General features: G+C 49.1%; 5 protein-coding genes across 12 annotated transcripts in view; 1 reads left to right on the forward strand and 4 right to left on the reverse strand.

Annotated features, from left to right (window-relative positions):
- The window catches only part of ZBTB17 (zinc finger and BTB domain containing 17), an 11,066-nt gene extending 4,495 nt beyond the window's left edge, over window positions 1-6,571 (reverse strand). Inside the window, exons 1-10 of one of the 2 annotated variants that reach the window (XM_069947341.1) lie at window positions 6,474-6,571; window positions 4,957-5,163; window positions 2,708-2,899; window positions 2,500-2,613; window positions 2,332-2,421; window positions 1,478-1,860; window positions 1,123-1,265; window positions 558-858; window positions 375-462; window positions 166-282 (exon numbers count right to left, since the gene is read on the reverse strand). In XM_069947341.1, the coding sequence (XP_069803442.1) occupies window positions 166-282; window positions 375-462; window positions 558-858; window positions 1,123-1,265; window positions 1,478-1,860; window positions 2,332-2,421; window positions 2,500-2,613; window positions 2,708-2,899; window positions 4,957-5,163; window positions 6,474-6,480 (1,642 nt within the window). In that variant the 5' untranslated portion in view covers window positions 6,481-6,571. Of the gene's footprint in view, window positions 1-165; window positions 283-374; window positions 463-557; window positions 859-1,122; window positions 1,266-1,477; window positions 1,861-2,331; window positions 2,422-2,499; window positions 2,614-2,707; window positions 2,900-4,956; window positions 5,164-6,206; window positions 6,433-6,473 lie in introns of those variants that run through there. The other variant, XM_069947342.1, reaches the window with a different exon arrangement.
- Window positions 6,572-21,086: 14,515 nt separating this feature from the next.
- HSPB7 (heat shock protein family B (small) member 7) lies at window positions 21,087-30,709 on the reverse strand. Its single transcript, XM_069948367.1, has 3 exons — window positions 30,119-30,709; window positions 28,289-28,416; window positions 21,087-23,201 (listed from the first exon to the last, which is right to left on the reverse strand). The coding sequence occupies exons 1-3, from the start codon at window positions 30,384-30,386 to the stop codon at window positions 23,022-23,024; spliced, it is 576 nt and encodes a 191-aa protein (XP_069804468.1). The 5' UTR covers window positions 30,387-30,709; the 3' UTR covers window positions 21,087-23,021.
- An 8,051-nt stretch (window positions 30,710-38,760) lies between these two features.
- LOC138768843 (chloride channel protein ClC-Kb-like) lies at window positions 38,761-66,883 on the forward strand. Of its 6 annotated transcripts, none has more exons than XM_069946804.1 (21): window positions 42,034-42,424; window positions 42,472-42,661; window positions 49,664-49,822; window positions 49,909-50,037; window positions 52,453-52,581; window positions 54,899-55,038; window positions 55,133-55,210; window positions 55,369-55,447; window positions 55,519-55,644; window positions 59,100-59,184; window positions 59,294-59,395; window positions 59,879-59,963; window positions 62,159-62,332; window positions 62,484-62,553; window positions 62,632-62,742; window positions 62,901-63,114; window positions 63,199-63,332; window positions 63,760-63,854; window positions 64,470-64,553; window positions 66,335-66,421; window positions 66,553-66,883. In XM_069946804.1, exons 3-21 carry the CDS (start codon window positions 49,723-49,725, stop codon window positions 66,589-66,591), a joined length of 2,061 nt encoding a protein of 686 aa, XP_069802905.1. In that variant the 5' UTR covers window positions 42,034-42,424; window positions 42,472-42,661; window positions 49,664-49,722; the 3' UTR covers window positions 66,592-66,883. The 6 variants fall into 6 exon arrangements, with proteins under 6 accessions (XP_069802908.1, XP_069802909.1, XP_069802905.1 ...); XM_069946805.1 differs by having other exon boundaries at window positions 42,034-42,250; window positions 42,345-42,661; XM_069946807.1 differs by lacking the exons at window positions 42,034-42,424; window positions 42,472-42,661 and adding an exon at window positions 38,761-38,781.
- Window positions 66,884-68,609: 1,726 nt separating this feature from the next.
- On the reverse strand, window positions 68,610-89,511 carry FAM131C (family with sequence similarity 131 member C). Of its 2 annotated transcripts, none has more exons than XM_069948384.1 (6): window positions 89,245-89,511; window positions 76,975-77,144; window positions 76,797-76,890; window positions 71,398-71,580; window positions 71,121-71,231; window positions 68,610-69,392 (listed from the first exon to the last, which is right to left on the reverse strand). In XM_069948384.1, the coding sequence occupies exons 1-6, from the start codon at window positions 89,264-89,266 to the stop codon at window positions 69,037-69,039; spliced, it is 936 nt and encodes a 311-aa protein (XP_069804485.1). In that variant the 5' UTR covers window positions 89,267-89,511; the 3' UTR covers window positions 68,610-69,036. The 2 variants fall into 2 exon arrangements, with proteins under 2 accessions (XP_069804485.1, XP_069804484.1); XM_069948383.1 differs by lacking the exon at window positions 89,245-89,511 and adding an exon at window positions 85,440-85,576.
- A 15,510-nt stretch (window positions 89,512-105,021) lies between these two features.
- Window positions 105,022-116,740, reverse strand: LOC138768841 (fibroin heavy chain-like). Its single transcript, XM_069946801.1, has 3 exons — window positions 116,681-116,740; window positions 111,535-112,306; window positions 105,022-106,277 (listed from the first exon to the last, which is right to left on the reverse strand). The coding sequence occupies exons 1-3, from the start codon at window positions 116,738-116,740 to the stop codon at window positions 105,022-105,024; spliced, it is 2,088 nt and encodes a 695-aa protein (XP_069802902.1).
- Window positions 116,741-121,896: the final 5,156 nt, after the last annotated feature.

The raw sequence follows: 121,896 nt of genomic DNA on the forward strand, positions 1-121,896 counted from the left end.
TGAGGTTCTAAAGGCCAAGGGAGGCCCAAGGTGCTGTGTGTGAGGAGGCTCTAATAAAGCGGCCGCTCAGTGTGCGCTGGATATAGAGGAGAGCTCAGAGCACTGCCATCACTAATACCAGGACGTACAGCACAGAGTATCAGGGCAGCCATGGCACAGTATTACCAGTGTGGGTCCGGACATGTCGCTGCAATGCTCCGGGGTCAGCAAACTTCCTCTTGCAGTGGATGCAGACATAGGGCTTCTCCCCGCTGTGGATGCGCAGGTGTCTCTTCAGGTTTCCTGCAGAACATAAGCACAAGGAGGCAGTCAGGTCGCCATACTAATGGTGGACAGGTGGCGGTAACATGCCCCTCCCCCACCCGCCTACTCACCTGAGGTGGTAAACTGCTTCCCGCACTCTCGGCATTTCAGGGGTCCGTCAGCAATGTGAATCTTCAGATGAGCCTTCAGATTCCCCAGCTGTAGGAAAAGGCACAAAGTCACCCGAACGATGGGACAGCTGCCCCCTCCCCCACACATCACCATCATCTCCGCCATGATGGCGCTGCACCCACCTGGTTAAATTTCTTGTCACAGTGCGGACACTTGTGCTCCTTGTTGGTGTCGTGAGTCTCCAGGTGCCGCATCTTGGAGGTGGGATCGGAGAAGGGCCGGTTGCAGTACTCACACTGATAGGGCTTCTCCCCGCTGTGGACCAGTTGGTGCCTCTTGAGGTTGCCAGATGTGGTGAAGAGCTTGCCGCACACCTTGCAGTAGTAGTTGGGCTCCCCTGTGTGACGCTTCTTGTGCAGGTTCAGCAAACTGACTAAGCGGTAACTCTTTCCACAATCGTCACAGCCATGGGGCTTCAACGGGCTGAAGAGAAGAGAAGGGGTTAGTAACCGCCACCCTCACCGGAGCCTCCACACACCCCTATCCCCCACACCTCACAGGAGGACCCCCCCTCATCTCCACATCTTACCGGAGCACCCCCCCATCTCACCAGAGCACCCCCCCCCCCCCGCCCTCATCACCACACCTCACCGGAGCACCCCCCGCCCTCATCCCCACACCTCACTGGATCCTCTAACTCCACCCCCCCATACCCATACCTCACCGGAGCCTCCACCGCTCTCTCACCTGTGAGTCTTTTCATGTGCTTTGCAGGCGGCGGGGTCAGAGAAGGCTTTGTCGCACTCGTGGCAGCGATATGGCTTCTCCCCGGTGTGGATGCGGATGTGTCGTGTGTAATTCCCTGTGTGGGTGAATTCCTTGCTGCAATACTGGAATATGAGAAGCGGCAAAATAATAAATCAGCAGAATGTGATGTCACAGCACGCAGGTTATACATGGTGATGTCACAGCACGCAGGTTATACACGGTGATGTCACAGCACGCAGGTTATACACGGTGATGTCACAGCACGCAGGTTATACACTGATGTCACAGCACGCAGGTTATACACAACCGGGAGTGATCCCCCCCCCCCACTGACCTCACACACGTGGGTTGTAGAGCTGTAGGGTCGTGACTCTGTGCGGTCGGTGTAGTTGGTTATTCCCGGACGCAGCAGTCTCGAAGCATCCGGTGTAGATTTTGCTCTATTCTCATCGGTGATGTCGTCGCTCTCCTCTCTGCCGTCATCCATATGCTCCAGCCGGGGGTTCGGGGGGCACATGCTCTCACTGACGGCTTCTACCATTGGAGTGGTCACATGGTCCTGTGATACATCACTACCCTCAGTGTGGGTGCGGGGCGCCTCCTCATTCGCGGCCTGAGAGTCCACCACAGAGACGTCTCCAGTCTTCTCCGAAGCAGCCGAGGACCAAGAGCTCGAAGACAACAAATCTCTCAGCTTCACCACTCTGCTGTGGACGACTGCGGCCAGAAGAAAGAGGAGATGATACGACTGTGGCAGGGGAGGGCACATCACCCGGCTCTATGGCAGGGGAGGGCACATCACCCGGCTCTACGGCAGGGGAGGGCGCAAAACTCAGCACTATGACAGAAGAGGGCATTTCAACCGGCAGCGAACTACGGCAGACAAGGGTGCGCAACACACAGGTCACTACGGCAGAGAAGGGCTCGTCACCTGGCTTTACGGCAGGGGAGGGCGCAACACCCGGTTATAGGGGAGGAGAGGGCGCAACACCCGGTTCTAGGAGAGAAGAGGGCGCAACACCCGGTTCTAGGAGAGGGGAGGGCGCAACAACCGGTTCTAGGGTAGGGGAGGGCGCAACACCCGGTTCTAGGGTAGGGGAGGGCATGACACGACACCCAACCACAACAGGCCATAACAAGGGCACAATGAAGGGGGTATATCTTGGGGTGCAGTTTGGTGCCCCTCACCTCCGTCAGAGCTGATCAGCGGCGTCTCCTCCTCCGGCTGCGGCTCTGCTCCACTTTCCTCCTGGAATCTCAATCTGCTGACGTCGCCCCCTGCAGGGAAGAATGAAGATGAATAATCTGCATCTGTTAGGGGAGGGGGTTCCCTAAACGGCATACTGCGGCCCTCACCCCCCTGACATGTCCCGTCAGCGGCTTCATCCACCGGGTAGACAGCAGTCGCGGTGTCGGCTGTCTCCAGTTCATTTTCTCCCGCTACAGCCGGAGGGCAGTAGTCAGTGACATCTGCAGGAGAGAAGGACATAGAGAGATAAGCGGCGGCCAGATGCTGACAGCCCACACGCTCCAGGGGCAGGGATCCCCATCTGCTGACCGCTACCTTGTCCAGACGTGAGGGTCCCGAGGCTGTGAGGCCCCTGTGTGGAGGAGATGCTCAGCGACTTCAGGGCTGTGCACGCATTCACAATCTCCTGCATCTGCAGGAACCCGGCCACTGCCAGGACGTCCTCCACATTCTCCCGCGTCAAGTTCAGTCGCGCCGTGTACATGAACTCCAACACCTGACCCAGACCTGAGAGCAGAGAGGAGAAAGCGGCGGCTCACACAGCTGTGGTGTAATACCTGTAGTGTAGGTGTGACCTGTGTGTCACCTGTAGTGTAGCTGTGACCTGTGTGTCACCTGTAGTGCAGCTGTGACCTGTGTGTTACCTGTAGTGTAGCTGTGACCTGTGCGTCACCTGAAGTGCAGCTGTGACCTGTGCGTTACCTGTAGTGTAGCTGTGACCTGTGCGTTACCTGTAGTGTAGCTGTGACCTGTGTGTTACTTGTAGTGTAGCTGTGACCTGTGTGTCACCTGTAGTGTAGCTGTGACCTGTGTGTTACCTGTAGTGTAGCTGTGACACGTTACCTGTAGTGTAGCTGTGACCTGTGTGTCACCTGTAGTGTAGCTGTGACCTGTGTGTCACCTGTAGTGTAGCTGTGACCTGTGTGTCACCTGTAGTGTAGCTGTGACCTGTGTGTCACCTGTAGTGTAGCTGTGACCTGTGTGTCACCTGTAGTGTAGCTGTGACCTGTGTGTCACCTGTAGTGTAGCTGTGACCTGTGTGTTACCTGTAGTGTAGGTGTGACACGTTACCTGTAGTGTAGCTGTGACCTGTGTGTTACCTGAAGTGTAGCTGTGACCTGTGTGTTACCTGTAGTGTAGGTGTGACACGTTACCTGTAGTGTAGCTGTGACCTGTGTGTTACCTGTAGTGTAGCTGTGACCTGTGTGTCACCTGTAGTGTAGCTGTGACCTGTGTGTCACCTGTAGTGTAGGTGTGACACGTTACCTGTAGTGTAGCTGTGACCTGTGTGTTACCTGTAGTGTAGCTGTGACCTGTGTGTCACCTGTAGTGTAGCTGTGACCTGTGTGTTACCTGTAGTGTAGGTGTGACACGTTACCTGTAGTGTAGCTGTGACCTGTGCGTTACCTGTAGTGTAGCTGTGACCTGTGTGTTACCTGTAGTGTAGCTGTGACCTGTGTGTTACCTGTAGTGTAGCTGTGACCTGTGTGTTACCTGTAGTGTAGCTGTGACACATTACCTGTAGTGCAGCTGTGACATGTTACCTGTAGTGTAGCTGTGACCTGTGTGTCACCTGTAGTGTAGCTGTGACCTGTGTGTTACCTGTAGTGTAGGTGTGACACGTTACCTGTAGTGTAGCTGTGACCTGTGCGTTACCTGTAGTGTAGCTGTGACCTGTGTGTTACCTGTAGTGTAGCTGTGACCTGTGTGTTACCTGTAGTGTAGCTGTGACCTGTGTGTTACCTGTAGTGTAGCTGTGACACATTACCTGTAGTGCAGCTGTGACATGTTACCTGTAGTGCAGCTGTGACCTGTGCGTTACCTGTAGTGTAGCTGTGACCTGTGCGTTACCTGTAGTGTAGCTGTGACCTGTGCGTTACCTGTAGTGTAGCTGTGACCTGTGCGTTACCTGTAGTGTAGCTGTGACCTGTGCGTTACCTGTAGTGTAGCTGTGACCTGTGCGTTACCTGTAGTGTAGCTGTGACCTGTGTGTTACTTGTAGTGTAGCTGTGACCTGTGTGTTACCTGTAGTGTAGCTGTGACACGTTACCTGTAGTGTAGCTGTGACCTGTGCGTTACCTGTAGTGTAGCTGTGACCTGTGTGTTACCTGTAGTGTAGCTGTGACCTGTGTGTTACCTGTAGTGTAGCTGTGACCTGTGCGTTACCTGTAGTGTAGCTGTGACACGTTACCTGTAGTGTAGCTGTGACCTGTGTGTTACCTGTAGTGTAGCTGTGACCTGTGTGTTACCTGTAGTGTAGCTGTGACCTGTGCGTTACCTGTAGTGTAGCTGTGACCTGTGCGTTACCTGTAGTGTAGCTGTGACCTGTGCGTTACCTGTAGTGTAGCTGTGACCTGTGCGTTACCTGTAGTGTAGCTGTGACCTGTGCGTTACCTGTAGTGTAGCTGTGACCTGTGTGTTACCTGTAGTGTAGCTGTGACACGTTACCTGTAGTGTAGCTGTGACCTGTGTGTTACCTGTAGTGCAGCTGTGACCTGTGTGTTACCTGTAGTGTAGCTGTGACCTGTGTGTTACCTGTAGTGTAGCTGTGACCTGTGTGTTACCTGCCGCATTGCTGATGTCCAGGTGAACCACGTCTTTCTGCTCCACGAACAGCATGCGGAAGTACTGGCTGCACGCTGCGAGCACCGCCTTGTGCGCTTTGAAATCGATCCCATCCACCACGAAGGTGCAGTCACACAGGAGGCCGAGCTGACGCTGCTGGTTCAGCTGCTCCAGGACCAGCTGACTGTGCTGCGGGAAGTCCATGGCTGGGCGGAGACAAGAAGCCATCATCAGGGGGCGGGGCATCACAGAGCGCTAACCCACATGTACAAAGTGTATATGATGTCCCCTCCCCCCTGTGTCATGTGATGTCAAGTGTATATGATGTCCCCTCCCCCCTGTCATGTGATCTGATGGCAGGTGTATATAATATATACACTCCTGACATCACATGACACAGGGGGAGGGGGCATCATATACACCTGACATCACATGACACAGGGGGGAGGGGACATCATATACACTTGACATCACATGACACAGGGGGAGGAGACATTATATACACCTGAGGTCACATAATACAGGGGGGGAGGAGACATCATATACACCTGAGGTCACATGATACAGGGGGGGAGGAGACATCATATACACCTGAGGTCACATGATACAGGGGAAGGAGACATCATATACACCTGACGTCACATGACACGGGGGAGGAGACATCATATACACCTGACGTCACATGACACGGGGGAGGAGACATCATATACACCTGAGGTCACATGACACAGGGGGAGGAGACATCATATACACCTGACATCACATGACACGGGGGAGGAGACATCATATACACCTGACATCACATGACACGGGGGAGGAGACATCATATACACCTGACATCACATGACACGGGGGAGGAGACATCATATACACCTGACATCACATGACACGGGGGAGGAGACATCATATACACCTGAGGTCACATGACACAGGGGGAGGAGACATCATATACAGCTGAGGTCACATGACACAGGAGGGAGGAGACATCATATACACCTGACATCACATGACACAGAAGGGAGGAGACATCATATACACCTGACATCACATGACACAGAAGGGAGGAGACATCATATACAGCTGAGGTCACATGACACAGGAGGGGAGGAGACATCATATACAGCTGAGGTCACATGACACAGGAGGGGAGGAGACATCATATACACCTGAGGTCACATGACACAGGGGGAGGAGACATCATATACACCTGAGGTCACATGCCATGGTGGGAGGGGTCATTTGTACACACCTGACGTCACATCACCCAGGAGGAGGGTAACAATCTGTAAACCTGACGTCAGAGAATTAGGGAGGGGTCATTCGGTGCGTCTGACGTCACATTATATCTGGGGATGAGGCGCAGAAGGCACATATGACATCCCAGGCTGGGGCTCTGCTCTCATACATGTCCCCGCACACACAGCTCCTCATACACACACGGCGGTTACAGTCAGACACCGCAGGACACGAGGCGGCACTGAGAGCCGCCGCAGCCTCACATACCGCCCCCCGGTACCTGCCATCCCGGAGCCGCGGGGAAATCACATCCCACAGCCAAGACACAGCCGGACAAAGGGCGCCGCCATGTTGGAGAAGGTCGGAAGTCAGAAGCTGAAAGAGCGGCGCACATCCGTATACGTCATCACCGTGACGACGCTGCCGGCAGCCGCCATATTTGTTACTGGCAGCCATTAATTGCTGGGCTGTGTAATTTATCTTGTGATGCTTTGTGCTCAGCTGAGCTGCCGTATCTAAGCCCCCCATGTGTGATACTGTCTGCTGAGCCTCTGTATCTAATCCTATCCTGTCTGCTGTATCTAAGCTTATAAAGTGTGATACTGTCTGCTGAGCCTCTGTATCTAATCCTATCCTGTCTGATACTGTCTGTTGAGCTGCTGTATCTAAGCTCATAATGTGTGATACTGTCTGCTGAGCCTCTGTATCTAATCCTATCCTGTCTGATACTGTCTGCTGAGCTGCTGTATCTAAGCTCATAAAGTGTGATACTGTCTGCTGAGCCTCTGTATCTAATCCTATCCTGTCTGATACTGTCTGCTGAGCTGCTGTATCTAAGCTCATAAAGTGTGATACTGTCTGCTGAGCCTCTGTATCTAAGCCCACCATGTGTGGTACTACCTGCTGAGCTGCTGTATCTCAGACTATTATGTGTGATACTATTGTCACCATTGTTTGTTGTGACCTCCTGCCCCCCCAGTCAGGGTCATGATGTCATCACCTCTGGCCCCGCCCCTTCTTTTATGTTTACAATACAAATAGCCAGGAGGTGACCTACCCTGCAGTAGGGGGGATTAACCCCTGTGATGCTGCGGCAGTGTCTTTGCACTCTATGGGGGACATTAGGTCCTGCTTGTTTATGCAGCGCTGACAGTACGCAGATGTATGTAGGGGCGCAAATCCCGTGTGCGCCAGGAAACCTACGCCAGCTCAGAGCTCAGAACGCACGTAGGTTCCTGATCATTTTTGGCGATAAAAATGATAAATTAAGCGGACCGTAATCCGCACCTCCTCCCCGCCACCTCTGCCCTTTCTATGCCCCCCCCCCCCACACCGGAAAATGGCGACGTGAATATTTATTCGCAAAACGGCCATTTGAGGATTAAAGGGGTAGTGCGGCGGTAAGTGATTATTCACTAAATAACACACATTACATAGTAATACAACATTGTAATGTATGTTATGTGTGTGAATGGCCCCCTTCCCCGTGTTTCACCCCGCCACCCCGGAAGTGTGGTGCGCTATACTCACCTGATTCGTGTCGACCCCCGTCCACCATCTTGTAACAATGATGTCATATTCGGTTGGCCGGCTGAACGGCTCCGACCGTCCCTCGTGCCGGCTGCCCTCTGCCGCGTCATCAGCTGCTCCGCCGCGATTGGCTGAACATAACTGTGCTCAGCCAATCACTGAGCAGCTGATGACGCACTTCCGGGGGTGGTGTGTGGGGGGGAGGGGGTAATTCACATACATAATATACATTACAATGTTGTATAACTATGTAATGTGTGTTACTTAGTGAATGATTTCTTACCGCCGCACTACCCCTTTAATTTATTGGCATCTGGCCACATTTTAATAAATGTCCCCCTGTGTATATATAGGGGTACAGGGGTGCTATATCCCTGTAGCTGTGATGTCACTGCTCAGCTCAGCATTTATAGCTGGATTCTTCTATTTCTTCTTCCTTGATCAAAAATTTGCATATTGTTATTATTATCTGCTCATCCTGGGCCTCCTGGTTCATGAACAAATCCCCACATACATACATATATATATACATACACACACACACATCTACATATACATACATACATAGACACGTTGTATATATACTCACACACATATACATACATACAGACTTACATATATATATATATATATATATATATATATATATGTATGTAGGTTTATGTGTATATATGTATGTATATGTGTGTGTGTATGTGAGTATATATACAACGTGTCTATGTATGTATGTATATGTAGGTGTGTGTGTATAGATGTATGTGTGTGTGTGAGTATATATATATATATATATATATATATATATATATACATATATACATACATCCACCTACATACATGTATACACGCGCAGCAGTGAGATAGAGCTGTGTTCCCATGGTGCGGATCCCCGTAGAGCTGTGAGGATGGAGCCGGGAGGGAGGGGGAGGGGAGGTCGCTCTATTGTCGCAGCTGTTGTCACCACAAACACAATCTGTTACATTTCTGGCTCCATAGAGGAACCGACTGCCCGCGACTGGTCTGTACCATCCGGGACCCCCCCGCCGCGGCCTGTACCATCCGGGACCCCCCCGCCGCGGCCTGTACCATCCGGGACCCCCCCGCCGCGGCCTGTACCATCCGGGACCCCCCCGCCGCGGCCTGTACCATCCGGGACCCCCCCGCCGCGGCCTGTACCATCCGGGACCCCCCCGCCGCGGCCTGATGATTGGAGCGGTCCCGGGAGCCGGAGGATAAAAGCCGAGGACGAGCGCACCGCCCCGACAATGTGCCTGAAATACAACCTGCAGGAGAGCGCCGGTAAGGGGGGTACACCTGTCTATTATACTGCTGGGGGGAGATACACCTGTCTATTATACTGCTGGGGGGGGTACACCTGTCTATTATACTGCTGGGGGGGGATACACCTGTCTATTATACTGCTGGGGGGGGTACACCTGTCTATTATACTGCTGGGGGGGGGGGGTACACCTGTCTATTATACTGCTGGGGGAGGATACACCTGTCTATTATACTGCTGGGGGAGGATACACCTGTCTATTATACTGCTGGGGGAGGATACACCTGTCTATTATACTGCTGGGGGAGGATACACCTGTCTATTATACTGCTGGGGGATACACCTGTCTATTATACTGCTGGGGGGATACACCTGTCTATTATACTGCTGGGGGATACACCTGTCTATTATACTGCTGGGGGAGGATACACCTGTCTATTATACTGCTGGGGGATACACCTGTCTATTATACTGCTGGGGGGGATACACCTGTCTATTATACTGCTGGGGGAAGATACACCTGTCTATTATACTGCTGGGGGAAGATACACCTGTCTATTATACTGCTGGGGGAAGATACACCTGTCTCTATGTAGTGGTGAGTCCCTGGCCCCCAGGTATATGTAGTAGTGAGTCCAGGGGTAGGTGTAGCGGTGGGTCGGGTGGTGAGTCCAGGGGTAGGTGTAGCGGTGGGTCGGGTGGTGAGTCCAGGGGTAGGTGTTGCGGTGATTCTGGGCCAGGGCCGGATTAACACTGGTGGGCCCCCAAATAAACTATACAGCAATCTACACAGAGGGCTGCTTACTGTGGGGGGACTTACCACCTACTCCTCCTCCTGGCTGTATGGCTCAGCATCCTCCTCTGTTCTGTGTGTGTGATGGTCACTAGAAGCTGCAGTGCAGAGGAAGATGCCAGGCCATAGAAGCAGGAGCCGGGAGGGGTGAGTATCAGGGTCTGCTCCCACATTGTGTTTATATAATAATACAAAGTGAGAATACAGCTAGTATGTGAATTACAGGCAGAATCTGGACTTGCAGGTGTAGGTCCCATCTGCAGTTCCCAATCATGTAAACTACTAGTGTACATGTCACGTGCCGCACGCGCGCTGTGCATATGTCACGTGCCGCACGCGCGCTGTGCATATGTCACGTGCCGCACGCGCGCTGTGCATATGTCACGTGCCGCACGCGCGCTGTGCATATGTCACGTGCCGCACGCGCGCTGTGCATATGTCACGTGCCGCACGCGCGCTGTGCATATGTCACGTGCCGCACGCGCGCTGTGCATATGTCACGTGCCGCACGCGCGCTGTGCATATGTCACGTGCCGCACGCGCGCTGTGCATATGTCACGTGCCGCACGCGCGCTGTGCATATGTCACGTGCCGCACGCGCGCTGTGCATATGTCACGTGCCGCACGCGCGCTGTGCATATGTCACGTGCCGCACGCGCGCTGTGCATATGTCACGTGCCGCACGCGCGCTGTGCATATGTCACGTGCCGCACGCGCGCTGTGCATATGTCACGTGCCGCACGCGCGCTGTGCATATGTCACGTGCCGCACGCGCGCTGTGCATATGTCACGTGCCGCACGCGCGCTGTGCATATGTCACGTGCCGCACGCGCGCTGTGCATATGTCACGTGCCGCACGCGCGCTGTGCATATGTCACGTGCCGCACGCGCGCTGTGCATATGTCACGTGCCGCACGCGCGCTGTGCATATGTCACGTGCCGCACGCGCGCTGTGCATATGTCACGTGCCGCACGCGCGCTGTGCATATGTCACGTGCCGCACGCGCGCTGTGCATATGTCACGTGCCGCACGCGCGCTGTGCATATGTCACGTGCCGCACGCGCGCTGTGCATATGTCACGTGCCGCACGCGCGCTGTGCATATGTCACGTGCCGCACGCGCGCTGTGCATATGTCACGTGCCGCACGCGCGCTGTGCATATGTCACGTGCCGCACGCTGTGTATATGTCACATGCCGCACACACGGCTGTGTTTAAAGCGACTCTGTACCCACAATCTGCCCCCCCAAACCACTTGTACCATCAGCTGCTTTTAATCCAAGATCCGTCCTGTCCTGGGGTCTGTTCGGCAGGTGATGCAGTTATTGTCCTAAAAGACAACTTTTAAACTTATAACCCCGTGCCAAACAGGAGTATCTGCGCCCTAACTTTGCACCACCCCTCCGTCCCTCCTCCCCACCCTCTTCATCATTAGAAATGCCACTGGAACATTTTCTGCATGCTGAACATTGCACAGGTGCCTTAACAATCCAACCTCTGTGCCGGGCTGACACAGCTGACGAATAGGAGGCAATCTGCCTGGAGCATTCCTAATGATGAGAGGGTGGGGAGGAGGGATGGAGGGGTGGTGCAAAGTAGGGGCACAGATACTCCTGTTTGGCACGGGCTGCATCTGTTTCCCAACTTTGCACCACCCCTCCGTCCCTCCTCCCCACCCTCTCATCATTAGGAATGCTCCAGGCAGATTGCCTCATATTCGTCAGCTGTGTCAGCCCGGCACAGGGGTTGGATTGTTAAGGCACCTGTGCAATGTTCAGCATGCAGAAAATGTTCCAGTGGCATTTCTAATGATGAAGAGGGTGGGGAGGAGGGACGGAGGGGTGGTGCAAAGTTAGGGCGCAGATATAACCCCGTGCCAAACAGGAGTAAGTTTAAAAGTTGTCTTTTAGGACAATAACTGCATCACCTGCCGAACAGACCCCAGGACAGATCTTGGATTAAAAGCAGCTATCTGATGGTACAAGTGGTTTGGGGGGGCAGATTGTGGGTACAGAGTCGCTTAAAGCCTAAGGCTATGTTCATGTAAAATCAGTGGAATTCCGAGGCTGAGCTTTCCACGGTCTCCATATCACCTGGCTCCAGCATGAGACCCAGCGCCATAGAATTACATGGCGCTGGGTCTCACAGTGGAAGCTTGTTCAGCTTCTCCCCAGTCTCTTCTATTGCCCTGAACCTGCTTCCGGGTTTAGGCTTGTGGAGGCCCCTAGGCACGTGCCCCAGGTGCCCTCCCTTTAATCCGGCCCTGGTCCGGGCCCCCGGGTATATGTAGTAGTGAGTCCTGGGGTGGGTGTGGCGGTGAGTCCCAGGCCGCCTAATACATGTAGCAGTGAGTCCCGGGCCCCCGGGTATATGTAGTAGTAAGTCCCGGGGTGGGTGTAGCGGTTAGTCCGGGCCCCCGGGGTGGGTTTGGCGGTGAGTCCCTGGCCGCCTTGTATATGTAGCAGTGAGTCCCGGGCCCCCGGGTATATGTAGTAGTGAGTCCCGGGGTGGGTGTAGCGGTTAGTCCGGGCCCCCGGGGTGGGTTTGGCGGTGAGTCCCTGGCCGCCTGGTACATGTAGCAGTGAGTCCCGGGCCCCCGGGGTAGGTGTGTATGTTTCTATATTCTTTCATTGCTGTTTCTTTTCTTGTAGACTGTGTGAGTAGACAGCGGGAAGCGGCCATGTCTCCCCCCCACCACACCTTCCTCATAGACTGTGACTCCGGGGTCTGCGTCTGTCTCACTGGGGCCCCCAGACCTCTCATTGTGGCCCCTTCAGCCGCCCCCTCCCCGCAGACCCTCATGGCTCCCACCAGCAGACGCCTCCTCAGGACCTACCTCACCAGCTGTATGAAGGAACAGAGAGCGGAGACCCCCGGTGAGGAGCGCCGCCCAGACCCCGGCCGTATAACAGACAAGTCCTGGACAGAGAGAGAGACCTCAATGGCCGCCCTGACCAAGGCTGCCCACAGGGAAGGGGCGGGGGGCAGGCTCCTGCAGGACTCCCTGAAGCGCTGGCTGTGGCAGCTGGCATCGTGTCTGCGCCCGGAGTGACTGTCAGTGAGGGGCGGCTGTGCTGTCACCTGGAGCAGCCAATCACATCACTGCTGTCATTCTCTGACCTGCACTGCAGGATGTGGCTCTGCCGTAGCAGACATCTCTGTCCGTATCCGGCGCCGCATGGCGAGTTATAGAGACGTTATAGACGAGGCGAGCGGATCTCATTGTGGAGCTCTAGAGAATAAAATCTCACTCTCATATTGTGTTCATTGTTTGGCTGATACTGGGTGGGGGGCATCAACCTGAACCCCAAAAACTGCCCCTCCACCCCAGTCCCTGGGGCGTCCTCTGTGTTACTGACGTCAGGTGTTATCCTCTTATGAATAACTCCGCTCCGTCTCTCTGAGCTCTCAGGGTCCGGGGCCCTATTGTCTCCCTGATGGATCATGCTCCGCTCTGTCTCTCTGAGCTCTCAGGGTCCGGGTCCTCATGTCTCCCTGATGGATCATGCTCCGCTCCGGCTCTCTGAGCTCTCGGGGTCTGGGTCCTCATGTCTCCCTGATGGATCATGCTCCGCTCCGGCTCTCGGGGTCCGGGTCCTCACGTCTCCCTGATGGATCATGCTCTGCTCTGTCTCTCTGAGCTCTCAGGGTCCGGGCCCTATTGTCTCCCTGATGGATCATGCTCTGCTCTGTCTCTCTGAGCTCTCAGGGTCCGGGCCCTCATGTCTCCCTGATGGATCATGCTCTGCTCTGTCTCTCTGAGCTCTCAGGGTCTGGGTCCTCATGTCTCCCTGATGGATCATGCTCTGCTCTGTCTCTCTGAGCTCTCGGGGTCCGGGTCCTCATGTCTCCCTGATGGATCATGCTCCGCTCCGGCTCTCTGAGCTCTCGGGGTCCGGGTCCTCACGTCTCCCTGATGGATCATGCTCCGCTCCGGCTCTCGGGGTCCGGGCCCTCATGTCTCCCTGATGGATCATGCTCTGCTCTGTCTCTCTGAGCTCTCAGGGTCTGGGCCCTCATGTCTCCCTGATGGATCATGCTCCGCTCTGTCTCTCTGAGCTCTCAGGGTCCGGGCCCTCATGTCTCCCTGATGGATCATGCTCTGCTCTGTCTCTCTGAGCTCTCGGGGTCCGGGCCCTCATGTCTCCCTGATGGATCATGCTCTGCTCTGTCTCTCTGAGCTCTCGGGGTCCGGGCCCTCATGTCTCCCTGATGGATCATGCTCTGCTCTGTCTCTCTGAGCTCTCAGGGTCCGGGCCTCACATCTCCTTGTTGGTGGATCATGCTCCGCTCTGTCTCTCTGAGCTCTCAGGGTCCGGGCCCTCATGTCTCCCTGATGGATCATGCTCCGCTCCGGCTCTCAGGGTCCGGGTCCTCATGTCTCCCTGATGGATCATGCTCGGCTCCGTCTCTCTGAGCTCTCGGGGTCCGGGGCCTCACGTCTCCCTGACGCTGGATCATGCTCTGCTGTGCTGCAGCGGTTCATCTCCCAGATTACAATGCAGCACAATAAGGCCGCCCCAGCACCCGGCAGTACTTGCCCTGGCTGCCATGCAATGTGCATCCTGAGCTGTCCGGCATCCTGGATGCCTCCATAGAGTTCTATAGGGACGTCTGTGCCAGAATCCTGTCCTATATGTTCTGGCATGGACGCTCTTCAGGAAAAATCTTGAAGGGTGTCCATGTCCAATAGAATCCTATAGGTCCGGAAATGTATCCGGATTTTCTGAAAAGAAATCTGGATAAATTTACTGGACGTGTGAAGGCGGCCTTAGAGTGGAGGGCCACAACTCTCACACTAAGCCCCTCCCACTTTGTAGGAAAGACAGGCAGGTGGTGAAGAATTAGCAATGATGCAGAGCTTGGATACATTTGTATCACTGCAGGAACATGGAGGCCGCCTTCAGGTGCTTCCAAGACCATTAAAGGGGTTATTCAGCGCTACAAAAACATGGCCACTTACCCCCTACTGATGTCTCCAGTTCAGATGCAGTTTGCAATTAAGCTCCATTTACTTCAATAAAACTGAGTTTACAAACCCCACCCCAACTGGAGACAACAGTAGGGGGAAAGTGGCCATGTTTTTGTAGCGCTGGATAATCCCTTTAAGGCAAAGAGGCAAATGACAAATCCGCCACATATCATCATATTGTGGGTGACTATAAGATACAACCATCACACCCTGGGAGCTGTGGACAATGTTGCCCCTAGTGGCTGCACAGCACAATGCAAGTGATTTCCTCTTAGAAACCATATTAGGCTGGGGGGAGGGGGACTGTAGCACTGGTGACTCTTGTGTCCATTGTTCCCTGTTATCAGCCATTACAGGAGGGGGGAGATGATGACTGTGATGACCTAGATAGGTAACTGATATCAGCCGCTCCTCTTATAACACTACAGTACTGATATAACCTCCTATTACATCCTATGTGACTGATATCAGCCGCTCCTCTTATAACGCTCCAGTACTGATATAACCTCCTATTACATCATATGTGACTGATATCCGCCACTCCTCTTATAACACTCCAGCACTGATATAACCTCCTATTACATCATATGTGACTGATATCCGCCACTCCTCTTATAACGCTCCAGTACTGATATAACCTCCTATTACATCATATGTGACGGATATCAGCTGCTCCTCTTATATATAACGCTCCAGCACTGATATAACCTCCTATTACATCCTATGTGACTGATATCAGCCTCTCCTCTTATAACGCTCCAGTACTGATATAACCTCCTATTACATCATATGTGACTGATATCAGCCGCTCCTCTTATAACGCTCCAGTACTGATATAACCTTCTATTACATCATATGTGACTGATATCAGCCTCTCCTCATATAACGCTCCAGCACTGATATAACCTCCTATTACATCCTATGTGACTGATATCAGCCTCTCCTCTTATAACGCTCCAGCACTGATATAACCTCCTATTACATCCTATGTGACTGATATCAGCCTCTCCTCTTATAACGCTCCAGCACTGATATAACCTCCTATTGCATCATATGTGACTGATATCAGCCGCTCCTCTTATAACGCTCCAGCACTGATATAACCTCCTATTACATCCTATGTGACTGATATCAGCCTCTCCTCTTATAACGCTCCAGCACTGATATAACCTCCTATTGCATCATATGTGACTGATATCAGCTGCTCCTCTTATAACGCTCCAGTACTGATATAACCTCCAGACATTATATATGTGACTGATATCAGCCGCTCCTCTTATAACGCTCCAGTACTGATATAACCTCCAGACATTATATATGTGACTGATATCAGCCGCTCCTCTTATAACGCTCCAGCACTGATATAACCTCCTATTACATCCTATGTGACTGATATCAGCCGCTCCTCTTATAACGCTCCAGCACTGATATAACCTGTAGATATTACATGATGATTGATGATGTTTTTGTGTTGTACATTGAATGTGTGGGGCGGTGGCTCCCCCCTGTGGTCGTCCTCAGAGTAGTATATAGCTGGATCCTGTATACACCTGGTCTGGAGGAGCGGAGAGGTTGGTCCCATCTGATATATAATCCCCTCCTCCGCACTGGGGACACTGTCTGATCCCTCGGTGTTTGGAGATGCTGCTGTTCAGCTATATCCTCGGGTGCGGAGTATTTTTTATTTTCCCCCTCCTCTCTTCCCTGCACAGGTCGCAGAGCATGCCCACAACACTCTCCTATGGAAACGGGGGATTTCTCTACACAGTTGCACATTTTTACACAAGACCCATTTCTGAAACCATACGTTGCATGCTTCAAGTGGGCGGAGTCTGGTGAACAGGGGCGTGGTCTCTTGCTCCTACACCCAATAATGGAGGGGGTGATACTGCCATCCAGGTGGGCCAGACCACCCGCCATGACAAGGAGCAGGGTCCACCATCTATAGCATCACATGTCACCGCAGCCACATCAACTGTAATCAAGAGAAGCGATGGCTCCATCTCCTCCCTGTCACACGATGTCCCCGACCCCCAGAATAACCCCGGCGGGGGGGGGGGGTCGTCCTAATCCGGCCTGTGATTCATCCTCTGTTCTCTATGGCCCCTTGTGAAATGAGATCTGGACGTGCGGAGACAGCTGGGCCCACACAACGCTCTATATTAGGGCTGCAGCTCGGATACAGGACAGATGGTGGTGAACGGGTTAATGGATATCCCCAACAACCCCCCCCCCCCCCCCCCCCCCCCCCACCCCCCCCCCCCCCCCCCCCGAAAGGACCAGTATCACACATGATAGGCTTAGATACAATGACTCATGAGACAGTATCGGACATGATTAGATAGTGACTTGGCAGACAGTATCACACATGATAGGCTTAGATACAATGACTCATGAGACAGTATCGGACATGATTAGATAGTGACTCGGCAGACAGTATCACACATGATAGGCTTAGATACATTGACTCATGAGACAGTATCAGACATGATTAGATAGTAACTCGGCAGACAGTATCACACATGATAGGCTTAGATACATTGACTCATGAGACAGTATCGGACATGATATGATTACACAGTGACTCGGCAGACAGTATCACACATGATAGGCTTAGATACATTGACTCATGAGACAGTATCGGACATGATATGATTAGATAGTGACTCGGCAGATGGTATCACACATGATAGGCTTAGATACATTGATTCATGAGACAGTATCGGACATGATATGATTAGATAGTGACTCGGCAGATGGTATCACACATGATAGGCTTAGATACATTGACTCATGAGACAGTATCGGACATGATATGATTACACAGTGACTCGGCAGCCGGTATCACACATGATAGGCTTAGATACATTGACTCATGAGACAGTATCAGACATGATATGATTAGATAGTGACTCGGCAGATGGTATCACACATGATAGGCTTAGATACAATGACTCATGAGACAGTATCGGACATGATATGATTACACAGTGACTCGGCAGATGGTATCACACATGATAGGCTTAGATACAATGACTCATGAGACAGTATCGGACATGATATGATTACACAGTGACTCGGCAGATGGTATCACACATGATAGGCTGAGATACATTGACTCATGACACAGTATCGGACATGATATGATTACACAGTGACTCGGCAGATGGTATCACACATGATAGGCTTAAAGTGACTGTACCACCAGGCCCAGGCTGAAGCACTGGAGGCGGCCGACCCACCCTTATGGGAAACCCCGCCCCTCTATGATAGGGTTCCATTGATTCTAATGGAGTCACGTCTTGGAGGGGTCGGGGGTTTCTTCTCACTCAGGGTGGGTCGGCCGCCTCCAGTGCTTCAGCCTGGGCCTGGTGGTACGGTCACTTTAAATTTACCAACTGAACAGGCAGTATACACGCGATAGGATTAGATACAGCGCCTGGGCAGACACCATCACATGAGTTGGATACAGCAGACAGTATCACAAATGAAAGGCTTAGATACAGCAGACAGTAATAAACATTATAAATTTAGGCACAGGGCAGACAGTTTCACAAACTGCAGGATTAGATACAATATCTCAGCAGACGTGACACTTAGATACAACAAAAAGTGTGGATCATGAGTAGTATCACGCACGGTAGGATTAGATGCATTAGCTGAGCAGTCAGTATCACATACAGGATTGGTTTAGATACAAGGCCAAGAAGATGGTATCCCACATGATAGGTTTAGATACAGGGCCAGGAAAATGGTATCCCACATGATAGGTTTAGATACCAGGCCAAGTAGATGGTATCCCACATGATAGGTTTAGATACCAGGCCAAGAAGATGGTATCCCACATGATAGGATTAGATACAGCGTCTCAGACGATACAGTTGTGGTTGGATGGCGGCTGCGGACGGTTTCTCGCCGTCCCTTGAAGGTGACCTTGGCCATTGGCTGCCGGTTCAGGTTTCATCTGGGGATTGAGGCTCCCATGTTGCTGCCTATTGTCTCTATATATAGCAGTTACCACTGTGGGAGGGGGAGGTGATAATAACCAGGGAGGGGGATGGGGAGGAGGCTGCTGCCACCTACTGGTGGATATTATAATAACAGCAGCCACAAGGCGATGGTCACACGCTCAGGATTCGGAATCTGCTGACAGATCTGAGCCAAGTCAGCCGAGTCCTTCAGGCCTGTTCACACACAGCAGAATCAGCACAGAATGTGCAGCGCCCTCCACAGGTCACAAAGGAAAACAGCAGATCAGTATAGCAAATCATAACAATCAGGGAATCAGAAAGTTATACAGATTTGTAAACTACTTCAATATAATAATCTCCAGTCTTCCAGTACTTATCAGCTGCTGTATGTCCTGCAGGAAGTAGTGTATTCTCTCCAGTCTGACACAGTGCTCTCTGCTGCCACCTCTGTCCATGTCAGGAACTGTCCAGAGCAGCAGCAAATCCCCATAGAAAACAGTTCCTGACACAGACAGAGGTGGCAGCAGAGAGCACTGTGTCAGACTGGAGAGAATACTCCACTTCCTGCAGGACATACAGCAGCTGATAATAGAGGAGTCAGGAGGAGGATAGAGAGGTCAGGAGGAGAACAGAGGGGTCAGAAGGAGGACAGAGGGGTCAGGAGGAGGATAGAGAGGTCAGGAGGAGAACAGAGGGGTCAGGAGGAGGATAGAGGAGTCAGGAGGAAGACAGAGGGGTCAGGAGGAAGACAGAGGGGTCAGGAGGTCAGAGAGGTCAGGAGGAAGACAGAGGGGTCAGGAGGAAGACAGAGGGGTCAGGAGGTCAGAGAGGTCAGGAGGAGGACAGAGGGGTCAGGAGGAAGACAGAGGGGTCAGGAGGTCAGAGAGGTCAGGAGGAGGACAGAGGAGTCAGGAGGAAGACAGAGGGGTCAGGAGGTCAGAGAGGTCAGGAGGAGGACAGAGGAGACAGGAGGAAGACAGAGGGGTCAGGAGGAGGACAGAGGGGTCAGGAGGAGGACAGAGGAGTCAGGAGGGGGACAGAGGGGTCAGGAGGTCAGAGAGGTCAGGAGGAGGACAGAGGAGTCAGGAGGAAGACAGAGGGGTCAGGAGGAGGACAGAGGGGTCAGGAGGAGGACAGAGGGGTCAGGAGGAGGACAGAGGGGTCAGGAGGAGGACAGAGGAGTCTGGAGGAGGACAGAGGGGTCAGGAGGAGGACAGAGGAGTCAGGAGGAGGACAGAGGGGTCAGGAGGAGGACAGAGGAGTCAGGAGGAGGACAGAGGAGTCAGGAGGAGGACAGAGGGGTCAGGAGGAGGACAGAGGAGTCAGGAGGAGGACAGAGAGGTCAGGAGGAGGACAGAGGAGTCAGGAGGAGGACAGAGGAGTCAGGAGGAGGACAGAGGGGTCAGGAGGAAGACAGAGGGGTCAGGAGGTCAGGAGGAGGACAGATGAGTCAGGAGGAGGACAGAGGGGTCAGGAGGTCAGGAGGAGGACAGAGGAGTCAGGAGGAAGACAGAGGGGTCAGGAGGAGGACAGAGGGGTCAGGAGGAGGACAGAGGAGTCAGGAGGAGGACAGAGGGGTCAGGAGGAGGACAGAGGGGTCAGGAGGAGGACAGAGGGGTCAGGAGGAGGACAGAGGAGTCAGGAGGAGGACAGAGAGGTCAGGAGGAGGACAGAGGAGTCAGGAGGAGGACAGAGGAGTCAGGAGGAGGACAGAGGGGTCAGGAGGAAGACAGAGGGGTCAGGAGGTCAGGAGGAGGACAGATGAGTCAGGAGGAGGACAGAGGGGTCAGGAGGTCAGGAGGAGGACAGAGGAGTCAGGAGGAAGACAGAGGGGTCAGGAGGAGGACAGAGGGGTCAGGAGGAGGACAGAGGAGTCAGGAGGAGGACAGAGGGGTCAGGAGGAGGACAGAGGGGTCAGGAGGAGGACAGAGGGGTCAGGAGGAGGACAGAGGAGTCTGGAGGAGGACAGAGGGGTCAGAACATCCCTATACACAAAACCTGCTTGGCTGGAGCCACCAGTAATAACAGGTTTGATTACCACTCTGCTATAGTCATAAAGTGTAATATCAGCAGCAGCCTCCGGGGGAGCTACAGTCACCTGGAGGCAAAGAAGAGGCAGACTCATCAGTGACACAAAGTATTTAACACGTAAGAACAACAAATACAATCTATATACAAGAGAGTGCGGTGACGGGGGGGGGTTGCGGACGGGAGTACACGAGATGGTGGGACCCCCCTTATTACAGAGGGGAGGGGGTGCCAGACTGGAGTGTGCCTCAAACTGCCGGAGATAATGGGACCCCCCCTTATTACAGAGGGGAGGGGGTGCCGGACGGGAGTACATGTCAGACTGCCGGAGATGATGGGACCCCCCTTATTACAGAGGGGAGGGGGGCCAGACGGGAGTGTGCCTCAGACTGCGGGGTCCCCCCTTATTACAGAGGAGAGGGGCCACCGGACGGGAGTGTGCCTCAGACTGCGGGGCCCCCCTTATTACAGAGGGGAGGGGGGCCAGACGGGAGTGTGCCTCAGACTGTGGGGTCCCCCCTTATTACAGAGGAGAGGGGCCACCGGACGGGAGTGTGCCTCAGACTGCGGGGCCCCCCTTATTACAGAGGGGAGGGGGCACCGGATGGGAGTGTGCCTCAGACTGCGGGGCCCCCCTTATTACAGAGGAGAGGGGCCACCGGACGGGAGTGTGCCTCAGACTGCGGGGCCCCCCTTATTACAGAGGGGAGGGGGCACCGGATGGGAGTGTGCCTCAGACTGCGGGGCCCCCCTTATTACAGAGGGAAGGGGCCACCGGACGGGAGTGTGCCTCAGACTGCGGGGCCCCCCTTATTACAGAGGAGAGGGGCCACCGGACGGGAGTGTGCCTCAGACTGCGGGGCCCCCTTATTACAGAGGGAAGGGGCCACCGGACGGGAGTGTGCCTCAGACTGCGGGGCCCCCCTTATTACAGAGGGGAGGGGGCACCGGATGGGAGTGTGCCTCAGACTGAGGGGCCCCCCTTATTACAGAGGGGAGGGGGCACCGGACGGGAGTGTGCCTCAGACTGAGGGGCCCCCCTTATTACAGAGGGGAGGGGGCACCGGACGGGAGTGTGCCTCAGACTGCGGGGTCCCCCCTTATTACAGAGGGGAGGGGGCACCGGACGGGAGTGTGCCTCAGACTGCGGGGCCCCCCTTATTACAGAGGGGAGGGGGCACCGGACGGGAGTGTGCCTCAGACTGCGGGGCTCCCCTTATTACAGAGGAGAGCGGGCACCGGATGGGAGTGTGCCTCAGACTGCGGGGCCCCCCTTATTACAGAGGGGAGGGGGCACCGGATGGGAGTGTGCCTCAGACTGCGGGGCCCCCCTTATTACAGAGGGGAGGGGGCACCGGATGGGAGTGTGCCTCAGACTGCGGGGCCCCCCTTATTACAGAGGGGAGGGGGCACCGGATGGGAGTGTGCCTCAGACTGCGGGGCCCCCCCTTATTACAGAGGGGAGGGGGCACCGGATTGGAGTGTGCCTCAGACTGCGGGGCCCCCCTTATTACAGAGGGGAGGGGGCACCGGATTGGAGTGTGCCTCAGACTGCGGGGCCCCCCTTATTACAGAGGGGAGGGGGCACCGGACGGGAGTGTGCCTCAGACTGCGGGGCCCCCCTTATTACAGAGGGGAGGGGGCACCGGATTGGAGTGTGCCTCAGACTGAGGGGCTCCCCTTATTACAGAGGGGAGGGGGCACCGGACGGGAGTGTGCCTCAGACTGCGGGGTCCCCCCTTATTATAGTGACAGACCCCGATATCCTCCAATCACCTGCTGTAATGGATAAAGCTCCAGCAGTATTGTGCGGAGCTCCGCCCACTGACGTGACATCACACATGGCGCTATTCTGTATCTGTAGCGTCTCTTTGATTAACCCATTCACTTTCCATAGACATTCTGTTACTGATAACGGAGCGGACCCCTAATTCAGGGGGAGGGGGGCTTCTTTATACCCCCCTTCCCCCCATCCAGGGCGGCTCTCACTCAGGGATCCGAACACACCATCTTACATTACTTGGCACCAGCTGACTGTGGGGGTCTCAGCAGCAAGACCCCCATAATCAGCTCAGTTTTGGGGGACCCCCATCATCTCCACACAGTGCTCCCTATATGTCCACACTACAATCTCCTGGAATGTCCGCAGCAGAAGCCTCTCTAGCGCCCCCAGTGGGTGTGCAGCCTTATCCAGGGAGGTGGTCGGGGTCGCGGTGATGAGGCCGAGCCTCTGGCGCCCCCTCCTCCTCCTCATGTCTTTATATTTTGATTTCAGTCCGGAAGGTTTGGTGGTCCGTGTGCTTGCTGGGGCTCCTCTCGGCCTTGACGGTCAGCATACCGTTCTCCCCCAGGGCGGAGGTCACCGTGGTGGGGTCCACGTCCTCAGGCAGCTGGCATTTGTGGGTGAAGGTGTTCATGATGGTCCCGTCTGTGGCCAACTGAGGAGCAAGATGGAGACAGGAGTGTCAGCAGGTAAGTACAGGATTCTCTGCAGTTACAGCAGTAACAAAGCTCTCAGGGGGCAGGAGCTGAAATCCCACTGCTGCACCTGCTCTCTGCACATGGTCTCCTGTACTGAACATTATGGGGGCTCAGCTAAGTCCATAAGGATACAACCAGCCAGCCAGAGGCAGAGAGATGTACAGGAGCAGGGCCCAGCAGAATAGTGAGTGCAGCTCTAGAGGTGATGAATATAAGACACGATGTAACAGCAGAATACTGAGTGCAGCTCTGGAGGATAAGATATGATGTAACAGCAGAATAGTAATTGCAGCTCTGGAGGATAAGACATGATGTTACAGCAGAACAGTGAGTGCAGCTCTGGAGGATAAGACATGCTGTAACAGCAGAATAGTGAGTGCAGCTCTGGAGGATGAGACATGATGTTACAGCAGAATAGTAAATGCAGCTCTGGAGGATGAGACATGAGGTAACAACAGAATAGAGAGTGCAGCTCTGGAGGATGAGACATGAGGTAACAACAGAATAGAGAGTGCAGCTCTGGAGGATTAGACATGATGTCACAGCAGAATAGTGAGTGCAGCTCTGGAGGTGACAGAGGCGGCCCTATCACTTGTGCAGCCTGTTCAGCCTGGGCCAATAGAGGGGCCCACCAGGCTCAGACTGTAAAGTGTAAGCTCAGGTGTAGTGGGCCCCCCAGGTGGCATCAGCACCCCTGAAGTGCGGGCCCCATGCTCCTGTGGGGCCCCTTAGTGACTGGATGCTGTGTCCGGTCGGGGCTGGTTCTCCTCTCCTCCTGCACGCTGCTGCTGACACTCCTTCCTGTACTCCACTGTCCGGCATACCTTGTGTGAGGAGGAGAGGAGAGGAGGAATGTGATAACAGACCCCCCCCCCCCCCTCCTGTACTCCACTGTCCGGCATACCTTGTGTGAGGAGGAGAGGAGAGGAGGAATGTGATAACAGACCCCCCCCCCCCCCCCTCCTGTACTCCACTGTCCGGCATACCTTGTGTGAGGAGGAGAGGAGAGGAGGAATGTGATAACAGACCCCCCCCCCCCCTCCTGTACCCCACTGTCCGGCATACCTTGTGTGAGGAGGAGGAGAGGAGAGAGAGAATGTGGTGACAGGGGCTGGAGGGATCCTGCAGGGTTCTGGCTGCCGGGGACAGGACTGTGAAGAGGAGCAGCAGCAGCTCTGACAGTGAGTGATTATTGTCAGTGTGTCTGTCAGGCTGCTGGAAGGTGTAAGATAGAGTGTGAAAAGCACTGAGCCTCCAAACCCCTCTCTGGTGCTGTAAGTTTTATTGTAAGTTTATGTCTTTTTGACAATATCTGTGCTCCCCTCCCCCCTACCCCTACAGCATGGTTGTTTTTCTCTTTAATCTCCCCCCTAAGCAGCCACATACAGTACATGTATCCCACCTGTGCAGCCACATACAGTACATGTATCCCACCTGTGCAGCCACATACAGTACATGTATCCCACCTGTGCAGCCACATACAGTACATGTATCCCACCTGTGCAGCCACATACAGTACATGTATCCCACCTGTGCAGCCACATACAGTACATGTCTCCCACCTGTGCAGCCACATACAGTACATGTATCCCACCTGTGCAGCCGCATACAGTACATGTATCCCACCTTTGCAGCCACATACAGTACATGTATCCCACCTGTGCGGCCACATACAGTACATGTATCCCACCTGTGCAGCCACATACAGTACATGTCTCCCACCTGTTCAGCCACATACAGTACATGTCTCCCACCTGTGCAGCCACATACAGTACATGTATCCCACCTGTGCAGCCACATACAGTACATGTCTCCCACCTGTGCAGCCACGTACAGTACATGTATCCCACCTGTGCAGCCACGTACAGTACATGTATCCCACCTGTGCAGCCACATACAGTACATGTATCCCACCTATGCAGCCACATACAGTACATGTATCCCACCTGTGCAGCCACATACAGTACATGTATCCCACCTATGCTGCCACATACAGTACATGTATCCCACCTATGCAGCCACATACAGTACATGTATCCCACCTGTGCAGCCACATACAGTACATGTATCCCACCTATGCTGCCACATACAGTACATGTATCCCACCTATGCAGCCACATACAGTACATGTATCCCACCAGTGCACCACATACAGTACATGTATCCCACCTGTGCAGCCACATACAGTACATGTCTCCCACCTGTGCAGCCACATACAGTACATGTCTCCCACCTGTGCAGCCACATACGATACATGTATCCCACCTGTGCAGCCACATACAGTACATGTCTCCCACCTGTGCAGCCACATACAGTACATGTCTCCCACCTGTGCAGCCACATACGGTACATGTATCCCACCTGTGCAGCCACATACAGTACATGTATCCCACCTGTGCAGCCACATACAGTACATGTATCCCACCTGTGCAGCCACATACAGTACATGTCTTCAACCTGTGCAGCCACATACAGTACATGTATCCCACCTGTGCAGCCACATACAGTACATGTATCCCACCTGTGCAGCCACATACAGTACATGTATCCCACCTGTGCAGCCACGTACAGTACATGTATCCCACCTGTGCAGCCACATACAGTACATGCATTGCCGATTCCAGGGTTTCTGCCACCTGAGGCAAACCTCAGGCGGCCGCCCCGAGTAATGGCCAGCATGCGACCCCCGCCCCCTTCCCCCCCGCAGCCAGCTGCTCACCTGTCCCATGCTGCAGTCGGCCCGCGCTCTCCGCTGTCTCCACATCCCGTCAGGTCCAGCGACGTCACCCTGCAGCTGTCACGGACCTCCAGGCTGTGGTGAGTGAGTGGGGTGATCGGGTCACGAGGGGCGGCCCTGCGCGACCCGATCACCCCAGCGCGTCCACCAACCCCGGGCACTCACCACAGCCTGGAGGTCCATGACAGCTGTAGGGTGACATTGCGGGACCTGACGGGATGTGGAGAGCGCGGGCGACAGGACAGGTGAGCGGCCGCTGTCATTTTTGTTAAGTGATACTTAACAAAAATGACAGCAGGGGGGACATAATGCCGCCCCCTGCCGGACCTCAAAATCCGCCGCCTGAGGCGGAAGGCTCATTCCGCCTCATGGCAGAAGCGGGCCTGAGTACATGTCTCCCACCTGTGCAGCCACGTACAGTACATGTATCCCACCTGTGCAGCCACATACAGTACAAGTATCCCACCTGTGCAGCCACATACAATACATGTATCCCACCTGTGCAGCCGCATACAGTACATGTATCTCACCTGTGCAGCCACATACAGTACATGTATCCCACCTGTGCAGCCACATACAGTACATTCTTCCCACCTGTGCAGCCACATACAGTACATGTATCCCACCTGTGCAGCCACATACAGTACATTCTTCCCACCTGTGCAGCCACGTACAGTACATGTCTTCCACCTGTGCAGCCACATACAGTACATGTATCCCACCTGTGCAGCCCCATACAGTACATGTATCCCACCAGTGCAGCACATACAGTACATGTATCCCACCTGTGCAGCCACATACAGTACATGTATCCCACCTGTGCAGCCACATACAGTACATGACTCCCACCTGTGCAGCCACATACAGTACATGTATCCCACCTGTGCAGCCACATACAGTACATGTCTCCCACCTGTGCAGCCACATACGGTACATGTATCCCACCTGTGCAGCCACATACAGTACATGTATCCCACCTGTGCAGCCACATACAGTACATGTATCCCACCTGTGCAGCCACATACAGTTCATGTCTCCCACCTGTTCCCCTAGCAGTAATTAAGGGTCACTTCCACACTCTGAGCTATATACTCTCATCCCCCACACAGGATCTAGTGTACAATGCACCGAGGAACCTCCAAGTACAACAGCTGCACACACTACAACTCCCAGCATTTACTGCAGTCTGCAGCCCTCAGGATGTGCTGAGATTTGAATTACAAATGAAAATACAAATCAAGTGGTTGTCCTCTCGGAAACTACAACTCCCAGCATTCTCTGAGAGCTTCATAAGTGTAAGGCATTCTGAGAGTTGTAGTTACTGTTATTCCGGGAGCTGTGGTCACAGATACATCAGTGCAGGATGGGACCAGGTCTGTATGTCGCTTCTGACAGGTTCTTTATTTGGGTGCCCCCCATGATCAGTTCTATTGGTGGCCACAGGTACCCCGGTTCCACACTGGGGCCTGCACAGACTACAGTACAGTCCTATAGTGGGCCCTGGCATCTGTGTGCGCCCTCCTGAGACACCAGGACACATGTACAGATACCCGGGTGTATATATGTGTGCGCCCTCCTGAGACACCAGGACACATGTACAGATACCCGGGTGTATATATGTGTGCGCCCTCCTGAGACACCAGGACACATGTACAGATACCCGGGTGTATATATGTGTGCGCCCTCCTGAGACACCAGGACACATGTACAGATACCCGGGTGTATATATGTGTGCGTCCTCCTGAGACACCAGGACACATGTACAGATACCCGGGTGTATATATGTGTGCGCCCTCCTGAGACACCAGGACACATGTACAGATACCCGGGTGTATATATGTGTGCGCCCTCCTGAGACACCAGGACACATGTACAGATACCCGGGTGTATATATGTGTGCGCCCTCCTGAGACACCAGGACACATGTACAGATACCCGGGTGTATATATGTGTGCGCCCTCCTGAGACACCAGGACACATGTACAGATACCCGGGTGTATATATGTGTGCGCCCTCCTGAGACACCAGGACACATGTACAGATACCCGGGTGTATATATGTGTGCGCCCTCCTGAGACACCAGGACACATGTACAGATACCCGGGTGTATATATGTGTGCGACTTCAAGGCAGAAAGGTGGAGAAACAGTGGGGTATGGGGGCCCAAGGACATTTTATACACAGGGGCCCTCTGCAGTCTGTGTCCGCCCCTGGGAGGTGATGAGTATAACATGCTGTAACTCAGCGCAGATAATGCACACAGTTCATGGATGTAGATTACAGGAGGAGTTCCTGGGGTTCACTTACTTTCTCAGCGTGCACCTCGATCTGGTTGTTGGATGTGGTGACGATAATGTCCTCTGGGGAGAAATCTCTCACATCCACTTCAAACTGATAAGTGTTTCCCAGGGTCTTCACATTCTGAGCGGCGCCCCCTGCAGGAAGAAATGCACAGTGAAGAAAAGAAGAATAATATGTATATTGTAATATATATGTAATATTCCATCATCAGGGTCTGGACGTTTAGCCCCCGACTGTTCCCTAGAATAAGCAGGGAGAAGCCTGTGGTCGATGCTTCTCTCCCAACCCTGTGTGTGTGTGGCAGAAGACGTCTCACAGACGTGCACAGAGCCGGGAGAGAACACACTCACGCACACTCTTCTGCCCTCTAGCCATCGGGGTCGGAACAGCCAGACTCTGACAAATCAAAAGTGTTTATATCTCTAGGATGCAACAAAAGTGACAGTGCCCATATAAACAGTATGTCCTCCACATTAATGGACCAGTGAACCCCCATCCTATGTATTATACTTCACAGCTGCACTCACAATTCTGCACTGTTAGTGATGAAATCTCCCAGGATTCCCTCCATGTTCAATGTCTGCATAGAACAGTGTTCTAGGAGAGCTGACCAATTTTTTCCTTTTTTTTCTCTGTTTTTCTGCATAGAGCTTGTTCTGGTGATCTTAAAGGGGTTATCCAGTGCTACAGAAACATGGCCGCTTCCGTCCAGAGACAGCACCACTCTTCTCTCCAGTTATGATGCAGATGTTGTAACTCATTGAAGTGAATGAAGCTTAATGCAAACCCACCTGACCTGGAGACAAGAGCCGTGCTGTCTCTGCAAGGAAGCGGCCATGTTTTTGTAGGGTTGGATAATCCCTTTAAGTTTTGTGTTTACCCCAGGAGAGACAATACAGTAAGTGTCCCCTATATTATATTAGTCAACTGACAGCACAATAGTGAGTGCAGCTCTGGAGTATAATACAGGATGTAACTCAGGATCAGTAATGTATGTACACAGTGACCCCACCAGCAGAATAGTGAGTGCAGCTCTGGAGTATAATACAGGAGGTAACTCAGGATCAGTAATGTAATGTATGTACACAGTGACCCCACCAGCAGAATAGTGAGTGCAGCTCTGGAGCATAATACAGGATGCAACTCAGGATCAGTAATGTTATGTATGTACACAGTGACCCCACTAGCAGAATAGTGAGTGCAGCTCTGGGGTATAATACAGGATGTAACTCAGGATCAGTAATGTAATGTATGTACACAGTGACCCCACCAGCAGAATAGCGAGCGCAGCGTTACAATGTATCAGTGCAGAGCTGAACATAGAACAAGTCCTGTCTGGGCTCCAGGCTCTTATTACACTGCAGTGCCCATTGTAGGGAGAAGCTCCGATTGTCCTGCAGCTTTATATACCCCGACACATTGTAACAAACCTTCAGCAGGATACAGTCTCAGCTTGTGGATGTAAAAGAGAACGTTCTCATTCACCGACAGAAAGAAGAGATGGTGAAAATTATCTGGAAACTTGACTCAATGATAAAGCTTATTTACATGGGTCTTCATTTACATGGGACTGCAGCAAGAGGTAAGTAAAGTGATGTTCAAAGACTGTGCTGGGGGCAGGGGAGCCTGGAATACAGAATCCGCTGAGCTGACCATGGAGATGGGTGCTGCACCTGCACCGCATAGGTTTGTGGTACTACAACCCCCAGCAAGTCCTGTAAACACTTCTTTACCCACGACAGTGCTGGGAGTTATCCCTGGTAAGACGCCATGGGATTCCCATAGGGATGAGGCTCATATCCCAGTCGCCGGCCTCCTGACTATAATCCAACTTGCCTGTGAAGCCGAGGGGCTCGTGGGGTCTCCTGAACTTGCCGAAATCCTCCGAGAAGATGCCCAAAGTCTTGTCCATGAATGGTTCTCGGGGCGGCACGCCGGAGGAGGAGCTGGAGGAGGACGAGGTCTGTTTGAAGCTGTGCTCCGAGCGGAAGGCTGACGACGATTGCAGGTTCATTGAAAGGAGACGGGCCGGGTGAATAGAGAGAGTGGAGGGTGTGAGGCTGCGGTGGTGCCTGCTCTGTGAGCGTGGCACATCGCCCTCCATCAGGGTTTATATAGAGAGGTCCCGGCACATCGCAGCCCCCCCGGCCCCGGATATATTTAGCCTCCTGCAGCATCTCTCCGGCAGCTGTGGAAAGTTTCAGCACTGAGAGGTGATGGCGTCCTGTGATCATGTGACCTCATACCTCAGATAGTCCATAATATTCCCTCCCCGGGGGATTTCCAGCATCACTGGATTATTATAAACCCAGAAGCATGGCGTCGAGTGTCTGAGCCCGCAGGGCACCACATGGATCTATATACAGCCGAATATCGATGTAGGGCACGGGCATCACCCTGCAGCCGCCTCCTGGGTCGCTCCTTATCAGCATCTTCTACTATTTCAGGGTGAACAATGGGCGTCTCCACCTCTGGAATGTCCCAGATACTGAGTGCCTGGAAATATCCTCCCCCCCCCGGCCGCTGCCACTCGCCAACGCCTTGTATTGGAAACATTTGTCCTGCAATCCGGGGGTCCGCGCCACTGTTATATAAATAGACCAGATTGTATCAGAATCATGAGATAATCCCCGGGCAATGGCAGAAAAATGCCGCACAATGCCAACAGGATTCAGTGTACTCACCCACAGCCTGGTGCCAACAGGATTCAGTATACTCACCCACAGCCTGGTGCCAACAGGATTCAGTGTACTCACTCACAGCCTGGTGCCATAAGGATTCAGTATACTTACCCACAGCCTAGTGCCATAAGGATTCAGTATACTCACCCAAAGCCCAGTGCCAACAGGATTCAGTGTGCTCCCCCTCAGCCTGGTGCCAACAGGATTCAGTGTACTCACCCACAGCCTGGTGCCAACAGGATTCAGTGTACTCACCCACAGCCTGGTGCCAACAGGATTCAGTATACTTACCCACAGCCTGGTGCCAACAGGATTCAGTATACTCACCCACAGCCTGGTGCCAACAGGATTCAGTATACTCACCCACAGCCTGGTGCCAACAGGATTCAGTATACTCACCCACAGCCTGGTGCCAACAGGATTCAGTATACTCACCCACAGCCTGGTGCCAACAGGATTCAGTGTGCTCCCCCTCACGAGGCTGAAGTTGGTTTCTTATTCGGCAGTTTCTTATTCAGAGGATTTTTCTTTTTCCTGTTTTAGCTATTATTCTTACAGAAAATGTATAATATTCATACCCTACCGTAAGTGAGGGGCCCTGAGAGGAGCGGTGATAAAAATGGCCAAAAGGACCCAAGGTTGGCATAAAAAAGGGCATCAAATTAAAAACACAAAATTATGATTTAAAAATAAAACTGACTTTGGGCCACTGATCTCCCACTGATAATATACAGAGAGGGATGCCCCGCATCACATCCAAGAGAGTCCAGCCTGGCCCAAAGTGGTTCTGGGTATAAAAACTGGCATCAAAGTGGGCACATCGGCATTTTTTCCAAATTTTCCTAATAAGTAACAGGTGTTTTCAAAGGGTTAAATGACTTTGGGCCACTGATCTCACACTGATAATACACAGAGAGGGGTACCCCGCATCACACTGATAATACACAGAGAGGGGCTCCAGTTCTTATAATGGTCTGTATGTACAATGGAGCAAATGCCAAACTGCACCACAACGGCATCGAGGATGAAGATAAGAGACATCCCGTCATCCATGGCGTCTCCACTGCAATAGGGACATATCAGCGGCTTAGATTACTCCCACCTCCAGGTAGTTCCCCTTTAAGGCCAGTTTACACGGTGTAAAATCGGTGGAATTTGGCAACGGAACTCTCCGCCTGCCTCTGTGACATACAGTCTGTCTATGGGAGGGATCGCGCACCTCCGTTTTCCGTGTCTCTCCATTCGAGACGAGGAGAACGGAGGCGCGCGATCCCTCCCATAGACAGACTGTATGTCACAGAGGCAGGCGGAGAGTTCCGTTGCAGAATTCCACCGATTTTACTCTGTGTGAGCTGGCCTTAAAGGGGAACTACCTGGAGGTGGGAGTAATCTAAGCCGCTGATATGTCCCTATTGCAGCGGAGACGCCATGGATGACGGGATGTCTCTTATCTTCATCCTCAACGCCGTTGTGGTGCAGTTTGGCATTTGCTCCATTGTACATACAGACCATTATAAGAACTGGAGCCCCTCTCTGTGTATTATCAGTGTGATGCGGGGTACCCCTCTCTGTGTATTATCAGTGTGATGCGGGGCATCCCTCTCTGTGTATTATCAGTGTGAGATCAGTGGCCCAAACTCATTTAACCCTTTGAAAACACCTGTTACTTATTAAAAATAGGAAAAAATGACGTTCTGCCCACTTTGATGCCAGTTTTTATACCCAGAACCACTTTGGGCCAGGCTGGACTCTCTTGGATGTGATGCGGGGGATCCCTCTCTGCGTAATATCAGTGTGAGATCCGTGGCCCAAACTCATTTAACCCTTTGAAAACAGCTGTTACATATTCAAATTAGGAAAAAATGCCCGTCTGCCCACTTTGATGCCAGTTTTTATACCCAGAACCACTTTGGGCCAGGCTGGACTCTCTTGGATGTGATGCGCGGCATCCCTCTCTGTGTATTATCAGTGTGAGTTTAGTGGCCCAAACTCATTTAACCCTTTGAAAACACCTGTTACTTATTCAAATCATGAAAAATGCCAATTTGCCCACTTGGATGCCAATTTTTATACCCAGAACCACTTTGGGCCAGGCTGGACTCTCTTGGATGTGATGCGGGGCATCCCTCTCTGTATATTATCAGTGTGAGATCAGTGACCCAAAGTCAATTTTATTTTTAAATCATAATTTTGTGTTTTTACTTTGATGCCCTTTTTTATGCCAACCTTGGGCTCCTTTTGGCCATTTTTATCACCGGTCCCCTCAGGGCCCCTCACTTACGGTAGGGTATGAATATTATACATTTTCTGTAGTAATAATAATAGCTAAAACAGGAAAAAGAAAAATCCTCTGAATAAGAAACTGCCGAATAAGAAACCAACTTCAGCCCCGAATAAGAAACTGGCCGAATAAGAAACCAACTTCAGCCTCGTCTCCCCCTCAGCCTGGTGCCAACAGAATTCAGTGTACTAACCCACAGCCTGGTGCCATAAGGATTCAGTATACTCACCCACAGCCTGGTGTCAACAGGATTCAGTATACTCACCCACAGCCTGGTGCCAACAGGATTCAGTATACTCACCCACAGCCTGGTGCCAACAGAATTCAGTGTACTAACCCACAGCCTGGTGCCATAAGGATTCAGTATACTCACCCACAGCCTGGTGTCAACAGGATTCAGTATACTCACCCACAGCCTGGTGCCAACAGGATTCAGTATACTCACCCACAGCCTGGTGCCAACAGGATTCAGTATACTCACCCACAGCCTGGTGCCAACAGAATTCAGTGTACTAACCCACAGCCTGGTGCCTACAGGATTCAGTGTACTCACCCACAGCCTGGTGCTATAAGGATTCAGTATACTCACCCACAGCCTGGTGCCAACAGGATTCAGTGTACTCACCCACAGCCTGGTGCCTACAGGATTCAGTGTACTCACCCACAGCCTGGTGCCAACAGGATTCAGTGTGCTCACCCTCAGCCTGGTGCCTACACGATTCAGTGTACTCACCCAAAGCCTAGTGCCAACAGGATTTAGTGTACTCACCCACAGCCTGGTGCCAACAGGATTCAGGGTACTCACCCACAGCCTGGTGCCATAAGGATTCAGTGTACTCACCCACAGCCTGGTGCTAACAGGATTCAGTATACTCACCCACAGCCTGGTGCCAACAGGATTCAGTGTACTCACCCAAAGCCTAGTGCCAACAGGATTTAGTGTACTCACCCACAGCCTGCTGCCATAAGGATTCAGTGTACTCACCCACAGCCTGGTGCCAACAGGATTCAGTATATTCACCCACAGCCTGGTGCCTACTGGATTCAGTGTACTCACCCACAGCCTGGTGCCTACAGGATTCAGTATACTCACCCACAGCCTGGTGCCAACAGGATTCAGTGTACTCACCCACAGCCTGGTTCCAACAGGATTCAGTGTACTCACCCACAGCCTGGTGCCTTCACTATTCAGTGTACTCACCCACAGCCTGATGCCTACAGGATTCAGTGTACTCATCCACAGCCTGGTGCCATCAGGATTCAGTATACTCACCCACAGCCTGATGCCTACAGGATTCAGTGTACTCACCCACAGCCTGGTGCCTACAGGATTCAGTGTACTCACCCACAGCCTGGTGCCAACAGGATTCAGTATACTCACCCACAGCCTGGTGCCAACAGGATTCTGTGTACTCACCTACAGCCTGGTGCCTACAGGATTCTGTATACTCACCCACAGACTGGTGCCAACGGAATTCAGTGTACTCACCCACAGCCTGGTGCTAACAGGATTCAGTGTACTCACCCACAGCCTGGTGCCTACAGGATTCAGTGTACTCACCCACAGCCTGGTGCCTACAGGATTCAGTATACTCACCCACAGCCTGGTGCCAGCCTGAATTTAGTGTACTCACCCACAGCCTGGTGCCAGTCTGGATTTAGTATACTCACCCACAGCCTGGTGCCAGTCTGGATTTAGTGTACTCACCCACATTTCTTTTAGTATAGCACAGACAGTAATAGTGCAATAGCGTCACAATTTACAGTAGTAAATAAAGCTTTATTCAGTTTAAGAATCTCTGAGATGGATATATGTCACGTACAAAGAGAATTGTATTTTCTGAACTGGAAAACATTTTACATTGAGAGGAAAATAACATCTGATTCTATGAAGCCGCACAATCTTCATGTTAGTCACATCAGTCGTCATAATGATGAGAGGACATGCCATGTTCCTGGAGGGGCAAGGGGTGAGGGTGAGGGGGGCATAACTGGGGCTGAAGAGCAGAGTAATCCCAGGAATGTGATTGGTTTAATCTCCAAGTCAGCGACACATTGTGCAGAAGCTTCAGCGGGGCGCAGTATGTGGCCTCTGTCTGCATTTCCGTCTGCCCAGTGTTATTATATCCCAAGAATCAGTCATCGGAGGGACCAGATCCTGACCCATGGCGCTCATAGCCAAGAACATGTGCCACCACATAGATACCCCACAGTTACCAAGCAGGGGGCTGGGAAAGCTGGGTGACAACCAGAGGGCAATACTAATCGTGAAGGTTCTGGGGATGCGGCTCTGCTAGGTGAGGGGTTAACGCAGGGTGGGACACAGAGAAAGACGCAAACACAGCGCCCCCTCCCCTCCACCCCTCATCCTCTGTGTTACATTGTTACCTATTATGGAAACTGTAAAATGACTGATCCCAACTGATCCCGGGATCATGAGGAAGAGTGACCGGAAAGACAGGACAAGCGCCGCACAGGGGGCTGAGTCACCGGCTGAAAACAGTCTCTCACAGGGGGACCTAGATATCCGACGCACAAAGTCACCGGCTGAAAACAGTCCCTCACAGGGGGACCTAGATACCCGACGCACAAAGTCACCGGCTGAAAACAGTCTCTCACAGGGGGACCTAGATATCCGACGCACAAAGTCACCGGCTGAAAACAGTCCCTCACAGGGGGACCTAGATACCCGACACACAAAGTCACCGGCTGAAAACAGTCCCTCACAGGGGGACCTAGATATCCGACGCACAAAGTCACCGGCTGAAAACAGTCTCTCACAGGGGGACCTAGATATCCGACGCACAAAGTCACCGGCTGAAAACAGTCTCTCACAGGGGGACCTAGATATCCGACGCACAAAGTCACCGGCTGAAAACAGTCCCTCACAGGGGGACCTAGATACCCGACGCACAAAGTCACCAGCTGAAAACAGTCTCTCACAGGGGGACCTAGATACCCGACGCACAAAGTCACCGGCTGAAAACAGTCCCTCACAGGGGGACCTAGATATCCGATGCACAAAGTCACCGGCTGAAAACAGTCCCTCACAGGGGGACCTAGATACCCGACGCACAAAGTCACCGGCTGAAAACAGTCCCTCACAGGGGGACCTAGATATCCGATGCACAAAGTCACCGGCTGAAAACAGTCACTCACAGGGCGACCTAGATACCTGATGCACACAGTCACCGGCTGAAAACAGTCCCTCACAGGGGGACCTAGATACCTGACGCACAAAGTCACCTGCTAAAAACAGTCTCTCACAGGGGGACCTAGATATCCGACGCACAAAGTCACCGGCTGAAAACAGTCCCTCACAGGGGGACCTATATACCTGACGCACAAAGTCACCGGCTGAAAACAGTCCCTCACAGGGGGACCTAGATACCTGACGCACAAAGTCACCAGCTGAAAACAGTCACTCACAGGGGGACCTATATACCTGACGCACGCAGTCACCGGCTGAAAACAGTCACTCACAGGGGGACCTATATACCTGACGCACACAGTCACCAGCTGAAAACAGTCACTCACAGGGGGACCTATATACCTGACGCACACAGTCACCAGCTGAAAACAGTCCCTCACAGGGGGACCTAGATACCTGACGCACAAAGTCACCGTCTGGAAACAGTCCCTCACAGGGGGACCTAGATACCTGACGCACAAAGTCACCGTCTGGAAACAGTCCCTCACAGGGGGACCTAGATACCTGACGCACAAAGTCACCGTCTGGAAACAGTCCCTCACAGGTGGACCTAGATACCTGACGCACACAGTCACCAGCTGGAAACAGTCCCTCACAGGGGGACCTAGATATCTGACGTACACAGTCACCGTCTGGAAACAGTCTCTCACAGGGGGAACTAAATATCTGACGTACACAGTCACCAGCTGAAAACAGTCCCTCACAGGGGGACCTAGATACCTGATGCACACAGTCTGGTTGCTATGGGCAACCCTTGACATGGTGACTTTCTAAACGTATATCAACCTTTAACATCCGCTCCTTGACAACCTACAGACAATAGAAGGGAGCGACACAAGACTGCAGGATCAGACACAGGGGTTCAGTTTGTTACCATGGAGACACATAGTTCAGCGCTGTATACAGCAGGATCACACTGTACAGGGGTTCAGTCTGTTACCATGGAGACACATAGTTTGGCGCTGTATACAGCAGGATCACACTGCACAGGGGTTCAGTCTGTTACCATGGAGACACATAGTTCAGCGCTGTATACAGCAGGATCACACTGTACAGGGGTTCAGTCTGTTACCATGGAGACACATAGTTTGGCGCTGTATACAGCAGGATCACACTGCACAGGGGTTCAGTCTGTTACCATGGAGACACATAGTTCAGCGCTGTATACAGCAATATCACACTGCACAGCGGTTCAGTCTGTTACCATGGAAACACATATTTCAGTGCTGTATACAGCAGCAGAAGACTATTTCTGTGTATAGCTGTTACATATTTTTTGCTTAAAATAAATTGGAGCAAGTGTTCCCACACTAACATAAGGCGGCCATTATACGGAGAGGTCAATGCACCATCCCCCATGACACCTGACCTCCATGACTGGTTGTCATCACTACTGGAAGATGTCGCCAAACATCCGAAAACCTTGCCTTAAATCTTTCCTGATGATTCTGACCCCACAACAGCAGTAAAAGTTACAACAAAGATGAAGAAACGTCAGGAATGTAACAACCTGTTATCACATAAACATGGGAAATGGGGGGGTCATAGAGAGGAGCGGCCCTGCCACAGCGCAAAAACGAAACAGCCATGTGATGCCAGGCACACCCCAACATAGGGCAAGACCCAGTCATGTGATGTCGGGTACAACCCAACATAGGGCAAGACCCATACAGTCATGTGACACTGGGTACCCCCCAATACAGGGCAAGACCCATACAGTCATGTGACACTGGGTACCCCCCAATACAGGGCAAGACCCAAACAGTCATGTGACGCCGGGTACACTCCAACACAGGGCGAGACCCAGTCATGTGACGCCGGGTACCCCCCCAACACAGGAAAAGACCCAGTCATGTGACGCCATGTACACTCCAACACAGGGCGAGACCCAGTCATGTGACACCAGGTACACCCCAACACAGGGCGAGACCCAGTCATGTGATACCAGGTACACCCCAACACAGGGCGAGACCCAGTCATGTGATACCAGGTACAACCCAACACAGAGCGAGACCCAGTCATGTGATACCAGGTACAACCCAACACAGGGCGAGACCCAGTCATGTGATACCAGGTACAACCCAACACAGGGCGAGACCCAGTCATGTGATACCAGGTACAACCCAACACAGGGCGAGACCCAGTCATGTGATACCAGGTACACCCCAACACAGGGCGAGACCCAGTCATGTGATACCAGGTACACCCCAACACAGGGCGAGACCCAGTCATGTGATACCAGGTACAACCCAACACAGGGCGAGACCCAGTCATGTGATACCAGGTACAACCCAACACAGGGCGAGACCCAGTCATGTGATACCAGGTACAACCCAACACAGGGCGAGACCCAGTCATGTGACGCCGGGTACACCCCAACACAGGGCGAGACCCAGTCATGTGACGCCGGGTACACTCCACCATAGGGTCCCACATAATTAGCAGGGGTGGTCGGGGGTCTCACCGCCCTACTCTTTTTCAAGCAATGATAAAAGGGGATGAGGTGGAGTCAACTGAAACAAATGGAGGGGCCATATCTGCAGTATGACCTGAGACTTGTAGTGATCGAGCAGATTGTGTGATTACACCGTCACAGTCGTCTGGACATACATGGCGGTGTCTGCGGAGAGAGAGACGGACAGCTGCAAACTCCAAAGCTTAGTAATGATGAGTCACTGCCTGCCCTGAGCCGTGACATCAGCCGGACCTGCGCCCAAGTATCAGATCTACAAGCAGAGGACAGGGGTGTAATAATCTGCAGGATATATCACTATGTATCAGGAGGTAAAGAGGACAGAGCGATGTTCTGCAGATCTGTAGAGAGGTCAGGGGTGTAATAATCTGCAGGATATATCACTATGTATCAGGAGGTAGGGAGGACAGAGCGATGTTCTGCAGATCTGTAGAGAGGTCAGTGATGTAATAATCTGCAGGATATGTCCCTGTCAGGAGGTAGAAAGGACAGAGCGATGTTCTGCAGATCTGTAGAGAGGTCAGGGGTGTAATAATCTGCAGGATATATCAATATGCATCTGTCAGGAGGTAGAGAGGACAAAGCGATTTTCTTCAGATCTGTAGAGAGGTCAGGGGTGTAATAATCTGCAGGATATATCACTATGTATCAGGAGGTAAAGAGGACAGAGCGATGTTCTGCAGATCTGTAGAGAGGTCAGTGGTGTAATAATCTGCAGGATATGTCACTGTCAGGAGGTAGAAAGGACAGAGCGATGTTCTGCAGATCTGTAGAGAGGTCAGGGGTGTAATAATCTGCAGGATATATCAATATGCATCTGTCAGGAGGTAGAGAGGACAGAGCGATGTTCTGCAGATCTGTAGAGAGGACAGGGGTGTAATAATCTGCAGGATATATCACTACGAGGAGGTAGAGAGGACAGAGCGATGTTCTGCAGATCTGTAGAGAGGTCAGAAGTGTAATAATCTGCAGGATATATCAATATGCATCTGTCAGGAGTTAAAGGCGCAATGTTCTGCCGATGTGCAGATCTCTAGAGAGCTCAGCGGTGTAATGATCTGCAGATGATGAGATCTGGGCTGCTGTTTGTTGTGGCTGTGATGTAGCAGAGCTCTCCCGCTGGTGTCGCTTCCTTTGTCACTTGTTGTCATTCACTTTCATTAAATGTTGTCACAACACAGGGCCCTATTGCCACAACATGTGTGTGTGTGTGTGTGTGGGGGGGGGGGGGGGAGTATCGGATGCAGCGGGCGCGGTGATTGTGGGGATTTAACGTTAATCGTCTCCATTGTCTCCTCGTTCTCGGAGAATGACACCAGTTGATGGCGGATCCGCGGTGACATTGATATCTGCTGCAGATCCTGTACGTGTGAATAAAGGAAAGAAATGCGTCGGCCACTGATACAGGGGCACAGAGCCCCAGAATAATGGGGGGACCCCCAACCTGGCCCACTCCACATTACTTATGGGGTCAGTGTGTGGTGGTCTCGCCCACAACTCACTGTGATCTGGAGGATCGGCCCCTCCTCCTCCTGGGATGAAGGTGACTGAGCTGGAATTCTCGCCCCGGGGCCGGTTCTGCCTGACTTCTCAAGGACGTAGTAATATTGTCTATAAACCCGGGAGGAGGGCGGAGGGCACTGGGAGGGGGGAGGTAGTGCTGGTCCCAGGAGAAGGAAGGCACTAGGGGACAGCGGGTAGTGCCAGTCCCAGGAGGAGGGCACAGAGGGGGCAGCAAGTAGTGCTGTTCCAAGGAGGAGGAGGAAGGCACCAGGGGGGCAGCAGGTAGTGCCAGTCCAAGGAGGAGTAAGAGGGCACCAGGGGGGCAGCAGGTAGTGCCAGTCCAAGGAGGAGTAAGAGGGCACCAGGGGGGCAGCAGGTAGTGCCAGTCCAAGGAGGAGTAAGAGGGCACCAGGGGGGCAGCAGGTAGTGCCAGTCCAAGGAGGAGTAAGAGGGCACCAGGGGGGCAGCAGGTAGTGCCGGTCCAAGGAGGAGTAAGAGGGCACCGGGGGGGCAGCAGGTAGTGCCAGTCCAAGGAGGAGTAAGAGGGCACCAGGGGGGCAGCAGGTAGTGCCAGTCCAAGGAGGAGTAAGAGGGCACCAGGGGGGCAGCAGGTAGTGCCAGTCCAAGGAGGAGTAAGAGGGCACCAGGGGGGCAGCAGGTAGTGCCAGTCCAAGGAGGAGTAAGAGGGCACCAGGGGGGCAGCAGGTAGTGCCAGTCCAAGGAGGAGGAGTAGGACACCAGGGGGGCAGCAGGTAGTGCAGGTCCTAGGAGGAGTAAGAGGGCACCAGGGGGGCAGCAGGTAGTGCCAGTCCAAGGAGGAGTAAGAGGGCACCAGGGGGGCAGCAGGTAGTGCCAGTCCAAGGAGGAGTAAGAGGGCACCAGGGGGGCAGCAGGTAGTGCCAGTCCAAGGAGGAGTAAGAGGGCACCAGGGGGGCAGCAGGTAGTGCCGGTCCAAGGAGGAGGAGTAGGACACCAGGGGGGCAGCAGGTAGTGCAGGTCCTAGGAGGAGTAAGAGGGCACCAGGGGGGGAAGCAGGTAGTGCAGGTCCCAGGAGAAGGGCAGAGAGGAGGCAGCAGGTAGTGCCGGTGCTAGAAGGATGAGGAGGGTACCAGGGGGGCAGCAGGTAGTGCTGGTCCCAGGAGGAAGGCACAGAGGAGGCAGCAGGTAGTGCTGGTCCCGGGAGGAAGGCACAGAGGAGGCAGCAGGTAGAGCTGGTCCCAGGAGGAGGGGGGTACCGGAGGGCGGGGGTCCCAGGAGGGGGGGGGGGGGGTCAGCAGGTGGGGCCATTCCTAGGAGAAGGAGGACACCAGGGGGCAGCAGGTAGAGCCGGTCCCAGGAGGAGGGGGGTACCGGAGGGGGGGGGGGGGTCCCAGGAAGGGGGGGGGGGGGTCAGCAGGTGGGGCCAGTCCTAGGAGAAGGAGGACACCAGGGGGCAGCAGGTAGAGCCGGTCCTAGGAGGACGGCACCAGGGGGGCAGCAGGTAGTGCCAGTCCCAGGAGGAGGAGGAGGGCACAGAGAAGGCAGCAGGTAGTGCTGGTCCCAGGAGGAGAGGGGTACCGGAGGGGGGGGTCAGCAGGTGGGGCCAGTCCTAGGAGAAGGAGGACACCAGGGGGCAGCAGGTAGAGCCGGTCCTAGGAGGACGGCACCAGGGGGCAGCAGGTAGTGCCAGTCCCAGGAGGAGGGCACCAGGGGGCAGCAGGTAGTGCCAGTCCCAGGAGGAGGGCACCAGGGGGCAGCAGGTAGAGCCGGTCCTAGGAGGACGGCACCAGGGGGCAGCAGGTAGTGCCAGTCCCAGGAGGAGGGCACCAGGGGGCAGCAGGTAGAGCCGGTCCTAGGAGGAGGAGGAGGGCACAGAGAAGGCAGCAGGTAGTGCTGGTCCCAGGAGGAGGAGGAGGGCACAGAGAAGGCAGCAGGTAGAGCCGGTCCTAGGAGGACGGCACCAGGGGGCAGCAGGTAGTGCCAGTCCCAGGAGGAGGGCACCAGGGGGCAGCAGGTAGAGCCGGTCCAAGGAGGAGGAGGAGGGCACAGAGAAGGCAGCAGGTAGTGCCAGTCCCAGGAGGAGGGCACCAGGGGGCAGCAGGTAGAGCCGGTCCAAGGAGGAGGAGGAGGGCACAGAGAAGGCAGCAGGTAGTGCTGGTCCCAGGAGGAGGAGGCACCTGTGGAGCAGCACAGAATCCTTTAGTCCCTCAGAGGACAGCACCACTCGTCACCTGGACAGAACCAGCACCCGGTGAGTCCTAAGCGAGGGGGGTACCTGCTGAGATATCTGGAGGCAAAGCTGGGGGATAACCTGTGAGGTGAGAAATGTGATTGCAGCCATTTTGGTGTGGGGACAGGGGGGCTACAGAAGACGTGAAATCTCCAGAAATGGTTATATATCCTGAGTGAGGGTCTGCAACCTGAGAGCTAACAGAGAAGCAGCAGAACTGTGATTGCAGCTGTGGAAGTGACTGGAGGATCTGACTCTCCCAGGACTCCCATGCTGACTCTCTCCAGTTCTATGTTGAGCTGTATCATTATATATTGCAGCACTGTGTATCCTCTGATGTCCAGTAGGGGGCACAACGCTCTCTCTATCACTAAGTACAGATACCTTTCATATCTGCAGCTTCCTCTCCAGAAGTGGCGCTCGTCTCTGCTGCTTATTACGTTATCAGCGGCCGGTGATTATTAATAGTGAGGAATGTTAGAGATTAATGGCGGACAGACGATAAAGGAGGCGACGACAGAGCGAAGATCAGATACACAGACAGTGACACAGAGGCTGAGCCCCAGAACAGTGACCTTCATGTGTCCACAGCTATTCCTGTGCATAGTACCACTTCTGTCCTGTATACTGGGTGTAATCCTCAGTATATTTATACAGTGCACAGTACCACTTCTCCTGTCCTGTATGCTGGGTGTAATCCTCAGTATATATATATATATATACAGTGCACAGTACCACTTCTCCTGTCCTGTATGCTGGGTGTAATCCTCAGTATATATATATATACAGTGCACAGTACCACTTCTCCTGTCCTGTATGCTGGGTGTAATCCTCAGTATATATATATATATATATATATATATATATATATATATATATATATAGTGCACAGTACCATTTCTCCTATCCTGTATGCTAGGTGTAATCCTCAGTATATATATACAGTGCACAGTACCATTTCTCCTATCCTGTATGCTAGGTGTAATCCTCAGTATATATATATATATATATATATATATATATATACATACATACATATATACAGTGCACAGTACCACTTCTATCCTGTATGCTGGGTGTTATCCTCTGTATATAGGGACAATGCACAGTACCACTTCTCCTGTATGCTGGATGTAATCCTTAGTATATATGAACAGTGCACAGTACTACTTCTATTTTCCTGTTGATACAGTGCACAGTACCACCTCTCTTTTCCTGTTTATACCGTGCACAGTACTACTTCTCACATCTAAGGTTTTGGGTTATTCTGGCTTCCATCCTATCCACTGTATTGTTGGCAGTGGTGGCAAATCTTGTTGTCTGTCTCTACCTGGTGGTAGATTTTAGGTATTGCAGATTTCTCTTATATTTTTTGGGCCCCTCTCAGTAAACATATGGGACCTCAGGATTGCATCATGAAAATGAATAGACTCTGCATACACGGGGTCACACACACACAGGACGACTGTCCCCTTACTTTTCTGGCCAATCACAGCACTTACTTCTCTCTACTATACCATGACATAGTGACTAGAAGTGCACTGCACATATCAGGACATAACATGCAAGGTGCTCTGTGAATAGGAAAGAAAGAAAGAAACAAACAGGAGCCGAAAGGGTAACATCACAAAAGCAGCCCTGGTCTAAGCAGGGGTAGGCTGTACAGACAATAGTACCTCAAGGGACAGTAGGTGGTCAGAGATAAGAGGGAAGCCTTGACTTACCTTTTATGCACAGCATGAACCCTCTAATGGGTGCAGTCTCTCTCCTGTTAACACTATCTAAACCCCACCCCTTTTCTTGAGTTCAGTCTCTGCGTTCTCTGGGCTCTGACCTCACTTCCTGTGTTTAGTCTCTGCACTCTGATCTCACTTCCTGTGTTCAGTCTCTGCACTCTGGCCTAACTTCCTGTGTTCAGCTTCTGCACTCTCTGGGCTCTTATCTTACTTCCTGTGTTTAGTCTCTGCGCTCTCTGGGCTCTGACCTCACTTCCTGTGTTCAGTCTCTGCACTCTCTGGGCTCTGACCTCACTTCCTGTGTTCAGTCTCTGCACCTCTGCATTCTCTGGGCTCTGACCCCCCCTTCCTGTATTCAGTCTCTGCACTCTCTGGGCTCTGACCTCACTTCCTGTGTTCAGTCTCTGCACTCTCTGGGCTCTGATCTCACTTCCTGTGTTCAGTCTCTGCACTCTCTGGGCTCTGACCTCACTTCCTGTGTTCAGTCTCTGCATTCTCTGGGCTCTAAACTCACTTCCTGTGTTCAGTCTCTGCACTATGAAATCTCTTCCTGTGTTCAGTCTCTGCATTCTCTGGGCTCTGACCTCACTTCCTGTGTTCAGTCTCTGCACTCTGACCTCACTTCCTGTGTTCAGGCTCTGCACTCTCTGGGCTCTGACCTCACTTCCTGTGTTCAGCTTCTGCACTCGGACCTCACTTCCTGTGTTCAGTCTCTGCACTCTGACCTCTCTTCCTTTGTTCAGCTTCTGCACTCGGACCTCACTTCCTGTGTTCAGTCTCTGCACTCTGACCTCACTTCCTGTGTTCAGGCTCTGCACTCTCTGAGCTCTGACCTCACTTCCTGTTTTCCATCTTGGTCTCCCTGATGCTAGAGATGAAACATACTAACAGAGAGTGGGCAGCAGATTGCAGAGATGGGAGACCCCTAGTGGCCAAGACATAAGAGCTCTTTCCCTGGGGTAAGGAGTGAGATAACATGGAGGGAAGTCAGGGATAGCACAGGGACCATAGTAGGGGCTTATAATAGGGGGATCAGAGACCCTGACATCAGTGATGAGAAACAGTATATTATATTATAGTAAACTGACATCACATAGTATTATAGTGTATTATAGTACGGTGTATTACTTTACACTATACATTATATTACAGTATATTATTCTACATAATATTTATAGTATATTACATTATATTACCCTACATCACAGTATATTACATTACACTATGATATACAGTATAGTATATTATGTTACAGTACAGTACAGTGGTACCTTGGTTTAAGAGTAACTTGGTTTAAGAGCGTTTTGAAAGAAGAGCTCACAGTTTTTCAAAATTGTAATTTGGTTTAAGAGCATTGCTTTGGTGTAAGAGCTTCCTGTACTGGGTGGGAGCAGGAGGGGGGGCTTCTCAGGTTCTGCATAGCGGGGTCTACAGCCCTGTACTCTGACCCAGGAAGTCTCCCTCACCTTCCAAATCATAGCAGATCCACTTCAGGCTGGGGCTTGCATCAGGGGACAGGACTGTGGAGGTAATCTCTCCATAGCTGTAACCCCTCTCTCCCCAGACAGAGAGCGCTGCATGTATGTGCCCACATCTGCCCTGCTTATTCCCTCCTGCTCCCTGCAGTCTCTATCAGTCCTGATTGGTCCAGGCTGAACACACCCCTTCCCCATTGCTGTCATGTGACCACACAGACCTCTGACAGCAGCCCTGCTTCTCTATTGTAGCCTGTTGTACTACACTACTGCATTATGGGGATCTGCAGTCCCATCCCAGCAGTTTTATCAGGGTTATGCAGTTACTATACATTATACACCACATGCTGATTGCCATACTGTACAGTAACTTATATATCACATACCCAGCTGCTGCTGTGTTATCAGGGTTATACAGTTACTATACATTATATACCACATGCTGCTATACTGTACAGTAACTTATATATCACATATCCAGCTGCTGTGTTATCAGGGTTATACAGTTACTATAGATTATACACCACATGCTGATTGCTATACTGTACAGTAACTTATATATCACATATTCAGCTGCTGTGTTATCAGGGTTATACAGTTACTATACATTATACACCACATGCTGCTATACTGTACAGTAACTTATATATCACATATCCCGATGCTGCTGTGTTATCAGGGTTATACAGTTACTATACATTATATACCACATGCTGATTGCTATACTGTACAGTAACTTATATATCACATATCCCGCTGCTGCTGTGTTATCAGGGTTATACAGTTACTATACATTATACACCACATGCTTCTATACTGTACAGTAACTTATATATCACATATCCTGCTGCTGTCTTATCAGGGTTATACAGTTACTATACATTATATACCACATGCTGCTATACTGTACAGTAACTTATATATCACATATACAGCTGCTGCAGTGTTATCAGGGTTATACAGTTACTATACATTATATACCACATGCTGCTATACTGTACAGTAACGTATACATCACATATCCAGCTGCTGTGTTATCAGGGTTATACAGTTACTATACATTATACACCACATGCTGATTGCCATACTGTACAGTAACTTATATATCACATATTCAGCTGCTGTGTTATCAGGGTTATACAGTTACTATACATTATACACCACATGCTGCTATACTGTACAGTAACTTATATATCACATATCCCGCTTCTGCTGTGTTATCAGGGTTATACAGTTACTATACATTATATACCACATGCTGATTGCTATACTGTACAGTAACTTATATTTCACATATCCAGCTGCAGTGTTATCAGGGTTATACAGTTACTATACATTATACACCACATGCTGCTATATTGTACAGTAACTTATATATCACATATCCAGCTGCTGTGTTATCAGGGTTATACAGTTACTATACGTTATACACCACATGCTGATTGCTATACTGTATAGTAACTTATATATCACATATCCCGCTGCTGCTGTGTTATCAGGATTATACAGTTACTATACATTATATACCACATGCTGATTGCTATACTGTACAGTAACTTATATATCACATATCCCGCTGCTGCTGTGTTATCAGGATTATACAGTTACTATACATTATACAACACATGCTGATTGCTATACTGTACAGTAACTTATATATCACATATCCAGCTGCTGTGTTATCAGGGTTATACAGTTACTATACATTATACACCACATGCTTCTATACTGTACAGTAACTTATATATCACATATCCTGCTGCTGTCTTATCAGGGTTATACAGTTACTATACATTATATACCACATGCTGCTATACTGTACAGTAACTTATATATCACATATACAGCTGCTGCAGTGTTATCAGGGTTATACAGTTACTATACATTATATACCACATGCTGCTATACTGTACAGTAACGTATACATCACATATCCAGCTGCTGTGTTATCAGGGTTATACAGTTACTATACATTATACACCACATGCTGATTGCCATACTGTACAGTAACTTATATATCACATATTCAGCTGCTGTGTTATCAGGGTTATACAGTTACTATACATTATATACCACATGCTGCTATACTGTACAGTAACATATATCACATATCCAGCTGCTGCTGTGTTATCAGGGTTATACAGTTACTATACATTATACACCACATGCTGCTATACTGTACAGTAACTTATATATCACATATCCCGCTTCTGCTGTGTTATCAGGGTTATACAGTTACTATACGTTATACACCACATGCTGATTGCTATACTGTATAGTCACTTATAATATCACATATTCTGCTGTTTCTGAATGTTTCTTTCATCTGTTTTACATGTTATTCAGAATATAAAGTCATATATATATATATATATATATATATATATACAAAAAGGTTCACAGTAGAGAGACCAAATATCCTCAGTGTCTATACAGCACAATACTATTTTGTACCCCTAGCTGTCTCTCTACCAATATACACAGACAAACCCACCAAAATGATAGATACACAAAGAAATTATGGGCATAAGATCTGAATCCTTACAAAAATATTTTATTTACCATGATTGTATTAATGTCATGATAAAAACAATGTTTAAAAACTATGAATAAAAGGTATATACATTTTTAAAAACAACCAAATTCCAATAAAATTGCATATATTTTATAACAGACCACATAGACTGAATGGATCAACATATACTGAGTGCCACAAGATTATCTAGTAAAGTACCAGTATAGTTGTAAACATAGACTTAATTGGGTAAACCTCTATTTAACCAGTATTGTACCAAAATATGAAGAGAAAAACACCTTTAGTCCTGTGGACACTCACCCATTCTTACTATAGAGGTCACAGCTGTCCCTACGTACGTTTCGCTTCAACCGGGCTTTCTCAGGGAACTCTCTTATGCCCATAATTTCTTTGTGTATCTAGAATATAAAGTCAGTATTTTTGGGGTGTGGAACCATTTGTCTGAATTTATATGATTTGTTATGGGAAAATTTGCTTTGGTTTAAGGGTGGATTTGGATTACAAGCGCGGTCCAGGAACGAATTATGCTCATAATCCAAGGCACCACTGTATCTTACATTACAGTATGATATATTACAGTAGAGTATATTATGTTACAGTATGATATATTAAATTTCAGTATCATATATTATATTACAGTATATTACATTACAGTATGATATATTACGTTACAGTATATTACATTACAGTATTATATATTACATTACAGTATATTACAGTACAGTATGATATATTACAGTATGATATATTATGTTACAGTACAGTATATTACATTACAGTATGATATAGTACAGTATGATATATTATGTTACAGTAAAGTATATTACATTACAGTATGATTTATTACGTTACAGTATATTACGTTACAGTATGATATATTACTGGTACATTACAGTAGGATATATTATGTTACAGTATGATATATTATGTTACAGTACAGTATATTACATTACAGTATGATATATTACAGTATGATATATTACTGGTACATTACAGTATGATTTATTACATTACAGTATGATATATTACTGGTACATTACAGTAGGATATATTATGTTACAGTACGGTATATTACTTTACAGTATATTGCATTACAGTGTAATATATTACATTATAGTATATTACATTACGGTACAGTACATTATACAGGTTCCCTGTATGTCACTTGTTTGGTCGGTTCCTTGGATACAAGGACCTTGAGGTGCCTATATAATCTACAGGCGGAGCCCCCCACCCTGTAACCTTCATCTCTATTATATTACATCTCCTGTATTAGACCCTCGGCCAGTCCATTGTAAGCTGTGGCCCCGGGAGTCTGTGGCTGGAGCCGGCACCATGGAGTCCCTGGTGATTGAGCAGGGGGATGAGGAGGATAGAATGCTGGCGCGGAAAGATGTTCTGAGGCCGTTCCCCAAAACACGGAGGACAATGAAAGGTGAGAGTGGTGATGTAGCAGAGCTGAGGGGTTACGGGCGGAGATCCCCTATAAGATGGACCCTGAGCTCTTCCTCCTTCCTGCAGCGTTCCTCCTGGGGGTGAAGGGAATCCTGTTCCGTGTCGGGGATGACTGGTATTTCCTCTTCGCTCTGGGGGTCATCATGGCGCTGATCAGCTTCACCATGGACTTCACTGTCTCCAAACTGCTGAACGGTATTTTCTTTTATGTCTTATGGTGACTGGTGGAGGAGCATTATATAACCAGCACTGCCCCCCATGAGATCCCGCTATGTGTTATGGTGACTGGTGGAGGAGCGTTATATAACCAGCACTGCCCCCCATAAGATCTATGTGTTATGGTGACTGGTGGAGGAGCGTTATATAACCAGCACTGCCCCCCATAAGATCTATGTGTTATGGTGACTGGTGGAGGAGCATTATATAACCAGCACTGCCCCCCATGAGATCTATGTGTTATGGTGACTGGTGGAGGAGCATTATATAACCAGCACTGCCCCCCATGATATCTATGTGTTATGGTGGAGGAGCGTTATATAACCGGCACTGCCCCCCATGAGATCTATGTGTTATGGTGGAGGAGCGTTATATAACCGGCACTGCCCCCCATGAGATCTATGTGTTATGGTGACTGGTGGAGGAGCGTTATATAACCAGCACTGCCCCCCATAAGATCTATGTGTTATGGTGACTGGTGGAGGAGCATTATATAACCAGCACTGCCCCCCATGATATCCCGCTATGTGTTATGGTGACTGGTGGAGGAGCGTTATATAACCAGCACTGCCCCCCATGAGATCTATGTGTTATGGTGACTGGTGGAGGAGCGTTATATAACCAGCACTGCCCCCCATAAGATCTATGTGTTATGGTGACTGGTGGAGGAGCGTTATATAACCGGCACTGCCCCCCATGATATCTATGTGTTATGGTGGAGGAGCGTTATATAACCGGCACTGCCCCCCATGAGATCTATGTGTTATGGTGGAGGAGCGTTATATAACCGGCACTGCCCCCCATGAGATCCCGCTATGTGTTATGGTGACTGGTGGAGGAGCGTTATATAACCGGCACTGCCCCCCATGAGATCCCGCTATGTGTTATGGTGACTGGTGGAGGAGCGTTATATAACCAGCACTGCCCCCCATAGGATCTATGTGTTATGGTGATTGGTGGAAGGAGCGTTATATAACCGGCACTGCCCCCCATGAGATCTATGTGTTATGGTGACTGGTGGAGGAGCGTTATATAACCAGCACTGCCCCCCATGAGATCTATGTGTTATGGTGATTGGTGGAAGGAGCGTTATATAACCGGCACTGCCCCCCATGAGATCCCGCTATGTGTTATGGTGACTGGTGGAGGAGCATTATATAACCAGCACTGCCCCCCATGAGATCCCGCTATGTGTTATGGTGACTGGTGGAGGAGTGTTATATAACCAGCACTGCCCCCCATGAGATCTATGTGTTATGGTGACTGGTGGAGGAGCGTTATATAACCAGCACTGCCCCCCATGAGATCCCGCTATGTGTTATGGTGACTGGTGGAGGAGCGTTATATAACCAGCACTGCCCCCCATGAGATCCCGCTATGTGTTATGGTGACTGGTGGAGGAGCGTTATATAACCAGCACTGCCCCCCATGAGATCTATGTGTTATGGTGATTGGTGGAAGGAGCGTTATATAACCGGCACTGCCCCCCATGAGATCTATGTGTTATGGTGATTGGTGGAAGGAGCGTTATATAACCGGCACTGCCCCCCATGAGATCTATGTGTTATGGTGACTGGTGGAGGAGCGTTATATAACCAGCACTGCCCCCCATGATATCTATGTGTTATGGTGACTGGTGGAGGAGTGTTATATAACCGGCACTGCCCCCCATGAGATCTATGTGTTATGGTGACTGGTGGAGGAGCGTTATATAACCAGCACTGCCCCCCATGAGATCTATGTGTTATGGTGACTGGTGGAGGAGTGTTATATAACCGGCACTGCCCCCCATGAGATCTATGTGTTATGGTGACTGGTGGAGGAGCGTTATATAACCGGCACTGCCCCCCATGAGATCTATGTGTTATGGTGACTGGTGGAGGAGCGTTATATAACCAGCACTGCCCCCCAGCACTGCCCGGGGGGGGGATTATTTCGGGCGGCAGCCCGGGGCCCTGAGCTCCTGGGGGGCCCATGACCACCTAAAAAGACTTATACTTTCAGTGATGTACTGGCTACACCACTGGCTTCAGTGGTCTCCTGGCTACACTTCCACCATGATTTGCAAAAATCACATTTTTTTTAATGGCAATTTTGCACAAATCAGGACATCATGACATTATCTGTCCTGTACTATGAACGCCAGGCTAGTGCTGCCATAGTTACAGTGGGGTTGGGGGGGCCCAGGCTTGGTGAACAGCCCGGGGCTTATGGTGACTGGTGGAGGAGCGTTATATAACCAGCACTGCCCCCCATGAGATCTATGTGTTATGGTGGAGGAGCGTTATATAACCAGCACTGCCCCCCATGAGATCTATGTGTTATGGTGATTGGTGGAGGAGCGTTATATAACCAGCACTGCCCCCCATGAGATCTCTCTTTGTCTCCTCACAGCTCATCGGTGGCTCCAGCAGGAACTGGGGGCCCACACGCTGCTCCGATACCTCTCCTGGGTTGTCTACCCCATCGCCTTGGTCGCCTTCTCCACTGGGTTTGCACAGAGCATCACCCCTCACTCTGGGGGTAAGATCCCAGCACTGACCCCCAATACCGCAAATTCAGGGCAGTGGCCCCAATACCCCACAGTCAGGGCAGTGGCCCCAATACTTCAAAGTCAGGGCACCATCCCCAATACCCCACAGTTAGGGCAGCGGCCCCAATACCCCACAGTCAGGGCACAATCCCCAATACCCCACAGTCAGGGCACCATCCCCAATACCCCACAGTCAGGGCACCATCCCCAATACCCCACAGTCGGGGCAGCGGCCCCAACACCCCACAGTCATGGCAGCGCCCCCAATACCCCAGAGTCAGGGCAGCGGCCCCAATAGCCCACAGTCTGGGCAGAAGCCCCAATACCCCACAGTCAGGGCACCATCCCCAATACCCCACAGTCAGGGCAGTGGCCCCAATACCCCACAGTCAGGGCAACATTCCCAATACCCCACAGTCAGGGCTCCATCCCCAATACCCCACAGTCAGGGCACCATCCCCAATACCCCACAGTCAGGGCACCATCCCCAATACCCCACAGTCAGGGCACCATCCCCAATACCCCACAGTCAGGGCACCATCCCCAGTACCCCACAGTCAGGGCACCATCCCCAATACCCCACAGTCAGGGCTCCATCCCCAATACCCCACAGTCAGGGCACCATCCCCAATACCCCACAGTCAGGGCACCATCCCCAATACCCCACAGTCAGGGCAGTACCCCCAATACCCCACAGTCAGGGCAGCTGCCCCAATACCCCACAGTCAGGGCAGCTGCCCCAATACCCCACAGTCAGGGCAGCTGCCCCAATACCCCAGAGTCAGGGCACCATCCCTAATACCCCAGAGTCAGGGCACCATCCCCAATACCCCAGAGTCAGGGCACCATCCCCAATACCCCACAGTCAGGGCTCCATCCCCAATACCCCACAGTCAGGGCACCATCCCCAATACCCCACAGTCAGGGCACCATCCCCAATACCCCACAGTCAGGGCTCCATCCCCAATACCCCACAGTCAGGGCACCATCCCCAATACCCCACAGTCAGGGCACCATCCCCAATACCCCACAGTCAGGGCAGTACCCCCAATACCCCACAGTCAGGGCAGCTGCCCCAATACCCCACAGTCAGGGCAGCTGCCCCAATACCCCACAGTCAGGGCAGCTGCCCCAATACCCCAGAGTCAGGGCACCATCCCTAATACCCCAGAGTCAGGGCACCATCCCCAATACCCCAGAGTCAGGGCACCATCCCCAATACCCCACAGTCAGGGCTCCATCCCCAATACCCCACAGTCAGGGCACCATCCCCAATACCCCACAGTCAGGGCACCATCCCCAATACCCCACAGTCAGGGCTCCATCCCCAATACCCCACAGTCAGGGCACCATCCCCAATACCCCACAGTCAGGGCACCATCCCCAATACCCCACAGTCAGGGCAGCACCCCCAATACCCCACAGTCAGGGCAGCTGCCCCAATACCCCACAGTCAGGCCAGCTGCCCCAATACCCCAGAGTCAGGGCACCATCCCCAATACCCCACAGTCAGGGCAGCACCCCCAATACCCCACAATCAGGGCACCATCCCCAATACCCCACAGTCAGGGCTCCATCCCCAATATCCCACAATCAGGGCTCTATCCTCAATACCCCACAGTCAGGGCACCATCCCCAATACCCCAGAGTCAGTGCACCATCCCCAATACCCCACAGTCAGGGCACCATCCCCAATACCCCACATTCAGGGCAGCGCCCCCAATACCCCACAATCAGGGCACCATCACCAATACCCCACAGTCAGGGCTCCATCCCCAATACCCCACAATCAGGGCACCATCCCCAATACCCCACAATCAGGGCACCATCCCCAATACCCCACAGTCAGGGCTCCATCCCCAATACCCCACAGTCAGGGCTCCATCCCCAATACCCCACGGCGAGGGCACCATCCCCAATACCCCACAGTCAGGGAACCATCCCCAATACCCCACAGTCAGGGCACCATCCCCAATACCCCACAGTCAGGGCAGCATCCCCAATACCCCACAGTCAGGGCAGCACCCCCAATACCCCACAATCGGCACCATCCCCAATACCCCACAGTCAGGGCTCCATCCCCAATACCCCACAGTCAGGGCACCATCCCCAATACCCCACAGTCAGGGCACCATCCCCAATACCCCACAGTCAGGGCAGCAGCTCCAAGACCAATATATTTAACATTGGGGGTATACAGGGGGGCTCCTCCACCCTGTGTCCGGTTTCGGCCCTCCCTGAGACCAGCGGGACCTTCGCCCACCATGCCATGCTCTGTGTCTCCTCCATGTCTCTCTTCACCTACAGGCTCAGGAATCCCAGAACTGAAGACGATCCTCACCGGGGTCATCCTGGAGGAGTATTTAACCATTAAGAACTTTGGGGCCAAGGTGGTGGGTCTGACCTGTACCCTGTCCGCGGGCAGCACCATGTTCCTGGGTAAAGTGGTGAGTGCTTGGTCCATGGTGTCATGGAGTGATAGGGTTAATGGTGGCAGCCATGGATGTCCTGTACTAGGGTGGTCCCTTCCTGTCGTTCCAGGGCCCCTTTGTCCATTTGTCCAGTATGATTGCTGCATACCTGGGACGGATGAGGAGCTCAGTCACCGGACACTATGAGGTCTGTATCACCATAAACCGACAATAGTCAGAAATCGAAATGCCACAATGTCCATTATTATGGGGTCAGCCGACATGGTGGTCTCCGGGGGTCCCGAGAGAGTAAGCGGATGATATACGGATTTACTCCTGATCTATAATACCCTATAACCTCCACAGAACAAGAGTAAGGAGCACGAGATGCTGGTGGCAGCTGCCGCGGTCGGTGTCTCCACCGTGTTTGGCGCACCGATTAGCGGTAGGTGATCTCGCATTTTCTTGGCTTATGTTAGATTGGTTGATTGGATGAGTAACATGTGATCTCCGCAGGCGTGCTCTTCAGCGTGGAGGTCATGTCATCACATTTCGCTGTACGTAATTATTGGCGCGGATTCTTTGCTGCCACGTGTGGAGCGTTCATGTTCCGTCTCTTAGCCGTATTCAACAGCGAGCAGGGTAAGAGCAAGACTGACTGTATATACCGTATGTGTATCCAGAAAATGGCGCCAGAGGAAGGGGGAGGTCAATAGTAACAATATAGAGACTGTGAGTAAAGTATGGGGTTAGTAGAGACTGTGAGTAAATTATGGGGTTAATAGAGACTGTGAGTAGAGTGTAGGGATAGTAGAGACTGTGAGTACAGTGTAGGGTTAGTAGAGACTGTGAGTAGAGTGTAGGGATAGTAGAGACTGTGAGTAGAGTGTAGGGTTAGTAGAGACTGTGAGTAGAGTGTAGGGATAGTAGAGTGTAGGGATAGTAGAGACTGTGAGTAGAGTGTAGGCATAGTAGAGACTATGAGTAGAGTGTAGGGATAGTAGAGACTGTGAGTAGAGTGTAGGGATAGTGAGGACTGTGAGTAGAGTGTAGGGATAGTAGAGACTGTGAGTAGAGTGTAGGAATAGTAGAGACTGTGAGTAGAGTGTAGGGATAGTAGAGACTGTGAGTAGAGTGTAGGGATAGTGGGGACTGTGAGTAGAGTGTAGGGATAGTGGGGACTGTGAGTAGAGTGTAGGAATAGTAGAGACTGTGAGTAGAGTGTAGGGATAGTAGAGACTGTGAGTAGAGTGTAGGGATAGTAGAGACTGTGAGTAGAGTGTAGGGTTAGTAGAGACTGTTAGTAGAGTGTAGGGTTAGTAGAGACTATGAGTGGAGTGTGGGGTTAGTAGAGACTGTGAGTAGAGTGTAGGGTTAGTAGAGACTGTGAGTACAGTGTAGGGTTAGTAGAGACTGTGAGTAGAGTGTAGGGATAGTGGGGACTGTGAGTAGAGTGTAGGGTTAGTAGAGACTATGAGTGGAGTGTGGGGTTAGTAGAGACTGTGAGTAGAGTGTAGGGTTAGTAGAGACTGTGAGTACAGTGTAGGGTTAGTAGAGACTGTGAGTAGAGTGTAGGGATAGTAGAGACTGTGAGTAGAGTGTAGGGTTAGTAGAGACTGTGAGTAGAGTGTAGGGTTAGTAGAGACTGTGAGTAGAGTGTAGGGATAGTGGGGACTGTGAGTAGAGTGTAGGGTTAGTAGAGACTGTGAGTAGAGTGTAGGGTTAGTAGAGACTGTGAGTAGAGTGTAGGGTTAGTAGAGACTGTGAGTAGAGTGTAGGGATAGTGGGGACTGCGAGTAGAGTGTAGGGATAGTAGAGACTGTGAGTACAGTGTAGGGTTAGTAGAGACTGTGAGTAGAGTGTAGGGATAGTAGAGACTGTGAGTAGAGTGTAGGGTTAGTAGAGTGTAGGGTTAGTAGAGACTGTGAGTAGAGTGTAGGGATAGTGGGGACTGTGAGTAGACTGTAGGGATAGTAGAGACTGTGAGTAGAGTGTAGGGATAGTGGGGACTGTGAGTAGAGTGTAGGGTTAGTAGAGACTGTGAGTAGAGTGTAGGGATAGTAGAGACTGTGAGTAGAGTGTAGGGTTAGTAGAGTGTAGGGTTAGTAGAGACTGTGAGTAGAGTGTAGGGATAGTGGGGACTGTGAGTAGAGTGTAGGGTTAGTAGAGACTGTGAGTAGAGTGTAGGGTTAGTAGAGACTGTGAGTAGAGTGTAGGGTTAGTAGAGACTATGAGTGGAGTGTGGGGTTAGTAGAGACTGTGAGTAGAGTGTAGGGTTAGTAGAGACTGTGAGTACAGTGTAGGGTTAGTAGAGACTGTGAGTAGAGTGTAGGGATAGTGGGGACTGTGAGTAGAGTGTAGGGTTAGTAGAGACTATGAGTGGAGTGTGGGGTTAGTAGAGACTGTGAGTAGAGTGTAGGGTTAGTAGAGACTGTGAGTACAGTGTAGGGTTAGTAGAGACTGTGAGTAGAGTGTAGGGATAGTAGAGACTGTGAGTAGAGTGTAGGGTTAGTAGAGACTGTGAGTAGAGTGTAGGGTTAGTAGAGACTGTGAGTAGAGTGTAGGGATAGTGGGGACTGTGAGTAGAGTGTAGGGTTAGTAGAGACTGTGAGTAGAGTGTAGGGATAGTAGAGACTGTGAGTAGAGTGTAGGGATAGTGGGGACTGTGAGTAGAGTGTAGGGTTAGTAGAGACTGTGAGTAGGGTGTAGGGATAGTAGAGACTGTGAGTAGAGTGTAGGGTTAGTAGAGACTGTGAGTAGAGTGTAGGGTTAGTAGAGACTGTGAGTAGAGTGTAGGGATAGTGGGGACTGTGAGTAGAGTGTAGGGTTAGTAGAGACTGTGAGTAGAGTGTAGGGATAGTAGAGACTGTGAGTAGAGTGTAGGGATAGTGGGGACTGTGAGTAGAGTGTAGGGTTAGTAGAGACTGTGAGTAGAGTGTAGGGATAGTGGGGACTGTGAGTAGAGTGTAGGGATAGTAGAGACTGTGAGTAGAGTGTAGGGATAGTGGGGACTGTGAGTAGAGTGTAGGGTTAGTAGAGACTGTGAGTAGAGTGTAGGGATAGTAGAGACTGTGAGTAGAGTGTAGGGTTAGTAGAGTGTAGGGTTAGTAGAGACTGTGAGTAGAGTGTAGGGATAGTGGGGACTGTGAGTAGAGTGTAGGGTTAGTAGAGACTGTGAGTAGAGTGTAGGGATAGTAGAGACTGTGAGTAGAGTGTAGGGTTAGTAGAGTGTAGGGTTAGTAGAGACTGTGAGTAGAGTGTAGGGATAGTGGGGACTGTGAGTAGAGTGTAGGGATAGTAGAGACTGTGAGTAGAGTGTAGGGATAGTGGGGACTGTGAGTAGAGTGTAGGGATAGTAGAGACTGTGAGTAGAGTGTAGGGATAGTGGGGACTGTGAGTAGAGTGTAGGGATAGTAGAGACTGTGAGTAGAGTGTAGGAATAGTAGAGACTGAGTAGAGTGTAGGGATAGTAGAGACTGTGAGTAGAGTGTAGGGATAGTAGAGACTGTGAGTACAGTGTAGGGATAGTAGAGACTGTGAGTAGAGTGTAGGAATAGTAGAGACTGAGTAGAGTGTAGGGATAGTAGAGACTGTGAGTAGAGTGTAGGGATAGTGGGGACTGTGAGTAGAGTGTAGGGATAGTAGAGACTGTGAGTAGAGTGTAGGGATAGTGGGGACTGTGAGTAGAGTGTAGGGATAGTAGAGACTGTGAGTAGAGTGTAAGGATAGTAGAGACTATGAGTGGAGTGTAGGGTTAGTAGAGTGTAGGGATAGTAGAGACTGTGAGTAGAGTGTAGGGTTAGTAGAGTGTAGGGTTAGTAGAGACTGTGAGTAGAGTGTAGGGATAGTGGGGACTGTGAGTAGAGTGTAGGGTTAGTAGAGACTGTGAGTAGAGTGTAGGGATAGTGGGGACTGTGAGTACAGTGTAGGGTTAGTAGAGACTGTGAGTAGAGTGTAGGGTTAGTAGAGACTGTGAGTAGAGTGTAGGGTTAGTAGAGACTGTGAGTAGAGTGTAGGGTTAGTAGAGACTGTGAGTAGAGTGTAGGGATAGTAGAGACTGTGAGTAGAGTATAACATGAGTGTTTCTCTCCTCCTAGAGACGATCTCTGCAATCTTCAAAACTAACTTTAAGATTACCTTCCCATTTGACCTCCCGGAGACCTTCTTCTACATGATCCTGGGGTGAGGAGGGGCTGAGATGGTGTCACTTAGGACACAGTTTAGTGAATTGTTGGCAGGTGTAGTGGGGTGGGAGTCCATAACGGGGCGCTAATCTCTGCTTACACCCCAGGGTGATCTGTGGGACGGTGAGCTGTGCCTACTTGTTCTGCCAACGTTGGCTGCTGGGTTACGTCAGAAGGAATCCGTACACCGTCAAGTTATTGGCAAATGAGTAAGTACCGGATAGGAAGTGACATCACAGTGCGGCACACCACCAGGGGGTTATCAGCTGAAGTGACATCACAGTGCGGCACACCACCAGGGAGTTATCAGCTGAAGTGACATCACAGTGCCGCACACCACCAAGGGGGTTATCAGCTGAAGTGACATCACAGTGCGGCACACCACCAGGGGGTTATCAGCTGAAGTGACATCACAGTACAGCACACCACCAGGGGGTTATCAGCTGAAGTGACATCACAGTGCGGCACACCACCAGGGGGTTATCAGCTGAAGTGACATCACAGTGCGGCACACCACCAGGGGGTTATCAGCTGAAGTGACATCACAGTACAGCACACCACCAGGGGGTTATCAGCTGAAGTGACATCACAGTGCGGCACACCACCAGGGGGTTATCAGCTGAAGTGACATTACAATGCAGCACACCACAAGGGGGTTATCAGCTGAGATGTTCCCTGTCTTCCCCTCCTAGTAAACCCGTGTATTCAGCCTTGCTGGCACTCCTCATTGCGACTATAACGTTTCCAGATTTCCTCGGGCAGTTCCTGGCATCACGGGTCAGTATTCACATTCTATTCTTCAGTTATAAGCGCCCCCTGTGGCAGAGCCGGGAATTGCAGGGTGCAGGGACTATAAATAAGATGAATCTATGATATATAATAGACTGACCATCAATTGTCTGTGATCTTTGGGGAAGGGTGATGACCTACAGAGGTTGTGTGGAGGGGGCTGTGATCTATAGGGGTACTAGCGGGAGGAGGTCTTATGGATCTATATTAGGGTACCAGTGGAAGGAGTCCTGGGAATTTATGGAGGGTCCTAGTTGGAGGGGTCCTCCGGATCTATGTGGGGTCCTAGTGGTAGGGAGGGGTACAGGGGATTTATGGGGGGGGGGGGTCCTAGCAGCAGGGCTACTAGGGATCTATAGGGAGTCCAAGTGGGAAGGGTCCTAGGGATCTATGGGGGTCCTAGTTGGAGGGGTATAGGGGATCTATGGGGGGTCCTAGTGGAAGGGATCCTGGGGGTCTATGGGTGGTCCTGGTGGGAGGGATTCTGGGGATCTATGGGGGTCCTACTGAGTGGGCTCCTGGGAATCTATGGGGCTTCATAGTGAGTGGGCCCCTGGGGATCTATAGGAGGTCCTGGTGAGAGGGATTCTGGGGATCTATGGGGGTCCTAGTGAGTGGGCTCCTGGGGATCTATGGGGGGGGGGGGGGTCCTGGTGAGTGGGCTCCTGGGGATCTATGGAGGGTCTTAGTGAGTGGGCTCTTGGGCATCTATTGGGGGGTCATAGTGAGGAGTGGGCTTCTGGGATCTATGGGGGGTCCTGGTGAGTTCTTGTGAGGGGGTTTAAGTGAGGAGTGGGGTCCTGGGGATCTATGGGGGGGGTGGGGTCCTGGTGAGTGGGCTCCTGGGGATCTATGGAGGGTCTTAGTGAGTGGGCTCTTGGGCATCTATTGGGGGGTCATAGTGAGGAGTGGGCTCCTTGGAATCTATGGGGGATCCTACTGAGTGGGCTCCTGGGGATCTATGGGGGGTCATAGTGAGAGGGATTCCGAGGATATATGAGAGTTCTAGTGAGTGGGCTTCTGGGATCTATGGGGGGTCCTGGTGAGTGGGCTCCTGGGATCTATGGGGGGTCCTGGTGAGTGGGCTTTTGGGATCTATGGGGGGTTCTGGTGAGTGGGCTCCTGGGGATCTATGGGGGTCATAGTGAGAGGGATTCCGAGGATATATGAGGGTTCTTGTGAGTGTGCTTCTGGGATCTATGGGGGGTGCTGGTGAGTGGGCTCCTGGGGATCTATGGGGGGTCCTGGTGAGTGGGCTCCTGGGATCTATGGGGGGTCCTGGTGAGTGGGCTCCTGGGATCTATGGGGGGTGCTGGTGAGTGGGCTCCTGGGGATCTATGGGGGGTCCTGGTGAGTGGGCTCCTGGGGATCTATGGGGGTCCTGGTGAGTGGGCTCCTGGGGATCTATGGGGGGTCCTGGTGAGTGGGCTTCTGGGGATCTATGAGGGGTCCTGGTGAGTGGGCTTCTGGGGATCTATGGGGGGGGGGTCTTAGTGAGTGGGCTTCTGGGGATCTATAGGGGGTTTAAGTGAGGAGTGGGGTCCTGGGGATCTATGGGGGGGGTCCTAGTGAGAGGGATTCTGAGGATATATGAGGGTTCTAGTGAGTGGGCTTCTGGGATCTATGGGGGTCCTGGTGAGTGGGCTCCTGGGATCTATGGGGGGTCCTGGTGAGTGGGCTTTTGGGATCTATGGGGGGTCCTGGTGAGTGAGCTCCTGGGGATCTATGGGGGTCATAGTGAGAGGGATTCCGAGGATATATGAGGGTTCTTGTGAGTGTGCTTCTGGGATCTATGGGGGGTGCTGGTGAGTGGGCTCCTGGGGATCTATGGGGGGTCCTGGTGAGTGGGCTCCTGGGGATCTATGGGGGGTCCTGGTGAGTGGGCTCCTGGGATCTATGGGGGGTCCTGGTGAGTGGGCTCCTGGGGATCTATGGGGGGTCCTGGTGAGTGGGCTCCTGGGGATCTATGGGGGGTCCTGGTGAGTGGGCTCCTGGGATCTATGGGGGGTCCTGGTGAGTGGGCTCCTGGGATCTATGGGGGGTCCTAGTGAGTGGGCTCCTGGGATCTATGGGGGGTCCTAGTGAGTGGGCTCCTGGGAATCTATGGGGGGTCCTGCACACCTGCCATTAATTTTTTTTTTCTCTTTGTTTTGCGCCTTTTTGGTTTATGCCGCCATCTGCAGCTCTCCATGAAGGAACTTCTTGTTTCTCTCTTTGATAACCGGACGTGGTGGACGCTCGCCCAGAATATGTCCGAGCCAAGTCCCATCAAAGTGGACCCCAATAACCTGTGGATGGAATGGGCCAACCCACAAATCTCCATCTTCGGCACGCTGGCGTTCTTCCTCATCATGAAGGTGAGCCGCTGTGTCCGTCCTCCATGACATCATCAAGCGGACATCTCTATCCTATCCAGTCATATATCAGATAATAGCCTTCCGTCTCCTCGGGGGCGGGGCTACGCTGCTCTGACATCAGTCAGTGAAGTTTGTTTTGTCTCTTTTCCAGTTCTGGATGTTCATCCTCGCCACCACGCTGCCCTTACCCGCCGGGTACTTCATGCCAGTCTTTATATATGGTGAGCACCATTACAGAATGATACGTAAGTAAGCAGGATAAGGCCCATCATGCCTCTGTGTGCTCCCATCATCCACAGGGGCCGCCATTGGACGTCTGGTGGGTGAGACAGTAGCGTATATATTCCCGCAGGGTATCGCCTCTGATGGCATAGTTAACCCCATCATCCCTGGAGGATACGCCCTGGCAGGTGAGTCAATGTATGACGTTTATACTCTAATACATCCAGAGCTGCAATCACGATTCTGCTAGTTTCCTGTCTGTGCCTCGCACCTGTCCTGCAGTGCATGTTGTGATTTGGCTATTATCCTGTAATATTACATGAAACTATGGGGTCTCTGTTGTTAGGGGCGGCAGCATATTCGGGGGCCGTGACGCACACCCTCTCTACGGCGCTGCTTGCGTTTGAGGCCACTGGTCAGATAGCGCACATCCTTCCAGTCATCTTGTCGGTTCTTGTCGCCAATGCCATCGCGCAGAAGTTCCAGCCATCCTTCTACGATGGCACCATCATTGTGAAGAAGCTGCCGTACCTGCCACGGATCCGCAGCCGTCAGATAAAGTAAGACGGAGTCCCCCCCCCCCTCCGGCGGTGAACGGCCATCACACTGCAATGTAACGTCCTGTCCCTGTTCGGCCTCTGCAGCTCCTACAAGGTGAAGACCAAGGAGTATATGAAGACAGACATCGAGGTGCTGCCCCGGGACGCCACCTTTGACCAGGTTCTCCAGGTTGTTACGTCTTCGGATGACGCAGAGTTCCCAGTGGTGGACAATACAGGTACTAGGCCTCTGCTCATCCTGATCTGCCTGCTTCAGGAATGGAATGCAGGAGCTACAGCAAAGCAGTAGAGACATTAAAAGGGGTAGTGCACCAAAACTTTTTCTCTTTCAAATCAACTGGTGTCAGAAAGTTATATAGATTTGTAATTTACTTTTATTATAAAATTTGCAGTCTTTCAGTACTTATCAGCTGTTGTATGTCCTGCAGGAAGTAGTGTATTCTTTCCAGTCTGACACACTATACTATACGATGTAGAGCAGCGGTCCCCAATGTTGTCAGCTTGTGGAAAGCTACAGCTCCCATCATAGTGTGACAGACGCGGGTCCTCAGTGCATGCTGGGAGCTGTAGTTTTTCCATAGCTGCAGAATTTTCTTGGGTGTCTTGTGTAGATGTGAATATTGTGAGTGTTCCCTTCCCCCACAGAGGCTCGTGTCCTGGTCGGCACAGTGAAGAGAAGTCACCTGATCAGTTTTCTGGAGACGCACGAGTCCAACCAGCCCAGAGTTCTGGAGCACAAGGTAAGAAGACATGGCAGGGATCATTGTATTTAGCAGCCCAGACATTGTACAGACACTGATCCAGCAGGGGGCAGCAGTGAGGGGACATCCTGCAGCCTAAGAGCTAATGGGCAATCAGCAGCGGACATCATAGGGATCTTAAGGTATCATACGGATCATTAGCTCTTAAACGCATACTGACACTGATCCAGCAGAGGGCAGCAGTGAGGGGACATCCTGAAGCCTGAGAAGTAACAGGGAATAAGCAGAGGACATCATAGGGATGCCTGAGCTCATACTGACACTGATCCAGCAGAGGGCAGCAGTGAGGTGGCATCCTACAGCCTGAGAGCTAACAGGCAATCAGCAGAGGACATCATAGGGATGCCTGAGCTCATACTGACACTGATCCAGCAGAGGGCAGCAGTGAGGTGGCATCCTACAGCCTGCGAGCTAACAGGCAATCAGCAGAGGACATCAGAGAGATGCCTGAGCTCATACCGGACCAGCAGGGGGCAGCAGTGAGGTGTAGTCCTGCAGCCTAAACAGGGAATCAGCGGAGCTGTAGCTGCAGCTTTATCTGTGACCAGATGATGATGATGATGTAATAATCCATTGTTGATATGTGTCCTGTAGTCTTCGTGTGCTGGAAGCCTCAGTGATGGCTGCTCCATTGACCCGGTCACCTTCCAGCTGTCATCATGGACGTCTTTACATGAGGTGAGGATCTGACGTCAGACAATGAACCTGTACAATCTGTCACCTGCAGGGCCGGACTGGACATCTGGCAGTGGGCCACTCTCCTTCTTCTTCCAAAGTATTGTGGTTGTATGTTGCGTAATTCATGGCAAAAACTATACAGACACATTAAGAGCAGCAATCTCGGAGGGTAATCCAGCTAATGTCTACATTCTAAGCCCACATTCTATGTCAGCATTCTAAGCCCACATTCTATGTCAGCATTCTAAACCTACATTCTATGTCAGCATTCTAAACCTACATTCTAAGGCCACATTCTAAGCCCACATTCTATGTCTACATTCTATGTCCACATTCTATGTCTACATTCTAAGCCCACATTCTATGTCTACATTCTATGTCTACATTCTATGTCCACATTCTATGTCTACATTCTAAGCCCACATTCTATGTCTACATTCTAAGCCTACATTCTAAGCCCACATTCTATGTCTACATTCTAAACCCACATTCTATGTCTACATTCTAAGCCCACATTCTATGTCTACATTCTATGTCCACATTCTATGTCTACATTCTAAGCCCACATTCTATGTCTACATTCTAAGCCTACATTCTAAGCCCACATTCTATGTCTACATTCTAAACCCACATTCTATGTCAGCATTCTACACTCACCGGCCACTTTATTAGGTACACCATGCTAGTAACGGGTTGGACCCCCTTTTGCCTTCAGAACTGCCTCAATTCTTTGTGGCATAGATACAACAAGGTGCTGGAAGCTTCCTCAGAGATTTTGGTCCATATTGACATGATGGCATCACACAGTTGCCGCAGATTTGTCGGCTGCACATCCATGATGCGAATCTCCCGTTCCACCACATCCCAAAGATGCTCTATTGGATTGAGATCTGGTGACTGTGGAGGCCATTGGAGTACAGTGACCTCATTGTCATGTTCAAGCAGAAATCGAGACTCATCAGACCAGGCAACGTTTTCCAATCTTCTACTGTCCAATTTTGATGAGCTTGTGCAAATTGTAGCCTCAGTTTCCTGTTCTTAGCTGAGCGGAGTGGCACCCGGTGTGGTCTTCTGCTGCTGTAGCCCATCTGCCTCAGAGTTGGCCGTACTGTGCGTTCAGAGATGCTCTTCTGCCTACCTTGGGTGTAACGGTTGGCTATTTGAGTCACTGTTGCCTTTCTATCAGCTGGAACCAGTCTGCCCATTCTCCTCTGACCTCTGGCATCAACAAGGCATTTCCGCCCACAGAACTGCCGCTCACTGGATGTTTTTTCTTTTTCGGACCATTCTCTGTAAACCCTGGAGATGGTTGTGCGTGAAAATCCCAGTAGATCAGCAGTTTCTGAAATACTCAGACCAGCCCTTCTGGCACCAACAACCATGCCACGTTCAAAGGCCTCAAATCACCTTTCTTCCCCATACTGATGCTCGGTTTGAACTGCAGGAGATTGTCTTGACCATGTCTACATGCCTAAATGCACTGATTTGCCGCCATGTGATTGGCTGATTAGAAATTAAGTGGTAACGTGCAGTTGGACAGGTGTACCTAATAAAGTGGCCAGTGAGTGTATGTCAGCATTCTAATGTTGTTATGTGGGCTGGTGGGGTAGTTTGTGAGCCAGGGCTGATTTTGTGTCCCAGTCTGGCCCTGGTCACCTGGAGGATGGGTCAGACCCCTCCTGGACTACAACACCCTCTCTGGCCGTAGTCTGTGGTAGATCCTTCATGCTCAGATGTCAGTGTCTATGAGCAGTATAACTCTCATCATCTCTCCGCCTCAGGCTCATCACCTCTTTGTGCTGCTCAATCTCCAGCACGCCTTTGTCACAGAGTTCGGAAAGATTGTCGGCTGTGTCACCCGGAATGAGGTAGGTGGCCTCTGTGTGGTCAGTACCTGCCCCCCTCCCCATAGACTGCTGCCCCCTTCCTTACCCCTGGTTATAGTGGAGTCCACAGCGCCCCCTATGGATTCAGGGATGGTAATTGTGTCTTATTTCAGATGAGGAAAGCGATCGAGAACCTCGCAAACCCGAAATGAAGCAGCCAGAGACTGGGGGGGTCGGGAAAGTGTCACCTCAACACCTGAAGCTCCCGGGGGGATGATGGACGGACACAAGACACTGCTGGTCACTGTAATACAGAGGAGGATCGGGACCCCCAACAAGCTGTAGCATCCCATGCTTGTATATCTTCATTCCTGTGATTAGCGTCCTGACCTTATACTTATCACAGTTGTGGGAATTATTTGTTACAGGGTATCAAGTAATAGGTATCGGTGAGCTTAGAGAAGCATTAGGTCTCGGTCTCACTACTATAGCCCACCAGTGTTACCCCCCAGGGTTCCGCCATACATCCTATTTCCGAGTTTGCTGTGTTCTTCATTCCTCTGGATGAAGCCTGCAGTGTAAAGCATGGTGGCTGTGTCCAGAAACAAGGATTGGATCACACTGTAAAGCACTGTTCACCAACCTGTAGTTCTCCACATGTTGCAAAACTACGACTCCCAGCATCCCCGAATACAGCATCCCCATACAACATCCTCAGTCACGGCAAGCCTGGACACAGCATGGCCACACAGCATCCCAGGACACAGCATCCCTGGACACAGCATCCTCGGACACAGCATCCCCACACTGCATGACCACACAGTGTGCCCGGACACAGCGTACCAGACCCAGCATCCTCGGACACAGCATCCCCGGACACAGCGTACCAGACCCAGCATCCTCGGACACAGCATCCCCGGACACAGCATCATCGGACACAGCATCCCTGGACACAGCATACCCACACTGCATGACCACACAGCGTGCCCGGACACAGCATCCTCGGACACAGCGTGCCTGGACACAGCATACCCACACTGCATGACCACACAGCGTGCCCGGACACAGCATCCTTGGACACAGCATACCCACACTGCATGACCACACAGCGTACCCGGACACAGCATCCTTGGACACAGCATCCCCACACTGCATGACCACACAGCGTGCCCGGACACAGCATCCTTGGACACAGCATACCCATACCGCATGACCACACAGCGTGCCCGGACACAGCATACCAGACACAGCATGCCCACACAGCATCCAAGGACACTGCATCCCCACACAGCATGCCCACACAGCATCCAAGGACACTGCATCCCCACACAGCATGCCCACACTGCATGACCACACAGCGTGCCCGGACACAGCATACCCACACAGCATCCAAGGACACTGCATCCCCACACAGCATGCCCACACAGCATCCAAGGACACTGCATCCCCACACTGCATGCCCACACAGCATCCAAGGACACTGCATCCCCACACAGCATGCCCACACAGCATCCAAGGACACTGCATCCCCACACAGCATGCCCACACTGCATGACCACACAGCGTGCCCGGACACAGCATACCAGACACAGCATACCCACACAGCATCCAAGGACACTGCATCCCCACACAGCATGCCCACACAGCATCCAAGGACACTGCATCCCCACACTGCATGCCCACACAGCATCCAAGGACACTGCATCCACACAGCATGCCCACACAGCCTTCAGAGCTAGGAGGCCACAGGTTGGGGAACTCCATTATAACATAATGATAACCTGCAGTCACCTGTAATCAGTGAATCATCACATTTCACTCCGACTGATAAAGTTGTGGATGATCTCCTGGTGTGTGGATTATTATAGTGCCAGGATGATTGTATTAGATTAGAGGCGCCGGCGGCTGAACCTCTCGGTTACTATGTCGGAGCTGTCTCAGGTTATTATAGCTGACAAGTTATTATCACAAGCAAAGAATCCAATCCCTTTCCTGTCACCCATCATTTACCATGAAGCTGTGACAATCCCTGCAGTACCTGTTAGGAGCCACTAGATGTCACTAGATCCCCGCACAGATCTGCAGCGCTGTCTGTCTGCTGTCACTACAACATTGTAGACCTAGCGGACGTTGTGTCTTATGTTCCAGATCTCAATTCTGGCTGAATTTGATGGATATAAGTCTATGTTCTATTTTCGATGTGCAGTGATGATAGGACGCATGGACCCGTGATCATCATGTATATTAGCGCATCCGATGTAACAGAAAAGGCCAATACATTCACAAACACGTCACAGAAACGGACGACACACAGCGCCAGACACCCAGCGACCAACACGGGACCACATGACGTTTCTGTGAAGTAAGGCTCAAGGTCGAACCCTTGAAGAGGTCCGAGCCCCTCATAGTGACAAACATATTGCTGATAGGAGAAGTTCTAGAGCAGGTTCTTCTCCCTGCGGTGTCCTGGTCTGCTCCTCAGTAGTGACAGTCTCTGTCATCTCCCATGTCCACCTCCGCCTGGAGGCCAGAAGATGGCAGCTTCCTGGAGGACCCCGAGTAACCATAGACAAAGTCTCTTCTGAGGTGATGGCCCAGAAGCTGACACTCACCGATCCCCTGAGGGTCACTAGTCGCTGACCGCTCTGGTGTCCGCTTCAGTTGTAGAACACCTCGTCCTCTGATAGCGAGCTGCTGTCTACGTAATGGAGCGAGCTGTTGAGCCGTGGTTTGCAGGTCTCGGGGGCCATCTCACCCTCGGCCAGCACCGCCGCTTTGGAGTTGTCTGAGCTGCTGCTTCTCCCGTCGTTCAGTAAAGGGCAGGGGAACGCGGACTGGTGGGAGCGGGGCTCGCTCATGTCCCATCGCTCCGTGGGCAGCACCTGCTGGGAGACTGCAGCCAGTGACACAGCGGAGGAATAGGAGAGGCCGGGGAGGCTGCCCCCCAGGTCAGAGCCGCAGGCCCCCTGTGCGTAGCTCAGCAGCCGACTCTGCAGGTAGAGACTCTCCAGATCTGCAAGAGAAAGAGCCTGATGAAACCAGACATGCATGGCTTATATCACCTCCAGAGCTGCACTCACTATTCTGCTGTTACATCATGTCTTACATTCCCATAACCTCCAGAGCTGCACTCACTATTCTGCTGTTACATCATGTCTTATATTCCTATTACCTCAGGAGCTGCACTCACTATTCTGCTGTTACATCATGTCTTATATTCCCATAACCTCCAGAGCTGCACTCACTATTCTGCTGTTACATTATGTCTTATATTCCCATAACCTCCAGAGCTGCACTCACTATTATGCTGTTACATCATGTCTTATATTCCCATAACCTCCAGAGCTGCACTCACTATTCTGCTGTTACATCATGTCTTATATTCCCATAACCTCCAGAGCTGCACTCACTATTCTGCTGTTACATCATGTCTTATATTCCTATTACCTCCAGAGCTACACTCCCCTATTCTGCTGTTACATCATGTCTTATATTCCCATAACCTCCAGAGCTGCACTCACTACTCTGCTGTTACATCATGTCTTATATTCCCATCACCTCCAGAGCTGCGCTCACTACTCTGCTGTTACATCATGTCTTATATTCCCATCACCTCCAGAGCTGCGCTCACTATTCTGCTGTTACATCATGTCTTATATTCCCATCACCTCCAGAGCTGCGCTCACTACTCTGCTGTTACATCATGTCTTATATTCCCATCACCTCCAGAGCTGCGCTCACTATTCTGCAATGACATCATGCTTGTGCACTCCAAGGTAATATCTTTCCTCTCACCTCTGACTATTGTCTGTTCACATATTGTAATCCTGTTAGAGCATAGTGGGAGTTGTAGTCCCAACTGGAGAGGTAGACCGCACCTCAATGGGGTGCATCCTGCATTGTGGCATAGCAGGGCATAGTATAAACAGCAAAATCCCAGCAGAACTGTGATTACAGCTCTGGAGTGACAGGATCTTGCCTGTGACCTTTGCCTCCTCTCATAGATCACAGTGGACTGGTCCCCCCAGTATACCCTGTGCTGGTCTATGTGGTGAGCAGCTGGGGGACACATGTCCCGGATTGTTGATGTGACCCACATTACGCGGTCGGTGTTTGGCGTCACACATGAACTGGGTCGTCTCCATTAATCACCAGTGCGGACCCAGAAATAGCAGCAGCCGCTCAGCCTGTAGGAGGCAGAGAGCTCGGGGCCCCAGGGAGATCCACACAGCACATGGGGCCCCGCCATTAACCTCTACACGAGGACCAGAGGATGAGCGGACGGCGACCTGTGACCTCATCATATAATACATCAATATAAAGGGTCCGGTCAGTCCCATGTAAATGAATCAATGACTGAGCATGCTCCCATTCATTGACAGCAAGCTTCATCATGACAATGCTGCCTGTCAGTGAATGGAGACCGTCCTCTGTAATGATCGTGTCCTGCTCACGCTGCTCTTAGGTTTGTTACAATGTGTCAGTGACAGCTCTCAGACTGGACAGAGGAGAGATTTATATCAGCGACTTGCCTAGACTGGCACACAGTGACGTACCCTCTACTGTGTGAACGAGATCTGGATCAGGATGGGTGGGAAGAGAACAGGCGTCTACTTTGTTTTCAGAGTTCCAGAGGGAAGCCATTTTGTGTGGCACCCAGGACTTCCTGCTGTAAGTGTGAAGTATGAGGCAGTGGTCCCACCCAGAGAGCGGCAGCACCGCATTCTCTTACAGAACTGACCTTGAAGCTGTCGAACCTCTTGGGAGCCGAGTCCATAATGCATCTCTTCATCATCCAGGGAGGACCAGGCGCTAAGCGTGGCTTCAGTGATGGCGAACTGCTCCGCGACCCCTGAGGAGCAGATAACATGTGACGTCAGATAACTAATGGAGAGTTCTGCTCTGGAAGCTTCTCTGTAACACCTGCGGCCGGTGTACAGACTTACTGAGCACACTAAGGGGCCACAGATGTGCAGGGGCCTGGGATGACTGAGATCTAGGGTCCAGGAGCCCCTCACCTGCAGCAAATCGCGCCTCCTTCAGCTCATCCGTCAGGTCTGAGTAGTTGTCCTCATCAGTCAGGGAGGGGTCCCAGCCAGACTGGGGGGCACTCCAGCCTTTCCACTCAATCAGATGGGCTACACGTCCACGGGCCATAGCTGTGGGCTTGGTGATGTGGTCCTTAATGGTTTGTACCAGACCTAGTGATAGAGGCAGAGGTCACAGGTGACGCCATACTGAGACAGCCCCCCCCCCAGTATTTGGAGGATGGGACCCATTGAAGCTTTTGTAAGGGGACACCGCTTGGCTCCCATCAGAATAACAATGCCCACTGTGAGATCTGGACTGATGTCTGTCGTCTTCTGAGAGGTAACCGGTCACCACCACAATGCTATCCAATCTATTGCCATCATCTTATAGAGCAGGAAGAGCTGAGCAGAATGATATATAACTTTGTGGGGAAAGATTCAGTATAACTTTTTGAAATCCCTGATCATTCTGTGTTAAGGAGTCCAGTGGGCGGAGTTACTCAATGGACTGGACTCCTTAGCATCGGAACATCAGAGATTCCAAACAGAAAATTACAAGTTAGACTGAATCTTTTCCCACAATGATATATATCACCCGCTCAGCTCCTCCTGCTCTATAACATGATGGCGATCGCTTAGGAAGCATTGTCATGGTCACAGGTTCCCTTTAACCATTCATATTTGACCAGGCCTGGCCAGAAACCCAGCAGGTCCCGGATTGCAACAAGGTCATGTCCTAGCTGGTTAGTGTGCCTTGATTCTGTAGGCTGAGGTTAGACCAATAAAGTCCTGCTGTTATAATATGTTGCCCATATTAATATCACGACTGAGGGTCTTCTCTGGATACATGATTCTGGGGGCGGGGGGGGGGGGGCTCTCTGTATTCTCGGCAGAATTCTACCTGCAATTGTAGCCTCAGCTCCATGTGGTTCCCAGAGTAACGTTCATCACCTGAACCGTGAGAGAACCTGAACCCGCACATGGTAACACCACCGGGGCAGGCGGGGTCACCACACAGGCAAAAAAACGGCCTCAAAGCAAAAGCCGTCTAAAAAAAAGTCTGAAAGTTCAAAAAATAATTCCGCTTAAAATTCATGTATTTTGAGCCAGAAAATACAGAATGTCCTTAAAGTCTGAAGGCTGTAGCCCAAATATCCGTCCATCCATCCCATAATGTGGTAAAACAATACTGCTATACACAACCCACACCCATATATAATACTGCCATATACAGCCCACATATCCATCCATCCCATAATGTGGTATAACAATACTGCTATACACAACCCACACCTATATATAATACTGCCATATACAGCCCACATATCCATCCATCCCATAATGTGATATAACAATACTGCTATACACAACCCACACCTATATATAATACTGCCATATCCATCCATCCCATAATGTGGTATAACAATACTGCTATACACAACCCACACCTATATATAATACTGCCATATACAGCCCACATATCCATCCATCCATCCCATAATGTGGTAAAACAATACTGCTATACATAACCCACACCCATATATAATACTGCCATATACAGCCCACATATCCATCCATCCCATAATGTGATATAACAATACTGCTATACACAACCCACACCTATATATAATACTGCCATATCCATCCATCCCATAATGTGGTATAACAATACTGCTATACACAACCCACACCTATATATAATACTGCCATATACAGCCCACATATCCATCCATCCATCCCATAATGTGGTATAACAATACTGCTATACACAACCTACACCTATATATAATACTGCCATATACAGCCCACATATCCATCCATCCCATAATCTGGTATAACAATACTGCTATACACAACCCACACCTATATATAATACTGCCATATACAGCCCACATATCCATCCATCCCATAATGTGGTACAACAATACTGCTATACACAATCCATCCATCCTATAATGTGGTATAACAATACTGCTATACACAACCCTCACCCATATATAATACTGCCATATACAGTCCACATATCCATCCATCCTATAATGTGGTATAACAATACTGCTATGCACAACCCTCACCCATATATAATACTGCCATATACAGTCCACCCATCCATCCATCCATCCTATAATGTGGTATAACAATACTGCTATAACAACCCACACCTACATATATAATACTGCCATATACAGCCCACATATCCATCCATCCCATAATGTGGTACAACAATACTGCTATACACAACCCACACCCATATATAATACTGCCATATACAGCCCACATATCCATCCATCCCATAATGTATAACAATACTGCTATACACAACCCACACCTATATATAATACTGCCATACACAGCCCACATATCCATCCATCCCATAATGTATAACAATACTGCTATACATAACCCACACCTATATATAATACTGCCCTAAACAGCCCACATATCCATCCATCCCATAATGTGGTATAACAATACCGCTATACACAACCCACGCAACTATAAAGTACATATATAATACTGCCATATACAGCCTATATATACATCCATCCCATAATACTGCTATACACAATGGCCATAAAGTACATACTGTATATAATACTGCCATATACAACCAACAATATACTTCCATAAAGGGCTACCTCAAAGGTAGAGAACCAATTCCACACAGACGGAGCTGCAGTATAGACTGATCCTGAAATGGTGGTCACTGTGGTCTCCCCCCCCCCCCCCTTTCTGCAGTCTGCTGCCCACTGCCTTTTTTTTAGGAGGATTCCATCTTTAGCAGCAAAAAAATCAGGACTGTGCACAGGAAGTGGGGTGGGGCCTAAATAGACCAGACATGGACCACAGGAAGTGGGGTGGGGTCTAAATAGACAAGACATGGACCACAGGAAGTGGGGTGCAGCTTTAATAAACCACACATGGAACACAGGAAGTGGCATGGGCCTACATAGACAAGACATGAAGCACAGGAAGTGGGGTGCGGCCTTGATAGACCAGATGTGTAGCAAAGGAAGTGGGGTGTGGCCTAGATAGACCAGACATGGAGGCCAGGAAGTGGAGTGGGGCCTAGATAGACCAGACATGGAGGCCAGGAAGTGGAGTGGGGCCTAGATAGACCAGACATAATATGCAGGAAGTGGGGTGGGGCCTAGAAAGACCAGACATAGAGGCCAGGAAGTGGAGTGGGGCCTAGATAGACCAGACATAGAGGCCAGAAAGTGGGGTGCAGCCTAGATAGACCAGACATAGAACACAGGAAGTGAGGTGGTGTCTAGATAGACTAGACATGGAACACAGGAAGTAAGGTGGGGCCTAGATAGACCAGACATAATACGCAGGAAGTGGGGTGGGGCCTAGATAGACCAGACATGGAGCACAGAAGTGGGGTGGAGCCTAGATAGACCAGACATGGAGGCCAGGAAGTGGGGTGGGGCCTAGATAGACCAGACATGGAGCACAGGAAGTGGGGTGGAGCCTAGATAGACCAGACATAGAGCACAGGAAGTGGGGTGCAGCCTAGATAGACCAGACATAGAGGACAGGAAGTGGGGTGGGGCCTAGATAGACCAGACATGGAGTCAAGGAAGTGGGGTGGGGCCTAGATAGACCAGATATAGAACACAGGAAGTGAGGTGGGGTCTAGATAGACCAGACCTGGAACACAGGAAGTGGGGTGCGGCCTAGATAGACCAGACATAGAGGCCAGGAAGTGGGATGGGGCCTAGATAGACCAGACATGGAGCACAGGAAGTGGGGTGGAGCCTAGATAGACCAGACATTGAGCACAGGAAGTTGAGTGGGGCCCAGATAGACCAGACCTGGAACACAGGAAGTGGGGTGGGGCCTAGATAGACCAGACATAGAGGCCAGGAAGTGGGATGGGGCCTAGATAGACCAGACATGGAGCACAGGAAGTGGGGTGGAGCCTAGATAGACCAGACATTGAGCACAGGAAGTGGGGTGGGGCCTAGATAGACCAGACATTGAGCACAGGAAGTGGGGTGGGGCCTAGATAGACCAGACATAATACACAGGAAGTGGGGTGGGGCCTAGATAGACCAGACATGGAGCACAGAAGTGGGGTGGAGCCTAGATAGACCAGACATGGAGGCCAGGAAGTGGGGTGGGGCCTAGATAGACCAGACATGGAGCACAGGAAGTGGGGTGGAGCCTAGATAGACCAGACATAGAGCACAGGAAGTGGGGTGCAGCCTAGATAGACCAGACATAGAGGGCAGGAAGTGGGGTGGGGCCTAGATAGACCAGACATGGAGTCAAGAAAGTGGGGTGCAGCCTAGGTAGACCAGACATGGAGCACAGGAAGTGGGGTGGAGCCTAGATAGACCAGACATAGAGCACAGGAAGTGGGGTGGAGCCTAGATAGACCAGACATAGAGCACAGGAAGTGGGGTGCAGCCTAGATAGACCAGACATAGAGGACAGGAAGTGGGGTGGGGCCTAGATAGACCAGACATGGAGTCAAGGAAGTGGGGTGGGGCCTAGATAGACCAGACATAGAACACAGGAAGTGAGGTGGTGTCTAGATAGACCAGACCTGGAACACAGGAAGTGGGGTGGGGCCTAGATAGACCAGACATAGAGGCCAGGAAGTCTGATGGGGCCTAGATAGACCAGACATGGAGCACAGGAAGTGGGGTGGAGCCTAGATAGACCAGACATTGAGCACAGGAAGTGGGGTGGGGCCTAGATAGACCAGACATTGAGCACAGGAAGTGGGGTGGGGCCTAGATAGACCAGACATTGAGCACAGGAAGTGGCCAGGGCCTTATTAGTGCAGAGACAGAACTGAAGAGGCGGGGCAGATCATAGTGCTATGCACAGGAGAGAGCATGGACTGTCTGCCTCCTCCAGATGGTCTGCATGGTACCTCATGAGGTAAAAACATGACTTTAACTCCAACCACCAGTAAAGTCCAGAGCAGCTGTCTGTTCTGTACATACTTGTATTCTTACTATGTACACAGTGCTGCCTCCTGAATGTAATCTCCTCTCCTTTTCGTCATCATTATCGGCAGATCTATGCTTAGACCAGGGCTGCTTATGTGATATACGTTATAACCCCTTCCATGCTGTGATCTTCTCTGCTGCTGTTTAGTTGGCATCACATCGGGTATCAATACTCCCCCACACCCACCCACCCATGCACCATAACATATATAATAATAGACTGTAAAGCATCTTCTAGCAGAGTGTCAGCCTGTTTAGTCCAGTGCACTTTTATTGGCACTATGTCACAGTGTAGCCAGAGAATTGAGGGGAAAGGAAGAACCCATGTGTGCCCCAAATGTAGAGAATGTACAAATGTAGACCCTTCAGGGAGGATGGTGCAATCCCCAGGAATCTTATGCAGTGTCGGCCACTCACCGATCAGCGAGGAGGTGGCCAGTTCTGTGATCTCATAGCTCACTGAATTCGCCTTTGACTCGCACATAAAGCCATTGGGTGTCTTAAAGCATTTCTGTGGGGGAAAGACAGGAGGCAGATCATCAGAGGAGCATGGTCACCTGGGCTAGCACCTCCTTTATATACCCTCAGGACTCACCTGCCCCAGCACATCATCCTCCTCTTCCTCCTCCTCATCTTCTTCAGGGCTATCAGTGGGGGCGGTGCCCTCTGCTGGTGGTGGTATTTCTGCAGATACCACTGGGGGGCTGCTCGGCTTTGTGTTATTGTTTGAGAATTGAAATTCTTTGTGTCCGCTGAAGAAAAGCTCTGGGAACACAAGAAAAGATTGAGAATTCTAAGATAAGGACGAAGACCCCAAAATCCGAAGTAAGAAATAAGCCCCCCGACAAAAAAAAAAACAGCTCACCACCACACACCAAGACAATAGACAATATAGTCAAAAGACAAAAGCTATGACTCCCATCATGATGGGACAACAGCTGCAGAGCCACAGGTTGGAAAATACTGACCTAGACTGTGCAGCCTGTGTATATTATATACTGTAGCAGCTAATATTCAGAGATCCACCATATGCAGCAGCTAGATGGGCCAGGAGTGACTCCATAAGGTCCTGGTAGGTGCCACAAGTTGACTGCACCCCACAGCTGCTGGTGGGTCCATGGAGCCAAAAAGACCATCAAGGTCCCACAGATGGTTCAATTCTGGTCATGCTCCTCCAGTCCAATGTTGGACATTTCTAGCCGTGTGACATGTCGCATTGTCTTGCTGGAAAATCCCACCTGCCCCAGGAGAGACAATCAGCATGTATGGGTGTATGTGATCTGCCGGGATGGATTCATACCCAGATCAGCTGTGAGCGCCTGCACATCGATGAGTGGCTAAGAAAGTGGAGAAGACAACTTTTTACCGATAAGTAGAGAGGACAACCCTTTACCAATTAGCGGAACCCTGTACGGATCAGAGGAGAAGACAGCCCTTTACCGATCAGCAGAGAAGACAGCCCTTTACCAATCATTGGAAATCACAACCTTGTCCCAATCAGAGGAGAAGACAACCCGTTACCAACCAGTGAAGAAGACAACCCTTTCAAATTAGTGGAGAACACAATCCTTTACCAATGATTGGAGAAGACAACCCTTTACCAACTAGTGGAGAAGACATCCCTTTACCGATCAGCAGAGAAGACAGCCCTTTACCAATCAGGAGAGAAGACAGCCCTTTACCAACCAGCAGAGAAGACAGCCCTTTACCGATCAGCAGAGAAGACAGCCCTTTACCGATCAGCAGAGAAGACAGCCCTTTACCAATCAGCAGAGAAGACAACCCTTTAACGATCAGCAGAGAAGACAACCCTTTACCAATCAGGAGAGAAGACAACCCTTTAACGATCAGCAGAGAAGACAACCCTTTACCAATCAGGAGAGAAGACAACCCTTTAACGATCAGCAGAGAAGACAGCCCTTTACCAATCAGGAGAGAAGACAACCCTTTACCGATCAGCAGATAAGACAGCCCTTTACCGATCAGCAGAGAAGACAGCCCTTTACCGATCAGCAGAGAAGACAGCCCTTTACCGATCAGCAGAGAAGACAACCCTTTACCAATCAGCAGAGAAGACAGCCCTTTACCAATCAGGAGAGAAGACAGCCCTTTACCGATCAGGAGAGAAGACAGCCCTTTACCGATCAGGAGAGAAGACAGCCCTTTACCGATCAGCAGAGAGAACAATCCTTTACCGATCAGCAGAGAAGACAGCCCTTTACCAAACAGCAGAGAAGACAACCCTTTACCAACCAGAGGAGAAGACAACCCTTTACCAACCAGCAGAGAAGACAACTCTTTACCGATCAGCAGAGAAGACAACCCTTTACCGATCAGCAGAGAAGACAGCCCTTTACCAATCAGCAGAGAGGACAATCCTCTACCGATCAGCAGAGAAAACAACCCTTTACCGATCAGCAGAGAAGACAACCCTTTACCGATCAGCAGAGAAAACAGCCCTTTACCGATCAGGAGAGAAGACAACCCTTTACCAACTAGCGGAGAAGACAGCCCTTTACCGATCAGCAGAGAAGACAGCCCTTTACCGATCAGCAGAGAAGACAGCCCTTTACCGATCAGCAGAGAAGACAACCCTTTACCAATCAGCAGAGAAGACAGCCCTTTACTAATCAGGAGAGAAGACAACCCTTTACCGATCAGCAGAGAAGACAGCCCTTTACCAATCAGGAGAGAAGACAGCCCTTTACCGATCAGGAGAGAAGACAGCCCTTTACCGATCAGGAGAGAAGACAGCCCTTTACCTATCAGCAGAGAGAACAATCCTTTACCGATCAGCAGAGAAGACAGCCCTTTACCAAACAGCAGAGAAGACAACCCTTTACCAACCAGAGGAGAAGACAACCCTTTACCAACCAGCAGAGAAGACAACTCTTTACCGATCAGCAGAGAAGACAACCCTTTACCGATCAGCAGAGAAGACAGCCCTTTACCGATCAGCAGAGAGGACAATCCTCTACCGATCAGCAGAGAAAACAACCCTTTACCGATCAGCAGAGAAGACAACCCTTTACCGATCAGCAGAGAAAACAGCCCTTTACCGATCAGGAGAGAAGACAACCCTTTACCAACTAGCGGAGAAGACAGCCCTTTACCGATCAGCAGAGAAGACAGCCCTTTACCGATCAGCAGAGAAGACAGCCCTTTACCGATCAGCAGAGAAGACAACCCTTTACCGATCAGCAGAGAAGACAGCCCTTTACCGATCAGCAGAGAAGACAACCCTTTACCCATCAGCAGAGAAGACAACCTTTACCGATCAGCAGAGAAGACAGCCCTTTATCGATCAGCAGAGAAGACATCCCTTTACCCATCAGCAGAGAAGACAGCCCTTTACCCATCAGCAGAGAAGACAACCCTTTACCCATCAGCAGAGAAGACAGCCCTTTACCCATCAGCAGAGAAGACAACCCTTTACCAATCAGGAGAGAAGACAACCCTTTACCGATCAGCAGAGAAGACAACCCTTTACCCATCAGCAGAGAAGACAACCCTTTACCGATCAGCAGAGAAGACAGCCCTTTACCGATCAGCAGAGAAGACAACCCTTTACCGATCAGCAGAGAAGACAGCCCTTTACCCATCAGCAGAGAAGACAACCCTTTACCGATCAGCAGAGAAGACAGCCCTTTACCCATCAGCAGAGAAGACAACCCTTTACCAATCAGGAGAGAAGACAACCCTTTACCGATCAGCAGAGAAGACAGCCCTTTACCCATCAGCAGAGAAGACAGCCCTTTACCCATCAGCAGAGAAGACAACCCTTTACCGATCAGCAGAGAAGACAGCCCTTTACCGATCAGCAGAGAAGACAGCCCTTTACCGATCAGCAGAGAAGACAGCCCTTTACCGATCAGCAGAGAAGACAACCCTTTACCGATCAGCAGAGAAGACAACCCTTTACCGATCAGCAGAGAAGACAGCCCTTTACCGATCAGCAGAGAAGACAACCCTTTACCGATCAGCAGAGAAGACAGCCCTTTACCGATCAGCAGAGAAGACAACCCTTTACCGATCAGCAGAGAAGACAGCCCTTTACCGATCAGCAGAGAAGACAACCCTTTACCAACTAGCGGAGAAGACAACCCTTTACCCATCAGCAGAGAAGACAACCCTTTACCGATCAGCAGAGAAGACAACCCTTTACCGATCAGCAGAGAAGACAGCCCTTTACCGATCAGCAGAGAAGACAGCCCTTTACCGATCAGCAGAGAAGACAACCCTTTACCGATCAGCAGAGAAGACAACACTTTACCGATCAGCAGAGAAGACAGCCCTTTACCGATCAGCAGAGAAGACAACCCTTTACCGATCAGCAGAGAAGACAGCCCTTTACCGATCAGCAGAGAAGACAACCCTTTACCGATCAGCAGAGAAGACAGCCCTTTACCGATCAGCAGAGAAGACAACCCTTTACCGATCAGCAGAGAAGACAGCCCTTTACCGATCAGCAGAGAAGACAACCCTTTACCCATCAGCGGAGAAGACACCGTACTAACCACCAGAGAAGACAATAAAAATAAAAATAATAACATTTATTTGTATAGCGCCAACAGGTTCCAGCTTTACCAACCTAAAGGCCGTATTACACGAAGCGATTATCGTTCAGATTCGCTATAACGATCGTTTGCTAGCGATAACTAGCTTTTTTTAGCGAGCGATTCTGAGGTTATTACATTCACTGATTACTGTTATGAACGATCGTTTATACATCGTTATATGGTCATTAATCGTTCCTCAGGACGACCCACACAACATGTTTTATTGGCGAACGACTTATTACACGAACAGACCAAAATGAACGACTTTTCATTAGTCGTTTCATCGTTGGGTGTTATTACACGGACAGATAATCGTTCATTTCAATTGTTTTAGCAAATTTTTAAACAATAATTGTCTGTCTTTCTGTCTGTCTGCTCCGGAGCCCGGATACACAGTAGGGATCACTGATCTGTTGGGTTACAGACGTCTGGTAGCCCCCTGGAATGGGGTATATGTCTGCAGACTATCGCACTTCTTATATACACACGAGCTACACCCTCCCGATGCCAAAAGTAGGAAGTGGTGATAATGATAGGACTGGACTGTGTAGATGATTATAGACTGTGCTCATCTATTATATGCTGCGCTAATATAGTCTACACTATTATAGTATCACATACTGTTATTATATACTGCACTATTATATCATTATAGTCTGTGCTGCTGTATTATATGCTGCACTATATTCTACATTATTATATTATCACATACTGTTATTATATGCAGAACTATTCTATCATTATAGACTGTGTCTGTTATATACTGTACTATTATAGACTGTGCTGATGTATTATATGCTGCGCTAATATAATCTACACTATTACATTATCGCAAACTGTTGTTATATACTGTACTATTATACTATTATAGACTGTGCTGCTGTATTATATTCTGCACTATATTCTACATTTATTATATTATCACATACTGTTGTTATATACTGTACTATTATATCATTATAGACTGTGCTGCTGTATTATAGGCTGCACTATATTCTACATTTATTATATTATCACATACTGTTGTTATATACTGTACTATTATATCATTAGAGAGTGTGGCTGTTATATATTGTACTATTATATCATTATAGACTGTGCTGCTGTATTATAGGCTGCACTATATTCTAGATTATTATATTACCACATACTGTTGTTATATACTGTACTATTATAGACTGTTCTGGTGTATTATATGAAGCACTATATTCTACATTATTATATTATTACATACTGTTATTATATACTGTACTATTATATCATTAGAGAGTGTGGCTGTTATATATTGTACTATTATACCATTATAGACTGTTCTGGTGTATAATATGCTGCACTACTTTCTAGATTATTAAATTATCACATCCTGTTATATACTGTACTATTATACTGTTGTAGACTTCTGGTGTATAGATGAAGCACTATATTCTACATTATTATATTATCACACTGTGGAATGAAGTGATTATTATACATTATATCGCACGCCTTATATCAGGTTGTCCGCAGCTCTCACTTTTGCTCCTGTGCACAGAAGACGGAGGAGGCGTCAGGGATGGAGGCCGGGGGTTTCCATGACAACGCAGACACGCATGATGCAGAAAACACACAAACAACCTCACATGACGAGACCCCCGCACACGTCAGCAGGGTGCACTCATCCTGAGATAACCCTCACCGTACATTATACACCAATATACTATATATTGCATCGTAAATTATACATCATGCCATATATTATATTATGTATCACATCGTATATTATATGCCATGTCATCCATCATACAGCGCACTGAGCATATATACCAAATCCTACAGTATACATTATTACATACATTATACATCACATTGTACATTATATAACATACATTATACACCACACTGTACATTATATATCATACATCATACAGCGCACTGAGCATATATACCAAATCCTACAGTATACATTATAACATACATTATACATCACATCGTACATTATATATTATACTGTACATTATATATCATACATTATACATCACATCGTACATTATATATTATACTGTACATTATAACATACATTATACATCACATCGTACATTATATATTATACTGTACATTATATATCATACATTATACATCACATCGTACATTATATATTATACTGTACATTATATATCATACATTATACATCACATTGTACATTATATATCACACCATATACCACACTATACATTATATATCATACATCATACAGCGCACTGAATGTATATACCAAACCCTACAGTATACATTATAACATACATTATACATTACATTGTACATTATACATCACACTGTACATTATATATCATACATTATACATCACAGCATACACCATATACCACGCTGTAAATTTTATATCATATCATACAGCACACTGAACGTATATACCAAACCCTACAGTATACATTATAACATACATTATACATCATATTGTATATTATACATCACACGGTACATTATATATATATATCATACATAACAACATATTACACACTGTACATTATATATATCATACATCACACTGTACATTATACATCACTGTATATACCATATACCACACTGTACATTATATATATATATCATACATCACACTGTACATTATACAACACAGCATATACCATTTACCACACTGTACATTATATATATATCATACATCACACTGTACATTATACATCACAGCATATACCATATACCACACTGTACATTATATATATCATACATCACACTGTACATTATACAACACAGTATATACCATATACCACACTGTACATTATATATATCATACATCACACTGTACATTATATATATATCACATCATACATCACAGCATACACCATATACCAGGATGTACATTATATATATATATATATATATATATATATCATACATCACACTGTACATTATACATCACAGTATACACCATATACCAGGCTGTGCATTATATATCAAATAGCACATCAGACATTAAACACCATGCTGTACATAATACAATACACCATATCAAACATTACCACAAGAAAAAGTAATTGAACCCCATGCAATTCCCTGGATTTCCACATAGAGAACAATCACATTACATTAGTCATCAAAGTAGATAAACACAATGTAATTAATGCAATAACTCACAGACGTTCATGTGTGTTATTAAAGGGGTACTCCAGCGAAAATCTTTTTCTTTCAAATCAACTGGTTTCGAAAAGTTATAAAGATTTGTAATTTAATTCTATTTAGAAATCTCTATTCTTCCAGTACTTATCAGCTGCTGTATGTCTTGCAGGAAGTGGTGAATTCTCTCCAGTATGACACGGTGCTCTCTGCTGCCACCTCTGTCCATGTCAGGAACTGTCCAGAGCAGGAGAGGTTTTCTATGGGGATTTGCTGCTGTTCTGGACAGTTCCTGTCTCGGAAAGGGGTGGCAGCAGAGAGCGCTGTGTCAGACTGGAAAAAAAAATACATCACTTCCTGCAGGACATACAGCAGCTGATAAGTACTGGAAGACTGGAAATTTTTAAATAGAAATAAATGACAAATCTTTATAACTTTCTGAAACCAGTTGATTTAAAAGAAAAAGATTTTCGCTGGAGTACCCCTTTAAGCATAAGTAAGTGAACCCTTGGGAAGTGCCTTAGCTTTCTGCACTGAATACCAATATTATGTGGTCTGATGTTCTCTAAGTCACAATGTTACATGGTTTGACTTAGTTTCCACTACAGGATTTTGCGGTCGTCATTGCCAATGCCCGTCAAAAAAACGTCCGATATTTGCTGATCATGATCAAAATAAATGACCGTCATTAGCAAATATTGGACGTCTTTTTGCCCACAAAACCTGTAGTGTGAACTTAGCCTTAGAATGTAGGTAATCCAATAACACAGACAGCTGTATGATCAATGAGTAAACATCCACAGGACAGGGAGAAAAAGTAAGTGTGTGTGTAAGTGTGAGTGTGAGGGGTCACAGGGGCTTCACCCATTCCATAAAGCTACGCCATCTTCTTCTCAGGAAGCCGAGGAGCTGATCATTGACTGATCGCTCTCCTTAAAGACTTTTAAAATCATCAGCCGCCACCCACAGCTGCACAACCATCACTAGCGATGTCCGTGCAGCCCTGCCACCGGATTCTTGTGTAATAGGTTCAGTAAGTGAATGCCGATCTAGCGGATCTACTAGGCCAGTGCCCGCTTACAGAGCACCAATGACTTCAATAGGAATCATGTAACCGCCATAAGGTGCGCCTTTCTTCGGGAGATGATGGCTTGGACCATGAGAATGTCTCCAGACGATCTGGACTGATGGCGGATATCCTCTATGGTATCTCGCCCAGTGATGGCGCGTCCTGGCAATGTGGCGACCATGATGTCTGTACCCCAAGAGGAGACGCCATGAGCCGCACCACACTACACCGCAGCTATAAGAATCCCTGGTGCTACATGCAGACGGATCAATGTCGCCATGGGAACAATATTATTAAAGTCCTCGCCTGCGGGACGCCGAGAAAACATTCCACAAACTACAGGGATCCGGCTACGAGTATTCACCGCCGGGGGTCACAGAACAGCGCCAAACCTCAGACACCTGGAAAACTATGGGGGAGATATAAGGCGCCATCTAGTGAGATCATCATTCATGCCCATAGCAACCAAGCACAGCTCCTATAGCAACCAAGCACAGCTCCTATAGCAACCAATCACAGCTCAGCTTTCAGTTTACCAATGCTATGTGTGATATAAAAGCTGAGCTGTGATTGGTTGCTATGGGCAACAGAGAGAGGCCTATCGTGTGTGATACTGTGTACTGTATCTAATCTTGTCATGTGTGATACTGTGTGCTGTATATAATCCTATCATGTGTGATACTAAGTGCTGTATCTAATCCTGTCATGTGTGATACTGTATCTAATTCTGTCATGTGTGATACTGTGTGCTGTATCTAATCCTGTCATGTGTGATACTAAGTGCTGTATCTAATCCTGTCATGTGTGATACTGTGCGCTGTATATAATCTTATCATGTGTGATACTGAGTGCTGTATCTAATCCTGTCATGTGTGATACTGTATCTAATTCTGTCATGTGTGATACTGTGTGCTGTATATAATCCTATCATGTGTGATACTGAGTGCTGTATCTAATCCTGTCATGTGTGATACTGTGTGCTGTATCTAAACCTGTCATGTGTGATACTAAGTGCTGTATCTAATCCTGTCATGTGTGATACTGTATCTAATTTTGTCATGTGTGATACTGTGTGCTGTATATAATCCTGTCATGTGTGATACTGTATCTAATTCTGTCATGTGTGATACTGTGTGCTGTATCTAATCCTGTCATGTGTGATACTGTATCTAATCCTGTCATGTGTGATACTGTGTGCTGAACGGCTGTGGATATAAGTCTCTCATATGTAAAACTGTTGGCTGAGCAGCTGTAGCTAAGCCTATCGTGTATGATACAGTCTGCTGAGCTAAGGTATCTAATCCTATCCAGAGCGATTATGCCTTCTGAGCTGCTGTATCTAATCCTATCATGCATAATACTGTAGGCCAAGCTGCTGTATCTAAAGATGCCCTGCAGTATACTGTAGGCTGAGCTGCTGTATCCAATCCTATCATGTTTGATACTGTAGGCCAAGCTGTTGTATCTAAACCAGTCCTGCAGTATTCTGTCTGTTGAGCTGCTGTATCCAATCCTATCATGTTTGATACTGTCTAATATGTGGAATACGCTTGCAAAGACACTGTATCTAAGCCTGTCGTGTGTGATACTGTCTGCTGAGCTGCTGTATCTAAGCTGATCCCAGATTTGTGGCTGTGGCAGCCATGTCTTTATTCCTCAGGTACGGACGGCTCCGTTACTGGCGTTGGCGATCAGATTAACCAGTCGCGTCCCGCCATCTGTCCGGTCACAGGCAGCAGCCGGTTATGATTCACCGGATACTTCGCCTTCGCACTTTGGCGAGTGCGGCAGCAGTTTACTCCAAAAGTAATGATGGTCCCTGCACCACCGCCGCCCTCCATCATCAGCAAAACAACAGCTGTCACTCAGCGGCTGCCACGTGGGAAGCGCTGCAGCTGCCATGTGAACGGACAGCGACAATTCCTCATAACTCCCATCAGATCAGTCGGTCCACAGCAATTGTCACCAGAATGGATGGAACACCACCTCCAACACCTGTATGTACCTGCAGTCCTATGTAACACCACAGTGACACATTGATAACTCTCTGAGTACAGATAATGTAGTAGTCACCTGCAGTCCTATGTAATGGCACAGATAACACAGTGATATCTCTGAGTACAGATAATGTAGTAGTCACCTGCAGTCCTATGTAACAGCACAGATAACACAGTGATATCTCTGAGTACAGATAATGTAGTAGTCACCTGCAGTCCTATGTAACACCACAGATGACACAGTGACATCTCTGAGTACAGATAATGTAGTAGATGTCACCTGCAGTCCTATGTAACAGCACAGATAACACAGTGGTATCTGAGTACATATAATGCAGCAGATGTCCCTGCAGTCCTATGTAACAGCACATATAACACAGTGATATCTCTGAGTACAGATAATGTAGTAGATGTGACCTGCAGTCCTATGTAACACCACAGATAACACATTGATATCTCTGAGTACAGATAATGTAGTAGTCACCTGCAGTCCTATGTAACACCACATAACACAGTGGTATCTCTGAGTACAGATAATGTAGTAGCTGTCACCGGCAGTCCTATGTAACAGCACAGATAACACAGTGATATCTCTGAGTACAGATAATGTAGTAGATGTCACCTGCAGTCCTATGTAACACCACAGATAACACAGTGATATCTCTGAGTACAGATAATGTAGATGTCACCTGCAGTCCTATGTAACACCACATTGACACATTGATAACTCTGAGTACAGATAATGTAGTAGATGTCACCTGCAGTCCTATGTAACAGCACAGATAACACAGTGATATCTCTGAGTACAGATAATGTAGTAGATGTCACCTGCAGTCCTATGTAAGAGCACAGATAACACAGTGGTATCTGAGTACATATAATGCAGCAGATGTCCCTGCAGTCCTATGTAACACCACATTGACACATTGATAACTCTGAGTACAGATAATGTAGTAGATGTCACCTGCAGTCCTATGTAACAGCACAGATAACACAGTGATATCTCTGAGTACAGATAATGTAGTAGTCACCTGCAGTCCTATGTAACACCACAGATAACACAGTGATATCTCTGAGTACAGATAATGTAGATGTCACCTGCAGTCCTATGTAACACCACAGATAACACAGTGATATCTCTGAGTACAGATATTGTAGTAGATGTCACCTGCAGTCCTATGTAACAGCACAGATAACACAGTGATATCTCTGCGTAGATATTGTAGTAGATGTCACCTGCAGTCCTATGTAACAGCACAGATAACAGTGATATCTCTGAGTACAGATAATGTAGTAGATGTCACCTGCAGTCCTATGTAACAGCACAGATAACACAGTGATATCTCTGAGTACAGATAATGTAGTAGATGTCACCTGCAGTCCTATGTAAGAGCACAGATAACACAGTGATATCTCTGAGTACAGATAATGGAGTAATGTCACCTGCAGTCCTATGTAACAGCACAGATAACACAGTGGTATCTGAGTACATATAATGCAGCAGATGTCCCTGCAGTCCTATGTAACACCACATTGATAACTCTGAGTACAGATAATGTAGTAGATGTCACCTGCAGTCCTATGTAACAGCACAGATAACACAGTGATATCTCTCTGAGTACAGATAATGTAGTAGATGTCACCTGCAGTCCTATGTAACAGCACAGATAACACAGTGATATCTCTGCGTAGATATTGTAGTAGATGTCACCTGCAGTCCTATGTAACAGCACAAATAACACAGTGATATCTCTGAGTACAGATAATGTAGTAGATGTCACCTGCAGTCCTATGTAACAGCACAGATAACAGTGATATCTCTGAGTACAGATAATGTAGTAGATGTGACCTGCAGTCCCATGTAACATGTTGTGTTCTCACACTCAGCTCTGCTACATCTCTTAGCTGCTTGCCCTCCATACAACAGGTTGTGTTCTCACTTTCCTGCCGCCTCAGTCTGCTCCATCTGCGCGGTCCTTGCGCTCGGCTTCCTCTTCTCTGACATGAAGGTTACAGTCACTTTGACTTCTTCTCTCTGTTCTCCCCCTCCCTCTAGCAGTGAAAGTGTTAAGCCCTCTATGACACCGCAGTAACCCCTTCCTCCCCTCACCCACCTTTGGAGATACAGGAGCCCATGATGGTGAGCTGTGTGCCATGAAAGCCCCCGGATGATGAGAGTCAGCTCTGCGGGGTCACTTTCCCTCCCGAAGGTCCAAATCCCAACATTGTGAATAGACAAAGAGATTCCAGGAGCTTATTAAATCCTGGGGGTCTCCTCACAGCTGGGGGTCTTGGGCGATTGGCCGACTCCTTCACCTGGTTAATCCAGAGTGGTCTCCCGGCTGCAGTTGGCAGGGGGGCAGTTTGGAGGGGCTGGCAGACATGGCAGTGCCTCTGTGTAGAAGGAGCGTCACGTTGAGGAGCGCTGTTGCTCGGCTGCAGATTCCGCCCCTCTCTCCTCTTTGGGAGGGTTTGTCGTGTAACTGGGGACAGGAAGGATTCAGCACCGTCTATGTCTGTGGAGGTGAAATTATCGCTATGTCTGATGGAGAGGCCTCCCTGCCCCCGGCAGCAACAGGCGGCAGGCTTCCATTGCTGGTGACACCAGATGAGGAGAGGCCAGAGCTCACCTGACACAGACCTGCCTCCCATTCTACAGATGAGAGGAGCCATAGAGATCTACAGCAAAAGTCTGATAAACCGCCACACATCACCGCTCCCCTAAACCTGGAGAACCACAATATACACAAGTCTCTACAAAATCCTATCCCGCACCTCCCGGATTATACCAGTTATGGGAAAGCTGGGTGACCAGAATGACTCCTACCAACTAGGAATATCACAACTATAATACTGCTCCTATATACAGGAATATAACTGCTATAATACTGCTCCTATATACAGGGATATAACTACTATAATACTGCTCCTATATACAGGGATATACTACTATAATACTGCTCCTATATACAGGAATATAACCACTATAATACTGCTCCTACATACAGGAATATAACTGCTATAATACTGCTCCTACATACAGGGATATAACTACTATAATACTGCTCCTATATACAGGAATATAACTACTATAATACTGCCCCTATATACAGGAATATAACTACTATAATACTGCTCCTATATACAGGAATATAACTACTATAATACTGCCCCCCTATATACAGGAATATAACTACTATAATACTGCTCCCTATATACAGGAATATAACTACTATAATACTGCTCCTATATACAAGAATATAACTACTATAATACTGCTCCTATATACAAGAATATAACTACTATAATACTGCTCCAATACACAGGAATATAACTACTATAATACTGCTCCCTATATACAGGAATATAACTACTATAATACTGCCCCCTATATACAGGGATATAACTACTATAATACTGCCCTCTATATACAGGAATATAACTACTATAATACTGCTCCTATATACTGGGATATACTACTATAATACTGCTCCTATATACAGGAATATAACTACTACAATACTGCCCCTATATACAGGAATATAACTACTATAATACTGCTCCTATATACAGGAATATAACTACTATAATACTGCTCCTATATACAGGAATATACTACTATAATACTGCTCCTATATACAGGAATATAACTACTATAATACTGCTCCTATACACAGGAATATAACTACTATAATACTGCTCATATATACAGGAATATAACTACTATAATACTGCTCCTATATACAGGGATATAACTACTATAATACTGCTCCTATATACAGGAATATAACTACTATAATACTGCCCCCTATATACAAAAATACAGTGCTGTGTGGTGTTACAGGTAGAGAATACAGTGCTGTGTGGTGTTACAGGTAGAGAATACAGTGCTGTGTGGTATTACAGGTAGAGAATACAGTGTGCTGTGTGGTGTTACAGGTAGAAAATACAGCGCTGTGTGGTGTTACAGGTAGAGAATACAGTGTGCTGTGTGGTGTTACAGGTAGAGAATACAGCGTGCTGTGTGATGTTACAGGTAGAGAATACAGTGTGCTGTGTGGTGTTACAGGTAGAGAATACAGCGTGCTGTGTGGTGTTACAGGTAGTAACTGTGTGCTGTGTGGGTGGGACAACAATAAAATGATAAAGTACTGCAAATAATTCAGTAATACAATGAAACTGCAATGTGTGAACACAGCCTAGATGTTCTGCAACAGCTTTGGGCGGGGAATAGGCAGGGTGGAGGACGGTGATGAACCGCTGAGGGAAAGCATTGCATTCTGGAACCTCTAGTACTGTGTACATCTGCTTAACCAGGAAGTGCAGAAACAGAAAACAGAACAACGCCCCCCCCAAAAAATGCATTATTGGTAGTTTCAAAACTGGAATAGATAGGTAAGTAATGCTTTATGCTTCTGCAGAAGTTTAATTTTTTTCAACCTCTACCTGGAGTTCTCCTTTAACCCTTAGGGGACACAGCCAGTTTTCATTTTTGCGTTTTCGTTTTTCCCTCCTCGTGTATATAAGGCCATAGCGCCTGCATTTTTCCACCTAGAGACCCAAATGAGCCCTTATTTTTTGCGCAACTAATTGTACTTTGCTAAGACAGATGTAATTTTTGCCTAAAATGTGCCGGGAAACCAGAAAAAAATTATATGTGTGGTGAAATTGAAAAAAAAAACGCATTTCTTTTATTTGGGGGAAATGTGTTTTTACGCCATTCGCCCTGGGGTAAAACTGACTTGTTATGCATGTTCCTCAAGTCGTTACGATTAAAACGATATGTAACATGTATAACTTATATTGTATCTGATGGCCTGTATAAAATTCAAACCGTTGTTAACCAATATACGTTCCTTAAAATCGCTCCATTCCCAGGCTTATAGCGCTTTTATCCTTTGGTCTATGGGGCTGTGCGAGGTGTCATTTTTTGCGCCATGATGTGATCTTTCTATCGGTACCTTGATTGCGCATATATGACTTTTTGATCGCTTTTTATTACAATTATTCTGGATTTGATGCGACCAAAAATGCGCAATTTTGCACTTTGGGATTTTTTTGTGCTGACGCCGTTTACCGTGTGAGATCAGGAATGTGATTAATTAATAGTTCGGGCGATTACGCACGCGGCGATAGCAAACATGTTTGTTTATTAATTAATTTATTTATTTTTATTTATAAAATGGGGAAAGGGGGGTGATTCAGACTTTTATTAGGGGAGGGGATTTTGTGTTATTAAAAATACTTTTTTCTTTTACTTTAGACATATACTAGAAGCCCCCCTGGGGGGCTTCTAGTATATGCACTCTGATCTCTCATAGAGATCCATGCAGTATAGTTATACTGCATGAATCCATGAGATCGGTGTTCTATTACTTTTGGCTGCTGCAGCCAAAAGCAATAGAATGCCGAGCCGGGATCAGCGCCATTACGGAGCAGACCCCGGCCCGGTATGGATGCAGGGATCGCCCCCCCGCAATCGCGCCGCAGGGGGGCGATCCCCCCACTAGACCACCAGGGATGTATAACCGCAAGTATTTAGAAGCAGCTGTCAACTTTGACAGCTGCTTCTAAGTACTTAATTAGCGGGCACGGCGATCGGACCGTGCCCGCTAATAGCCGCGAGCCCGGGCTACACGCGGCACCCGGGATCGCGGCAGTTCAGAGGGTGGTCGCCGCGCGACCCCCCTCTGAACTCCCATAGCGGCACGAGGACGTTAAATAACGTCCTGGTGCAGCTATGGGTTAAAGAGCCAGCGGTCATTCACTGATCGCTGGCTATTAGGTTAATACCCTGGTGCCAGCTCCCTCGTGTCTATTCCTGCGATCCCCTTCCTAACTCGCTCTGCTTGCTCGACTTGTTATCCGACCTCCCGCCTGACATTTGACTATCCGATTGTTTGCTGACTTGGTACTGTGTTGCTTGTTTGGTACTGACTTGGCTTGTTTACTATCCGATATTGTGTTTGTCTGTCTGTCCTGTTTTGTGTTCCACATACTCAGTATAGGGAAGGTCTTCGTGGTTGTCCGCGGCTGCCTAGGGCCGATTGAGGCAAGTAGGGACAGTGGGTGGGTTGAAACCTAAGGCCCACTGTCTTGTCCTGTCTGTACCTCCCTGTCCTGACAGAATAACCAGCCAACTGTCATTTGCCTCATGGACAACAGGAACGCCATGACCAATATAGTGGACCAGATGCAGCGGCTCAACACCATGGTGCAGGAGCTGTCTGAAAGACTCCAGGAACAGGAGCCGGCCCCCTGACAATTTGCTATGACCTCCCTAGCACCCCCTGAAACGCCCGTTCAGCTCCCAGAAAAATTTACAGGGGACAGGAGAAGCTTTTTGTTCCTTCCGGGAGGGATGTAAATCGTTTTTTAGGTTACTTCCTCGCTCTTCTGGAGATAAGGCTCAAAAGGTAAGCATAGTTTTGTCCCTTCTTCAGGGGCCGCCTCAAGAATGGGCCTTCTCCCTGCCACCTGACTCTAACTGCCAACTGACGGTTGACCAGTTCTTCTCGGCATTAGGGTTGGTTATGATGACCCTGACAGTGCAGCCAATGCCGAGCGTCAGCTGAGAGCGTTAATACAGGGCAGGCATCCAGTGGAGGACTACTGCTCAGAATTTAGGCAGTGGAGCGGCCCTTCTGCCTTCCGGTTTCAGTTCCCAACTGGACTGAGTGACCGTCTGAAGGACCTACTGGTGGCTTATCCTACTTCTGACACTCTAGAGGAGAGCATGACCTTAGCCATTCGGGTAGACCGACGTTTGAGGGACAGACAGCGGGAGAGGTACCCCAGACCATCCTAGAACCCCTTTGTCTTCGACCTCCTTCTCAAAACCTTCCCCTCCTGTCTTACCTATGCAGGTAGACTCCACAGATGCCAAGGTTAGACGAGCGCACCGTCTTCTGAATAACCCATGACTAAACTCTGGAAAACCAGGACACCACGTACGGCAATGTCCTTCCAGGCCAGGACCACCGCCAGAAAACTCCAGCGCCTGAGTGACTATCAAGGAGGTCACTCAGGCGCACAGGTAACCTTTATCCAAATGAATAAGTTACTTTTGCCCATTTCCCTGGTGTTGGGGGGAAAAATGTATTTCTGGGTATGCCCAGATCGATTCTTGGTCCTCTGCAAGTTTTATTAACCCTCTGTTTTTCTCTGGTTTAGAGGTATGTCCCCTGTGGCTCAGGTGTCCAGTAAATGTCACTGTCCCCAAGGGGACGTACGGTATATGACCCCCTGCCTGGAAGTCAAGGTGGGGTCTGTCCATGTTGAAAACCTTGATTTTCTTCTCATGCATAATTTGTCTTCTGATGTGATTCTGGGATTACCCTGGCTGGAAGCAGATAACCCTGTCTTTGATTGGTCCAGCAGGGAACTTGCTCGGTGGGGTCCTAAATGTGCTTCCCACTGTATTGCTGTGTCTCTTGCAGAATGCTCCCCTGGGGAGGGGGAGATTCTGAAATTTTTGTCTGATTATGTGGATGTGTTTGATGAAAAGGTGGTGGACGGATTGCCTCCCCACAGACCATATGACTGTGCGATTTATTTAATTCCCGGTGTCAAATATCTCAAGGGACGTATATTCAACTTGTCCTGTCCTGAAAGGGAGGCCATGCGGGAGTATATAAAGGATAGTCTTTGTAAGGGCCATATTTGCCCCTCTTCCTCTCCTTTCGGGGCAGGATTCTTTTTTGTGGGCAAAACTATAGAGAATTAAACAAGATCACGATTAAGACCCAGCACCCGGTATCTCTTATCCCGGATTTGTTTAACCAGATAGTGGGTGCTAAATGGTTTTTAAAGGTTGATTTACGGGGAGCATATAATTTAATCAGAATCAGGGAAGGGGATGAGTGGAAGACCGCTTTCAATACCCCAGAGGGCCATTTTGAATACCTTGTCATGCCCTTTGGATTATGTAATGCCCCGGAGGTCTTCCAACATTTTGTTAATGATATTTTTCATGAGCACCTAGGTCGTGTTCTTATTGTATATCTAGACGACATTTTGATTTTTTTCTCCCGATTGGGCTTCTCACATTATGCATGTCCGTACAGTCATGGAGCTTCTGAGACAAAATAGTCTCTGTGCCAAGTTGTCGAAATGCCAGTTTGGTATCCAGGAGGTCTAATTTCTAGGGTATAGTATAAACCCAAACTCGTTTGGTATGGATCCGCTTAAAAACTGGGAGCGACCCAATAACCTGAAGGCCCTGCAGAGGTTTTTGGGGTTCGCCAATTACTACAGGAAATTTATCAAGGGGTTTTCACTCATAGCCAAACCTCTTACTAATCTGACTAGGAAGGGGGTGGATCTGGTAAACTGGATCCCTGAAGCTATCATGGCATTCAACAAACTTCGGCAATGTTTCTCAGAGGCTCCAGTGTTGGCACAGCCAGACTTTGAGCGTCCTTTTATTGTAGAAGTGGACGCATCCGAAATGGGGGTAGGAGCGGTCTGTCTCAAGGATCAGCCACTCTTACCAACCTCCGACCTGTTGCATTCTTTTCTAGGAAGTTCTCCAAAGCAGAATGTAACTATGATATCGGCAACAGAGTTACTAGCTATAAAAATGGCTTTTGATGAATGGAGACACTTCCTAGAGGGTGCAAAACATAAGGTAGTTGGGCTTACCGATCATAAGACTCTTGTGTACCTAGACAGTGCTAAACGTCTCACTCCACGACAAGCTAGATTGGCCTTATTTTTTACTAGGTTCAACTTCGAAATTACCTATCGGCCTGGTTCCAAAAATATTAAGGCTCACGCCTTGTCTCGCAGCTTTGACATCGAGAACACCCCTAGGGACCGGCCCAATACTACTTTGAACCACGGTGTTGTTATAGCCATCTTACAACCGGACCTAGAGTCTCAATCCCTGGCACCCCAGAATACTCCAGAATCTTTATTGTTTGTAGCCCCGAATCTGACCTGTCTAACATGAATAATATGCGTAATCCAGTCAGGAGAAAAAATCTAAGTAAACAACAAAAAAAGCGACCCAGTGACTTTAAATACATCATCATCACTGACAAACAGCAGGTGCATTGCACAACCCAAAGGGCATGACAAGATATTTAACATGGCCTTCTGGGATGCTGAATGCTGTTTTCAATTTGTCCCCTTCTCTGATGCGAATCAAATTGTAGGCCCCGCGTAGGTCAATTTTGGAGAACGAACAGGTGCCAATTGGGTTAAAGAGATCAGCAATCAGAGGCAGGGGATACTGATTCTTGACTATTATTTTATTCAGTTCCCTGAAGATGATACATGGTCTGAGAATCCAGCCCCCCAAAGAATTTGATGGACCAATCAAAAACTGAATTATGGAGGTCCAACCAGGAAGGATAACATCAGAAGACAAATTATCCATCACGAAAAAAAGGATGTACTCCAAATGAATGAAGCCCACCTGTACACAGACCTGAGGAGTGTGAAGCTAGAGTAAGGGCTCTATTCCACGGGACGATTATCTTTCAGATTATCGTTAAGTCGTTTGAATCTAAACAACAATAGTTCGGTTGAATAGCAGTTAACGATTAACGACCGCACTAGAATTTGTTGATCGTTTAAGACCTGGACCTATTTTTATCGTTGCTCGTTCGCAAATCGTTCTCATTGATTAAGACGTCGTTCGGTCGTTTGCAGTAGTGATGAACGCAATAGCGACGACAAGACGACCGTAAGAACCATCATAAGTAACGATTATCGGGCCCTAACAAATTCACACCCCAGCTTAGACACAGGAATGAGGAATCAACAAAATTGTCCGCAGCCCCAGAATCTACCAGCGCAAAACCAGAAATAGTGTTATCTCCGGCAGACGAAAACACTGGCAACATGTTTCTGAAGGTACCTGATCACCTGAGTGGTTCTCCCAATCACCTCTCGTTGAAGTTTTTCGCCGGCTTGGTAGGACAGTCACAGACCCGATGACTTGGATTCCCACAATACAGAGATTGTTCTGGAGGCAATGAGCACATCTGACCTCAAGTTGCATAGGTTCCTCTCCAGGTGTAATGGAAGGAGGGAAACAAGACTTCGGGGGTTCAGTGCCTACTCTCTCTCTACACCTCTCCTGAAGTCAATAATCTATACAAACAGCTAAGTCCATAGTCTGTTCTAATGAAAAGGGTTTGGGGTGCCGTACCCAAGCATCCTTAGCAGACAAATAGACAATCTTTTCATACATACATGTGACTTGCAGCTATGTAGCAAATCCCTAGCTCCGCAGGTTCCTGTTATGTAACTGCATTGTTACTGTTTTGCTTCTGGTGGTGGAACAATCTTTTTCTTCTTGTATACTACATATTACAACCAAGTCCCACGTTCCCGCTCAGTGTGTTATCAGGTTGAATCCCAAGGGTTGGAATTGAGGAGCATAGTGTTCTCTTGGCCAAGACGATTGCCAAACTGCATCATGTGGGTACAACGAACAGAAGTCCGTCCATCTATTCTAATGCCAAGAGGTGGTCGTCCAGGCAAAATGTCAACAAGTCGGCTCATCACCAGGTCTATCAGTTCTGGTGTGACAAAGACGGCAGTGAAGATGTGTTGGTTTGAGTTTGCCAAAACATTTGCCAATAGACTGGGCTCTGATGGGTGCAAATGGGTCTGGAAGAAGGAAGGGAAAATGGATGGAGAAATTGAAGGAGCTGTCAAGTTCAGTGCAGGATGCCTGATGTTATGGGGTTGTTTCACAGCCAAAGGGGTTAGATACTTTACCAGGACCAATGGTGGTTTCAATGTTGAGCTATACAGGTCCTTCTCAAAAAATTAGCATATAGTGCTAAAGTTCATTATTTTCCATAATGTAATGATAAAAATTAAACTTTCATATATTTTAGATTCATTGCACACCAACTGAAATATTTCAGGTCTTTTCTTGTTTTAATCCTGATGATTTTGACATACAGCTCATGAAAACCCCAAAATCCTATCTAAAAAAATTAGCATATCATGAAAAGGTTCCCTAAATGAGCTATCAACCTAATCATCTGAATCAACTAATTAACTCTAAACACCTGCAAAAGATACCTGAGGCTTGTAAAAGCGACCAGCCTGGTTCATTCCTCCAAACAGCCATCATGGCTAAGACTGACCTGACTGCTGTCCAGAGGCCATCATTGACACCCTCAAGCAAGAGGGGAAGACCCAGAAAGAAATTTCTGAACAAATAGTCTGTTCCCAGAGTGCTGTATCAAGGCAACTTAATGGGAAGTCTGGGGGAAGGAAAAAATGTGGCAGAAAACGCTGCACAACGAGAAGAGGTGACCGGACCCTGAGGAAGATTGTGGAGAAGGACCGATTCCTGACCTTGATGGACCTGCGGAAGCAGTGGACTGAGTCTGGAGTAGAAACATCCAGAGCCACTGTGCACAGGCGTGTGCAGGAAATGGGCTACAGGTGCCGCATTCCCCAGGTCAAGCCACTTTTGAACCAGAAACAGCGGCAGAAGCGCCTGACCTGGGCTACAGAGAAGCAGCACTGGACTGTTGCTCAGTGGTCCCAAGTACTTTTTTCAGATGAAAGCAAATTTTTCATGTCATTTGGAAATCAAGGTGCCAGAGTCTGGAGGAAGACTGGGGAGAAGGAAATGCCAAAATGCCTGAAGTCCAGTGTCAAGTACCCACAGTCAGTGATGGTCTGGGGTGCCATGTCAGCTGCAGGTGTATGTCCACTGTGTTTTATCAAGGGCAGGGTCAATGCAGCTAGCTATTAGGAGATTTTGGAGCACTTCATGCTTCCATCGGCTTAAAAACTTTATGGAGATGAAGATTTCAGCATGACCTGGCACCTGCTCACAGTGCCAAAACCACTGGTAAATGGTTTACTGACCATGGTGTTAGTGTGCTCAATTGGCCTGCCAACTCTCCTGACCTGAACCCCATAGAGAATCTGTGGGATATTGTGAAGAGAAAATTGAGAGACGCAAAAGACCTAACACTCTGGATGAGCTTAAGGCCGCTATCAAAGCATCCTGGGCCTCCATAACACCTGAGCAGTGCCACAGGCTGATTGCCTCCATGCCACATTGCCGCATTGAAGCAGTCATTTCTGCAAAAGGATTCCCGACCAAGTATTGAGGGCATAACTGAACACAATTATTTGAAGGTTGACTTTTTTTTCTTTTATTAAAAACAGTTTTCTTTTATTGGTTGGATGAAATATGCTAATTTTTTGAGATAGGATTTTTGAGTTTTCATGAGCTGTATGTCAAAATCATCAGGATTAAAACAAGAAAAGACCTGAAATATCTCAGTTGGTGTGCAATGAATCTAAAATATATGAAAGTTTAATTTTTATCATTACATTATGGAAAATAATGAACTTTAGCACTATATGCTAATTTTTTGAGAAGGACCTGTATGTGAGTATTCTGCTCTACAAGATGAGTTACTTTGTACACTTGAGCACTATGAAAAGGATGACATAGTGTTCCAGCAGGACAACGACCTGAAACAATATGTCAAGATTGGCAAATAAATGGTTCAATGACAATGCCGTAGAGTTGCTGGAGTGACGGAGATAAGGCGGTCGCCGGCCATTTGAACAGTTCCTTCTGCTCAGTGTTTTTGAGAAGGAGACTTTAGTAGTTTGGGTTCAGCCCCAGTGTTTTCAGAGGCTAATGTTTAGAGGAACTTGCCTGTTTAAAGTTGAAAAAGGCAATGGGTCTAGATGGTGTCTATCCCAGGGTTCTTAAAGAACCTGGATCTGTGATTGCTGCCCCACTTGATTGGTAAGTAAGGATGGAGACATAGGAGAAGGTTTGGTAGGTAAGTATAGTAACCTAGGAGAAGGGTTGGTAGGTAAGGATAGTGACATAGGAGAAGGTTTGGTAGGTAAGGATAGTGACACAGGAGAAGGGTTGGTAGGTAAGGATAGTGACATAGGAGAAGGGTTGGTAGGTAAGGATAGTGACATAGGAGAAGGGTTGGTAGGTAAGGTTGGAGACATAGGAGAAGGGTTGGTAGGTAAGGATAGTGATATAGGAGAAGGGTTGGTAGGTAAGGATAGTGACATAGGAGAAGGGTTGTTAAGTAAGGAGAGTGACATAGGAGAAGGGTTGGTAGGTAAGGATAGTGACATAGGAGAAGGTTTGGTAGGTAAGGATAGTGACATAGGAGAAGGGTTGGTAGGTAAGGATAGTGACATAGGAGAAGGTTTGGTAGGTAAGGATAGTGACATAGGAGAAGGGTTGGTAGGTAAGGATAGTGATATAGGAGAAGGTTTGGTAGGTAAGGATAGTGACATAGGAGAAGGTTTGGTAGGTAAGGATAGTGACATAGGAGAAGGGTTGGTGAGTAAGGATAGTGACATAGGAGAAGGGTTGGTGAGTAAGGATAGTGACATAGGAGAAGGGTTGGTGAGTAAAGATAGTGACATAGGAGAAGGTTTGGTGGGTAAGGATAGTGATATAGGAGAAGGGTTGGTAGGTAAGAATAGTGACATAGGAGAAGGGTTGGTAGGTAAGGATAGTGACAGGAGAAGGTTTGGTAGGTAAGGATAGTGACATAGGAGAAGGTTTGGTAGGTAAGGATAGTGACATAGGAGAAGGGTTGGTGAGTAAAGATAGTGACATAGGAGAAGGTTTGGTGGGTAAGGATAGTGACATAGGAGAAGGGTTGGTAGGTAAGGATAGTGACATAGGAGAAGGGTTGGTAGGTAAGGATAGTGACATAGGAGAAGGGTTGGTGGGTAAGGATAGTGACATAGGAGAAGGGTTGGTAGGTAAGGATAGTGATATAGGAGAAGGTTTGGTAGGTAAGGATAGTGACATAGGAGAAGGTTTGGTAGGTAAGGTTTGTTTGTTCTGTGCAATATGGTTCATATTCCTGGAGGTGTCTGTAATATAGAGAATGATTTAGCTTTGCTAGATATGTGCTTCAAACAATGAAAACTGCAGTTCAGTGTTTCCAAATGTAAAATGATGCACTGGGGGGAAGAAGAATCCTCTATCTGAGTATCACAGCAGTTCTGCGTTGGTAAAGACTTCAGAAAAGAGTAAGTAATTCTGGATAAAAAAAAAAGGGGACAGGGCTTTATTTATGACGAGCATAAGAGTATGCCAGTCTTCATAAATAGCTGTTATATAGCTGCATTCAGGAGAGTGGACCTGGATACAGTAAGTATAGCTGTTATATAGCTGCATTCAGGAGACTGGACCTGGATACAGTAAGTATAGCTGTTATATAGCCGCCTTCAGGAGACTGGACCTGGATACAGTAAGTATAGCTGTTATATAGCCGCCTTCAGGAGACTGGACCTGGATACAGTAAGTATAGCTGTTATATAGCAGCCTTCAGGAGACTGGACCTGGATACAGTAAGTATAGCTGTTATATAGCAGCCTTCAGGAGACTGGACCTGGATACAGTAAGTATAGATGTTATATAGCTGCCTTCAGGAGACTGGACCTGGATACAGTAAGTATAGCTGTTATATAGCAGCCTTCAGGAGACTGGACCTGGATACAGTAAGTATAGCTGGTATCAGGGCCGGGACAAGGAGTTTTGGTGCCCTAGGCAGAGAAAGCAGAGTAGACTGTACACTATGCGGGGACAGCCAGGAGGCTATACTGTATGTGGGGGCTGATACTTGGTCATCACAGGCTCTGCAGAGTATTACCATACTGCAGACTATATGGGAGAGTCCAGTATGTATATTGTACCCTCTAAATATAACAGGACCATGTATACTGTACCCCCTGAATGTAACAGGACCCTGTATACTGTACCCCCTGAATGTAACAGGACCGTGTATACTGTACCCCCTGAATGTAACAGGACCCTGTATACTGTACCCCCTAAATGTAACAGGACCGTGTATACTGTACCCCCTGAATGTAACAGGACCGCGTATACTGTACCCCCTGACTGTAACAGGACCAAGTATACTGTACCCCCTGAATGTAAATCACTGGTGTCCGGGGGATTAGCCTGTACACAATAAACAGAATATAAGTGTTCACCAACCTGTGGCCCCCGAGCTGTGGCAGGACTACAACTCCTATCATGCTGTGACTGTTGTAGTTTTGGAGCAGCTGGTGACCCACAGGTTGGGGAACAATATGGGAAGTGCTGTGTATAGAGGAGCAGTGCAGGGATATGGGGCAGTGTTATATGGGGCAGACCTGTGACCTAGGTGACCTCACTCTCCCAGCACTCCCAGCCTCCCTACACCTACAGGATGATGAGAGTCAGTCAGTGAACTCACCAAACAGCAGCCCAGCAGTCGGTACAGCCTCCAGCAGTCAGACAGGGAAGAGGTCACATGGTGATGAGGGGGCGGAGCCTCTGCAGGTCCTGGCAGGTCAATGATTTTTTATTTTTTTTATTTTTAAGAAATTGAAATTGCGCCCCCTGTAGCTTACCACTAGATGGCGCCCTAGGCCATCGCCTACCCTGGCCTACCCTTTGTCCCGGCCCTGGCTGGTTTATAGCTGTATTCAGGAGACTGGTCCTGGATACAGTGAGTATAGCTGTTATATAGCTGCCTTCAGGAGACTGGACCTGGATACAGTAAGTATAGCTGTTATATAGTTGCCTTCAGGAGACTGGACCTGGATACAGTACGCATAGCTGTTATATAGCTGCCTTCAGGAGACTGGACCTGGATACAGTAAGTATAGCTGTTATATAGTTGCCTTCAGGAGATTGGACCTGGATACAGTAAGTATAGCTGTTATATAGCCGCCTTCAGGAGACTGGACCTGGATACAGTAAGTATAGCTGTTATATAGTTGCCTTCAGGAGACTGGACCTGGATACAGTAAGTATAGCTGTTATATAGCTTCCTTCAGGAGACTGCACCTGGATACAGTAAGTATAGCTGTTATATAGCTGCCTTCGGGAGACTGGACCTGGATACAGTAAGTATAGCTGTTATATAGTTGCCTTCAGGAGACTGGACCTGGATACAGTAAGTATAGCTGTTATATAGCTTCCTTCAGGAGACTGCACCTGGATACAGTAAGTATAGCTGTTATATAGCTGCCTTCAGGAGATTGGACCTGGATACAGTAAGTATAGCTGTTATATAGCTGCCTTCAGGAGACTGGACCTGGATACAGTAAGTATAGATGTTATATAGCAGCCTTCAGGAGACTGGACCTGGATACAGTAAGTATAGATGTTATATAGCTGCCTTCAGGAGAGTGGACCTGGATACAGTAAGTATACTGTTATATAGCTGCCTTCAGGAGACTGGACCTGGATACAGTAAGTATAGCTGTTATATAGCTTCCTTCAGGAGACTGCACCTGGATACAGTAAGTATAGCTGTTATATAGCTGCCTTCAGGAGATTGGACCTGGATACAGTAAGTATAGCTGTTATATAGCTGCCTTCAGGAGACTGGACCTGGATACAGTAAGTATAGATGTTATATAGCAGCCTTCAGGAGACTGGACCTGGATACAGTAAGTATAGATGTTATATAGCTGCCTTCAGGAGAGTGGACCTGGATACAGTAAGTATACTGTTATATAGCTGCCTTCAGGAGACTGGACCTGGATACAGTAAGTATAACTGTTATATAGCTGCTTTCCGGAGACTGGACCTGGATACAGTAAGTATAGCTGTTATATAGCTGCCTTCAGGAGACTGGACCTGGATACAGTAAGTATAACTGTTATATAGCTGCCTTCAGGAGACTGGACCTGGATACAGTAAGTATAACTGTTATATAGCTGCCTTCAGGAGACTCCACAAGTAATACACCTCCCAATTAAATCAATAAGCATAGTATAAATCCTAATAAGTGCCCCCTTTTGGGATTTACTGGCAGACAGCTGGAAAGGCACCAATGACAAACATGCCTGGCCACAAAGGATAGAAGGAGGTTTAATGGGGATACAGACAGTATCACACATGATAGGCTTAGATACATGGCTCCAGAAGACTATAACAATAGGCTTAGACACATGACTCCAGCATAGTATCACACACAGCAGGCTTAGATACATGGCTCCAGCAGAATATTACAATCCAGCATTGGTGGGGCTTCCCTGCAGGGGTTAATCCCCGGCTGCCCCCGTCACATGCTCCTCTCGGCACGCGCTGGTGACAGCTCCGTCATAGAATCTCCATGAAGGAGACCCTGCATCCTTGGGCAAAGTCATCTGAGTCGTACGTGTGTCAGATGCCAATTACCCGCATAGAACAGCGCCACCACCGGTGTCAACACAGCCCTGCCAGGGGCCACAATTAACCCCTTCCCTGCCTCTGACATCTTCAGGGTGAGAAATGAGAAACTTGTCTGCTGTGTGAGCTAAAGGTTCAGGAAGGTTCAGGAAGAGAGCCTTTAAAGGGTTAATAGCAATAAAATGGACGTTCTCATCATCTCCTTCAGAGGTGACATCCCACCCAGCTCTCCGCTCACCCTGACTGGAAGAGAAGTTTTGGTTACATCCCTCTTCTCTCTACCATGATGCCCAGTCTTTATCATAGTTGTTTATGAACCAGGAGGCTCAGGATGAGCACAGCTCTGTGTTGGGGGTAAAGACAGAGCTGGAGGCAGCGGTAGAGGATGGAGCAAAGGATTAAGGAGGGGGGCGTCTACCATTCATAACAGATGGAGGGGTTCAGGCAGGGTCCCCGTAACTGAGGGGAAACCCCCGATAGCTCTTAGTCTTTCTCAAGATCTACATATCACAATCTATCGCTGTTCTCTTATGTAAGAGCTGTGGGACCCAATAAGACATGAGAAACTCAGGCTAACTGGGGCCCCTGACTTCTGAAGCACCAGGGGGCGATAATACAGCCCCACAGTGATACCAGGTATTCTGCAGCTACAGAGACTGGCCACTAGATGGCGCATAATCACTATAGATTATAGACCTAGATGAAAACTTCAAACTCTTCTGGTGTCTTAAGGGAGTATTCAGGTCCCACATCCAGAGCTGATCTCATATCCAGGGCTGATCCCACATCCAGAGCCGATCCCGCATCCAGAGCCGATTCCACATCCAGAGCCGATCCCGCATCCAGAGCCGATTCCACATCCAGAGCCGATCCCGCATCCAGAGCCGATTCCACATCCAGAGCTGATCCCACATCCAGAGCTGATCCCACATCCAGAGCCAATTCCACATCCAGGGCTGGCCCCACATCTAGAGCCGATCCCACATCCAGGGCCGATTCCACATCCAGGGCTGGCCCCACATCCAGGACTGATCCCACATCCAGGGCTGGCCCCACATCTAGCGCTGATCCCACATCCAGGACTGATCCCACATCCAGGGCTGGCCCCACATCTAGCGCTGATCACACATCCAGAGCCGATTCCACATCCAGGGCCGATCCCACATCCAGAGCTGGCCCCACATCTAGCGCTGATCACACATCCAGAGCCGATCCAACATCCAGGGCTGGCCCCACATCTAGCACTAATCCCACATCCAGGACCGATCCCACATCCAGGGCTGGCCCCACATCTAGAGCCGATCCCACATCCAGAGCCGATCCCACATCCAGGGCCGATCCCACATCCAGGGCCGATTCCACATCCAGGGCTGGCCCCACATCTAGAGCCGATCCCACATCCAGGGCCGATTCCACATCCAGGGCTGGCCCCACATCTAGAGCCGATCCCACATCCAGGGCCGATTCCACATCCAGGGCTGGCCCCACATCTAGAGCCGATCCCACATCCAGGGCCGATCCCACATCCAGGGCCGATTCCACATCCAGGGCTGGCCCCACATCTAGCACTGATCCCACATCCAGGGCTGGCCCCACATCCAGAGCCGATCCCACATCCAGGGCTGGCCCCACATCTAGGGCCGATCCCATATCCAGGGCCGATCCCACATCCAGGGCTGGCCCCACATCTAGAGCCGATCCCACATCCAGGGCTGGCCCCACATCCAGAGCCGATCCCACATCCAGGGCTGGCCCCACATCTAGCACTGATCCCACATCCAGGGCTGGCCCCACATCTAGGGCCGATCCCATATCCAGGGCCGATCCCACATCCAGGGCCGATCCCACATTTAGAGCCGATCCCACATCCAGGGCTGATCCCACATCTAGCGCTGATCCCACATCCAGGGCTGGCCCCACATCCAGAGCCGATCCCACATCCCAGTGGGAAGAGGGATATTATGATGCTGCTGTATAGAGCTCTAGTGTCCAGTTCTGGAGCCCTCAGCTGCAAAAAGGATATTCATAAAATAAGAATTTGAATCTGTATAGTTTGAAGTAAAGAAGGGAAAGGGGGACATGTTGGAAACCTTTATATATGTTACAGGAGGAAGAAGGGAAAGGGAGGACATGTTGGAAACCTTTATATATGTTACAGGAGGAAGAAGGGGAAGGAGGACATGATAGAAACCTTTATATATGTTACAGGAGGAAGAAGGGAAAGGGGGGGACCTGATGGAAATCTTTATATATGTTACAGGAGGAAGAAGGGAAAGGGGGGACATGATGGATACCTTTATATATGTTACAGGAGGAAGAAGGGGAAGGAGGACATGATAGAAACCTTTATATATGTTACAGGAGGAAGAAGGGAAAGGGGGGGACCTGATGGAAATCTTTATATATGTTACAGGAGGAAGAAGGGAAAGGGGGGACATGATGGAAACCTTTATATATGTTACAGAGGGAAGAAGGGAAAGGGGGGACATGATGGAAACCTTTATATATATTACAGGAGGAAGAAGGGAAAGGGGGGACATGATGAAAACCTTTATATATGTTACAGGAGGAAGAAGGAAAGGAGGGACATGATGGAAACCTTTATATATGTTACAGGAGGAAGAAGGGAAAGGGGGGACATGATGGAAACCTTTATATATGTTACAGGAGGAAGAAGGGAAAGGAAGACATGATGGAAACCTTTATATATGTTACAGGAGGAAGAAGGGAAAGGGGGGACATGATGGAAACCTTTATATATGTTACAGGAGGAAGAAGGGGAAGGAGGACATGATGGAAACCTTTATATATGTTACAGGAGGAAGAAGGGAAAGGGGGGGACCTGATGGAAATTTTTATATATGTTACAGGAGGAAGAAGGGAAAGGTGGAACATGATGGAAACCTTTATATATGTTAGAGGAGGAAGAAGGGGAAGGAGGACATGATGGAAACCTTTATATATGTTACAGGAGGAAGAAGGGAAAGGGGGGGACCTGATGGAAATCTTTATATATGTTACAGGAGGAAGAAGGGAAAGGGGGGACATGATGGAAACCTTTATATATGTTACAGGAGGAAGAAGGGAAAGGGGGGACATGATGGAAACCTTTATATATGTTACAGAGGGAAGAAGGGAAAGGGGGGACATGATGGAAACCTTTATATATGTTACAGGAGGAAGAACGAAAGGAGGGACATGATGGAAACCTTTATATATGTTACAGGAGGAAGAAGGGAAAGGGGGGACATGATGGAAACCTTTATATATATTACAGGAGGAAGAAGGGAAAGGGGGGACATGATGGAAACCTTTATATATGTTACAGGAGGAAGAAGGAAAGGAGGGACATGATGGAAACCTTTATATATGTTACAGGAGGAAGAAGGGAAAGGGGGGACATGATGGAAACCTTTATATATGTTACAGGAGGAAGAAGGGAAAGGAAGACATGATGGAAACCTTTATATATGTTACAGGAGGAAGAAGGGAAAGGGGGGTCATGATGGAAACCTTTATATATGTTACAGGAGGAAGAAGGAAAGGAGGGACATGATGGAAACCTTTATATATGTTACAGGAGGAAGAAGGGAAAGGGGAGGACCTGATGGAAACCTTTATATATGTTACAGGAGGAAGAAGGGAAAGGGGGGACATGATGGAAACCTTTATATATGTTACAGGAGGAAGAAGGGAAAGGGGGGACATGATGGAAACCTTTATATATGTTACAGAGGGAAGAAGGGAAAGGGGGGGACATGATGGAAACCTTTATATATGTTACAGGAGGAAGAAGGGGAAGGAGGACATGATGGAAACCTTTATATATATTACAGGAGGAAGAAGGGAAAGGGGGGACATGATGGAAACCTTTATATATGTTACAGGAGGAAGAAGGGAAAGGTGGGACATGATGGAAATCTTTATATATGTTACAGGAGGAAGAAGGGAAAGGGGGGGGGGGACCTGATGGAAATCTTTATATATGTTACAGGAGGAAGAAGGGAAAGGGGGGACATGATGGAAACCTTTATATATATTACAGGAGGAAGAAGGGAAAGGGGGGACATGATGGAAACCTTTATATATGTTACAGGAGGAAGAAGGAAAGGAGGGACATGATGGAAACCTTTATATATGTTACAGGAGGAAGAAGGGAAAGGGGGGACATGATGGAAACCTTTATATATGTTACAGGAGGAAGAAGGAAAGGAGGGACATGATGGAAACCTTTATATATGTTACAGGAGGAAGAAGGGAAAGGGGAGGACCTGATGGAAACCTTTATATATGTTACAGGAGGAAGAAGGGAAAGGGGGGACATGATGGAAACCTTTATATAGGTTACAGGAGGAAGAAGGAAAGGAGGGACATGATGGAAACCTTTATATATGTTACAGGAGGAAGAAGGGAAAGGAAGACATGATGGAAACCTTTATATATGTTACAGGAGGAAGAAGGGAAAGGGGGGACATGATGGAAACCTTTATATATGTTACAGGAGGAAGAAGGGAAAGGAAGACATGATTGAAACCTTTATATATGTTACAGGAGGAAGAAGGGAAAGGGGGGACATGATGGAAACCTTTATATATGTTACAGGAGGAAGAAGGGGAAGGAGGACATGATGGAAACCTTTATATATGTTACAGGAGGAAGAAGGGAAAGGGGGGGACCTGATGGAAATCTTTATATATGTTACAGGAGGAAGAAGGGAAAGGGGGGACATGATGGAAACCTTTATATATGTTACAGGAGGAAGAAGGGAAAGGGGGGACATGATGGAAACCTTTATATATGTTACAGAGGGAAGAAGGGAAAGGGAGGACATGATGGAAACCTTTATATATGTTACAGGAGGAAGAAGGGAAAGGGGGGGACCTGATGGAAATCTTTATATATGTTACAGGAGGAAGAAGGGAAAGGGGGGACATGATGGAAACCTTTATATATGTTACAGGAGGAAGAAGGGAAAGGGGGGACATGATGGAAACCTTTATATATGTTACAGGAGGAAGAAGGGAAAGGGGGGACATGATGGAAACCTTTATATATGTTACAGAGGGAAGAAGGGAAAGGGGGGGACATGATGGAAACCTTTATATATGTTACAGGAGGAAGAAGGGGAAGGAGGACATGATGGAAACCTTTATATATATTACAGGAGGAAGAAGGGAAAGGGGGGACATGATGGAAACCTTTATATATGTTACAGGAGGAAGAAGGGAAAGGTGGGACATGATGGAAATCTTTATATATGTTACAGGAGGAAGAAGGGAAAGGGGGGGGGGGGACCTGATGGAAATCTTTATATATGTTACAGGAGGAAGAAGGGAAAGGGGGGACATGATGGAAACCTTTATATATATTACAGGAGGAAGAAGGGAAAGGGGGGACATGATGGAAACCTTTATATATGTTACAGGAGGAAGAAGGAAAGGAGGGACATGATGGAAACCTTTATATATGTTACAGGAGGAAGAAGGGAAAGGGGGGACATGATGGAAACCTTTATATATGTTACAGGAGGAAGAAGGAAAGGAGGGACATGATGGAAACCTTTATATATGTTACAGGAGGAAGAAGGGAAAGGGGAGGACCTGATGGAAACCTTTATATATGTTACAGGAGGAAGAAGGGAAAGGGGGGACATGATGGAAACCTTTATATAGGTTACAGGAGGAAGAAGGAAAGGAGGGACATGATGGAAACCTTTATATATGTTACAGGAGGAAGAAGGGAAAGGAAGACATGATGGAAACCTTTATATATGTTACAGGAGGAAGAAGGGAAAGGGGGGACATGATGGAAACCTTTATATATGTTACAGGAGGAAGAAGGGAAAGGAAGACATGATTGAAACCTTTATATATGTTACAGGAGGAAGAAGGGAAAGGGGGGACATGATGGAAACCTTTATATATGTTACAGGAGGAAGAAGGGGAAGGAGGACATGATGGAAACCTTTATATATGTTACAGGAGGAAGAAGGGAAAGGGGGGGACCTGATGGAAATCTTTATATATGTTACAGGAGGAAGAAGGGAAAGGGGGGACATGATGGAAACCTTTATATATGTTACAGGAGGAAGAAGGGAAAGGGGGGACATGATGGAAACCTTTATATATGTTACAGAGGGAAGAAGGGAAAGGGAGGACATGATGGAAACCTTTATATATGTTACAGGAGGAAGAAGGGAAAGGGGGGGACCTGATGGAAATCTTTATATATGTTACAGGAGGAAGAAGGGAAAGGGGGGACATGATGGAAACCTTTATATATGTTACAGGAGGAAGAAGGGAAAGGGGGGACATGATGGAAACCTTTATATATGTTACAGGAGGAAGAAGGGAAAGGAAGACATGATGGAAACCTTTATATATGTTACAGGAGGAAGAAGGGAAAGGGGGGACATGATGGAAACCTTTATATATGTTACAGGAGGAAGAAGGAAAGGAGAGACATGATGGAAACCTTTATATATGTTACAGGAGGAAGAAGGGAAAGGGGAGGACCTGATGGAAACCTTTATATATGTTACAGGAGGAAGAAGGGAAAGGGGGGACATGATGGAAACCTTTATATATATTACAGGAGGAAGAAGGGGGGGGACATGATGGAAACCTTTATATATGTTACAGGAGGAAGAAGGGAAAGGGGGGACATGATGGAAACCTTTATATATGTTACAGGAGGGAAGAAGGGAAAGGAGGGACATGATGGAAACCTTTATATATGTTACAGGAGGAAGAAGGGAAAGAAAGACATGATGGAAACTTTTTTATATGTTACAGGAGGAAGAAGGGAAAGGGGGGGGGGCATGATGGAAACCTTTATATATGTTACAGAGGGAAGAAGGGAAAGGGGGGGGGGCCTGATGGAAACCTTTATATATGTTACAGGAGGAAGAAGGGAAAGGGGGGGCATGATGGAAACCTTTATATATGTTACAGGACTAAATAGGGTTCAGGAGGGAAGTTTGAAGAAACTTATCTCAACTGAACTGAACAAGAGGAGACAGTGAGAGGTTTATAGGGGGAAAGATCAGAAGCAACGTGAGAAAATATTTCTGTACTGAAAGAGTAGTAGATACTTGGAACAAACTTCCAGCAGATGTGGTTGGTAAATCTACAAGAACAGAATGTAACCTGCCTGGTATATACATATCATAGGATAATAAGAAGGGAAATAGTAACAGGGTAGACTAGATGTTTCTATCCAAAGCCGATCCCACATCCAGAGCCAATCCCACGTCTAGAGCCGATCCCACATCCAGAGCCAATCCCACGTCTAGAGCTGATCCCACATCCAGAGCAGATCCCACGTCTAGAGCCGATCCCACGTCCAGAGCCGATCCCACGTCTAGAGCCGATCCCACGTCCAGAGCCGATCCCACATCTAGAGCTGATCCCACATCCAGAGCTGATCCCACATCTAGGGCCGATCCCACATCCAGAGCCAATCCCACATCCAGAGCCGATCCCACATCCAGAGCTGATCCCACATCCAGAGCTGATCCCACATCTAGGGCCGATCCCACATCCAGGGCCGATCCCACGTCTAGAGCTGATCCCACATCCAGAGCCGATCCCACATCCAGAGCTGATCCCACATCCAGAGCCGATCCCACATCCAGAGCTGATCCCACATCCAGAGCCGATCCCACATCCAGAGCTGATCCCACATCCAGAGCCGATCCCACATCCAGAGCCGATCCCACATCCAGAGCTGATCCCACGTCTAGAGCTGATCCCACATCCAGAGCCGATCCCACATCCAGAGCTGATCCCACATCCAGAGCCGATCCCACATCTAGGGCCGATCCCACATCCAGGGCCGATCCCACATCCAGGGTTGATCCCACATCCAGAGCTGATCCCACATCCAGAGCTGATCCCACATCTAGGGCCGATCCCACATCCAGGGCCGATCCCACATCCAGGGTTGATCCCACATCCAGAGCCGATTTCTTGTCCAAAGCTGACGCCAAATCCAGAGATGAACTCTATAAACCTATGCCAGAGCTAATCAGAAATCCAAACTACATTAATTCTAAATCCTACACTGATCCTTTATCCAGAACTGATCCAATAACCCGAACTGATCAGCACAGCAGTCCTGCCACATACTGTATACTGGGCACATCAGTGGCACCTGCACTGCCGGCAGGGGCGGATTAACTTTACTATGGGTCCGGGCTGTTCACTAAGCTTGGGCCCCCACAACCCACTGTAACTATGGCGGCACTAACAAGTCTTTTTCCTCCATAGTGCAGCCTGTAAAGGATCTGTGGTGACATCATTGTCACATGATAAGGTCCTTCAATATATTCTCTAATGTTACTGCATTGTCTCCTGGCTGCAGTTTCACCCTGATTTGTGCAAAATTGCGGTAAAAAGCAGCGATTTTTATGCAAATCATGGCTGAACTGTAGTCTGGAGATAATACACCACTGAAAGTATAAGTCTGTTTGGGTGGCCATGGGCCCCTCAGGCGCTCAGGGCCCCGGGCTACCGCCCAAAACGGACCTATTATAATCCGCTACTGACTGCCAGGGTGTCAGGTAGGGGGTCTGGGAACAACTGGGCGGCGTTCCCTAACCTGGCAAAGTGAATACACGAAAAACAGAGACAAGACTAACAAACAAGCAAGGGAAAGTCAGAGGTCCGAGTCGGTAACAGCCAACACAGAACAGCAGAGCAGAGTATGTGAAAAAACATAAAAAGAATTATGGCTGAATTGGACGCCGAGACGAACGTATGGCCCGAGCCCTAACATGGAGTTTACAATCCAAGACTCCAGACCAACATGGTCATATATCCTGCAGATTATTACACCCCTGACCTAGAGATCTGCAGAACATTGCCCGGTCCTGTGATATATCCTGCAGATTATTACACCCCTGACCTAAACATCTGCCGAACATTGCCTGGTCCTGTGATATAGCCTGCAGATTATTACACCTCTCCTCTCAGGGGGATCACAGGCTCCTCTCAGGGGGATCACGGGCTCCTCTCCTGGGGATCACGGGCTCCTCTCTGGGGGATCACGGGCTCCTCTCAGGGGGATCACAGGCTCCTCTCAGGGGGATCACAGGCTCCTCTCAGGGGGATCACGGGCTCCTCTCAGGGGGATCACAGGCTCCTTTCAGGGGGATCACAGGCTCCTCTCAGGGGGATCACAGGCTCCTCTCAGGGGGATCACAGGCTCCTCTCAGGGGGATCACAGGCTCCTCTCAGGGGGATCACGGGCTCCTCTCCTGGGGGATCACAGGCTCCTCTCTGGGGGATCACAGGCTCCTCTCAGGGGGATCACGGGCTCCTCTCAGGGGGATCACGGGCTCCTCTCAGGGGGATCACGGGCTCCTCTCAGGGGGATCACAGGCTCCTCTCCTGGAGATCACAGGTTCCTCTCCTGGGGATCACAGGCTCCTCTCAGGGGGATCCCGGGCTCCTCTCAGGGGGATCACGGGCTCCTCTCAGGGGGATCACGGGCTCCTCTCAGGGGGATCACGGGCTCCTCTCAGGGGGATCACGGGCTCCTCTCAGGGGGATCACTGGCTCCTCTCCTGGGGATCACGGGCTCCTCTCCTGGGGATCACGGGCTCCTCTCCTGGGGATCACGGGCTCCTCTCAGGGGGATCACGGGCTCCTCTCCGGGGGATCACGGGCTCCTCTCCGGGGGATCACAGGCTCCTCTCCTGGGGATCACAGGCTCCACTCTCTCTGCCTATCAGGGCCTTGCATAAGTCTCCTTATTCCCCTGAGCCAATGGGCTCACTCACTGCCTCAGGCCTCTCTTCACCAATAGGGAACGAGCCCTTGAGTCTATATGTAGGGTTGGAGAGGGCTATGTACTCAGAGTGGACCAGTGCAGCTGTGGGGGAGTACAGACTGCTGTAGCATGTATTGCCAAACACCTGTGGAGTGACTACCACTGAGGGATCCAGCCTGTCCATGCTGCAAGGGTCATCATCTCTACTCATGCAAGTACTACAAAGCCCAGTCAGGGGAGGAGAAGCCGCCCCCACCACCACACAACCATGATCAGTTCATTAGGATCCTCCTATAAAATGGAGGCAAACAGTCTTGGGACAGAGAGATCTAATCCAGACTACTCCATACTCAAAGCTGATCCTTCATCCACAGCTGATCTTATATTAAGACCTGATCCATAACCGACGCCTCTGCCGCATCCACAGCTGATCCTATATCCAGAGTAGATCCTATTACTTAATAGGGTTATTCAGAATTAGAAAAGACACAGCTACTTTCTTGCAAAAACAGCACCACCCCTGTCCTTAGGCTGTGTGTCGTATTACAATTTAGCTTCTTTCACTTCAATAGAACTATGCTGCAAAACCAATTCCAAACTGAGGACAGGAGAGGCGCTGTTTCTAGAAGAAAGCACCATGGTATTCTAAGCCGTGATAACCCCCTTTGAGCTCACCCCGTATCCAGAGCTGATGTGTCAGAGATGCTCTTATATGCTGACCTGGTCCTACATCCAAAGCTTATCCCATAGCCGAACCAGATCCCACATCCAGAAATAATAATATCATATTTACAATTCATCCAAAAGCACATTCAGAGCAGATCCCACATCCAGGGCTGATCCTACATCCAGAGCTGATCCCAAATCCAGAGCTGGTCCCACATCCAAAGCTGAAGCCACATCCAGAACTGATCCTTAACCCAAAACCAATGTCCAGAGCTGATCCCTAATCCAGAACTGGTCCCACATCCAAAGATGATCCCAAAACCAATGCGGATCTAATATCCAGAGCTGATCCCTAATTCGGAACTGATCCTACATCCAAAACTGAAGCCATATCCAGATTGGATCCAATCTCATATCCAGAGCTGATTCCATTTCTAGACCTAATCCTTAATCCAGACCAGATCCTGTATCCCGAGCTGCTTACAGTCTGGTATCTCAGCCCTATGTCATGTTATATATTGATTAGAGATGAGCGAATACGATTCGAATTCAAGTAGTGTGACGAATACGCGGGAAACATTTGAAAGCCCTTCCATCACACTTGGCCCTTTTTTTAATCCACTCACCATGCAGGGAGGCCGTGAGGGACCCTGGGAGTACGCACACAGCACCAAAATGGTGTCTACCCTCATTGGATGGCTGAACCACATGACCTCGAATATTTAATAATTGACTTCCGCCTCTCGACCGCAGATGCGCTTTCAACCTAGTCAGGGAAAGATCTTAGAGCAGGGAGAGAGAGGTTGTAGTAGCGTTTTGGTTAGGCAGGCTTACTACAGAACCCAAAAGTCCTTTTCAGGGCTAAGATCAAGCGAAAAAGTCATCTCTGCATCCAAAGCTTCTCAGTGCTAAAAAATAGATGATATAACAGCAGCATCAGCAGCAGGTGTATTCATTCCAGTACCCTGTGTGTACAAGTGACTTATAGTGTCTAGTGATGAGCGAGTACTAAAATGTTTGGGTGCTCGTTACTCGAGACGAATATCTCCCGATAATCGAGTGCTCATTTCGAGTAACGAACCCCATTGAAGTCAATGGGAGACTCGAGCATTTTTGTAGGGGGAAGGTCGTGTGAAAACCTGTCAACCTCAGAAAATGATGGAAACACCACGGAAATGGACAGGAAACAGCAGGGGCAGCATGTATGCATGCCTCTGAGGCCGCCTAATGGCACCATTATGCCTAATTCTGTGCAACAGCCTGGTTAAAACAGAGGTAGGCATAGGGACCACCCAAAAACTCAGCTTGACACAGCATGGCAGTGAGAACACAGGGAATCATTAAAACAGAGGTAGCATATCATGAACCAGCCAAAAATTCAGCCTGACACAGCATGGCGGTGAGGTCAGAGTGAACAAGGTAGAAGCGGTAGCCAGTCAGCCTTCCAAAAATTATACCAGACCTAGCATGGCAGTGAGCACACAGAGAACCATTAAAAGTGAGTGAGGAAGCAAGTGAGTCTCCCCAAAATTAGGCCAGACACTGCATGGCATTATGCACTCAGAGAACTCCCGGGAGCAGCAGTAGCGAACATGGATGCCAGTGAAGGCCCAGCAGTACTCAACATGGATGCCAGTTAAGGCCCAGCAGTAGCCACCATGGAGGCAAGGGCAGGCACAGCAGTAGTCAACATGGATGCCAGTAAAGGCCCAGCAGTAGTCAACATGGATGCCAGTTAAGGCCCAGCAGTAGCCAACATGGAGGCAAGGGCAGGCACAGCAGTAGTCAACATGAATGCCAGTAAAGGCCCAGCAGTAGCCAACATGGAGGCAAGGGCAAGCACAGCAGTAGTCAACACGGATGTCCATCACTGCGCTGGTCAATCCTGCCCTAAAAACGTCTACAACATTGAAAAAAGGTAGAAGGTACTGGTGAAACAACAGGTGCTGCTGTGTCACCCTGCCCTGAACCACGGCCTCCGGCAACAGCATCACTTGGAACCCCACGTCCTTGTCCATGACCCTTACCCCTGGGGTTCACCATTTTATGGACACTGCACAATATTGAACTTAGATAGGCCTTGCGTATGAAATACAGAAATCAGGAAAAATACTTGTGCTCCCACAAGTTTGGGGGGGCTGTACGGTACAATCTGGTAGTGGCTGGATCTAGACACACGCTGGGATACCCCCTTAAAATGAGCAGTGAAGTTTTATGCAGGTGTACTACAAATCCCAGCAATACAGTGTAGTACACCAGGACTAGGGATGGTCCGAACCTGCCGAGGTTCAGGTTCGTATGAACCTCAACGCTCAGCAGCAGATTCCCGCTGTCTGCCCGCTCACTGGAGCGGGCGGATCTAGCGGGAGTAACGCCTGGAAAACTGGGATACAGCCGATGGCTGTGGCTGTATCCCAGTTTTCCAGGCGGTCCTCCCGCTGGATCCGCCCGCTCCACGGAGCAGGCAGACAGCGGGAATCATTACTGAGGGTTTGGGTTCGTACGAACCCGAACCGAATTCGGTTCGGACCATCCCTAATCAGGACCACCAGCCCCAAAATCAAAAAGGAGTACACTGAGCACTTCTTAGGGGTCTGTATGCAACACCTAATGTCCCCTTTCTGCCAGCAGCCGGTCACCACAGTGTGCTGGTTAAATCGCGGTAGCAGCACTGCAACTCCCAGCCAGCAGTCTGTAGTAATAGTAATAATAAAAGCTTTTAAGCCCTGAAAAGGTCTGTTTGTTTGTATTGCTAGTATATACCCGGCCTACTGGAGCGCTAAATCCTACACTGACACTCTCCCTGACCAGCAGCAGCTCTGTCCCTGATCTCTCACAGCATGCGTCTGAAGCCAGCACTGCCGGCGCCCAGTTTTATATGGCAGGGTCATCTGATCTGGCCAACCAATCGCTGCTATCGACATGTATGGGTCCCACGTCATCGCAGAATGTACCAAAGAGTCTCCTGCATGTTTATTGGCTGCGAAATAGCGCCCAAACTTACAGGAAATGGATGATGAGATTTCCTTGAGTATCGCGAGATGCTCGTCCGAGTAACGAGTACCATCGAGTACCCTAATACTCGACGAGCATGCTCGCTCATCACTAATAGTGTCTCTGGTTTAGCCCACTAAGGGCGGGTAAACGTTATACATATTTCACTACTAGCTCATCTCTAATATTGATTATTGCTCAGCAGCATCTCCAGTGAGATCCTGGAGGAGACTGAGACGTAAATGGGCTATACAGATCGGCAAATGACCCAGCTTTTCTAGAGCCACCTATACATACCACTATACAAGAGATATGGCGTAACTCGAATGGGAGCTGTGATGGCAGCCATACGGAGTGTTCCCCAGCTTCCCCAGGAGCAGATATAACCTATAGATAGACTGTATACAGTAGGCTCCGGCCTGGACTCTGTAACCTGGAGCAGATATAACCTATAGACTGTATACAGTAGGCTCCGGCCTGGACTCTGTAACCTGGAGCAGATACAACCTATAGACTGTATACAGTAGGCTCCGGCCTGGACTCTGTAACCTGGAGCAGATACAACCTATAGCCTGTATACAGTAGGCTCCGGCCTGGACTCTGTAACCTGGAGCAGATATAACCTATAGACTGTATACAGTAGGCTGCGGCCTGGACTCTGTAACCTGGAGCAGATATAACCTATAGATAGACTGTATACAGTAGGCTCCGGCCTGGACTCTGTAACCTGGAGCAGATATAACCTATAGACTGTATACAGTAGGCTCCGGCCTGGACTCTGTAACCTGGAGCAGATATAACCTATAGACTGTATACAGTAGGCTCCGGCCTGGACTCTGTAACCTGGAGCAGATATAACCTATAGATAGACTGTATACAGTAGGCTCCGGCCTGGACTCTGTAACCTGGAGCAGATATAACCTATAGATAGACTGTATACAGTAGGCTCCGGCCTGGACTCTGTAACCTGGATCCGGAGCCCGGGCGTTCCTGACCACAGCTGGAATGTGTCTGAGTCACATCCTGGTGAAGAAGGAGAACATTCCAGAAATACCGAGCTATAATTATACTGAAGCTGCTCTACCTGACCATCAGATACATCCCCTGAGGGTGTATCCAACAGCACAGCAGCCCTGCCACATACTGTATACTGGGCACATGAGTGACACCTGCACCGCAGCAGCTTATGATCCAAGTCTCCGGACCAACATGGTCATATATCCTGCAGATTATTAAACCCCTGACCTAGAGATCTGCAGAACATTGCCCGGTCCTGTGATATATCCTGCAGATTATTACACCAAAGACCTAGAGATCTGCAGAACATTGCCCAGTCCTGTGATATATCCTGCAGATTATTAAACCCCTGACCTAGAGATCTGCAGAACATTGCCCGGTCCTGTGATATATCCTGCAGATTATTACACCAAAGACCTAGAGATCTGCAGAACATTGCCCAGTCCTGTGATATATCCTGGAGATTATTAAACCCCTGACCTAGAGATCTGCAGAACATTGCCCGATCCTGTGATATAGCCTGCAGATTATTACACCGCTGACCTAGAGATCTGCAGAACATTGTCCAGTCCTGTGATATATCCTGAAGATTATTACACCCCTGACCTAAACATCTGCAGAACATTGCCCGGTCCTGTAATATAGCCTGCAGATTATTACACCCCTGACCTAGAGATCTGCAGAACATTGCCCAGTCCTGTGATATATCCTGCAGATTATTACACCAATGACCTAGACATCTGCAGAACATTGCCCAGTCCTGTGATATATCCTGCAGATTATTACACCCCTGACCAAGAGATCTGCAGAACATTGCCCGGTCCTGTGATATATCCTGCAGATTATTGCAACCCTGAGCTAGAGATCTGCAGAACATTGCCCGGTCCTGTGATATATCCTGCAGATTATTACACCAAAGACCTAGAGATCTGCAGAACATTGCCCAGTCCTGTGATATATCCTCCAGATTATTACACCCCTGACCTAGAGATCTGCAGAACATTGCCCGGTCATGTGATATAGCCTGCAGATTATTACACCGCTGACCTAGAGATCTGCAGAACATTGCCCAGTCCTGTGATATATCCTGCAGATTATTACACCCCTGACCTAAACATCTGCAGAACATTGCCCGGTCCTGTAATATAGCCTGCAGATTATTACACCCCTGACCTAGAGATCTGCAGAACATTGCCCAGTCCTGTGATATATCCTGCAGATTATTACACCAATGACCTAAAGATCTGCAGAACATTGCCTGGTCCTGTGATATATCCTGGAGAACATTGCCCAGTCCTCTGATATATCCTGCAGATTATTACACCACTGACCTAGAGATCTGCAGAACATTGCCCGGTCCTGTGATATATCCTGGAGAACATTGCCCGGTCCTGTGATATATTCTGCAGATTATTACACCACTGTCCCAGATCTGCAGAACATTGCCCGGTCCTGTGATATATCCTGCAGAACATTGCCCAATCCTGTGATATATCCTGCAGAACATTGCCTGGTCCTGTGATAAATTCTGCAGATTATGACACCACTGTCCCAGATCTGCAGAACATCGCTCTGTCCACTCTATCACCATGTAGTCAGCTCAGGGGGCACAGGCTGCATATGTGGGAGCCATGACCGGGCTGGAGCTGGGATATTTGTGGTCGGGGAGCGGTCCTCGTTTTTGTCACCCGGTTGTCATGGAGATGAGATAAGAGCCAGGATGACTGTATTGTTCCTGGACACGTAACGTCTCCTGCTATCGACATTTTATTCCTCACTCTGTAAATATTCTCTGTACAATGGGAGGAAGCGGCACAAGGTCGCCGTCTGCTCCATACCTGAGCTCAGGGGTCAGAGGTCACTGGAAGAAAGGACAATGGATCTTCTGTGCCTTCATCTTGTCACAGGAGGCAGACAGGGACCTGCTATAACCTGGACACCCCCACTAAATACCCAGTACAGACATACCCCCAGTATTACTACTATATATACCCAATACAGAGATACCCCCAGTATTACTACTTATATATACCCAGTACAGAGATACCCCCAGTATCTACTATTAGTAGTAATAGCATCAGTAGCATCAGTCTTGCCCAGATTCTCGTGGGAGAAGGACACACAGAGCAAACGTCCCTGCTGTAGCCAAGCCAGGGCCTTGCTTCTGCCAGGACCAAAGTTCAGTTCAGCTGGTTGAGTCTAAGACACGTGAGTACAGATGCAGCTAGAGACAACCAGTTCTTTCAGTATTCCTACTATATCTACTATGCAGTGCTAAACACCACAAAGGGAGAAGTCTGGGAACATCTTAGCCCATGCCGTGAACCAGTCTAAAAAGTGCAGGGCAGTATCACGAGACCCAAGACGAACTAGCCTGGATAGGACAAAGCTACCAAGGAAGGTCTACGTATCCTATCTCACCGGTGCTCTCCTTTCCTATCCTATCCTTTCTTTTTCTCACACACACTCAGCCCCACTACTCACAGAAGGGTTTAGATTTACCCCTGTAGGGGTTAACCTGGTGGAGGAAGTAAGTCAGTCTCTAGTAAGTTTTCAGAGAGAAAGGACACACAAAGTCACAGTTCCTGCGGAGGTTAAGCCAGGGCCTGGATTTGGCCAGGACCCCTAATAGGGACAGAGACAGTAGTAGAGAGACTTTCCTTATGCAAGCAAATTCCACAGTTATGTAGTGTTAAGCTCACCATAGGGGAGAGAAGCCACCTAGGATAACCCTAGCCCACGCCAGGAACTCATCTAAAACGTGCAGGGCATACTCCTGAAACATGAGGAACTGACCCCAGCAAGACAAAGCTACCAACAATAGGTCTATGTATCCTACTGCGCAGTGCAGGATGACTGGGTAATAGCAGAAGTCTGCTACACCCAGATAACCGACAACTGGTGCTCATGCTACCCACCTAGGACAGGTTCTACGCAACTAAGGGGCAGTCAGACTATTCATGTGTACAAGTATCACTAATCTCTTCTTCTCCCCTGTACTATAATACTGTACTATCTCTGTACTTTAATACTGTACTATAATACTGTACTACCTCTGTACTTTAATACTGTACTATAATGCTGTACTACCACTGTACTATACTGTACTACCACTGTACTATAATACTGTACTACTGCTATACTATAATACTGTACTACTTCT

Source organism: Dendropsophus ebraccatus, chromosome 12 (genome assembly GCF_027789765.1).
Source record: "Dendropsophus ebraccatus isolate aDenEbr1 chromosome 12, aDenEbr1.pat, whole genome shotgun sequence".
NCBI lineage: Eukaryota > Metazoa > Chordata > Amphibia > Anura > Hylidae > Dendropsophus > Dendropsophus ebraccatus.

Bases quoted from the DNA above. Each gene is read 5' to 3' on its own strand.
- HSPB7 (XM_069948367.1), bottom strand. From the start codon at position 30,386: ATGGAGGGCGATGTGCCACGCTCACAGAGCAGGCACCACCGCAGCCTC. The intron at 28,417-30,118 runs GCAAGTTGGATT...TTCTTCCTGCAG, and splicing joins CGAGCCCCTCGGCTTCACAG to GGGGCGCCGCTCAGAATGTG. The intron at 23,202-28,288 runs GTAAGTGAACCC...CTTGCTCCTCAG, and splicing joins TCGAGGTGCACGCTGAGAAA to TTGGCCACAGACGGGACCAT.
- LOC138768843 (XM_069946807.1), top strand. From the start codon at position 49,723: ATGGAGTCCCTGGTGATTGAGCAGGGGGATGAGGAGGATAGAATGCTG. The intron at 50,038-52,452 runs GTATTTTCTTTT...GTCTCCTCACAG, and splicing joins TGTCTCCAAACTGCTGAACG to CTCATCGGTGGCTCCAGCAG. The intron at 59,964-62,158 runs GTCAGTATTCAC...CGCCATCTGCAG, and splicing joins GGCAGTTCCTGGCATCACGG to CTCTCCATGAAGGAACTTCT.
- FAM131C (XM_069948384.1), bottom strand. From the start codon at position 89,266: ATGGGCTCCTGTATCTCCAAAG. The intron at 71,581-76,796 runs GTGAGTGGCCGA...CTCTATCACTAG, and splicing joins GGCCACCTCCTCGCTGATCG to GTCTGGTACAAACCATTAAG. The intron at 71,232-71,397 runs GTGAGGGGCTCC...TCTGCTCCTCAG, and splicing joins GGAGGCGCGATTTGCTGCAG to GGGTCGCGGAGCAGTTCGCC.
- LOC138768841 (XM_069946801.1), bottom strand. From the start codon at position 116,740: ATGGACAAGGACGTGGGGTTCCAAGTGATGCTGTTGCCGGAGGCCGTG. The intron at 112,307-116,680 runs GTGACACAGCAG...ATTTCTGATTAG, and splicing joins AGGCCGTGGTTCAGGGCAGG to CTCTGGCATAGGTTTATAGA. The intron at 106,278-111,534 runs GTGGGATTGGCT...TGAGGGCTCCAG, and splicing joins ATGTGGGATCGGCTCTAGAC to AACTGGACACTAGAGCTCTA.